The sequence below is a fragment of the Staurois parvus genome, unplaced genomic scaffold (genome assembly GCF_062004578.1).
Source record: "Staurois parvus isolate SC_StPar_1 unplaced genomic scaffold, SC_StPar_1.0 ptg000534l, whole genome shotgun sequence".
Taxonomy (NCBI): Eukaryota; Metazoa; Chordata; class Amphibia; order Anura; family Ranidae; genus Staurois; species Staurois parvus.
Genome location: NW_028318330.1, coordinates 1,088,693 through 1,225,763, shown reverse-complemented (window position 1 = coordinate 1,225,763; position 137,071 = coordinate 1,088,693). Strand labels below are relative to the sequence as shown.

The 137,071-nt window shown below is 46.4% G+C and overlaps 8 protein-coding genes and 1 long non-coding RNA gene across 9 annotated transcripts; 3 read left to right on the top strand and 6 right to left on the bottom strand.

The window, feature by feature from the left end:
* Window positions 1-23,185: 23,185 nt before the first annotated feature.
* On the bottom strand, window positions 23,186-27,311 carry LOC149451543 (uncharacterized). The gene is made up of 2 exons (XM_089690594.1): window positions 27,118-27,311; window positions 23,186-23,497 (listed from the first exon to the last, which is right to left on the bottom strand). Exons 1-2 carry the CDS (start codon window positions 27,274-27,276, stop codon window positions 23,210-23,212), a joined length of 447 nt encoding a protein of 148 aa, XP_089546720.1. The 5' UTR covers window positions 27,277-27,311; the 3' UTR covers window positions 23,186-23,209.
* A 1,350-nt stretch (window positions 27,312-28,661) lies between these two features.
* LOC149451542 (uncharacterized) lies at window positions 28,662-36,251 on the bottom strand. Its single transcript, XM_089690582.1, has 3 exons — window positions 36,000-36,251; window positions 30,658-30,795; window positions 28,662-28,853 (listed from the first exon to the last, which is right to left on the bottom strand). Exons 1-3 carry the CDS (start codon window positions 36,144-36,146, stop codon window positions 28,662-28,664), a joined length of 477 nt encoding a protein of 158 aa, XP_089546708.1. The 5' UTR covers window positions 36,147-36,251.
* A 16,201-nt stretch (window positions 36,252-52,452) lies between these two features.
* On the bottom strand, window positions 52,453-57,103 carry LOC149451541 (uncharacterized). Its single transcript, XM_089690581.1, has 3 exons — window positions 57,059-57,103; window positions 52,722-52,928; window positions 52,453-52,605 (listed from the first exon to the last, which is right to left on the bottom strand). Exons 1-3 carry the CDS (start codon window positions 57,101-57,103, stop codon window positions 52,453-52,455), a joined length of 405 nt encoding a protein of 134 aa, XP_089546707.1.
* A 3,613-nt stretch (window positions 57,104-60,716) lies between these two features.
* LOC149451540 (uncharacterized) lies at window positions 60,717-61,815 on the top strand. Its single transcript, XM_089690592.1, has 2 exons — window positions 60,717-60,916; window positions 61,409-61,815. The coding sequence occupies exons 1-2, from the start codon at window positions 60,752-60,754 to the stop codon at window positions 61,694-61,696; spliced, it is 453 nt and encodes a 150-aa protein (XP_089546718.1). The 5' UTR covers window positions 60,717-60,751; the 3' UTR covers window positions 61,697-61,815.
* Window positions 61,816-62,134: 319 nt separating this feature from the next.
* On the top strand, window positions 62,135-65,608 carry LOC149451539 (uncharacterized). The gene is made up of 2 exons (XR_016315024.1): window positions 62,135-62,310; window positions 65,456-65,608. It is a non-coding gene; the product is annotated as an uncharacterized LOC149451539 (long non-coding RNA).
* A 6,422-nt stretch (window positions 65,609-72,030) lies between these two features.
* LOC149451535 (uncharacterized) lies at window positions 72,031-133,623 on the top strand. The gene is made up of 4 exons (XM_089690595.1): window positions 72,031-73,545; window positions 79,000-79,006; window positions 101,989-102,614; window positions 132,790-133,623. Exons 1-4 carry the CDS (start codon window positions 72,041-72,043, stop codon window positions 133,559-133,561), a joined length of 2,910 nt encoding a protein of 969 aa, XP_089546721.1. The 5' UTR covers window positions 72,031-72,040; the 3' UTR covers window positions 133,562-133,623.
* Window positions 87,385-93,538, bottom strand: LOC149451538 (uncharacterized). Its single transcript, XM_089690570.1, has 4 exons — window positions 93,515-93,538; window positions 87,948-88,071; window positions 87,734-87,831; window positions 87,385-87,654 (listed from the first exon to the last, which is right to left on the bottom strand). The coding sequence occupies exons 1-4, from the start codon at window positions 93,536-93,538 to the stop codon at window positions 87,385-87,387; spliced, it is 516 nt and encodes a 171-aa protein (XP_089546696.1).
* LOC149451537 (uncharacterized) lies at window positions 112,536-116,172 on the bottom strand (the record flags this gene model as incomplete). The annotated part of the gene is made up of 1 exon (XM_089690569.1): window positions 112,536-116,172. A coding segment is annotated over one exon (810 nt), but the record flags the coding sequence as incomplete, so codon positions are not given.
* LOC149451536 (uncharacterized) lies at window positions 116,139-117,127 on the bottom strand. The gene is made up of 3 exons (XM_089690568.1): window positions 116,900-117,127; window positions 116,668-116,809; window positions 116,139-116,273 (listed from the first exon to the last, which is right to left on the bottom strand). The coding sequence occupies exons 1-3, from the start codon at window positions 117,125-117,127 to the stop codon at window positions 116,176-116,178; spliced, it is 468 nt and encodes a 155-aa protein (XP_089546694.1). The 3' UTR covers window positions 116,139-116,175.
* Window positions 133,624-137,071: the final 3,448 nt, after the last annotated feature.

Sequence of the window (137,071 nt, the reverse complement as noted above, 5' to 3'; positions counted from 1 at the left end):
GTATCATAGAAATTAGAACCATCTTATTGCCAAATGTGGTATTCTCCATTTTATATCCATGGAAACCATTCACCCCACCCAGCACAGAGCCTACTCCCTCTACTCCCCCCATCCCATTCACACAGAGGGAATGACAGGCACATTCACCGGGTGTATTGCTGTGCAATTGTTTTATGAACAGACTCCTAGATGATTACAGCTACTTATATAGGGCCATCAATTTACATATTTATTACCCATCAGTCCCCGCCCCCGAGGAGCCTATAGTCTAAGGTCCCTAACATTCATACATACACATACTAGGGGCCAATATGGACAGGAGCCAATTACCTTCCAGCATGTCTTTACCCACGCAGGTACAGTACCTGGAGGAAACCCATGCAGGCACAGGGAGAACATGCAAACTCCAGGCAGGTATGGCAGTGGTTGGGATTCAAACCAACAACCCCAGTTCTTCTAGGAGGAAGTGCTAACCATTTATATGTTTCTATAAAGGTGGGAAGTATGTAGCAGTGAATAGACCTCCCAGCAATGTTATTACCAGGCTGCAGCTAGGGGGCGCTCTAATGTGTACAGTGTGACCCCAGCAGAGGGATCCCATCTAGCCCACATTAACCCTCTCACTGCCAGAGCTGTTTCTGCATGATTTTGCACACATGGGAAAATGCAGATTTTGGGCCTGAAGATGAGATAAACCCCCAAACATCTATTATTAGAGGCCCTGGAGAATAAAGTTTTGGTAATTTTCGGGGAATTCCGGATCATCATATACTAAGCAGAATTTGGATCACGGTGGAGAACTTTCACCTCAAGAAATAATGAGGGTGAGGTCAGCAGAGGAGCCCATAGTAAAGGAGGAAACTCTGAAATGTTTTCTTCAGAAGGTCGGAGTTTACTGGACAAGTGAATGTAAAATACACCATCAACGCGTTTCATGGCTTCAAAGTGTCACTTCATCAGGACAGGTGTAAGAAGATGATATAAAAATAGGGAATGAAGTAACAGTCCAGTATATGGTATTATAAAGACCCGAGTCACATACAATTCATGGACAGGACTGAGATTTATAGCATTCAGGATTTGTATGATGTTAGACAAGGTGAAGAGATATATGGAGAGGATGACCAATACATGGAGAAATCAATCTATTCTATCATAGAAGGGAATCAATAGATCAATCAATGACATCAACCAATCAATAAGATCCATTTCATGGGATAGATTTATCATTCTGTGCACTGGTTATGTTGGAGGATCAAACCGTGATCACTGGATATTGGAAACATTCCTATTGATCTGATGATTGCCGGCATGGATTCCTGATTGATTATTGCTGGGAATAAAGTCCAATAAACACGCAGATTTGATGGGATTATTGATAGAAAAATCTCTTCATATTCCATGGAATAAATATGTGTAGAATAGTTTGGATTTGATGGAATAAATCTCTATAAAAAGACTTTGTGGGGTTTGTTGGTTCTTTTCTATTCCTCTCTAGGTCTGGATTTCAGGAAGAAGAAACAATTCCTCCAATTTCTAGTGGATGGTGAGGAGGGGAGAGATTTGGGGGAGTTTTGTGCATACAGGAGGTAATAGAGAGAATCCGACTAGTAATTGATGAGAGGAGATTTCACTGGAGAGTTCCATTGGAGAGAATTCAGGGCTGGGGGCACTGCTGGGGCCTGGAGGGTTCTGATTGGACCACCAGTACATGTGTCATATTAATCGGGGGTGTGCACTGCTGGGGCCGGGAGGGTTCTGATTGGACCACCAGTATACGTATCATATAAATCTGGGGGTGTGCACTGCTGGGGCCTGGAGGGTTCTGATTGGACCACCAGTATACGTATCATATAAATCTGGGGGTGTGCACTGCTGGGGTCTGGAGGGTTCTGATTGGACCACCAGTACACGTGTTGTATTAATCTGGGGGTGTGCACTGCTGGGGCCTGGAGGGTTCTGATTGGACCACCATTACACGTGTCATATTAATCTGGGGGTGTGCACTGCTGGGGCTTGGAGGGTTCTGATTGGACCACCAGTACACGTGTTGTATTAATCTGGGGGTGTGCACTGTTGAGGCCTGGAGGGTTCTGATTGGACCACCAGTACACGTGTCATATTAATCTGGGGGTGTGCACTGCTGGGGCCCGGAGGGTTCTGATTGGACCACCAGTACATGTGTCATATTAATCTGGGGGTGTGCACTGCTGGGGTCTGGAGGGTTCTGATTGGACCACCAGTACATGTGTTGTATTAATCTGGGGGTGTGTGTTTCATCATTGGAATGATTCTGGAAAGATGACCTCCAGATGTACACATGGGGGGTGTCCCGGGGGGGTTACAATGTAGAGGGCGGAGAGAGAATACTGTACAGTGTGTAATAATATATTTGGAAAGCTGCCCCTATATACGATGGTGTAAAATCTAGTTGCAGAGCGCCCCCTACATACAATGGTGTCATAGGGAGTCCTCTTTTCCTGATCCTGTTCTGGTGACACCCCAAATCTCAGGATTTTATATCACTTTCGGTAATAATTGTAAACAGGACAAATAGAGAGGCTGAATCTCCCTAAAGAAGGCCGAGGCAGCAATAGAAACCAACAGGAGGTCTAACCCCTCTCCACTCTCCAGAAAATCAATGCCTTTAGTTCTTCTGTAAAACAACCCAGTGAAGGGATGGGGGGGGAGGAAATATGTTTGTCTTTTCCAGAAGGTTGGATGCAGAATACTTTCATGTCCAGCATACTAAATGGGTCCAATACTGGGATCATCTGAGAAAATGTGTTCTGTATTCCTGGGAGGGAGGCACCTATGGGTTGGTGTTTGTAGAAAATGAACACAGTGAGGACAATGGCAAGTGCTGAATGGCAGAGGTGACTGCATGGAGTCTGTAGTGCCAGAAACTTACTCAAATGTATTCCCCTCCCATCCTCTCCATGGTCCTTCCCCACCGCATCCTTTCTAGGCTGCTTACCACCCCCCACCCCCCCAAACTCTCTAAGCTCAATTGCCTACAATTTCTCTAAGTTCCCTTCACTCCCCATCCTCTCTAGGCTCCTTCCCTTCCCATCCTCTCTAGGCTCCTTCCCTTCCCATCCTCTCTAGGCTCCTTCCCTTCCCATCCTCTCTAGGCTCCTTCCCTTCCCATCCTCTCTAGGCTCCTTCCCTTCTCATCCTCTCTAGGCTCCTTCCCTTCTCATCCTCTCTAGGCTCCTTCCACTCCCTGTCCTCTCTAGGCTTCTTCCACTCCTCATCCTCTCTAGGCTCCTTCCACTCATTGTCCTCTCTAGGCTCCTTCCCTTCCACATCCTTTCTATGTTCCTTTCCCATTCTCTATACTGTTTTTCCCTTCCCTATCCACCCTAGTCTCCTTCTCTCCCATTCTCCTTAGGTTTCTGCCCCCCACCCATCCTCTCTAGGCTCCATCCCCTCCCCCTCCTCTCTAGGCTCTGTTCCCTCTCTAGGCTCCTTCTCCTCCTCGTCATCTCTAGGCTCCTTCTCATCCTTTCTAGGCTTCTTCACCTCCCCATCCTCTCCAGGTTCCTCCTGCTCTCCATCTTCTCTTGGCTCCTTCTCCTTCCCATCCAAGTGCTGTTTACTAATACATTGTCTTCCGGCTGCATAGTGGAAGTGTAGAGGTATGCCGTGTAGTCATCCGTGGATAATTAGGTCTGCAAAGAGGTCTAGTGTGTCCGGTGTGCTGTGGGCTGAAGAAGCTCACGTGACTCAGTGGAGGAAACACGTTGACGTCACAGCATCATGACACCCGTGTCCCCGGCATCCAGGCCTCTCCACACAGCCTCACCACCTGGCCGCACCACTCTGGACACACTAGACCTCTTTGCAGACCTCCTCATCCACAGATGATTACACGTTGTGCCTCTACACTTCCACTATGCAGCGGGAGGACAATGCATTAGCAAACAGCACTTGGATGGGTGAGCGGACTCTGTTTTTTGGACTAAGGCAGTAATACACTGCGGGAGTCCCCATTCATGGAAATTGCTTGGCTGAGCTCCACCTGTCTGATGTCCTTGTTCCTATCGCTGGCACACAGGGCTCTATCAGTCTCATATTTCTGCTCACCCACTGCCTACTGCACTATCTATCCTGTCATTATAACCCGCCATCCATATACTGACAACACTGCTATTACCACAATTATCCGTGGATGACTACGTGGATTACCCCCTATGGGATCTATATGGGTCTGCCATGTATGTATATGACCTCACTGAGGATTGAGGGACTCTCCTGTGCTGAAAGTGAATGGTGACCGCTGCCTCCTTTGACTCTACAAGTGCCCCGTTCTGTCATCTCTTTACATCCATCTACTGGCTGTCTTTGTGCCAAGTGTGAGATAGCAGCGTGTGGCTTTATCTGATATCTCAGTGACTATCATCTACATATGAGGATACCTGAGGATTGTCCTCCATGACACCACCAGGGTCTATTATACATGTATGTGACCCCCATGAGGACTGATCAGGTCTGCCTCTACTATCAAGGAGCTTGATTCTGCCTGTCCCTTCATCACCTTCCATTGACTACAATGTCCACATTATCTATCCATTCTATTCTATTTCATGTTGTGTCAGTAATAAAAGTCACGGAGGGTTGGGAACCCTGCAAGGGCGGCAGAGATATGTGACTGCCTAGTCCAGCCTTTCTCAGCCAGGGTTCCTCCAAAGGGTTCTAGGGCTTCCTTGTCACTTCATTGGGCTGTATATGGAAGTGTCAGCGACCAGCCGTTTCTGGATACACAACGTAGTCATCATTGCACACAAACGCAGGATTTTTTTTTGTTCAATACATTTTTTATTACGATTTCACTTTCAAGAAGATTACAAAAATAATCAGGAAATAGTAAAGGAAGAAATCCGATTGGTCAGGAAGATCCCTTGTCTGGAATGTGGGGGCGGAGTCATTATTATTGGTGTACAATACAATACACAACGTGTTCCATTATTATAACAAAGTATTGTAGAAAAGATCCCAACATAGAAAATGGGGGAAAGGAGGAAATAAAGGCGGATATGAAGGGGAATCTGTGTACGGGGAACACCTTAACAATCACCATGTTAGAAAATATATTTTTTGGGGAGGGGTTTAGCTAACCTTCAGGCCCCAGATCTGCATTTTCCCATTTGTGCAAAAATGGCCCTGGCAGTGAAAGGGTTAATGGGAGCTGGTATGAGTATCTGTGGACATGGAGTGAATTGTGGGGCCCCCTTTGTGAGAATAGCTATCACATGTGTGGGACTGTGTTTGTAGGAGCGTGGTGCAGGTTTCTGATGTGTGGGTTTTTGTGGTGTGGTGCAGGTCTCTGTGGTGTAGTGTAGGTCTCTGTGGTGTAGTGCGGGTTTCTGTGGTGTGGTGCTGGTCTCTGTGGTGTGGGTCTCTGTGGTGTGGGTCTCTGTGGTGTGGTGCTGGTCTCTGTGGTGTGGGTCTCTGTGGTGTGGTGCGGGTCTCTGTGGTGCGGGTTTCTGTGGTGCGGTGCGGGTCTCTGTGGTGCGGGTCTCTGTGGTGCGGTGCAGGTCTCTGTAGTGTAGTATGGGTTTTTGTGGTGTGGTGCGGATCTCTATTGTGTGGTGCAGGTCTCTGTGATGTAGTGTGGGTTTCTGTGGTGTAGTGCGGGTTCCTGTGGTGCGGTGCGGGTTTCTGTGGTGCGGGTCTCTGTGGTGCGGTGCGGTGCGGGTCTCTGTGGTGTAGTATGGGTTTTTGTGGTGTGGTGCGGGTCTCTATTGTGTGGTGCAGGTCTCTGTGATGTAGTGTGGGTTTCTGTGGTGTAGTGCGGGTTCCTGTGGTGCGGTGCGGGTCTCTGTGGTGCGGTGCGGGTCTCTGTGGTGCGGTGCGGATCCCTGTGGTGCGGTGCAGGTCTCTGTGGTGTGGTGCAGGTCTCTGTGGTGTAGTGTGGGTTTCTGTGGTGTAGTGCGGGTTCCTGTGGTGTAGTGCGGGTTCCTGTGGTGCGGGTCTCTGTGGTGTAGTGCGGGTTTCTATGGTGCGGTGCAGGTCTCTGTGGTGTGGTGTGGTGCAGTGGGTTCCAACCTTTCCAACTCTAGGCTTGCAGGCAGGCCCCATCCCACTAGGCCTCCTTCCTCCAGCCTCACATCTTCCACCTGACTGCTCACACTCCACTCCCCACTCCTACTACTCAGCAGGCTCTTACACTATTAAGGGAGTCCCAGCCGCTTGTCAAGCCTTCTGTTGGGGATTGGCTGAAATCCCTGAATAGTGCAGCCTGACTGGCTCCTCAGATCCACCCACTTCCTCCAAGGCCCTCTTCTAAAAGGTTCAAAACGGGGATATTCCAGAGGGGCTGCCTGCAGAGTCTCTCAGCCCTGACCACAATCTGACCCCTCTGGCTATCACACCATTAGGGTGTAGCTCCCCCTGGCTGCACTAGGAGGGCGCTACAACGTATAATGTTGTGTCTCAGAAGTCTCACTTCACTATAATTGTTGTATGTCTATATGAGCTAGAAGGAATCACTCTCCTGTGGTCGACTCTAAACATTAGAGCTCCCCCTAGCTGCAGCCTGGTAATGACATTGCTAGGAGGTCTGTTCAGTTATCTGCTCCATACTTCCCGTCTTTATAATATAATACAATACAATACAATATAATACAATATGATATAATAGAATACAATACAATATGATACAATAGAATACAATATAATAGAATACAATATGATACAATATAATACAATATATCTCCTGACATTTAGGGGTCTATTGATAAACCCTTTGTCTAGCAGAGCGCTCAGTGACAAAGCATGTACATTCCTTCTGTGTGAATGGGGAACAATTTAAAATGATATTTGACCTAAAATGGAAAATGTTGCCTTTTGTTAGAATTTCTATGAGGAAGATCATATTTTCATCGTTTCCCCAGGTTGAACCATGGGAGTTATTATACCAAATAATAGACGAGGGTCATTTTCAGGTCTCAAGTCCCGCAAGGGACACACTTTTTCCCCAACTGAAGTATTTTGCTCTGGGTATAGAGAAGGAATGGAAGCCGGGACCCCTCAGTGCAGGAACAAGGGGGGAGGGGATTACAAACACCAAATAATCCCGTGGTGGTCCCCACATCCTCTAGTCTAGCTGAGATGTCATTGTTCTGCCAACGAGAAGGATGAACAAGATGAAGAGACGCGGTATATGGAAGTATTCTCTACGTTTCTGCAGACACAGCGGCCATTATTCCAAGCTGAGGGAATCTGGGAGAGCTTGGGAATAAACGTCACAATGGAAGAGTTTCTGTACTCCAATGTAATGAGGACAAGAGAAGTCCCACATCATGGACTATAGTAGGAATGACAACTCTACAAAGCCGCACACCCTCCTCCATGTCTATGGATCCATCTAGGGATCTTCTCATGATTCTCATATCTATAGATGACTGGCTGACATGGCTGAATGAATGCTGGTCATATTAGTTCATCTATTCTCTAAGTGGGGTGGTATCTATTGGGCCAATCCCTTTTACAAACCACACATAATATCGCCCTTCAAAGTGAAAACAGAAACGATTTGCACAAAATCAAAGAGTAGAAATATTTTCTGGTGGATCCCCTCTACCCGGACCCCATATGTAGACATAGAACAACAAGCTGTGTTCCCTCTCGTGCCGCACTCCTCCAACCACCCAAACCCACACAGAAGCAAAGGGAAATAATGAGAGGAAAGTTCCCCCCTAGTTTGGGGCGGAGTTCTCCTTCCCTCCTGTTGGGGGATGGGAGAAGGATGGACTGAAAACAGAGAGACGCTTCGGGGTCCCCACTGTTCTGTAGAGCCTTGAAATGAAGGACATCAACTTCAGAAGTTCTTGTTGTCTGTGTAAAGTTCCCCGATAACGAGATCTGGGCTCTCCCGGCTTCTAGCTCTGTAACCCGCTATATCATTATCAGGAAACGCAACTCCGACACCCAAGAAGGGCTGAAGTTGTGTCCTTCATTTCCAGGATCTACTGACCACTCTGCACCCCGACATTTACTGCACTTCATCCATGTCTTTGGGGGCCTCTCATCTCCTTATCAACTGTTTCTTCCATGATGAAGATCAGCCATGGAGTATATCTGAGGTGTATATCAGGGTGTACTTCTTCCCCACATGAGAGCTGGGATGTCCAGCAACATTCATCTAGAAGACATTTCCCGCACCCAAGGCACTAATACACCTCCAGGGTTGTGTGGGACCCCTGATGTACAGGAAGACAGGACTTCAGTGAGGAACATTTCCCTCACTCAGGACAGGAAAGTGGCTGCTTCCCCGTGTGAGATCTCTGATGTTTGGAAAGATGCGACTTCCATGAAAAACATTTCCCGCACTTAGGACATGAATACAGCTTCTCCCCCGTGTGAGATCTCTAATGCCTATAAAGGTGGGAATTCTGTGAAAAACATTTCCTGCACTCCAGACATAAATATCGCTTTTCCCGTGTGAGATCTCTGATGTGTGTGAAGATGTGACTTCCATGAAAAACATTTTCCGCACTTAGGACAGGAATACAGCTTCTCCCCTGTGTGAGATCTCTGATGTGTGTGAAGGCTAGACTTCGCTGAAAAACATTTTCCGCACTCAGAACAGGAATTTCTGTGTGAGATCTCTGATGTGTGTAAAGATTGAACTTCCATGAAAAACATTTCCCAAACTCAGGACAAGAATACATCATCTACCCTGTGTGAGACTTCTTCCCCGTGTGAGATCTCTGATGGTTGGAAAGACTGGACTTCAGTGAAAAACATTTCCCACAGTCAGGACAGGAAAGTGGCTTCTCCTCCGTGTGAGATCTCTGATGAATGGAAAGACTGGTCTTAGCTAAAAAACATTTCCCACACTCAGGGCAGGAATATGGCTTCTCCCCTGTGTGAGATCTCTGATGTTTGGAAAAATTGGATTTTGTTAAAAAAACATTTCCCGCACTCAGGACAGGAATATGGCTTCTCCCCTGTGTGAGATCTCTGATGTGTGTGAAGACTGACCTTGTCTGAAAAACATTTCCCACAATCTAGACAGGAATAAGGCTTCTCCCCTGTGTGAGATCTCTGATGTATGTGAAGACTGGACTTCACTGAAAAACATTTCCCTCACTCAGGACAGGAATACGGCTTCTCCCCCGTGTGAGATCTGTGATGTATGTGAAGACTGGACTTGACTGAAAAACATTTCCCACACTCTTAGCAGGAATAAGGCTTCTCCCCTGTGTGAGATCTCTGATGTGTGTGAAGATGGGACTTGACTGAAAAACATTTCCCACACTCTAGACAGGAATAAGGCTTCTCCCCTGTGTGAGATCTCTGATGTGTGTGAAGATGGGACTTGTCTGAAAAACATTTCCCACACTCAGGACAGGAATATGGCTTTTTCCCTGTGTGAGATCTCTGATGTGTGTGAAGATGGGACTTGCCTGAAAAACATTTCCCACACTCTAGACAGGAATATGGCTTCTCCCCTGTGTGAGATCTCTGATGTGTGTGAAGATGGGACTTGCCTGAAAAACATTTCCCACAGTCTAGACAGGAATACGGCTTCTCCCCTGTGTGAGATCTCTGATGTGTGTGAAGACTGGACTTGACTGAAAAACATTTCCCACACTCTAGACAGGAATACGGCTTCTCCCCTGTGTGAGATCTCTGATGTGTGTGAAGATGGGACTTGTCTGAAAAACATTTCCCACACTCAGGACAGGAATATGGCTTTTTCCCTGTGTGAGATCTCTGATGTGTGTGAAGATGGGACTTGCCTGAAAAACATTTCCCACACTCTAGACAGGAATATGGCTTCTCCCCTGTGTGAGATCTCTGATGTGTGTGAAGATGGGACTTGCCTGAAAAACATTTCCCACAGTCTAGACAGGAATACGGCTTCTCCCCTGTGTGAGATCTCTGATGTGTGTGAAGACTGGACTTGACTGAAAAACATTTCCCACACTCTAGACAGGAATACGGCTTCTCCCCTGTGTGAGATCTCTGATGTATGTAAAGATGTGACTTCTGTGTAAAACATTTCCCGCACTCAGGACAGGAATACGGCTTCTCCCCTGTGTGAGATCTCTGATGTATGTAAAGATGTGACTTCTGTGTAAAACATTTCCCGCACACAGGACAGGGATATGGAATCTCCCCTGTGTGAGATCTCTGATGTCTGGAAAGATGATACTTATCTGAAAAACATTTCCTGCACTCAGGACAGGAATACAACTTCTCCCCCGTGTGAGATCTCTGATGTCTAGAAAGATAATACTTATCTGAAAAACATTTCCCACACTCAAAACAGGAAAACGGCTTCTCCCCTGTGTGAGATCTTTGATGTTTGAGAAGACTGGACTTCACTGAAAAACATTTCCCACACTTAGTACAGGAATACGGCTTCTCCCCCGTGTGAGATGTCTGATGTGTGTGAAGACAATACTTGTCTGAAAAACATTTCCCACACTCAGGACAGGAATACAGCTTCTCCCCTGTGTGAGATCTCTGATGTGTGTAAAGATGGGACGTCTGGGAAAAACATTTCCCGCACTCAGGACAGGAATACGGCTTCTCCCCCGTGTGAGATCTCTGATGTGTGGAAAGATTGGACTTCTGTGAAAAACATTTCCCGCACTCAGGACAGGAATACGGCTTCTCCCGTGTGATATCTTTTATGCACATTAAGATGGTATGTAGAACTTAACCTCTTCCCGCACTCAGTACAGGAATATGGCTTCTCCCCCATGTGAGATCTTTTATGCCTATCAAGATTGGATTTATAACGAAAACCCTTCCCACACTCAGTACAGGAATATGACTTCTCCCCAGTGTGAAAGCTCTGATGTGTGTGAAGATAGGACAGTCGTGAAAAACATTTCCCGCACTCAGGACAGGAATACGGCTTCTCCCCTGTGTGAGATCTTTTATGCACATTAAGTCTGGATTGATAACAAAAACATTTCCCGCACTCAGTACAGGAGAACTTCTTCGCTGTTGGAAGGCCGGCCCGGTCCCGCACAGTCTGAGGTTCCTCAGGATACGAGGAATCCGATGGTCCATCTACACTGGGTGGTGCCGGATGGACATTGGAGGGAGCCGGGTTTTTTCCTGGACTATACTGTGTGATGTCCTCATCTTCTACTTTCCAGTCTGGAGACAAAGTGAGACAATCCTCGGAGGTTTTCCTCATCTCCCGGCCATGGACTAAAATACAAAGACAAAGAGGATTACTAGACAGGAGCTGATTGGTTCCCCCAAACCAGGACTCCACCCACATCAGGCAGCTTGGTCTCTGAGGAGCTTTACAATTCCACCCTCAAGGGAACTAGGAAATGGCTCCTCTGATCTCCTACCAGGTCATTTCTTTATTCATGGACCTTAGTCAGAGAGTGAGGAAACAACCAGAACTGTCTTTTATAGGAGGGACAGTGATGAGGGGATTATAGGACGAGGGTCCACACCCCCTCTATCACTCATCGCCATCTTCCCAACACAAGAAGTACTGCACTTCCTTATTTAGTCCATGATTTAGTCATGAAGGACAGCGGGGCTGAGCCCCACCAGAGGTCAGAGAGTGAGGATGGGGGGAGAACAATCAAGATGAAGACTGGACTGATCCTGAAGACCACCATCATTGGGGTATTGACTCCTCCCTCATTATCACTTTCTGTTTAAGGGTCCAAAGTTGGAGGATGTTATCACATTATTATCACCATGTAAAAGTCTGTGCTCCAATCACAGCATCCGATATAAAATGTCCAGCTGGGAGGAAATGGGTGTAACAAAAGAGAATCCATATTATGTGTATATATAGCAGTGGGGGGAGGGGGGGAGAGCAGAAGTCAGGAATATGTAATGTACAACATAGAGTATATAGTGCAGGGGTCAGGAGTATGTAATGTACAACATAGAGTATATAGTGCAGGGGTCAGGAGTATGTAATGTACAACATAGAGTATATAGTGCAGGGGTCAGGAGTATGTAATGTACAACATAGAGTATATAGTGCAGGGGTCAGGAGTATGTAATGTACAACATAGAGTATATAGCACAGGGGTTAGGAGTATATAATGTACAACATAGAGTATATAGCGAAGGGCCCAGGAGTATGTAATGTACAACAGAGTATATAGTGCAGGGGTCAGGAGAATGTAATATACAACAAAGTATATAGTGAAGGGGTCAGGAGATTGTAATGTACAACAGAGTATAAAGTGCAGGAGTCAGGAGTATGTAATGTACAACATAAAGTATATAGTGCAGGGGTCAGGAGGATGTAATGCACAATATAGAGTATATAGTGCAGGGGTCAGGAGTATGTAATGTACAATATAGAGTATATAGTGCAGGGGTCAGGAGGATGTAATGTACAATATAGAGTATATAGTGCAGGGGTGAGGAGTATGTAATGTACAATATAGAGTATATAGTGCAGGGGTGAGGAGTATGTAATGTACAATATAGAGTATATAGTGCAGGGGTCAGGAGAATGTAATGTACAATATAGAGTATATAGTGCAGGGGTGAGGAGTATGTAATGTACAACATATAGTATATAGTGCAGGGGTCAGGAGTATGTAATGTACAACATAGAGTATATAGTGCAGGGGTCAGGACTATGTAATGTACAACATGGAGTATATAGTGCAGGGTCAGGAGTATGTAATGTACAACATAGAGTATATAGTGCAGGGGTCAGGAGTATGTAATGTACAACATAGAGTATATAGTGCACGGGTCAGGAGTATGTAATGTACAACATGGAGTATATAGTGCAGGGGTCAGGAGTATGTAATGTACAACATAGAGTATATAGTGCAGGGGTCAGGAGTATGTAATGTACAACATAGAGTATATAGTGCAGGGTCAGGAGTATGTAATGTACAACATAGAGTATATAGTGCAGGGGTCAGGAGTATGTAATGTACAACATAGAGTATATAGTGCAGGGGTCAGGAGTATGTAATGTACAACATAGAGTATATAGTGCAGGGTCAGGAGTATGTAATGTACAACATAGAGTATATAGTGCAGGGGTCAGGAGTATGTAATGTACAACATAGAGTATATAGTGCAGGGGTCAGGAGTATGTAATGTACAACATGGAGTATATAGTGCAGGGGTCAGGAGTATGTAATGTACAACATAGAGTATATAGTGCAGGGGTCAGGAGTATGTAATGTACAACATAGAGTATATAGTGCAGGGGTCAGGAGTATGTAATGTACAACAGAGTATACAGTGCAGGGGTCAGGAGGATGTAATGTACAACATAGAGTATATAGTGCAGGGGTCAGGAGTATGTAATGTACAACATAGAGTATATAGTGCAGGGGTCAGGACTATGTAATGTACAACATAGAGTATATAGTGCAGGGGTCAGGAGTATGTAATGTACAACATAGAGTATATAGTGCAGGGGTCAGGAGTATGGAATGTACAACATAGAGTATATAGTGCAGGGGTCAGGAGTATGTAATGTACAACAGAGTATACAGTGCAGGGGTCAGGAGGATGTAATGTACAACATAGAGTATATAGTGCAGGGGTCAGGAGCATGTAATGTACAACATAGAGTATATAGTGCAAGGTTCAGGAGTATGTAATATACAACAGAGTATATAGTGCAGGGGTCAGGAGTATGTAATGTACAACATGGAGTATATAGTGCAGGGGTCAGGAGTATGTAATGTACAACATAGAGTATATAGTGCAGGGGTCAGGAGTATGTAATGTACAACATAGAGTATATAGTGCAGGGGTCAGGAGTATGTAATGTACAACATAGAGTATATAGTGCAGGGGTCAGGAGTATGTAATGTACAAGTTATATAGTATAAGGGTCAGGACTCACAGTATTAGTATTCTGTAATCAGTGGAAGCTTAAATGTTTACTGTAGACAACATGTAGAGGTGAGTTGGGATTAAACCATCATGAAACAGGTTAGATTGGAGGTGAGCAAATCCTTGGACAGAGGGGTGGCTGTGAACGTGGTATACTTGGACAGGGGGGTGGTGGTGCACATGATATACTTGGACAGAGGGGTGGCCGTGGCATACTTGGACAGAAGGGTGATTGTGGACATGGTATCTTGGACAGAGGGGTGGTGGTGGACATGGCATACTTGGACAGAGGAGTGGCGGGGGGGACATGGTATACTTGGACAAAGGAGTGGCGGGGGGACGTGGTATACTTGGACAGAGGGGTGGCGGTGGATGTGATATACTTGGACAGAGGAGTGGCGGGAGGATGTGGTATACTTGGACAGAGGGGTGGCGGGAGGATGTGGTATACTTGGACAGAGGGGTGGCGGTGGACATGGCATACTTGGACAGAGGAGTGGCGGGAGGATGTGGTATACTTGGACAGAGGAGTGGCGGGGGGATGTGGTATACTTGGACAGAGGAGTGGCGGGGGGACGTGGTATACTTGGACAGAGGAGTGGCGGGGGGATGTGGTATACTTGGACAGAGGAGTGGCGGGGGACGTGGTATACTTGGACAGAGGGGTGGCGGTGGACATGGCATACTTGGACAGAGGAGTGGCGGGAGGATGTGGTATACTTGGACAGAGGAGTGCCGGGAGGATGTGGTATACTTGGACAGAGGAGTGGCGGGGGGATGTGGTATACTTGGACAGAGGAGTGGCGGGGGGACGTGGTATACTTGGACAGAGGGGTGGCGGTGGACATGGCATACTTGGAAAGAGGAGTGGCGGGGGGACGTGGTATACTTGGACAGAGGGGTGGCGGTGGACATGGCATACTTAAAAAGAGGAGTGGCGGGAGGATGTGGTATACTTGGACAGAGGAGTGGCGGGGGGACGTGGTATACTTGGACAGAGGGGTGGCGGTGGACATGGCATACTTGGAAAGAGGAGTGGCGGGGGGACGTGGTATACTTGGACAGAGGGGTGGCGGTGGACATGGCATACTTAAAAAGAGGAGTGGCGGGAGGATGTGGTATACTTGGACAGAGGAGTGGCGGGGGGACGTGGTATACCTGGACAGAGAAATCTGAATGTAAATGGATAGAAAACTGGCTAAAAGATCGTATTCAGAGAGTAGTGGTTAATTATTCATACTCTGAATGGTCTGGGGGTGTCAGTGGAGCACCCCAAGGTTCAGTGTTATTAGTGGGGTACCCCAAGGTTCAGTGTGATTAATGGGGTACCCCAAGGTTCAGTGTTATTAGTGGGGTACCCCAAGGTTCAGTGTGATTAATGGGGTACCCCAAGGTTCAGTGTTATTAGTGGGGTACACCAAGGTTCAGTATTATTAGTGGGGTACCCCAGGGATCAGTGTTAGTGGGGTACCCCAAGGTTCAGTGTGATTAGTGGGGTACCCCAAGGTTCAGTGTTATTAGTGGGGTACCCCAAGGTTCAGTGTTATTAGTGGGGTACCCCAAGGTTCAGTGTTATTAGTGGTGTACCCCAAGGGTCAGTGTTATTAGTGGGGTACCCCAGGGTTCAGTGTTATTAGTGGGGTACCCCAGGGATCAGTGTTATTAGTGGGGTACCCCAAGGTTCAGTGTTAGTGGGGTACCCCAAGGTTCAGTGTTGGGCCCCTTACTTATTAATATATATATAAACAATATGGGGTGTGAGATTATAAATCCCATTCCAGTCTTTGCAGATGACACCAAGCTGTGCCGGGGAATAACGTCCTTACAGGATGTCTCCAACTTACAAGCCGACCTCAATGCTCTGTGTAATTGGGGGGCTATGGGGCCAATGAGGGCTAATGGTGATAAATGTAAGGTTCTGCACTTGGGGGCTAAGAATATGCATCATACATACTAGGGGGGTACAATGGTGGAGAAGGATTTGGGGGGGTCAAAGAACATTGGGGAACTGGAGAAAGTACAAAGAAAGGCAACCAAACTGATACGAGGCATGGAGGAGATCATCTATGAGGAGAGATTAGAGGAACTGAATGTATTCTCTACTGAGAAGAGGAGATTAAGGGGGGATATGATCTCCATGTATAATACATAAGGGGGGATATGATCTCCATGTATAATACATAAGGGGGGATATGATCTCCATGTATAATACATAAGGGGGATATGATCTCCATGTATAATACATAAGGGGGATATGATCTCCATGTATAATACATAAGGGGGGGATATGATCTCCATGTATATTACATAAGGGGGGATTAGATCTCCATGTATATTACATTAGGGGGGATATGATCACCATGTATAATACATAAGGGGGGATATGATCTCCATGTATAATACATAAGGGGGGATATGATCTCCATGTATAATACATAAGGGGGATATGATCTCCATGTATAATACATAAGGGGGGATATGATCTCCATGTAGAATACATAAGGGGGATATGATCTCCATGTAGAATACATAAGGGGGGATATGATCTCCATGTATAATACATAAGGGGGGATATGATCTAGATGTATAATACATAAGGGGGGATATGATCTCCATGTATAATACATAAGGGGGATATGATCTCCATGTATAATACATAAGGGGGGAAATGATCTCCATGTATAATACATAAGGGGGGGTATGATCTCCATGTATAATACATAAGGGGGGGATATGATCACCATGTATAATACATAAGGGGGGATATGATCTCCATGTATAATATATAAGGGGGATATGATCTCCATGTATAATACATAAGGGGGGATATGATCTCCATGTATAATACATAAGGGGGATATGATCTCCATGTATAATACATAAGGGGGGATATGATCTCCATGTATAATACATAAGGGGGATATGATCTCCATGTATAATACATAAGGGGGATATGATCTCCATGTATAATGCATAAGGGGGGTATGATCTCCATGTATAATACATAAGGGGGATATGATCTCCATGTATAATACATAAGGGGGGGGATATGATCTCCATGTATATTACATAAGGGGGGATATGATCTCCATGTAGAATACATAAGGGGGATATGATCTCCATGTATAATACATAAGGGGGGATATGATCTCCATGTATAATACATAAGGGGGGATATGATCTAGATGTATAATACATAAGGGGGGATATGATCTCCATGTATAATACGTAAGGGGGATATGATCTCCATGTATAATACATAAGGGGGGATATGATCTCCATGTATAATACGTAAGGGGGATATGATCTCCATGTATAATACGTAAGGGGGATATGATCTCCATGTTTAATACATAAGGGGGGATATGATCTCCATGTATAATACATAAGGGGGGATATGATCACCATGTATAATACATAAGGGGGGATATGATCTCCATGTATAATACATAAGGGGGGATATGATCGCCATGTATAATACATAAGGGGCATATGATCTCCATGTATAATACATAAGGGGGGATATGATCTCCATGTATAATACATAAGGGGGGATATGATCTCCATGTATAATACATAAGGGGGGATATGTTCTCCATGTATAATACATAAGGGGGGATATGATCACCATGTATAATACATAAGGGGGGATATGATCACCATGTATAATACATAAGGGGGGATATGATCTCCATGTATTATACATAAGGGGGATATGATCTCCATGTATAATACATAAGGGGGATATGATCTCCATGTATAATACATAAGGGGGGGATATGATCTCCATGTATAATACATAAGGGGGGATATGTTCTCCATGTATAATACATAAGGGGGGATATGATCACCATGTATAATACATAAGGGGGGGATATGATCTCCATGTATTATACATAAGGGGGATATGATCTCCATGTATAATACATAAGGGGGGGATATGATCTCCATGTATAATACATAAGGGGGGATATGTTCTCCATGTATAATACATAAGGGGGGATATGATCACCATGTATAATACATAAGGGGGGGATATGATCTCCATGTATTATACATAAGGGGGATATGATCTCCATGTATAATACATAAGGGGGATATGATCTCCATGTATAATACATAAGGGGGGATATGATCTCCATGTATAATACATAAGGGGGATATGATCACCATGTATAATACATAAGGGGGGGATATGATCTCCATGTATAATACATAAGGGGGGATATGATCTCCATGTATAATACGTAAGGGGGGATATGATCTCCATGTATAATATGTAAGGGGGGATATGATCTCCATGTATAATACGTAAGGGGGATATGATCTCCATGTTTAATACATAAGGGGGATATGATCTCCATGTTTAATACATAAGGGGGGATATGATCTCCATGTATAATACATAAGGGGGGATATGATCTCCATGTATAATACATAAGGGGGGGATATGATCTCCATGTATAATACATAAGGGGGATATGATCTCCATGTATAATACATAAGGGGGGATATGATCTCCATGTATAATACATAAGGGGGATATGATCTCCATGTATAATACATAAGGGGGATATGATCTCCATGTATAATACATAAGGGGGGATATGATCGCCATGTATAATACATAATGGGGGATATGATCTCCTTGTATAATACTTAAGGGGGGGATATGATCTCCATGTATAATACATAAGGGGGGATATGATCTCCATGTATAATACATGAGGGGGGATATGATCTCCATGTATAATACATAAGGGGGATATGATCACCATGTATAATACATAAGGGGGGATATGATCTCCATGTATAATACATAAGGGGGGATATGATCTCCATGTATAATACATAAGGGGGGATATGATCTCCATGTATAATACATAAGGGGGGATATGATCTCCATGTATAATACATAAGGGGGGATATGATCTCCATGTATAATACATAAGGGGGATATGATCTCCATGTATAATACATAAGGGGGATATGATCGCCATGTATAATACATAAGGGGGGATATGATCTCCATGTATAATACATAAGGTGGGGATATGATCTCCCTGTATAATACATAAGGGGGGGATATGATCTCCATGTATAATACATAAGGTGGGGATATGAGCTCCCTGTATAATACATAAGGGGGATATTATCTCCATGTATAATACATAAGGTGGGGATATGATCTCCCTGTATAATACATAAGGGGGATATGATCTCCATGTATAATACATAAGGGGGATATGATCTCCATGTATAATACATAAGGGGGATATGATCTCCATGTATAATACATAAGGGGGATATGATCTCCATGTATAATACATAAGGGGGGATATGTTCTCCATGTATAATACATAAGGGGGGATATGATCACCATGTATAATACATAAGGGGGGATATGATCTCCATGTATAATACATAAGGGAGATATGATCTCCATGTATAATACATAAGGGGGGATATGATCTCCATGTATAATACATAAGGGGGGGATATGATCTCCATGTATAATACATAAGGGGGGATATGATCTCCATGTATAATACATAAGGGGGGATATGATCTCCATGTATAATACATAAGGGGGGATATGATCTCCATGTATAATACATAAGGGGGGATATGATCTCCATGTATTATACATAAGGGGGATATGATCTCCATGTATAATACATAAGGGGGATATGATCTCCATGTATAATACATAAGGGGGGATATGATCTCCATGTATAATACATAAGGGGGGGATATGATCTCCATGTATAATACATAAGGGGGGATATGTTCTCCATGTATAATACATAAGGGGGGATATGATCACCATGTATAATACATAAGGGGGATATGATCTCCATGTATAATACATAAGGGGGATATGATCACCATGTATAATACATAAGGGGGGGATATGATCTCCATGTATAATACGTAAGGGGGGATATGATCTCCATGTATAATACGTAAGGGGGGATATGATCTCCATGTATAATATGTAAGGGGGGATATGATCTCCATGTATAATACGTAAGGGGGATATGATCTCCATGTTTAATACATAAGGGGGATATGATCTCCATGTATAATATATAAGGGGGGGGATATGATCTCCATGTATAATATGTAAGGGGGGATATGATCACCATGTATAATACATAAGGGGGGATATGATCTCCATGTATAATACATAAGGGGGGATATGATCTCCGTGTATAATACATAAGGGGGGATATGATCTCCATGTATAATACATAAGGGGGATATGATCTCCATGTATAATACATAAGGGGGGGATATGATCTCCATGTATAATACATAAGGGGGGATATGATCTCCATGTATAATACATAAGGGGGATATGATCTCCATGTATAATACATAAGGGGGATATGATTTCCATGTATAATACATAAGGGGGGATATGATCGCCATGTATAATACATAAGGGGGGATATGATCTCCATGTATAATACATAAGGGGGATATGATCTCCATGTATAGTACATAAGGGGGGATATGATCTCCATGTATAATACATAAGGGGGGGATATGATCTCCATGTATAATACGTAAGGGGGGATATGATCTCCATGTATAATATGTAAGGGGGGATATGATCTCCATGTATAATACGTAAGGGGGATATGATCTCCATGTTTAATACATAAGGGGGATATGATCTCCATGTTTAATACATAAGGGGGATATGATCTCCATGTATAATACATAAGGGGGGATATAATCTCCATGTATAATACATAAGGGGGGATATGATCTCCATGTATAATACATAAGGGGGGATATGATCTCCATGTATAATACATAAGGGGGGATATAATCTCCATGTATAATACATAAGGGGGGATATGATCTCCATGTATAATACATAAGGGGGGATATGATCTCCATGTATAATACGTAAGGGGGGATATGATCTCCATGTATAATACGTAAGGGGGGATATGATCTCCATGTATAATACGTAAGGGGGATATGATCTCCATGTTTAATACATAATGGGGATATGATCTCCATGTTTAATACATAAGGGGGATATGATCTCCATGTATAATATGTAAGGGGGGATATGATCACCATGTATAATACATTAGGGGGGATATGATCTCCATGTTTAATACATAAGGGGGATATGATCTCCATGTATAATACATAAGGGGGGGATATGATCTCCATGTATAATACATAAGGGGGGATATGATCTCCATGTATAATACATAAGGGGGATATGATCTCCATGTATAATACATAAGGGGGATATGATTTCCATGTATAATACATAAGGGGGGATATGATCGCCATGTATAATACATAAGGGGGGATATGATCTCCATGTATAATACATGAGGGGGATATGATCTCCATGTATAGTACATAAGGGGGGATATGATCTCCATGTATAATACATAAGGGGGGGATATGATCTCCATGTATAATACGTAAGGGGGGATATGATCTCCATGTATAATATGTAAGGGGGGATATGATCTCCATGTATAATACGTAAGGGGGATATGATCTCCATGTTTAATACATAAGGGGGATATGATCTCCATGTTTAATACATAAGGGGGATATGATCTCCATGTATAATACATAAGGGGGGATATAATCTCCATGTATAATACATAAGGGGGGATATGATCTCCATGTATAATACATAAGGGGGGATATGATCTCCATGTATAATACATAAGGGGGGATATAATCTCCATGTATAATACATAAGGGGGGATATGATCTCCATGTATAATACATAAGGGGGGATATGATCTCCATGTATAATACATAAGGGGGGATATGATCTCCATGTATAATACATAAGGGGGGATATGATCTCCATGTATAATACATAAGGGGGGATATGATCTCCATGTATAATACATAAGGGGGATATGATCTCCATGTATAATACATAAGGGGGGATATGATCTCCATGTATAATACATAAGGGGGGATATGATCTCCATGTATAATACATAAGGGGGGATATAATCTCCATGTATAATACATAAGGGGGGATATGATCTCCATGTATAATACATAAGGGGGGGATACACTCTCCATGTATAATACATAAGGGGGGGATTGCTGTAGGAAAGTCCTGGATTCTTTCTTGGATACACAGAATATAACTGGATATAACATTTATAGGGAAAGTTGATCCAGGGAATATCTGATTGCCTCTCGGGGGGTCAGGAAGGATTTTTTTCCCCTGCAGGAGCAGATCGGATCGTGCTTTGCTGGGTTTTTGCCTTCTGGTGGATCAGCTGTGGGTGTCGGATTATAACTTTTATTTTTAATGGTACAACTAGATGGATGTCTTTTTTCAGCCAGACTAACTATGTAACTATGTAGGTCCCACACCGCTGCCCCCCATCTCCTGAGACTGCACTCAGTGACTTGGGTCTGAGACACTACAGACATATCCCTCCACCCGGCACAGCCAGCAGACAACAGAGAAGGTCCCCTGGAGGAGTCAGGCACAAGGCAGGAGACCCCAGTCACATGTCCTGGGTGCCTACATTATGCAATGCTTAGAGTAAAAATCAACATTTTGCTGCCAGCTGAACCCCAGAACCTCCATAAATCCAGTCTAGAGACATAAATTGTGTCTGCAGCACAGAGAAGGAAGATTATCCGAGAGAAATCCAGGAATACAGGACGGGGAACACAGCTCAGGAAAGTGACCAGGGGATTACAGGCTGATATCACCCAGTCCCCGCCCTACTCTGGACCAATCAGTGAGCAGTATGGGTGGAGGAATGGATTTAGTGTTCATGACCCACCTGTGCTGATCTCTGTAGGAGTGTCCTCCTCTATAAATGTCCCCGTTATTCCATCCTCCTCCATAGACTGCTGATCATCCCTCACATACGCCTCTTCTTCTTCTGCTTTCACCTCAAATTCTATATCGATTGGATCTCCACTCTAAATCAAGGAAATGAGAAAGAATATCATCTGTAAAATGTAAGGTCACATAAAAAATCCACAAATTGTCTCCACAAGTCCATGTTCTAGATGCTCCATCCCACCAACCTTGCAATAGTGAGGGATGGTGTGACCTTCCTGTGTGGAATCCCGGGAATACAGAGGACGGGGACATCTCTCTGGTGGGTTCCCATGACTGGATCCATCTGTAGGAAACACACACACTGACTGAATCCATTGTTTCTATGTGTTTATCAGATGATGGGGGATCTAGGTGGATCCTCCGTACTGCTCTCTCCTTTACAATAAAGTCTCCTCTTACCCGGTGATGTGAGGGGCGGCTGATTGTCCATCATGACGTCCTTGTAGAGATCCTTGTGTCCTTCTAAATACTCCCACTCCTCCATGGAGAAATAGACAGTGACACCCTGACACCTTATAGGAACCTGACACACACAATGATACAGTCACCATCCAGACACATCCCTTGTCTGTTACTGGAGAATGTCCCAGAATTCCCGGCACCGCTCACCTCTCCTGTCAGCAGCTCCATCATCTTCTCTGTGACTTCTAGAATCTTCTGTGTCTTCTGTCTTGTAGGGATCAGGGATGGAGGTGGGGGGATGGTGATGGGATTCTGGATTCTCGAGGATCTTGTGGTCATACGATAAGATCTCCTTCTGGTGTCATTGTTGGTAGATTTCTTCATGACTCCTGTACAGTTCTGTGTGATACAAAGAGGTCTTACCTGTCCATAATGGACAACAAGAGGAAGTACTTGGTATAGCAGAGTCCAATGTTTGGTGAAAGGATTGGTGCAAAGCTGAAGGTTTTGGTTCTGTTAGTCATGATGCCATCAGGTGGTCTGACATTGAGCTGTACAATAGAGATGGTCTGCATCCCTCACACAAGGGCGCTCAGCTCCTTACTATGGAATTTAGGAGGTTTTTGGACATGCATTTAAACTGAGAAATGGGGGCAGAGATGTCATTGTTGAGGATCATTTCTGTCCCCAGCAGGCTGAAACAAATGTGAGGTTGGTGTTGCTCAGGACGGGGCTGATGGGGTCACTTCAGTTACAGTTTCGGGTGGTAAACATAAAGCAGTAGATGGCAGTGCTTGTCATGTCATTGCACTAATGCTCCCAGTTTAGGCAACAAGCTTTGTGAGCTGACAGCTCTTATGTCTAGGGACCACTTGGACCTTGTTGTAATTACAGAGACGTGGTTCAAGGATTCAGATGACTGGGAACTATACCAGGGTATACACTATACAGGAAAGACAGAGTAGGGGGAGGGGAGGTGGAGTTGTCATATATGTCAGAAATAACAAAAGGAGAACATTAATTCAAACAACAAAAGAAATACTGTAAACCCTCTGGGTCTGCCTTCCAACCAGAGAGGGATCTTCCCTTAGAATTGGTGTCATATACAGACCCCCAGGACAGGCTGAAGATTAGGAGGACTTCTTGATTGATGAGATAACTCAAATGGCAATGAAGGGGGAGGTTTTCATTATGGGTGACGTCACCACGCCTGACATTAACTGGAATTCTCAAACTGTTATTACAAGCAGGAGCAAGGATGTAATGGAAGCACTGAATGGGGCTTCTCTAAAACAGTAAAGAATCCAACCCAAGGTGATCATATTCTAGACCTAGTACTGACAAATGGGGATCGACTGTCTAATGTTGAGGTGGGAGAAAATGTGGGTTCTAGTGATCACCAATGTCTTTGGTTTGATATTACAATAAGAACTGAAAAATCATATACAAAAACAAAAGATTTTGATTCCATATAGACAAATTTTGGTGAAATGGGCGAATTTCTAAAAAATGAGTTGAAAGGTTGGAGTAAAAGGACCGGAGTAAGTAATCAGTGGGCACTGTTAGAGTCTACCATCCTGGAGGCAACTAGATTATATGTCAGGCAAGTTAGTAAGAATAAACAGAAGAGACAGTCAATATGGTTCACTAAAGAGAGAAGTAGGATAGTAAAGGAAAAGAAATCATCATATAGGAGATTCAAGGAAACAGGAGGTGGAGCTGACAGAGAAGAGTATAAAAATATACAAAAGGAGGCCAAACACATTATCAGCGCTGCCAAAGCACAGAAAGAGGAGGAAATTGCTAAATCTATGAAGAAAGGAGATAAAACATTTTTTAGGTACATTAGTGATAGAAAAATACGATGGGATCACTAAAATGAAATCTGGGCACAACACCTATGTTGGGGGAGACCTGGATGTAGCAAACCACTTAAACAATGACTTTTGTCTTCTCAGAAGTCAATTATACTAACAATAATAAGTTGGGAAATCATATTGGTTCTAGTAACGATGGATTAGTTTTAGGATTTCCGGAGACAGAGGTAGCAGGGGAACTGGCTCAGTTAAAGATTAATAAATCAATGGACCCTGATGGATCATCCCAGAGGTCTCAGAGAACTTCGAGGTCTAGTTGTTGGACCAGTAACTGATCTTTTTAATCAATCTCTTCTAACAGGAGAAGTTCCCCATGACTGGCGGACAACTAATATTGTACCGATCCACAAGAAGGGCAGCAAGGTAGAAGCTGGCAATTACAGGCCAGTGAGTCTAACATCGGTGGTAGTCAAGTTACTGGAATCACTCCTGAAAGGAAGGATCATTGATCATCTAGAAACACACAACTTGCTGGATCCAAAGCAGCATGGCTTTACTGAGGGCAGACCATGGCAGACTCGACTGATTGGACTTTTTGACTATATTACCAATGTTTTGGACCAGGGTGGTGCTGTGGACATAGAATATCTTGATTCCAGCAAGGCATGTGATATAGTTCCACATAATGATCTAATACAGAAGTTGGACAAGCTAGGACTTAGCCCTTGGGGGGTTCAGTGGATGTGCAGTTGGCTAAAGGAGAGATACCAGAGTGTGGTTGTAAATGGGGTTCACTCGGAACAGAGAGCAGTCACTAGTGGTGTACCCCAAGGTTCTGTACTTGGTCCTGTTCTATATGTAAGTGATAGAACTAAAGGGTTGTTGGGTAAGGGGATGTCTCTTTGCTGATGACACAAAGGTGTGTAATAGGGAGGATATCCCTGGAGGTGTCTGTAACATGGAACAGGTTCTGGCATTGCTGGAAGATTGATCAGAGAAGTGGAAATTTCAGTTCAATGTGGGGGTACAGTGTTGGCTAGCACTAAAGAGAAAAAGGACTTAGGGGTACTTATTTCAGATGATTGCAAAATGAGCAAACAGTGTGGCCAAGCAGTGGGGAAAGCAAAAAGAAATCTAGGATGCATTACTAGAGGGGTCCACAGGAGGGAGGAGGTCCCGATTCCTCTATATAGATCTTTATATCACTAGAGGGGTCACCGGCAGGAGGAAGGAGGTCCTGATTCACCTATAGAGATCTTTATATCACTAGAGGGGTCACCGGCGGGAGGAAGGAGGTCCCGATTCCTCTATATAGATCTTTATATCACTAGAGGGGTCACCGGCAGGAGGAAGGAGGTCCTGATTCCTCTATATAGATCTTTATATCACTAGAGGGGTCACCGGCAGGAGGAAGGAGGTCCTGATTCATCTATATAGATCCTATCACTAGAGGGGTCACCGGCGGGAGGAAGGAGGCAGTGCTGGGAAATAATGGTGGCAACACAAAATATTGACATTTTGGGCCCAATTTGGACCTTGTCACTTAGGGGTGGACTCACTTTTGTTGCCAGCGGTTTAGACATTAATGTGTGTTAGTGTGTTGAGTTATTTTGAGGGGACAGCAAATTTCCATGTTATACAAGCTGTACACTGACTACGTCACATTGTAGCAAAGTGTCATTTCTTCAGTGTTGTCACATGAAAAGAGAGAATCAAATATTGACACAAATGTGAGGGGTGGAGTCACTTCTGGGAGATACTGTGTATATATATATATATATATATATATATATTATACTGTCCGGGGGAGGGGGGACTCACTTCTGGGAGATACTGTGTATTATTATTTATGCCTTGATATATATTACTCAGACTATCTATTTGCACATTTGTTGAAGTTGCACTCATTGGTTTGTTCACATTTGGTGTGGCCTAGCAGGACATCCATTCTCTCTGGATCTTTTCCTTCCCTTGTGTTTGGTGATTCTCTAGGTATGCACTTCTATCACCTTAGTTAGGGGCTCTGTCAGGTGTTTACTTTATGGTTAGCTTTAGTGAGTAGCGCAGCACTATTTATCTCTCCATTTATGTTGTAGTGTTGTGGGAACGCAGTTTGGTGTTTTCAGACACTCTTAGTTCATCATATTAGGTTTGGCAGCACAAGAGGATTTTTTCTTTATTTAACCCCTTCATTACACTCACCTCTCCAGTCAGCAGGCTGAGGATCTCCAGGGTGAGCTTCAATATCGTCTCATTCCAGGGAAATTCCTTCCTTACAATCTTCCTGAAAGTCTGCTGATGGTCCATCATGACGTCCTTGTAGAGATCCTTGTGTCCTTCTAAATACTCCCACTCCTCCATGGAGAAATAGACAGTGACACCCTGACACCTTATAGGAACCTGACACACACAATGATACAGTCACCATCCAGACACATCCCTTGTCTGTTACTGGAGAATGTCCCAGAATTCCCGGCACCGCTCACCTCTCCTGTCAGCAGCTCAGTGATCTCTCTGGTGACTTCTAGAATCTTCTGCATGTTGTGTCTCTCAGGGTTTAGGGAGTCACATGGAGGCACTGTGATGGTCATATGATCACCTGACTTCAGAAGAGGAAATCTCTGTATTGAGGAACCAAAAGGAATATCATGTTAGACTCCCAGAATCCTCCTCACCTCTCCGGTCAGGTCTGTGTTTTATTAATAGAGATGAGAGTGATGTCATGTGACCTCCCAGAATCCTCCTCACCTCTCCGGTCAGGTCTGTGTTTTATTAATAGAGATAAGAGTGATGTCATGTGACCTCCCAGAATCCTCCTCACCTCTCTGTTCAGGTCTGTTTTTTATTAACCTCCCTGGTGGTATTCCCGAGTGTAGCTCGGGGTAAAGTTTCAGTACCAAAAGCGGTAACCCCGAGCTACACTCGGGCTTACCATGAGATGCTGCATAGGGATCCCCTTCAGCGCTTACCTTGTTCTGCGCTCCCACAATGTGTCCCCTGCAGCGTCCCCGGCCATCTCCTCCGGCCAATGCCGGCATCCTGCTTCTGTGTTTCGGACCCTGTGACGTCGGGCGCCCCGGGAAATTTGAAAATTTTAAAAATGTAATTTTTTTCTAAAAAAATTTTACATAGTAAAACATTGCTGTTTCAAACCATTTCACATACATTTTGTCCCGAGTGCTTTGTCCGGCGCCCTGCCTGCATTTTAACTGTTCTTTCTGCCTGGAAACTTAGAAAAGTTCATGGCGTCCAAAAAGCGGCCCTTTACGTCAAAAGCGGTTTTAGACCGGCTAGAGAACAGCGATAATAAATCAGAACCACTTGCAGAATTGAGTGATAATGATTCGTGGGGGAAATTCCTCATCAGACACCGAAAATGATTTTGTGACTGAGCTCAGCGATGTGCGAACTTGGCGCTATATTTCACATTTCAGTGTTTTTGGTTTGATTATATTATTGAATTACATTTATTATTATTATTTTTTATGATTATTTATTAAATTATAATTTATGATTTCGGATTTCAAATTTTATCATATCCGGAATGTTTACTAGACTCTTGTTCGGACAGATTTCAGTGAGTTATTCCTAAAAATTACAGGCCTACCATAAAAAACTACATATTTCCATGCAAAAAAATGTACCGCTTTCAGCACCAAAAATCTGAAATAATCATACCGCTAGGGAGGTTAATAGAGATAAGAGTGATGTCATGTGACCTCCCAGAATCCTCCTCACCTCTCCGGTCAGGTCTGTGTTTTATTAATAGAGATAAGTGATGTCATGTGACCTCCCACAATCCTCCTCACCTCTCCGGTCAGCAGGTAGATGATCTCCAGGGTGAGGTTTAGTATCTTCTCAGTCATGTGACTCCGGTCCTCCTCCATCCTCATTGGTGCCATCATGTGATCTATACAGGTCTCCTTGTAGACGGATAACTTTGGGAAATGAAAGTAAGAATGATTTGGATGGTATTGGTCACACAATAATAGGATGTGGGTGTGAGGGGGGAATAGGAGGGTTGCTGGACATGTAAGGACTACTCTCCCCAAGGGAGGACATTTAATCTGAATTGTTTAGCATTTGCTACATCTTGGAGGTCCTGGGACAATCTTGTCCTGCCAGATCAAAAATCCCCTTTTCACTGTTAAGTTTTTTAGTCTCTGAACTGGTTTTATGAGTTTTAGATCTGCAGACAAGGAATGATAAATACGATCCTTCTTTTGACTTGTTTGCTCTGAGGCAGTGCTGTGAGGTCAATGTCGGCTCATCATGAGGTCCAGGAAGGGGAACTTGCTGACTTTTGGCCGAAGTTGCTGACTTTAATAGCCAGGACTCTGACTGTAAGGCTCCAATCTCTGGCAGCCTGCTGACTGACTGAAGTGATGTCACTGTCACTCTCTGCAATAAGAGAAGGGATTGGATTGGATAGCAGGAGGATGCTACTGGTGTAATAGAGAGCTCTGGGGGAGGAGTCTGTTCTCTTCCCTCCAATGACAACCCATCGTGGGTAGGAGGAGAACAACATAAGGGAGGGGTTAGTTCTCTTCATTACCAAGTATACTGTAATATCCAGGACATTGTACAGAGTGGTGGTGGGTTCCTGGGGCTCTGAATTCCAGCACCGGGCACTGCCAGAGCCTGTGTCATGGGAAGGTATTGGAGTGTCTCCTGAAGATGTTCAGCACTGACCCCTGACTACCTTTTAGTCAATAATGCACCAACAGACCTTATGTAGGAACAAGTGACCACCAAGGGGGGAAAGACTGCCCTCCTTCATTCCACTTGGTATACTGGAAAATAATGAGATGGTAAGAAGGTGAAGGTTGTCTTCCTTTCCTGATAGGAGTTCTGCAAGGAAATCTGGAAAGTAAATACAGGTGGGAGAGCAATCACCAAGAGCCCCCCTCCCTACCTCAGTGTCCCCCTGAGCCTGACAACCTTTTTTTTCCCTCAGAGCTCTGCTTCCCACCAACCCTATCCACCCAGATTCCTTCAGCTACTCTACCCCCTCAAAGCCCCTGAACTCCACTACCCCTTAAGGGACCTTAACCCCTGAGAGACCCCATCAGCTCCTCTACTTCCCTCAGACCTCTCAGTATTTCCCTCCCTCTGACACCAATGATGGAACATATTCTTCATGGCCGGCTGGGGAATGTTTCCTTCCTCCTGAGCAGCAATGTAAGGGGCTCTATGCTCCATACTCCTGACCCCGGCACTCCATCATTGTGTTGGCTGCATAGTGTAATGATTGCCCATTGGCTGCCTGTGTAGTGTCATCATTGCCCTTTGTAGGCCATGTATGGTCAGGATGGTCCTTGTCTTGTCTATTTATTGTCAGTGCTGTTTGTTTAGAGGACCATATTACTAGAATTTATCTCCACAATGAGGAGAATGTTCCGGCCCCGGAAGTGGGGGAATGTTCTGCCCCTGAAGGGGTTCATCTGGGTTCCCACACTATATATGTGTGTATCATCATCTGCTGGAGATAAAAGACGTCACAGTGACTATGGAGGAAGAGGACAGACATGACTATGGAGGAAGAGGACGGACGTGACTATGGAGGAAGAGGACGGACGTGACTATGGAGGAAGAGGACGGACGTGACTATGGAGGAAGAGGACGGACGTGACTATGGAGGAAGAGGACGGACGTGACTATGGAGGAAGAGGACGGACGTGACTATGGAGGAAGAGGACGGACATGATGGGGGGGTGTTAATAGGAAATAACATCTTATTACCTCCTCTGCTGCCACTTCCAGGAATGTCTCCTCTGCTTCCTCCCAACTCACCTCTCGGAATGTCTTCTCTGTCCCTGACATCACTTCCTGTCTGTACCTAACATCACTTCCTGTCTGTATTCCATAGAGATGTCCTGTCTGGGGAGTAGAAATGAGATCACCATCTTGTGGAGTTCAGAGGAACTGCAGCCCCAAGAAACGTCCCCTAATAACCATTCCTGCATTGTATCTACCGTACAGAAATACCAGGGAAGATCAAAAAGAACTAAAAAAAGTAAGAAAAATAAACCTAACTCTTATGCAACCAAATGTTTAAATAAGATATTTTACTACAGATAGAAAAGTCTTGAAGACACAGAATACAAGATAAAAACAAAATACCTAATAAAACAGAAACCTCTAAAACAGATCTTTTTGTGTAAAAAAATGCAAAAATACATCCTAAAGTATAAAAATATATATCAATCCACTGATAATGAGGATGTTAGACATAAATTACAAGGATGTAATGGTCACTTAGGAATGGTGGTGGAGATCTCTCAAAATAAGAATACATCCTTGAAAACTGTAAAGCAATAAATAATATATAAACTGGGCCATCCACTTCATCCATAAAGACATTGTGATTGAAGATCTTCTAGATCACATAGAAGGAGGACTCATCCATGATTTCATACATTTGTTTGGAAGGATAGAACAATCCTCAGAAGGGAACATGTAGGATGACAGGAAAGGCTCCTGACTGGTGAGATCCTCCAAACATAATGATGACATCCATGAACTGGAGCGAGCTCGTTGGGGTGATAAAGCCAATCTGGAAACACTGTGTAGACGTTCTCCAAGAACTCAGCACACTCCAGGAGTGGAGAAAGTCTCCAGGTGGGTTTAGCCTGTCATTTATCATAGGTAGAAATGTCCACACATGGACTTCCACAGGGACCCCCAGACTACATATAGAACCTGTACAGTGTCCCCTGTAATGAACTGCTTCCCCCAGGCCCATAGCAGAATGACAGCTGAGCGGGATTTTTCCCATCCTGGGTGGACATCATATGAAGTCCTCCAAGTCTAGTGGCTCTGCTGTATCTTGATATGTCACCTGCTGTGTCCACCAAATGACAGATCATTTTACCAGGCCAGCCCAGTACCATGTGATTGCTATGACCAATCACAGTGATCACATGACAGTTGTACACAATGAATGGCTTTCATTCATAGCCATTCATTGTGTATGTGACGGAGGAAAGGCAGGACAGAACACACAGAGAGGATGACAGACGCACAAAGCTTTATTGAGACAAACAGATGGCAGTCCTTCAATACGGGGGGTGGCAGACAGGGTGGATTTGCCACTAAATGGTAACAAGGGTCCCCACCCACTTATAGTCCACTAGGAGAGCCAAGGGGGTGTCCCTGTAACAGGGGTAGTCCGACACAGGAGAGGGGTGCCTGGGGTCACCACTGTAACAGTTCAGGTAACAGTGGGGAAGCAGGTACTCACGGAGAACAAGGGGTTCAGTCCAGGCTGGGGATAGATCCAGGCAGATTCACGGGGACAGCAGAAGATTCCTCCACAGTGCAGGGATTCCAGGCAGCACAGACAGTTCAGGAGATGAGGAGGAGGATGGGGGATGAGAGAAGCTGGCGCTCAGCACAGCCTTCCCTCACACACACAGCCACGAGAACACACAGGGGGGTTTCCTTGCTCTCTCTTAAGTATTGAGCTGGTAACCGGATACTTCCTGTCGGGTTACCATGGCAATGGGTCCTGTCCAGAGAGTTCAGGAATTTGTGCATGAGGGGGAAGGGAGGAGGGGTCCAGTGTAATTTAATTAGACCATTTGGCCTAGTGACACAGGGGACAATTGGAACAATACAGAGCAGGACTCTGAAGGCATGTGATACAAGGCATTAATAAGGGGATTAATAATTGGTAAGCTCCCATACCGCGACACTCCTCCCCCCTCCTTTTCACAAGTACTGATAAGGGGGACCCAATCGGGTTCCCTGGAAGGCACTTGTGGGGCCTAGCCTAGCTACTGTGGGTCTTGTTGGCGGGAAAGGCCATCAGCATTTTGGTGCTGGCTTCCCCGCCTGTATCGAATGGTAAAGTTGTAGGGCTGGAGGGCCAGGCTCCACCTAAGGAGGCCACAGTAAATCAAAAACGAATTCTCCTGCGCTCTGGGACTCAGACAGGTGGCGAACAGATGGAACCAGGCCTGGAGGGATCGTCCAACAATGCATAAAGGGCTGTGCGGCTCCAAAACAAGGCTGGGGAAGCCCAATCAACACTGCAGAATGAAATGAAAACGAGAAGCGCACCAACCTTGCGCATTACCTCAGTAACCAAAATTTATTAATTGTAAAAAATATACTCACAAACAGCGAATAAAATCAGGCATGTAAGTCCTCACAGGGACTTGAAGATAACATGAGTCCCATCAGGGGAGTGGGTGTTCAGTACACTGACGCGTTTCGAAGGGGGTCCCTTCTTCCTCAGAGCTCAGAAGAAGGGACCCCCTTCGAAACGCGTCAGCTGTTATTCGCTGTTTGTGAGTATATTTTTTACAATTAATAAATTTTGGTTACTGAGGTAATGCGCAAGGTTGGTGCGCTTCTCGTTTTCATTTCATTCCACCTAAGGAGGCGCCCATTGTCCCCGGACACCGGTTCAGCCATGTGAGGGGGTTGTGGTCGGTGACTATGGTGAACTCCCGGCCGTACAGGTAGGGCTGTAGTTTCTTTAGGGCCCAGACTATGGCTAGACACTCCTTCTCCACTGTAGCATAGGCAACTTCCCGGTCCAGTAGCTTGCGGCTGAGGAAGGCAACGGGATGTTCCTCCCCAGCCTCGTTGACTTGGCTGAGGACAGCCCCTAGGCCGTAGGTGGAGGCATCTGTCTGTACGAGGAAGCGTCTGTTGTGGTCAGGGGTGGCCAGGACGGGGTTTCTTGCCAGGGCGGATTTGAGGTCACAGAAGGCGGATTCACAGGCCGAGGTCCAGGTCACCATCCGGGGACTGTTCTTCCGGGTCAGGTTGGTCAGGGGCTGGGCCATGGAGCTAAAATTAGGTACAAATTTACGGTAATAGCCGGCAGTGCCGAGGAATGCCATCACTTGCTTCTTGGTCTGGGGAGTGGGCCAGTCATAAATGGCCTGAACCTTGGCTGGCTCAGGTTTCAGTGTCCCCCCCCCTACTCGGTGCCCGAGGTACTGTACCTCCGCCATTCCCAACTGGCACTTGTCTGGTCTCAGTGTCAGCCCGGCCCTGCAGATGCGGTCTAGGATGGCCCCCACGTGGGCCAGGTGCTCCTCCCACGTGTCGCTAAAGATCGCTATGTCATCTAGGTAAGCGCACGCAAACTCTTGGCATCCCTCCAGTAGCTGGTCCACGACCCGCTGAAAGGTGGCGGGGGCGTTTTTCATGCCGAAGGGCATGACGAGGAATTCATACAGGCCGAACGGGGTAATGAAGGTGGAGCGCTCAACGCCCTCTTTTGTGAGGGTGATTTGCCAGTAACCCTTGCTGAGGTCTAGGGTGCTCACGTAGCGGGCCCCGGCCAGACGGTCCAGCAGGTCGTCTATGCGGGGCATGGGGTAGGCGTCACTAACAGTGTAGTCATTCAACCTCCGGTAATCCACGCAAAAGTGGGTGGTCCCATCCTTCTTTGACACGAGCACCACCGGGGAGGCCCAAGGACTGCGGGAGGGTCGGATGATACCCAGCTGGAGCATCTCGGAGAGTTCTGCTCGGATGGCCGCCTTCACGGATTCGGGGACTCTGTATGGGGCCTGCTGGATGGGTTTCTGACTGTGGGTCTCCACGTGGTGGAGGGCTAACCCGGTGTGACCTGGGGTGGCCGAGAAGGCGATGGCCCGGTCCGCTATCACGGCCCACATCTGGGCCGTCTGGCGGGGGTTCAGCCGAGCCCCTGTTGGAATCTGATCTAGGGGAGTGGTGACTTTGGTGGCTTGCAGGAGATCGGGCAGGGCTCCCTCGTCTGCTACGCCCGTGGAGGCGGGGCAGACAGCGAGCACGGGCAGAGCTCGGTCATGGTACTCCTTCAACATGTTGATGTGGACCGTGCGCTGTTGACGGTTGCGGGCGTCGAGACCAATGACGTAACTAGTCTCGTCTATCTTGCGGAGGACCTTGTAGGGTCCTTCCCAGATGTGCTGGAGCTTATTCTGGGGGTTGGGGATGATCTTGAGCACCTGCTGCCCTTCAGTGAACTCGCGGCCGCGTGCCTTGCATTCGTACCAGACCTTCTGACGTGTCTGGGCTGAAGGGAGGTGGCCGTGGGCCATGGTGGCCAGGCGGGTCAGCCTTTCCCGTAGCTCGAGAATGTAGGGAACGACGGGGGTACCCGTGTCCTCTATCTGCCCTTCCCAATGTTCCCGGAGCAGGGATAGGGGACCGCGGACCTTCCGCCCGTACAGGAGTTCGAAGGGGGAGAACCCCGTTGACTCTTGCGGTACCTCCCGATATGCAAACAGCAGGTGTGGAAGGAGCTTCTCCCAGTCCGCCTCCCCATCAACGAAGGACCTCAGCATGCTCTTCAGTGTGCCATTGAAGCGCTCGCAGAGGCCATTGGTTTGGGGGTGATAGGGAGTGGTCCGGATCGCCCCTACCCCGCACGTGCGCCAGAGGGATTGGACCACCTTGGACATGAACTGGGTACCCTGGTCCATCAGGATCTCGCTGGGGAAACCCACCCGGGAGAAAACGGTGACTAGGGCCTCGGCTACTTTGGGGGCGGAGATGCTGGACAGGGGAACAGCCTCGGGGTAGTGGGTAGCGTAATCCACTACCGTGAGGATGTACCGCTTGCCGGCCTTATTGGGCCGGGCCAGGGGCCCCAGGATGTCTACAGCTACCCGCTGAAAGGGCTCATCAATGATGGGTAAGGGGCGGAGCAGCGCCTTGGGGTGGTCCCCTGGGCGTCCCCTCCTCTGACAGATGTCACAGGTCTGACAGAAGTGGGCTACGTCCTGGGTGATACCTGGCCAGTAGAAGGCTTGGGTCAGCCGCAGCCCCGTTTTCCTCTTACCCAGGTGGCCAGCTACTGGAATGTCGTGGGCTATCTGGAGTAGCGGGAACCGGAACCGTCTGGGCACTATCAGTTGTGTGGGGCTAGCAGAGGGTTGACCCGGGTGGCTTGGGCCTGCTGTGTGGTACAACAACCCCTGCTCCCACCAAAGCTGGCCCCCATCCCCCTCCTGCCGCCCTGCGGCGGCCTGGGTCCTAAACTTAGCCAAGGTGAGGTCTGTGGCTACCTCCCGCTTAAAGGTCTCCCGATCCCAGGTCAGGGGAAGGTCTGAGTCAGGTAGGGGTTCACTCACCATGTCCATGCTGGGGAAAGGTCCTGTGGTGGCTTCATCTGTAGGAGGACCTCGACCTGCTTGGCGCCGGGTCACCGCCCCGACGTACTGGCATCGTAGCTCCTCCAAGTCATTGCCGAGTAGGACATCCGCCGAGAGGCCGCCCATGATGCCGATCTGGCACTGTTGCTCCCCGAACCCATAGTCGAGGTGCACGGATGCCCTGGGGATGTGATGTCTGGCTCCTCCCGCCAGCTCGATGGCGAATCCAGGGCCGGGTTAGATGGCTTCCGGCCGGATCACTTGGGGATGAGTGATGGTCAGGAAGGCCCCCGTATCCCGAAAACCGGTGGCGGGTTGCCTGTCTACCCGCACAGCCTGCAGGTGGCGTTGTTTCTGGGTGGAGTATGTAGCCCCGGGGGGTGGACACTGTAAACCCCCCAGGGTTGGTTGGCGTCTGGGGGGCTCATCCATTTGCTGGGAGGCGGGGGCAGTGGTTCTTCTGCGGGATAAAGTTCCAGGTAGTGAACCGGACGGGTAAAACGCTGGCTTCGAGAGGTGGGACAGTTAGCTTGGAGGTGCCCTGGCTGGTTGCATCCGTAGCAGCGGCGCTCCATGGGGGGCCCTGTGAACCGGGCTCTGGGGGGTGGCCCTGCAGGATTGGCAGTGGTAGGTGGGGGGCCCGTTTTGGCAGAGGTGGCGGGGGGCAGGGCCCTTGACGGCTCAGGGGCCCGCCGTTTCCAGTGTGGCTTGATGGCCAGGATCTCATCAGCCAAGGCAGCGGCCTTTGCAAGGGTGGTAGGGGCTTTCTCTCTTACCCATCCGCGCACCTCCGCCGGGCATTGGTTGTAGAATTGCTCCTTTAAAAATGCTTGAATGATTTCTTCTGCGGTGCGGGCCTGTTCCCCCTCTAGCCACCTTCGACAGGACTGCGACATCTTGTGCGCATACATCCTATAGGACGGTTCCGCATGGCAGGGAAGGTCACGGAAGCGCGCCCGGTGCACTTCTGGGGTCACCGCATAATATTCCAACACAGTCTGTTTGACCCGGGCATAATCCCGGCCATTCACATAGTCCAGAGTGCGGTAGGCCGCAGCTGCACCCCCTTCTAACAGACCCACGAGGTGCCGTATCCAATCCATGCTTGGCACCTCCATGAGCTGGCACTGCTGCTCAAAGTCCTGAAAGAACCCCTCCACATCCCCGGTGGCTTCGTTGAAGGGTTTAAAGTCCTTGCGGCTGACCCGGGGAGGGGGGTATCCCGCGGCCCTGGGGCTGGACGGGCAGCTTAGGTCACGGTGGCTCCCTTGGCTCTCTCTTTCATGCGCCCTCCGGATAGCCTCTCGCTTGTCCTCTGCTGTGGCGTCTGACCCCAGGAGGGCCATCTCTTCCTCCACCCGAGTAAGCCAGGGGCTCTTGGGCCCTGGATCCTTGCGTGCTGGGGAGGCTGGGGTTGATCTGCTTTTTCTCGGAGCGTCCTGGGGGTCCGCCTCCTCAATGGCGGTGATCAGATCCTCTTTGGCTAGGCCCCTCCAGGAAACGGCCAGCTCCTCAGCCCTCTCCTGCAGACATGCCACAGTCCACTTCCTGTATTCGCTGGGCCGGGCCTGTTCCTGCATCCGCTGGCTTTCGCTGTCTGTCATCTCCTCAGTGTCCTGATCCCACCGCTGCCAACCAGTATGTGACGGAGGAAAGGCAGGACAGAACACACAGAGAGGATGGCAGATGCACAAAGCTTTATTGAGACAAACAGACGGCAGTCATTCAATACGGGGGGTGGCAGACAGGGTGGATTTGCCACTAGAGGGTAACGAGGGTCCCCACCCACTTATAGTCCACTAGGAGAGCCAAGGGGGTGTCCCTGTAACAGGGGTAGTCCAACACAGGAGAGAGGTGCCTGGAGTCACCACCGTAACAGTTCAGGTAACAGTGAGGAAGCAGGTACTCACGGAGAACAAGGGGTTCAGTCCAGGCAGGGGATAGATCCAGGCAGATTCACGGGGACAGCAGAAGATTCCTCCACAGTGCAGGGATTACAGGCAGCACAGACAGTCCAGGAGATGAGGAGGAGGACGGGGGATGAGAGGAGCTGGCGCTCAGCACAGCCTTCCCTCACACACACAGCCAGGAGAACACACACGGGGGTTTCCTTGCTCTCTCTTAAGTATTGAGCTGGTAACTGGATACTTCCTGTCGGGTTACCATGGCAATGGGTCCTGTCCAGAGAGTTCAGGAATTTGTGCACAAAGGGGGAAGGGAGGAGGGGTCCAGAGTAATTTAATTAGACCATTTGGCCAGTGACACAGGGGACAATTGGAACAATACAGAGCAGGACTCTGAGGGCATGTGATACAAGGCATTAATAAGGGGATTAATAATTGGCAGGCTCCCATACCGCGACAGGGATTATCACTGATCACTCCACTAGGGGACGGCCCACAGTACATATACTGCCACAAAGCGGCCCCTGTGTGCAGGATCATGTTTATAACCGGCATCCTGTTTACTTGCTAGGGGGCCGTGTGCGGCATTCTACCGTCCTACCCGCGGCACGATCGTGGCCACGGGTGTCAATCAGTGGGTCCTGGACGGTGATTACTCGCAGGAGCCTGGTGATTGCCAGCAAACACTGACAGGCAGGAAGGCTGCATTGTTTTCAATGCAGCTCTCCTCCATGTCAGTTTTCAGCACACTGTTCCGGAGAGCAGCTTTCAGCTTTCCGGATCAGTGTGTTCCTGTGAAGCACACCTCCCCCCGCCCACTAGTAAAACTCTCCCCTCACAAAGGTAACCCTTTGATTGCCTAAAAATGTTAATCCCGTCCTCCCCAGTGCCATTAGTACAGTGTCAGTGTTTTTTTTTTTTGCACTGATCACTGTATTGGTGTCACTGGGGATGTCAGTGATCCCAAGTCAGTTCCCCCCAGTGTCAGAATGTCCGCCGCAGTCCCGCCATAAGTCGCTGATCGCAGCTATTGTTAGTATAAAAGTTAAAAAAAATCCATTATCTATACCGCCATTTAGCAAAGACACAGAGCAGAATACATTTTGGATGAAATTTATGACAAAATTTGATTTTTAAATTTTTTTACTGGACATGTTTTATAGCAAAAAGTCCAAAATATTGTTTTTTTTCTCAAAATTGTCAGACCTTTTTTTCATAGTGCAAAAAATAATAACAGCACAGGCAATAAAATACCACCAAAATAAAGCTCAATTTGTTGGGAAAAAAATGACGTAAATTTCACTTTGGTGCAGTGTTGCATGACTGCGCAATTGTCAGTTAAAGTAATGCAGCGCCGTAACAAACGGCTTCCTGACCGCCCTATAGCAGAAATACTGCTACAGGCAGCACAGGTGTGCAAAAAGTCACATATATATACGTAATTCGCGCTTCCGTGGTTTTCACGCCCCTCCCAGGTGGCATCAGATTGCCCGTCAGTACACCAGTCATCACATTTAACCCCTTGATTGCCAGGAAGACGCTCATACACAATAAACCTCCATTGCTAGTATGGTGTCTGAACGGATCTATATCGTTGATCAGGTCAGCACTATACCAGCGTTCACATTAGTATAGTGTCCCCAAAAACGCAGCGTTAGCAGGATCAGCCTCGGCACCTGCCAACACCTGCGTTTAGCCCCTACGCTTACCCCTCCTTCTCCTCCAGCAAGTGCAGTGTCAGTAGGTCACCGTCACTGATACATTGCACACAAAACCGCAGTGTTGGCAGAATCAGGCCTGATCTCTGTTTTCACTTGCCAGAAAATTTGATGACTCTGATATGCAGCAGAGTGCCAGTACTAGTGCCGCGCTACCTTTTGGTTAACTGGCGAGCACCAACGGTCTAGTACATCCTGGTCTTTCACATATCAGCACTTCAGTATCACTTGGTGACGTGGTGAGTCCCATAAGTGCAGTACAAGCTGGTGCAGTGGTGAGCACAAGTATTGTCCCGCAGCCACCAAGAATTCACACACAGACCTATAGAGTCCCAAGTATCCTTCCAGATGTGCTTGCAAATCCCGATTGACAGCCTACAAATTCTGCAGCACCGTACTTCCCCCTTTTACTGCCCAACCCAGAATTCAGGTGGAAACAGCAAATTTAACTCCTCCGCTTGATTTTTGGAGCTGTTTTTCACAGAATATCTGTATGCGTTGATTGTGGATCAAAGCAATTTTAATGCACAACAATTTATCACCGCCAACCCAAATTCAAACCTTGCCAGACCATTCGCATGGAAACCCATTACGGTTTCCGAATTAAAAATTTTTTGGGGTCTAACCCTCAACATGGGCATTACTAAAAGAAATGAATTGTGGTTGTATTGGTCTACAGACCCGATTCATCATATGCCGTGTTCTCTGCTGCCATGGCCAGGCATAGATATGAGAGTATAATGTGTTTTATACATTTCAGCGACAATACACTCTGTCATCCTCGGGGTGACTCTGAATTTGACCGGCTCCACAAAATTCGTCCCCTTGTAAATCACCTCAACCAAAAATTTGCAGATGTCTATAATCCCCAGCAAAACATCTGCGTTGATGAATCACTCATTAATTTTTCTGGCCGCCTTGCATTCAAACAATTTCTCCCTGCAAGCGTGCCAGATATGGGGTCAAGATGTAGAAGACCTGTGAGAGGACAACAGGCTATACTTATAAGTTTTGGATTTATGAGGGAAAAGATAGTCACGTGGAGCCCCCTGGATGCCCAGACTACATGGGGAGCAGTGACAAGATAGTTTGGGACTCGGTGTCATCATTTTTCCATATGGGGTACCACTTACACGTGGACAATTTTTATTCAAGCGTGCCACTATTTAGACATTTGTACAATCTTGGAACTGGTGTATGTGGCAAAGTGTGACCTAATGTGTACCCACCATTAGAAGTGGGTGGATGCAGGGCGGTATATTCTAATGGTGGGCATACCACACACTTTTACTGGCAGAGATTTCTTCTCTTTTTTTATTCAGCCCACACTCTACATACAAAAAAAAAAAAAGAACATAGCATATATACCCAACAAGGACCAGCGACGTACTTGTACATCACTGTGCTTTGAATGGTTATACCAGAATGATGCCTACAGCTGCAGGCCTCATCCAGGTATCAATTTTTCAGCCAGCGATTGGTTTTCATGTAAAAGCAATCCTAGTGGCTAAGTAGCTGCAGCATTTCTTTAACAAACAGCAGGATATGATGCCCCCCTCCCCCGCTGCCTTCCACGGCCTTCTCGGGCAGTCCCGTGCCATCGTGGGAACCTGAGAATGCAGCCGGTGTTTCTGCCAGCTGACCATAGAGCTGATTGGAGACCAGAATGGTGCCAATCATCTCTATAGTCTAAGAAATCAGAAGCTACGAGCATTTCATCACTTCAGTTTTGCAGGATATAAACAGCGCCATTTGTAAATTGGGAAAGCATCTGATCACCGATCTTGGCTTGATTAGATAATGTAAGGGCAGAGGAGATATCCAGAGTCTGATAGATCCCAGATTTCTCAAAAAAGAATATATGACAATGCCCATTGAAGTTATTGGGGATATTTGCATTCCCTGTGATAGCATTAAAAGTGATTAAAAAAAAATGAAAGGGACAGTGTAAAAATAATTTAAAAAATCAAAATAACTTACAAAAAAAAAGTACCCTCTTCCCCTCCCCCCCACACACATGTGCATCTGCGTTCACGAGCATTGACCCTGTGCCAGTATGTAAACAGCGGTTGCACCATGCATGTGAGGTATCACCACGAACGTCAGATCAAGGGCAGTAATTCTAACACTAGACCTCCTCTGTAAATCTAAAATGGTAGCTTGTAAAAGTTTTTAAAGCGTTGCCTATGGATATTAAAAATGTATGCAGTTTGTCGCCATTGCACGGGGCATGTGCAGTTTTAAAACATGTCATGTTTGGTATCTATTTACTCAGCATATCATCATATTTTATATTTTACCAAATAATTGTACAAAATATTGTGTTTTTATGCATTAAAAGTAAAAAAACTGTATTTAAAAAAAAAAATTGTGTTTGAAAATTGCTGCACGAGTACAATGTGACATAAAGAAATTCAGTACTATGTGACATAAAAAATTGCAGCACCTACCATTTTATTCACTAGGGTGATTGACAAACAAACTTTTTTTTACACAAAATTGCACTTAAATGATTTATTGCTCACACATGCCATGGGTATATGTGGAATTACTCCCCAAAATACATTCTGCTACTTCTCCCGAGTATGGGGGTACCACATGAGAGACATTTTGTCAGTCTAGCCAAGTACAGGACCCCAAAATCCAATAACCACCTTCAGGCTTTTAAAGGGCTTTATTTCCTCATTACACTTCCTGACTATCTATCACAGTTTCGGAGGCCCTGAAATGTCAGGATAACACCAAACCCCCCAAATGACCCCTTTTTGGAAAGTAGACACCCCAAGGAATTTGATAAGAAGCATGGTGAGTATTTTGCAGATCTCGTTTGTTGCCACAAGTTTTTGAAAATTGAAGAAAAACAACAAAAACATGTTTTCTTTTCTTTTTTAATATTTCAAAACCTTGTGAGAAAAAATGAGATCTGCAAAATACTCACCATGCCTCTTTTTTAAATTCCTTGGGGTGTCTACTTTCCAAAAAGGGGTCATTTGGGGGGGTTGGTGCTATCCTGGCATTTCAGGGCCTACGAAACTGTGATAGGTAGTGAGGAAGTGAAATGAGGAAGTTACGCACCTTCAGGCTTTCAAAGTGGTCATTGGATTTCAGGATCCTGTATGTGGCTAGGCTCCCAAAAAGTCTCACACATGTGGTACCCCCATACTCAGTAGAAGTAGCGGAATGTATTTTGGGGTGTAATTCCTTATATACCCATGGCTTGTGCGAGAAATATATCATTTAACCTCCCTGGCGGTATGATTATTTCAGATTTTTGGTGCTGAAAGCGGTACCATTATTTTGCATGGAAATTTGGCGTTTTATATTGTAGGCCTGTAATTTTTAGGAATAACTCACTGAAATCTGTCCGAACAAGAGTCTAGTAAACATCCCGGGATGATAAAACTTGAAACACAAAATCATAAATTATAATTTAATAAATAATCATAAAATATAATAATAAATAAAATATAATAATAAAAATATAATAATAAATGTAATTCAATAATATAATCAAACCAAAAACACTGAAGTGTGAAATAGAGCGCCAAGTTCGCACATCACTGAGCTCAGTCGCAGAATCGTTTTCAGTGTCTGATGACGAATTTCCCCCACCAATCATTATCACTCAATTCTGCAAGTGGTTCTGATTTGCTATCGCTGTTCTCTAGCCGGTCTAAACCGCTCTTGACCTAAAGGGACGCTTTTTGGACGCCATGGACGTTTCTCAGTTTCCAGGCAGAAAGAACAGTAAAAATGCAGGCAGGGCGCCGGACAAAGCACTCGGGACAAAATGTATGTGAAATGGTTTGATACAGGAATGTTATACTATGTGATTTTAGTGATTTTTGTGAATGTCACTTTTTGTCATTTTCAAATTTCCCGCCGTTCCGTCCCCCGTACGTCCCGACGCTCGCAGGGGACGGAACCCAGATGACAGATGCCAGCATCCGCCGGATTACATTGCCGGAGACACTGCAGGGGGGACATCGCGGGAGCGCAGGACAAGGTAAGTGATCGAGGGATTGTGGAGCAGCACCGCATAGTATTCCCGAGTGTAGCTCGGGGTTACCGCTTGTGGTGCTGAAACTTTACCCCGAGCTACACTCAGGAATACCGCCAGGGGGGTTAAATGACAACTTTGGGTTAAAAAAAAGTAATTTTCCAAAAGCTTGTGGAAAAAAAAAAATCTTCCATGGACTCAATATGCCTCTCAGCAGATAGCTTAGGGTGTCTACTTTCCAAAAGGGGTCATTTGGGTGTGTTTGTACTGTCCTGGTATTTTAGCACCTCAGGAAATGTAATGAGCAGTCAGAAAGTAAAAGCTGTAAATTCCATTATCTCTCCCATAGTTTGTAGACGCTATAACTTTCACACAAAGCTATCAATATACAATTATTGGGATTATTTTTAACCAAAAACATGGAGCAGAATATTTTAGTATTTTTTTATATTTTTATGACAGAAATGAGAAAATGTCATTTTTTTAAAAACGTTTTTTTTGCAAAACTTTTTTCGTTTATAGCACCAAAAATAAAAATTGCACAGGTGATCAAATACCACTTAATTTCTATTTGTGTGAAAAAAAGGATGTAAATTTCATTTATTTACTGTATTGCATGACCGCGCAATTGTCAGTTAAACTAGCACAGTGCTGTATAGCAAAGAAATGGTGTAAATTCCATTATCTCTCCCATAGTTTGTAGACGCTATAACTATCACACAAAGCAATCAATATACACTTATTGGGATTTTTTTCACTAAAAACATGGAGCAGAATACATTTTGGCCTAAATGTATGACTAACTTTGAGTTTACTATATATTTTCTATAGACGAAAGTAAACAATTTTGTTTTTCTACAAAATTTTCGGTCTTTTTTTATTGTAGTGCAAAAAATAAAAAGCGCACAGGTGATCAAATACCACCAAAAGAAAGCTCTATTTGTGTGAAAAAAAGGATGTAAATTTTGTTTGGGTGCAGCATTGCATGACCGCGCAATTATCAGTTGAATTAGTGCAGCACTAAGTAGCAAAAAGAGGCGTGGTCATTAAGGGGGCAAATCCTCTGGAGGGGGAGGGGTTAAACATGTCCAGCAAAAAGATAATAAAAATCAAATTTTGTCATAAATTTCGTCCAGAATGTATTCTGCTCCGTGTCTTTGCTAAAATAAAATCCCAATCCGTGTGAATGAATCGGTTTATGTGAAAGTTATAACATCTACAAATGACGGGATAGATACTGGAGTTGTATTTTTGTTACTAGTGTGATAGATATTTTGGGCCTACAATAATTTTTACCATCATTGTGAACTTTTGATAGAAGTCTCAGTCTCAGTTCCTGCAACTTCCCAGAACTGCACTTTCTAAGTGGACATTGACTGTGTATAAGATTTCCCATGTGTTTTATCACCCCAACACCCCCCATGAAGATTTCCTGTAGAGGTTTATGGCAGTATGGTCACCTAGCTGATGTAAGGAATAAGCCCCGGACCCGTCATTCCTAACACCTCCTAGAGAGTGTTGTCATCCATCTTCCTGCGGGAACTGAATTCAGAGGAGGTACGATCAGCGATTGTCATCCATCTTCCTGCAGGAACTGAATTCAGAGGAGGTATGATCAGCGACAGTCATCCATCTTCCTGTGGGAACTGAATTCAGAGGAGGTACGATCAGCGACAGTCATCCATCTTCCTGCAGGAACTGAATTCAGAGGAGGTACGATCAGCGACAGTCATCCATCTTCCTGCAGGAACTGAATTCAGAGGAGGTACGATCAGCGACTGTCATCCATCTTCCTGCAGGAACTGAATTCAGAGGAGGTACGCTCAGCGACTGTCATCCATCTTCCTGCAGGAACTGAATTCAGAAGAGTAATGATCAGCGATTGTCATCCATCTTCCTGCGGGAACTGAATTCAGAGGAGTAATGATCAGCGATTGTCATCCATCTTCCTGCGGGAACTGAATTCAGAGGAGGTATGATCAGCGATTGTCATCCATCTTCCTGCGGGAACTGAATTCAGAGGAGGTATGATCGGCGATTGTCATCCATCTTCCTGCGGGAACTGAATTCAGAGGAGGTATGATCGGCGATTGTCATCCATCTTCCTGCGGGAACTGAATTCAGAGGAGGTATGATCGGCGATTGTCATCCATCTTCCTGCGGGAACTGAATTCAGAGGAGGTATGATCGGCGATTGTCATCCATCTTCCTGCGGGAACTGAATTCAGAGGAGGTATGATCGGCGATTGTCATCCATCTTCCTGCGGGAACTGAATTCAGAGGAGGTACGATCGGTGATTGTCATCCATCTTCCTGCGGGAACTGAATTCAGAGGAGGTATGATCAGCGATTGTCATCCATCTTCCTGCGGGAACTGAATTCAGAGGAGGTACGATCAGCGATTGTCATCCAACTTCCTGCGGGAACTGAATTCAGAGGAGGTATGATCAGCGAATGTCGTAGAAAGGATGGCGCTCTACTTCCTGCACTCTGTGCTTTCCATCCCCCATCAACCAATCATAATGTGTCCACAATCACCATGGAAATGATCAGATCAATGAAACGTTTGTCATAGACAGACCATCATGTGCCGATCATATACACAGACATTTGTATCACGGGAAACATACAAGAAGAAACATGTATGGAGAAAGACATGGGAAAGTCCCAATATGTGCATTCACCAATCACTCCTTCATTCCCGGTATACACACAATTCCATTGCTTCCATGTGTACACCATCAGTCACTCTTCTAGAATTGGGACATTTTATTACCACCCACTTCTTCGGTGATCCCCACCATGCAAGTATTGTCCTCACCTACAACTGTGGGCCTAATGAGTGCTTGGAACATTTGTCCACAAAGTATTAATAATAGACCTCCAAGTGTTTGTGAAATCTCCCACCACAAATGTACTCAGCCAATCACAGGGCAGGACTCCATTTTTATTCTTCTCCTGCCATCAATGACCAACCTGGTCCCACACTTCATCCATGTCTTTGGGGACCTCTGATCTCTTTATGAACTGTTTCTTCCATGATGAAGATCAGCCATGGAGTATATCTGAGGTGTATATCAGGGTGTGCTTCTTCCCCACATGAGATCTGGGATGTCCAGCAACATTAATCTAGGAACTCAAGGCCCTAATACACCTCCAGGGTTGTGTGGGACCCCTGATGTACAGGAGGACAGGACTTCAGTGCGGAACATTTCCCTCACTCAGGAGTGGAAAGTAGCTTCTCCCTCATGTGCAAACTGTGATGTTTGTAAAGATGGGACTTCTGTGAAAAACATTTCCCACACTCAGGACAGGAATACGGCTTCTCCCCTGTATGAGATCGCTGATGTGTATAAAGACTGTACTTCACTGAAAAAAATTTCCCGCACTCAGAACAGGAATACGGCTTCTCCCCTGTGTGAGATCTCTGATGTCTGTAAAGATGAAACTTTTGTGAAAAACATTTCCCGCACTCAGAACAGGAATACGGTTTCTCCCCTGTGTGAGATCTCTGATGTTTGTCAAGATCAGACTTCTCTGAAAAACATTTCCCACACTCAGGACAGGAGTACGGCTTCTCCCCTGTGTGCAATCTCTGATGAGTGTAAAGACTGGATCTATCCGAAAAACATTTCCCGCACTCAACGCAGGAATATGGTTTCTCCCCCGTGTGAGATCTCTGATGTGTGTAAAGACTAGACATGTCTGCAAAACATTTCCTGCACTCAAGACAGGAATATGGCTTTTCCCCCGTGTGAGACCTTTGATGTCTGTAAAAATGTGACTTTTCTGAAAAACATTTCCCACACTCAGGACAGAAATATGGCTTCTCTCCCGTGTGAGATCTCTGATGTCTGTAAAGACTGGACTTCACAGAAAAACATTTCCTGCACTCAGTACAGGAATATGGTTTCTCCCCCGTGTGAGATCTTTTATGCACATTAAGACCAGATTTACAATGGAAACCCTTCCCGCACTCAGGACAGGAGAACCTCTTCCCTATTGGAAGGCCGGCCCGGTCCCGCACAGTCTGAGGTTCCTCAGGATACGAGGAATCCGATGGTCCATCTACACTGGGTGGTGCCGGATGGACATTGGAGGGAGCCGGGTTTTCTCCTGGACTATACTGTGTGATGTCCTCATCTTCTACTTTCCAGTCTGGAGACAAAGTGAGACAATCCTCGGAGGTTTTCCTCATCTCCCAGCCATGGACTAAAATACAAAGACAAAGAGGATTACTAGACAGGAGCTGATTGGTTCCCCCAAACCAGGACTCCGCCCACATCAGGCAGCTTGGTCTCTGAGGAGTTTACAATTCCACCCTCAAGGTGTCACGGTCGCCCCCTCGCCTGCTGTCCCTTCCTCCCCCTCCCCTCAGTTCAGGTGGCCTGCAGCAGCTCTCCCCTCACTCTCCTTTGATCCTCCTCCCTCCCTTCCCCTTGCAGATTCCTCACATCCTGCACAAGGAAAAAACGCCCCCTGTGGTGCGGGTAGCACCTCTCCTCAGTGAAGCTCCCGAGGAGTCAGGCACCCCACTGGACCCGCATAGCACGGGCCTCCAGGGTGTCTCTGAACCCCCCCCGGTGGGCGCAACATGGGAACGAGGCTTCCCATGCTCTGCGCCTGCCAGAGACAAAGGGCGCGCTCCCTGAGCACGGCCAGAGTGAGGGGGGCGTGCCTCATTGCCCCGACAACCCGACACTGGACCGGCCATTGCCAGGGCAACCAGGAAGCATCCTGCTCCGGCATAAGAGGACCAGAGCGGGACCCGGGAGGTTGTTGGTCCCCTGCACATCACTGTGAGTAGCTGTTGGAAGGTCTGAGCTGAGGCCAGACCCCCACAGCCAGACCCAGCTGAGTACTTTGCTGATCCCTGGGGGCTAGAGGTGCCTGCTGTCTGCTGTGTACCAAAGAGTACTCCTGCCTGCTATCCATTGTGTGCCAACGAGTACTCCTGCCTGCTATCCGCTGTGTGCCAAAGAGTACTCCTGCCTGCTATCCATTGTGTGCCAAAGAGTACTCCTGCCTGCTATCCATTGTGTGCCAATGAATACTCCTGCCTGCTATCCGCTGTGTACCAAAGAGTACTCCTGCCTGCTATCTGCTGTGTGCCAAAGAGTACTCCTGCCTGCTATCCATTGTGTGCCAATGAATACTCCTGCCTGCTATCCGCTGTGTACCAAAGAGTACTCCTGCCTGCTATCCATTGTGTGCCAACGAGTACTCCTGCCTGCTATCCATTGTGTGCCAACGAGTACTCCTACCTGCTATCCATTGTGTGCTAACGAGTACTCCTACCTGCTATCCATTGTGTGCCAACGAGTACTCCTACATGCTTTCCGCTGTGTGCCAATGAGTACTCCTGCCTTCTATCCGCTCTGTGCCAATGAGTACTCCTGCCTGCTATCCGCTGTGTGCCAACGAGTACTCCTGCCTTCTATCCGCTCTGTGCCAATGAGTACTCCCGCCTGCTATCTGCTGTGTGCCAACGAGTACTCCCGCCTGCTATCCGCTGTGTGCCAACGAGTACTCCCGCCTGCTATCCGCTGTGTGCCAAGGAGTACTCCTGCCTGCTATCCGCTGTGTGCCAACGAGTACTCCTGCCTACTATCCATTGTGTGCCAACGAGTACTCCTGCCTACTATCCATTGTGTGCCAACGAGTACTCCTGCCTGCTATCCGCTCTGTGCCAATGAGTACTCCTGCCTGCTATCCGCTGTGTGCCAACGAGTACTCCTGCTTACTATCCATTGTGTGCTAACGAGTACTCCTGCCTGCTATCCATTGTGTGCCAACGAGTACTCCTGCCTGCTATCCGCTCTGTGCCAATGAGTACTCCTGCCTGCTATCCGCTGTGTGCCAACGAGTACTGCTACCTGCTATCCGCTGTGTGCCAACGAGTACTCCTGCCTGCTATCCGCTGTGTGCCAACGAGTACTGCTACCTGCTATCCGCTGTGTGCCAACGAGTACTCCTGCCTGCTATCCGCTGTGTGCCAACGAGTACTCCTGCCTGCTATCCGCTGTGTGCCAACGAGTACTCCTGCCTGCTATCCGCTGTGTGCCAGCGAGTACTCCTGCCTGCTATCCGCTGTGTGCCAACGAGTACTCCTGCCTGCTATCCGCTCTGTGCCAATGAATACTCCTGCCTGCTATCCGCTGTGTGCCAACGAGTACTCCCGCCTGCTATCCGCTGTGTGCCAACGAGTACTCCCGCCTGCTATCCGCTGTGTGCCAACGAGTACTCCTGCCTGCTATCCGCTGTGTGCCAACGAGTACTCCTGCCTGCTATCCGCTGTGTGCCAACGAGTACTCCTGCCTGCTATCCGCTGTGTGCCAACGAGTACTCCTGCCTGCTATCCGCTGTGTGCCAACGAGTACTCCTGCCTGCTATCCGCTCTGTGCCAATGAATACTCCTGCCTGCTATCCGCTGTGTGCCAACGAGTACTCCTGCCTGCTATCCGCTCTGTGCCAATGAATACTCCTGCCTGCTATCCGCTGTGTGCCAACGAGTACTCCCGCCTGCTATCCGCTGTGTGCCAACGAGTACTCCCGCCTGCTATCCGCTGTGTGCCAACGAGTACTCCCGCCTGCTATCCGCTGTGTGCCAACGAGTACTCCCGCCTGCTATCCGCTGTGTGCCAATGAATACTCCTGCCTGCTATCCACTGTGTGCTCATGAGTACTCCTGCCTGCTGTTCGCTGTGTGCCCGAGGTTACTCCTGCCTAAACCGTGAGTGTTCAGACCCGCCTGTCTGAACTACCCCCCATGGGTCTCCCTATTTTCCCTGCCTGGACTGTCCATGAATCCCCCTATTACCTTGCCTGGACTGGCCCCATTGAATGCCCCTATTTTCCCTGCTTGGACTGCCGTTGAATTTCCCTCTTGTCCTGTCTGGTCTGCCCCATTGAACACTCAGACCTTTCCTACCTGGACTGCCCCATTGAACACTCAGACCTTTCCTACCTGGACTGCCCCATTGAACACTCATACCTTTCCTACCTGGACTGCCCCATTGAACACTCATACCTTTCCTACCTGGATTGCCCCATTGAACACTCAGACCTTTCCTACCTGGACTGCCCCATTGAACACTCATACCTTTCCTACCTGGACTGCCCCATTGAACACTCATACCTTTCCTACCTGGACTGCCCCATTGAACACTCATACCTTTCCTACCTGGATTGCCCCATTGAACACTCAGACCTTTCCTACCTGGACTGCCCCATTGAACACTCATACCTTTCCTACCTGGACTGCCCCATTGAACCTCCCTATTACCTTTGCCGGAACTGCCTGCTTGGATTAATACTTGCTCAGGCCATTGATACCCAAATTGCCCTATCGTGGGACGGATTACAATTGTTTTGGGCTCCTCCCCTCTCTTCCCCTTTTGGGTACCCAGACGCTACCTTCCTACCCTGATTGAGTGCCTCCCATAGTTCAATACAGCTTTGTGTGTTTATCATCCTCCGTGTGTGTTGTGTCCTGCCTACACTTCCGTCACACAAGGGAACTAGGAAATGGCTCCTCTGATCTCCTACCAGGTCATTTCTTTATTCATGGACCTTAGTCAGAGAGTGAGGAAACAACCTGAACTGTCTTTTATAGGAGGGACAGTGATGGGGGGATTATAGGACGAGGGTCCCCACCCCCTCTATCACTCATCACCATCTTCCCAACACAAGAAGTACTGCACTTCCTTATTTAGTCCATGATTTAGTCATGAAGAACAGCGGGGCTGAGCCCCACCAGAGGTCAGAGAGTGAGGATGGGGGGAGAACAACCAAGATGAAGACTGGACTGATCCTGAAGACCACCATCATTGGGGTATTGACTCCTCCCTCATTATCACTTTCTGTTTAAGGGTCCAAAGTTGGAGGATGTTATCACATTATTATCACCATGTAAAAGTCTGTGCTCCAATCACATCATCCGATATAAAATGTCCAGCTGGGAGGAAATGGGGGGAACAAAAGAGAATCCATATTATGTGTATATATAGCAGTGGGGGGAGGGGGGAGAGCAGAAGTCAGGACTATGTAATGTACAACATAGAGTATATAGTGCAGGAGTCAGGAGTATGTAATGTACAACATAGAGTATATAGTGCAGGGGTCAGGAGTATGTAATGTACAACATAGAGTATATAGTGCAGGAGTCAGGAGTATGTAATGTACAACATAGAGTATATAGTGCAGGGGTCAGGAGTATGTAATGTACAACATAGAGTATATAGTGCAGGGGTCAGGAGTATGTAATGTACAATATATATTATACAGTGTAAGGGTCAGGACTCATAATATTGTATTCAGTAATCAGTGGAAGATTAAATGTTTACTGTAGACAAGTTGCAGAGATCCCACACCGCTGCCTCCCATCTCCTGAGACTGCACTCAGTGACTTGGGTCTGAGACACTACAGACATATCCCTCCACCCGGCACAGCCAGCAGACCACAGAGCAAGGAACCCTGGGAGAATTGTTCTGTCAGAGATCTTACTAGATCCGGCCATGGGGAAGAATATCCAAATCACACACCCCAGGTGTCTAGGTCTAGTAACACTTATATTGAAAATCAACATTTTGCTGCCAGCTGAGCCCCAGAACCTCCATAAATCCAGTCTAGATACATAAATTGTGTCTGCAGCACAGAGAAGGAAGATTATCCGAGAGAAATCCAGAAATACAGGACGGGGAACACAGCTCAGGAAAGTGACCAGGGGATTACAGGCTGATATCACCCAGTCCCCGCCCTACTCTGGACCAATCAGTGAGCAGTATGGGTGGAGGAATGGATTTAGTGTTCATGACCCACCTGTGCTGATCTCTGTAGGAGTGTCCTCCTCTATAAATGTCCCCGTTATTCCATCCTCCTCCATAGACTGCTGATCATCCCTCACATACGCCTCTTCTTCTTCTGATTGCACCTCAACTTTTATATCTATCAGATCTTCAACCTAAAACAAAATAATAATAGAAGAGCTCATCTGTAAAACATAAACACCAATATTGTGGCATCACATTAAAAAATCACTTCTATGAGTCCATTTTCTGAATGCTCCATCCCACCAACCTTGTAATGGTGAGGGATGGTGTGATCTTCCTGTGTGGAATCCCGGGAATACAGAGGACGGGGACATCTCTCTGGGGGGTTCCTGGTATTAGGTGGCTCCATCATATCCTTGTGTCCTTCTGAAAACTCCTCCATCACTCCATACTCCTCATCCTCCTCTTTATACTCTTCTTTAACATCAATATTATCATCCCCGAGGATTCCACTCTGAAAGATATAATAAAACATTCATTGTAACAAACATGCTGTGTATAAATCACAACTACCAATAATTGTCATCATCTACCTGATGATGGTGAGGGATGGTGTGACCTTCCTGTGTGGAATCCCGGGAATACAGAGGACGGGGACATCTCTCTGGTGGGTTCCCATGACTGGATCCATCTGTAGGAAACACACACACTGACTGAATCCATTGTTTCTATGTGTTTATCAGATGATGGGGGATCTAGGTGGATCCTCCGTACTGCTCTCTCCTTTACAATAAAGTCTCCTCTTACCCGGTGATGTGAGGGGCGGCTGATTGTCCATCATGACGTCCTTGTAGAGATCCTTGTGTCCTTCTAAATACTCCCACTCCTCCATGGAGAAATAGACAGTGACACCCTGACACCTTATAGGAACCTGACACACACAATGATACAGTCACCATCCAGACACATCCCTTGTCTGTTACTGGAGAATGTCCCAGAATTCCCGGCACCGCTCACCTCTCCTGTCAGCAGCTCAGTGATCTCTCTGGTGACTTCTAGAATCTTCTTCTTCTTTCTCTCTTCTATCAGGGAGGGAGGTGGAGGCAATGTGATGTCATATGATCTCCAGACTTCACAGGAGGAAAACTCTACATCTGAACACAAATAGTCACATCAAATGATATTCCCAGAATCCTCCTCACCTCTCCATTCAGGTCTCCATTTTATTAAAGACCCACTTCAGGCTGAGGTATAATTCCCCCCCACAGGACCCCCACACTACGCAGGGTATAAAGAATTCTGATGTCATTATACACAATGCAGGACCAACAGTTCTGTTTTGCTTATGAGGATGCCAAGGGACCCCACATCCTAATACCATAGAATAAAAAAAGGAGCCAAATGGAGGGACATTGGGGGGAAGAGCTGTGAAGTCAGTGTGATGTCATAGGATTCTCCATTCCTCGCCACTTATAAAAGTGGTATAATCCACTGGTATAGACTGATGAGGTGAGAAGGTGACACAGCTCCACAATGAGGAGAATGTTCCGGCCCCGGAAGTGGGGGATGTTCTGCCCCTGAAGGGGTTCATCTGGGTTCCCACACTATATATGTGTGTATCATCATCTGCTGGAGATAAAAGACGTCACAGTGACTATGGAGGAAGAGGATGGACATGACTATGGAGGAAGAGGACGGACATGACGGGGGGTTAATGGGTGTAAATAGGAAATAACATCTTATTACCTCCTCTGCTGCCACTTCCAGCAACGTCTCCTCTCTACTTCCCCCCAACTCAGCTTTCACCCAGAACTTCCTGTCTGTACCTGACATCACTTCCTGCCTGTAACTGACATCACTTCCTGTCTTCCATAGAGACTTCCTGTGTGGGCAGAAGTGAGATCCCCACCTTGTGGAGCTCAGAGGAACTGCAGCCCCGAGAAGCGTCTGGTAGTGTGACCCCGGCCTTGTGCTGGGTGTGTATGGACTGTAGATCCTTGTGTAGGGAGGAAATGACTCCTATCTGTGACTGCTGTAACCTGCTGACTGGCATCTCCTGTGAAATCTGACACTGGCACTGGATACACACAAGGCAGTCAGGGATTTCAGCCCCTCCCTTCTCCTCTCAGACTGTAATACAGAGAGAGCCAATCAGAAGAAGTATTAAAGGAGTCAATGACAGGGACTTTCTCAAGCAGGAGGTGCAGCTGCAAAGCATTGTGGGATATGCAGTCTTGAACAGAAATGGCCTGATAGGTTGATATGAGGGATGGAACTACAGAGACCAGCATGCTTAGTGAGCAGAGTGAAGGACTCCATCTTGTTTTTCCTGAGGGGAGGCAGTCTGCATGTGGCAGGAGACAGTCTGGACCTGGCAGAGAAGTGCTCAGGGTCAGTTCACTCCATGTTTAGGTATCTGCATCAGTCAGGGAACATCCAACCTGAGAGATGTGGCCTACAGTACAGTGCCTACACCGACAGTGTGAAGGGCTCATCGTGAGGTGACCACAGGAGCCGGTCATTTCCAGGACCATGGTTTGGGCCTTAATCCCAGGATCTGGTGAGAGGGATTTTGCCCCCTGGCAGATGACAGGAACACGGCACACAGAGACATGACACTTCTCCCATACTCACCAGGCACTGGGTTGTGTAGATGGTCCTGCTATACAGACACAGTGTTTGCTTTGCTATACAAATCCTGCCACGGGATTACAATGATACTTTACCATAGGAGTGTAAGTGCACCAATGAAAGTGTCTCGCTGAAGACCCCAACATTCATCCTGTTACCAAGAGACTTAACCCCTTCCCACCGACGCCTCCCGGCACTTTAAGAGATTCAGATGCCGGGAGGCGGGGCGGTTGGGGCGTGGTTTAGGAATCATGTGACTGCCGTGATGACACGTCACGGCGGTCACATGATCGGGAAAGGTCCCGATCGAAAGAGCGGACCGGGATCTTTCCGTGAGTACCACACATGTGTGCTGGGAGAGCGCAGGGCGCGCGCTCTCAGCGCATATGTATTTAGTTACATGGACGCAAATGTGCGGCTGCTCGGCGTCTAGGCCCAGATGCCGGGCAGCCACACATTTGTGTGCGGCCGGCGCAAAGGGGTTAGGTTACTGGTGCCATATGGGCACGCGCATGCGTATTCAGGCCTCTATATTGCATGGTGTGGGAGGGAATAGCTCTACCTTGGAAAGTAGCTATGAAGCATCAGTTGGGCGCAGTGTTTGCCTATTGGGCTTGTGGTGTCGGGGGTTAGAAGGGAGAAGTCTGACTCAACAGAATCATCCTTCTGCTCTCCAGGCACACCTAGGATTGACACAGGGGGTGATGCCAGTTAAAGGGGTGGGAGATTAGTGAACATTCTCTCCTGGATCTCCCCTTCCTTCATTGAACATTTACTTCTGGATTTCCACTTCCCATGGTGAACATTCACTCCTGGATTTCTCCCTCCTGGAGTGAGCATTCGCTCACGGATCTCCCCTTCCTTTAGTGAATGTTCGCTCCTGGATCCCCCTTCCTTCAGTGAACATTGACTGGTGGATATCAGAGGATGGGGAGACATCAGAGGTCTATCAGCTTCATCTGAGAATGGGGGAGACATCAAAATGTCCATCAGCTTCATTGTAGAACAAGGGAGACATCAGAGGTTCATCAGCTTCATCAGAGGATAGGCAGACATCAGAGGTCCATCAGCCTCATTGGAGACAGGGGAGACATCAGAGGTCCATCAGCTTCATCGTAGGACAAGGAAGACATCAGAGGTCCATCAGCTTTATTGGAGGACAGGGGAGTCATCAGAGGCTGTCACAGATCCCACCCACATGCACACGCCCACAGCGACTAGCTAACCGAGGCGTGCACGTCTGGCCATGACTTGGTGTAAAGAGGGAATGAGGGGGACTTATTTTGTCACAGCCCGCACTACCTCTCCTCTCATATTAGGACCCATGCAGTTTACGTTGTCTATATGGAGGAGATGTAGGGTTAGATTCATCCTAGGCTCTAAGTGTTCCCCCTTGACCAACATCATTTTTAATCCAAGTCTCCCAGATGGTCTGGCCATTGGTCGAGTCCGTCCTCCTTGGGCTGAGGCTAATCTATTCCAATTGCAACATTTGGTCAATCCCGTAATTCACAACCTTAAAGCCTTCCCTGACATTCAAAAAGCTGCTCGCATTCCACCCCATCAGTATTTTATCTACAGATACAACACATTTTTGCCTCCAAAGCCTCTTCTCTGACTCTTGAACAACCTACCCCTTTAGAGCATATCTGCATCCAAGGCCCACACCACCGGGACATCATTTCCGCTACGTATACATTGCTGGTAGATGTCGCCCTTTTTCTATTGGTTCTCCCCTTTATATGTGTAAATGGTCCCGTTTCCTTCAATGTGATATTGGGTTGGATCAATGGAGTAGGATTTGGGAGGCCTCTTCTAAATCTTCTGTGTGTGTAATGTGTACAGAAAATCCTTCTAAGACCCCGATGTTTTGGTATCGGACCCCTGAGGTTCTCCATGATAGTAACCTGAATGTTTCTTCTGTTTGCTGGTGTTGTGGGACGGAAACTGACACTCTTTTCCACATTTTTTGGGATTGCCGGTCCATTGCGCCCTTTTGGGGGAGGTGCTTACCCCATTGTGGTGACTTCTGCGGGCTCCTGTCCCTTTTGAGCCCATTTACTTTCTGTTGGGTCTACCTTTTCGGGTCTCTCTAAATGTGCGAGGAAACTTTCCACCTACATGAGGGCAGCCAGGAGAACCATTCCCATGCATTGGCTGTCTTCTATGTCCCCCATGTTACCGGCACTGATGAAGGTCAGAGCAGAAATGAGAAAGTTGGAGTACCTACCTGCTTTACACCCTGCTACTGTCCCTGCGCTGGAGGCAGTTCAGGACCCACGGGACACCTATGACACCGATCTGTCTGCTCCGATCGTTTGTGATTGATGGCCATGTCACTGTTTTGTATTGACATTGTATGTTCTTATGTACCTCTCATCGATGAGCTGCTTTATCAGCCTTCTCTCCCTCTCTGCTTTTATTTTACATTTACCTTTGTGACTGCTTGTTGTAATATGTGACATAGAGATGTAAATGGGTGCTAATAGGCTGCAGGAGATCCTCTGAGACATAGAAAGGGAAATGGGAGCTAATAGGCTGCAGGAGATCCGCTAAGACATAGAAAGGGAAATGGGTGCTAATAGGCTGCAGTAGATCCGCTGAGACATAGAGAGGGAAATGGGTGCTAATAGGCTGCAGGAGATCTGCTGAGACATAGAGAGGGAAATGGGTGCTAATAGGCTGCAGGAGATCTGCTGAGACAATGAAATGTGTATGAAATGGATGGATGTGCAGACACTCCCAGAAGATGATGTCATTATGAGTGGATTGATATATATTTTTGCATTGTCCCCCCCAGAAGGATCAGGTTTGGCGGGATCGCTCTCATTAGCTATACATTTGTATTTTGTGTTCTGTGTTTGTAAGACTTTTCTATATGTAATAAGAGATGTTTGTTGAACAGTTGGTTACATAAGAGTTACATTTATTTCTTCTTCCTTTATTCAGTAATGTTTCATCTCCCGTAGTATCCCTGTAAGGTACATATTATACAGGAAGGGGGATTATGGGATGGATCTCGGGGCTGCAGTTCCTCTGATCTCCACAAGGTGGGGATCTCACCTATACTCACACAGGAAGTCTTTATGGAATGCAGACAGGAAGTGATGTCAAGGATAGACAGGAAGTGATGTCAGGTATAGACAGGAAGTGATGTCAGGCACAGACAGGAAGTTCCAGATGAGAGGTGAGGCGGGAAAAAGTATATCAGAGACGTTGGTGGAAGTGGCAGCAGAGGAGGTAATAAGATGTAATTTCCTATTTACAACAAATGTATATAAATCTGAGGCTCTTTTAGGAATGTTTGTGGCTTTAAAAAAATGAAAGGGGCTTTATAGCAACTTAAATGTGTAATATGTGTAACATTGTTCTGTGTATCTCCTCCTCCCCTCCCCCGCCTGTCTCCAGCACTGCACCTGGGGACTAGCAGGGAGGGGAGAGACCTTGCAGTGTAATGAGAACCGATTGGCTGCTCCTCAGGAAAGGGGAGTGTCCGGCTTATCCTTCCTCCTTTCACTCCCAGAGCCTTTTTTGCACATTTAAAAAATCATTTTATCCTGAAGATGACACAAAACCCCCCAAATATCGATTTTCTGAAAGTAGAGACTTTAGAGAATAAAATAGCGGCAGTTCTAATTTTTATGTCACAAAATATTATCACAAAGTCTAGGAAATGCCAAATTTCAGTAAAAAATACACTTAAGCTGATTTCAGGGCACAAAAAGCAATAAATGACCCATTTATGTGTAAAAATATAAAAGCCGAGGTTGCAGCGAGTAAATAGATATCCAACATGTCAAACCTTAAGTTGTGTGTGCTGAAATGGTGACAACCTTTAGTCCCCGGTATTATCTATAGGTGACACATTTATAGCCCCTTCTAGGTCATCAGTATAGAGTACGGAGGAGGTCTGCTCCTAGAATTATCCTCTCATTCTGGTGTGACCGGCGATATGTAACGTGTATCACAATCAATGTTATCACGTGTAGGCGCTCCAGCGTGTGCTCTTACGTTTGGGTGTGCATATATGTGGGGGTGGGGGGTAGGAGTTATGTACTTGGGTGTAACTTTAATTCTTTACAATTAAAAAAAAGCATTTTTACTTAATGGGACAAAGTCCTCTATGTGATGACTTTTGATGACAGGTTCTCTTTATTGAGACATCCAGGGTCTAAAAGACCCCCAATGTTCCCCTGTACTCCATTGGATGTAATGTAGAGCACATCGCACCGCATTACATTCTTTGCTGGCCTCAATGGTCGGGAAATCTGTCATAACATCACTTCTGGGTCAGGACAAGAAGGGAGTGAATGTGTCCGCTCTCCTCCGTCCCCTCTACCCTCCGGCACCCGCTGACCCGGGCCCACAGATGGGCAAGCAGAGCCGGGGAAGCATAGTAAGTACAGGAGAGGTTCACACAGACGGGGTGGCAGAGGCTGGCACCTGAAAGGAGAGCCCTGTGGCTTGCCCTCAGCAGGGATAAAGATTAAACACAATACTTGCCCGGCCCCCAGAACTACATATCCCGGGCGTCGGGTGATGTAAAGTGACCATCCCTGCATGATGAGCCGACATTGACCTCACAGCACTGCCTCAGAGCAAACTAGTCATAGGAAGGATCAGATTTATCATTCCTTGTCTGCAGATCTAAAACTCATCAAAACCAGTTCAGAGACCAAACAAACCCAACAGAGAAAAGGGGCCCCGGACCCCAAAATTGTAGTAAACACTAAACAGTCCAAACAAAATGTGTTCCCATGGGGGAGTAGTTCTTCAATGTCCAGCAACCCTCCTATTCCCCCCTCACATCCACATCCTATTATTGTGTGACCAATACCATCCAAATCATTCTTACTTTCATTTCCCAAAGTTATCCGTCTACAAGGAGACCTGTATAGATCACATGATGGCACCAATGAGGATGGAGGAGGACCGGAGTCACATGACTGAGAAGATACTAAACCTCACCCTGGAGATCATCTACCTGCTGACCGGAGAGGTGAGGAGGATTCTGGGAGGTCACATGACATCACTCTGATCTGTATTAAAAAAACACTGACCGGAGAGGTGAGGAGGATTCTGGGAGGTCACATGACATCACTCTTATCTCTATTAATAAAACACAGACCTGACCGGAGAGGTGAGGAGGATTCTGGGAGGTCACATGACATCACTTATCTCTATTAATAAAACACAGACCTGACCGGAGAGGTGAGGAGGATTCTGGGAGGTCACATGTCATCACTCTGATCTCTATTAATAAAACACAGACCTGACCGGAGAGGTGAGGAGGATTCTGGGAGGTCACATGACATCACTCTTGTCTATTCTGGTCAATAGACCATTTTATTTTTGCACACATTTAGATGATGTCAGGTGGTTGATATTGTTTTATTTGTCTCCTGATCTGTAGGATTATGTTGTAAAGAAGAAGTCTAGTGGGGAGCCAATCTCAGGAGGATGGAGCAGAACCCGGAGCCTCACCATGGTGCCTCCATCTCATTCTCTGATACCTGAGAGGGAGAAAGAGCAGAAGATTCTGGAACTGACCACCATGATGGTCCATCAGCTGACAGGAGAGGTGAGCGGTGCCGGGAATTCTGGGACATTCTCCAGTAACAGACAAGGGATGTGTCTGGATGGTGACTGTATCATTGTGTGTGTCAGGTTCCTATAAGGTGTCAGGGTGTCACTGTCTATTTCTCCATGGAGGAGTGGGAGTATTTAGAAGGACACAAGGACCTCTACAAGGACGTCATGATGGACCATCAGCAGACTTTGGGTTTTGTGAAGATTGTAAGGAAGGAATTTCCCCGGAATGAGACGATATTGAAGCTCACCCTGGAGATCCTCAGCCTGCTGACTGGAGAGGTGAGTGTAATGAAGGGGTTAAATCTGACTCGGCTGTACACTGGGAGGGATTCAGAGTCACTTGAAGTCTTCTGATGTTCTGTAATCAATAACGACATCCACACAAGTACTATGAATACATAAAGTGTCCGGACTCTATGAGATTTGGTTATAGCACAAGATGGCGGCATTGGTTATAGAAGAGAACAATCTCAGCTTTAGTCCAATCAGAGAGACCCATGATTACCAGCATGCCACGCCCACTGACCACTAAATCCATGGGTGACATTTCCTGGTGGGTCAGTGAGCCTTACTAGTAAACCATTAGTGACTCTATTATATGACTTCTAGAAGGAGCTATAAATCTGACCCCATTGTCATCATATCATTGGATGGAGATGTCTGTCCTTTGCTGAGTCGGCACATTGTGGCCAATCCCTGGAGAATAAATCTAGAGCTGACCATAGAAGTGAGGGATTATGGGAGAGTGAGATTTATATTTGTATCACACAGAACTGTACAGCAGTCATGAAGAAATCTACCGACAATGACACCAGAAGGAGATCTCATCGTATGACCACAAGATCCTCGAGAATCCAGAATCCCATCACCATCCCCCCACCTCCATCCCTGATCCCTACAAGACAGAAGACACAGAAGATTCTAGAAGTCACTAAGAAGATGATGGAGCTGCTGACAGGAGAGGTGAGCGGTGCCGGGAATTCTGGGACATTCTCCAGTAACAGACAAGGGATGTGTCTGGATGGTGACTGTATCATTGTGTGTGTCAGGTTCCTATAAGGTGTCAGGGTGTCACTGTCTATTTCTCCATGGAGGAGTGGGAGTATTTAGAAGGACACAAGGATCTCTACAAGGACGTCATGATGGACAATCAGCCGCCCCTCACATCACCGGGTAAGAGGAGACTTTATTGTAAAGGAGAGAGCAGTACGGAGGATCCACCTAGATCCCCCATCATCTGATAAACACATAGAAACAATGGATTCAGTCAGTGTGTGTGTTTCCTACAGATGGATCCAGTCATGGGAACCCACCAGAGAGATGTCCCCGTCCTCTGTATTCCCGGGATTCCACACAGGAAGGTCACACCATCCCTCACCATCATCAGGTAGATGATGACAATTATTGGTAGTTGTGATTTATACACAGCATGTTTGTTACAATGAATGTTTTATTATATCTTTCAGAGTGGAATCCTCGGGGATGATAATATTGATGTTAAAGAAGAGTATAAAGAGGAGGATGAGGAGTATGGAGTGATGGAGGAGTTTTCAGAAGGACACAAGGAGATGATGGAGCCACCTAATACCAGGAACCCACCAGAGAGATGTCCCCGTCCTCTGTATTCCCGGGATTCCACACAGGAAGCTCACACCATCCCTCACTATTACAAGGTTGGTGGGATGGAGAATCTAGAACATGGACTTGTAGAGACTATGGGCTCCAATCACAAAGCGGTATCTTCCCGTATCCCAGTATGTAGTAAGATGCTGCATTCTGTTTTTTAGTAGTGAATCCTGCGGGTAATTTACCACTGGTGTCCTTAGCAACACTTGTAAATAGCTTGTTGTTTAGGAGAGGGCAGCCGCCAGTGTCCCCAACAACCAGTAAACAAGGAGTGGACGGCCGCCAAGTTCCCTGCTGACAGCTGTGACAGGTCTGGTATGGATTTTGAGGGGAACCCCGATGCCAAAAAAATAAAATTAAAGGAGTGAGTTCCCCTCCAAAATCAATACCAGACCCTTAGTGAGTGCCCACCTTCCTCCTGAACCATACCAGGCCACATATTCTCAACATGGGGTGGGTGCTTCAGGGCAGGGGCACTCTGCGCCCCCAAAAGCACCTTGTCCCCATGGCGATGGGGACAAGGGTCCCTTCTTCACAACCCTGGGCAGTGGTTGTGGGGGGGCTTTGGGTGGGGGACTTATTGGAATCTGGAAGCCACCTTTAACATGGAGGCCCCCAGATCCCGCCCCCCCACAATGTGAATGAGTTTAGAGTACATAGTACCCCTATTCATTCACCAAACAGTGTAGTGTAAAAAAAAACACTGGAGTAAATTTTTGACAAAACAAAAATAAAGAGCAATATCCCCCTGATGTAGATCCATCGATGATCCAATCACGATACTCGCTGTCATCGCTGAAAAAACAAAGCTCCCCTCCTGACATCTGACAGCTTTGTCGCCTCCCACTTCTAAATAAACTAAGGAGTTCTACCACCCTGTGACGTCACTGGGTGGCCTTGCCCTCTTGTTACGTCACCAATACAACATGCCCCGGTCAGTGACGTCACGAATACAACATGCCCCGGTCAGTGACGTCACGAATACAACATGCCCCGGTCAGTGACGTTACCAATACAACATGCCCCGGTCAGTGACATCACCAATACAACATGCCTCAGTCAGTGACGTCACCGAGTGACACCGTCTCTTAGTATATTTAGTGGCAGGAGGCAGCAGAGCTGTCAGACAGAGGGGAGTCTTCATTGGGAGCGGAGCTTTTCTTTCCGTGACAGCGAGCATCGTGATTGATGATGGATCTACACCGGGGGGGACATTTTGCTTTATTTTTCTTTTTTAACTAGTAGCCGACCGCAGATAGCCGAATGACGGCTTCACTGCGGCTGGCCAGTTCTGGGTGGACGTCATATGACGTCCCCCCAGAACGCGCTCGGGCGCGCACCCGGCGATCTCCGTGATCGCTGTGTCCTACGGACACAGCTGATCACGTGATGTGGTAAAAGGCCGATCCCAGCGGCCTTTTACCACGTGATCAGCGGTGTCCAATGACACGCTGATCAGAGGGAAATGCAAGTGCCGGTTCTCGGCTGCACTTTCCTCACGCTGTCAGATCGTGAGGAAAGTACTGCCGAGAACCGGCAGTTGTCAGAGCGGGGATCGGCACCGATCATCAGGACACTGATGATCAGTGCCCTGATGATCGGTGCCCAGCAGTGCCACCCGTAAGTTCCGCCCACCTGTGCCCAGCAGTGTGCCCACTAGCTCCGCCCACCTGTGCCCAGCAGATCACCCACCTGTGCCCAGCAGTGCACCCACCTGTGCCCAGCAGTGCACCCACCTGTGCCCCTCTGCAGTGTCACACACCTGTGCCCAGAAGTGCCACCTACCTGTGCCCAGAAGTGCCACCCACCTGTGCCCACCCACCAGTGCCACCCACCTGTGCCCACCCACCAGTGCTGCCCACCAGTGCCACCCACCAGTGCCGCCCAGCAGTGCCACCAGTCAGTGCCCAGGGGTTGTGCCAGTCAGTGCCACCAGTCAGTGCCCAGCAGTGATGCCAGTCAGTGCCGTCTATCAGTACCCATCATCAGTGTCACCTATCAGTGCCGCCTCATCAACGCACATCAGTGAAGGAGAAAAAATACCTGTTTGAAAAATTTTATAATAAAAATTTTTTGCATTTTTTTTATTTATAGCGCAAAAAGTAAAGCGCCCAGTGGCAATTAAATACCACCAAAAGAAAGCTCTATTTGTGAGAAAAAAATGATCAAAATTTCATATGGGTACAATGTTGCATGACCGCGCAATTGTCAATCAAAGTGCGGCAGCGCTGAAAGCTGAAAATTGGCCTGGTAAATAAGGGGGTATAAGTGCCTGGTAGGCAAGTGGTTAATAAAGGACTTGTCATAAACTGCCTGCTGTCTATATAACAGAATACTTTTTTGGGGTGAATAATTAGGGGTACCATGTACCCCATACTCATTCACATGGGGTGAGGGATCTGAGGGCCCCCTTGTTACTTTTTGTAAGTCTCCTGCCTGCAAACCCCCACAGCCACTAGGCTGGGTTGTAGGGAACAGTCCCTTGTCTCCATCAACATGGACAAGGTGCTCTGGGGGAGCAAAGCTCCCCCCCCCCGCCCCAGAGCATCCACTCCATGTTATGGGCACGTGGCCTGGTATGTTTCTGGAGGGGGGGGTCACTTGCTTGTCCCCCCTTTTCTGATTTGCTGTGCTGCATGCTCAGATAGGGGTATGATATGTATTTCTTTCATTTTGGCAAGGGGTCCCCCTCAAAATCCATACTAGACCCCGCCAAAGGGGGAATCCTATGCTATTTTCTTCATATTTCATTGCCGGTAATTCTTTTTTTTATATTTATTGGTTTGTTAGGACGTGGCGGCCGCTCGCTCCCTAACAACCATGTTGTTTACTGGTTGTCAAGGATGCCAGCGGCCGCCCACTCTTTACCAAGCAGTACACATTTCCTGAATGCCGCATGTCTCCACCACTAATTAATGACCGCATGCATTTCATTCTTTATTTCCTTCTGTGAATGTAACGCCTGTTCATGCGGTATTTACTGAGCGTGTTCAGTGTTTGTGGTCAATACCGCAACACGGGATAGGAAATGGACAGTTCCAGGATGGCATGCGGTATTTAGGGGAAATGTACCCACATATCACATGTGATCTGCTTCTGTGAAGGGAGACAATGTGTGGATTTTGTGTGTGATGTCACAATCATAAATCTTACATTTTACAGATGATATTTTCTCTCATTTCCTTGATTTAGAGTGGAGATCCAATCGATATAGAATTTGAGGTGAAAGCAGAAGAAGAAGAGGCGTATGTGAGGGATGATCAGCAGTCTATGGAGGAGGATGGAATAACGGGGACATTTATAGAGGAGGACACTCCTACAGAGATCAGCACAGGTGGGTCATGAACACTAAATCCATTCCTCCACCCATACTGCTCACTGATTGGTCCAGAGTAGGGCGGGGACTGGGTGATATCAGCCTGTAATCCCCTGGTCACTTTCCTGAGCTGTGTTCCCCGTCCTGTATTCCTGGATTTCTCTCGCATAATCTTCCTTCTCTGTGCTGCAGACACAATTTATGTCTCTAGACTGGATTTATGGAGGTTCTGGGGTTCAGCTGGCAGCAAAATGTTGATTTTTACTCTAAGCATTGCATAATGTAGGCACCCAGGACATGTGACTGGGGTCTCCTGCCTTGTGCCTGACTCCTCCAGGGGACCTTCTCTGTTATCTGCTGGCTGTGCCGGGTGGAGGGATATGTCTGTAGTGTCTCAGCCCCAAGTCACTGAGTGCAGTCTCAGGAGATGGGAGGCAAGCAACCCTTTAAGGACCTTAAATTACTGAATACCAATATTATGAGTCCTGACCATTACATTATATAATTTATATTGTACATTACATACTCCTGACCCCTGCACTATATAATCTATGTTGTACATTACATACTCCTGACCCCTGCACTATATTCTCTATGTTGTACATTCCATACTCCTGACCTCTGCACTATATACTCTGTGTTGTACATTACATACTCCTGACCCCTGCACTATATACTCTATGTTGTACATTACATACTCCTGACCCCTGCACTATATACTCTATGTTGTACATTACATACTCCTGACCACTGCACTATATACTCTATGTTGAACATTCCATAGTCCTGACCCCTGCACTATATACTCTATGTTGTACATTACATACTCCTGACCCCTGCACTATATACTCTGTTGTACATTACATACTCCTGACCCGTGCACTATATACTCTATATAATCTATGTTGTACATTACATACTCCTGACCCCTGCACTATATTCTCTATGTTGTACATTACATACTCCTGACCCCTGCACTATATACTCTATGTTGTACATTACATACTCCTGACCCCTGCACTATATACTCCTATGTTGTACATTACATACTCCTGACCCCTGCACTATATACTCTGTGTTGTACATTACATACTCCTGACCCCTGCACTATATACTCTATGTTGTACATTACATAGTCCTGACCCCTGCACTATATACTCCATGTTGTACATTACATACTCCTGACCCCTGCACTATATACTCTATGTTGTACATTATATACTCCTGACCCCTGCACTATATACTCTATGTTGTACATTACATACTCCTGACCCCTGCACTATATACTGTATGTTGTACATTACATACTCCTGACCCCTGCACTATATACTTTATGTTGTACATTACATACTCCTGACCCCTGCACTATATACTCCTATGTTGTACATTACATACTCCTGACCCCTGCACTATATACTCTGTGTTGTACATTACATACTCCTGACCCCTGCACTATATACTCTATGTTGTACATTACATACTCCTGTCCCCTGCAGTATATATTTTATGTTGTACATTACATACTCCTGACCCCTGCACTATATACTCTATGTTGTACATTACATCCTCCTGACCCCTGCACTATATACTCTATGTTGTACATTACATACTCCTGACCCCTGCACTATATACTTTATGTTGTACATTACATACTCCTGACCCCTGCACTATATACTCTATGTTGTACATTACATACTCCTGACCCCTGCACTATATACTTTATGTTGTACATTACATACTCCTGACCCCTGCACTATATACTCTATGTTGTACATTACATACTCCTGACCCCTGCACTATATACTCTATGTTGTACATTACATACTCCTGACCCCTGCACTATATACTCTATGTTGTACATTACATTCTCCTGACCCCTGCACTATATACTCTGTTGTACATTACATACTCCTGACCCCTGCACTATATACTCTATGTTGTACATTACATACTCCTGACCCCTGCACTATATACTCTGTGTTGTACATTACATGTTCCTGACCCCTGCATTATATACTCTATGTTGTACATTCCATAGTCCTGACCCCAGCACTATATACTCTATGTTGTACATTCCATAGTCCTGACCCCTGCACTATATACTCTGTTGTACATTACATACTCCTGACCCCTGAACTATATACTATATGTTGTACATTCCATACTCCTGACCTCTGCACTATATACTCTGTGTTGTACATTACATACTCCTGACCCCTGCACTATATACTCTATGTTGTACATTACATACTCCTGACCCCTGCACTATATACTCTGTGTTGTACATTACATACTCCTGACCCCTGCACTATATACTCTATGTTGTACATTACATACTCCTGACCCCTGCACTATATATTCTGTGTTGTACATTACATACTCCTGACCCCTGCACTATATACTCTATGTTGTACATTACATACTCCTGACCACTGCACTATATACTCTATGTTGAACATTCCATAGTCCTGACCCCTGCACTATATACTCTTTGTTGAACATTCCATAGTCCTGACCCCTGCACTATATACTCTATGTTGTACATTACATACTCCTGACCCCTGCACTATATACTCTGTTGTACATTACATACTCCTGACCCGTGCACTATATACTCTATGTTGTACATTACATACTCCTGACCCCTGCACTATACTCCATGTTGTACATTACATCCTCCTGACCTCTGCACTATATACTCTACAGTGGATATACACCCCTGTTAAAATGTCAGGTTTCTGTGATGTAAAAAATTAGACAAGGATAAATAATTTCAGAACTTTTCCACCTTTTAATGCATGCTATAAACAACTGAATTGAAAAACAAACTGATATCTTTTAGGGGGGAAGAAAACAAAAAATACTAAAATAATGTGGTTGCATAAGTGTGCACACCCTCTTATTACTGGGGATGTAGCTGTGTTCAGAATGAAGCAATCACACTCACAATCATGTTAAATAGGAGTCAGTACACACCCGCCATCATTTAAAGTGCCTCTGATGAAACACAAATAAAGTTCAGCTGTTCTAGTCGGTCTTTCCTGACATTTTCTTAGTCGCATCCTTCAGCAAAAGCCACGGTATGCAGGGAGCTTCCAAAGCATCACAGGGATCTCATTGTTAAAAGGTATCAGTCAGGAGAAGGGAACAAAAGAATTCCCAAGACATTAGATGTACCATTATTATTATTATACAGTATTTATATAGCGGCAGAAGGTTTGCCTCGCACTGTACATTATAGTGGGGGATGGTACATGAGACAGGACAGTAACAAAACAGAACACGAGGAGTTCAAGGGCCCTGCTCTTTGGAGCTTACAATCTAGGAGACCATGGAACACAGTGAAGACAGTCATCATCAAGTGGAGAGAATATGGTGCAACAGTGACCTCGCCAACAGTGACCTCGCCAACAGTGACCTCGCCAACAGTGACCTCGCCAACAGTGACATCGCCAAGAACTGGATGTCCCTCCAAAATGGATGAAAAGATGAGAAGAACACAGGTCTGGGAGGCGGCCAAGAGGCCTACAGCAACATGAAAGGAGCTGCAGGAATATGTGGCAAGTCCTGGCTGTGTGGTCCATGTGACAACAATCTCCGTGTTCTTCATATGTCTGGTCTATGGGGTAGAGTGGAAGACGGAAGACTTTTCTTAGGAAGAAAACCATCCAAGCCCGGCTACATTCTAGAAAAACACATCTGAAGTCTCCCAGAAGCATGTGGAGAGATGTGTTCTGGTCTGATGACACCAAGGTTGATCTTTTTGGCCATAATTCCAAAAGATATGTTTGGCACAAAAACAACACTGCACACCACCAGAAGAACAGAATACCCACTGTGAAGCATGGTGGTGGCAGCATCATGCTTTGGGGCTGTTTTTCTTCAGCTGGAAATGGGGCCTTAGTCAAGGTAGAGGGAATTATGAACAGGTCCAAATACCAGTCAATATCGGCACAAAACCTTCCGGCTTCTGCTAGAAAGCTGAACAAAGAGGAGCTTCACCTTTCAGCATGACAACCACCCAAAGCATCCATCCAAATCCACAAAGGAACGGCTTCACCAGAAGAAGATGGAAGATTTGGAATGTCTCAGCCAGAGCCCAGACCTGAATCCGATGGACAATCTGTGGGGTGATCTGAAGAGGGCTGTGCGCAGGAGATGACACACAATCTGACAGATTTGGAGTGTTTCTGCAAGGAAGAGCGGGCAAATATTACCAAGTCAGGATGTGCCGTGCTGATAGACTCCTCCCCAAATAGACTGAGTGCTGGAATCACATCAAAAGGGGCTTCAACAAAGGATTAGTGTAAGGGTGTGCTCACTTATGCAACCAGATTAATTTCATTTTTTATTCTTAATTCCCCCTAAACGATTTCAGTTTGTTCAACTGAGTTGTACAGTTTATAGGTCACATTAAAGGTGGAAAAAGTTCTGAAATTATTTATCTTTATCTAATTTTTTTTACATCACAGAAACCCGACATTTTCACAGGAGTGTGCAGATGTTTTATATCCACTGTATGTTGTACATTACATACTCCTGACCCCTGCACTATATACTCCATGTTGTACATTACATACTCCTGACCCCTGCCTTATATACTATATGTTGTACATTCCATGTTCCTGACCCCTGCATTATATACTCTATGTTGTACATTCCATAGTCCTGACCCCAGCACTATATACTCTATGTTGTACATTACATCCTCCTGACCCCTGCACTATATACTCTGTTGTACATTACATACTCCTGACCCCTGCACTATATACTCTGTTGTACATTACATACTCCTGACCCCTGCACTATATACTATATGTTGTACATTCCATACTCCTGACCTCTGCACTATATACTCTGTGTTGTACATTACATACTCCTGACCCCTGCACTATATACTCTATGTTGTACATTACATACTCCTGACCCCTGCACTATATACTCTATGTTGTACATTACATACTCCTGACCACTGCACTATATACTCTATGTTGAACATTCCATAGTCCTGACCCCTGCACTATATACTCTTTGTTGAACATTCCATAGTCCTGACCCCTGCACTATATACTCTATGTTGTACATTACATACTCCTGACCCCTGCACTATATACTCTGTTGTACATTACATACTCCTGACCCGTGCACTATATACTCTGTTGTACATTACATACTCCTGACCTCTGTACTATATACTCTATGTTGTACATTACATACTCCTGACCCCTGCACTATATACTCTATGTTGTACCTTACATACTCCTGACCCCTGCACTATATACTCTGTTGTACATTACATACTCCTGACCCCTGCACTATATACTCCATGTTGTACATTACATACTCCTGACCCCTGCACTATATACTCTATGTTGTACATTACATACTCCTGACCCCTGCACTATATACTCTATGTTGTACATTACATACTCCTGACCCCTGCACTATATACTCCATGTTGTACATTACATACTCCTGACCCCTGCACTATATACTCCATGTTGTACATTACATACTCCTGACCCCTGCACTATATACTCTATATTGTACATTACATACTCCTGACCCCTGCACTATATACTCTATGTTGTACATTACATACTCCTGACCCCTGCACTATATACTCTATGTTGTACATTACGTACTCCTGACCCCTGCACTATATACTCCATGTTGTACATTACATACTCCTGACCCCTGCACTATATACTCTATATTGTACATTACATACTCCTGACCCCTGCACTATATACTCTATGTTGTACATTACATACTCCTGACCCCTGCACTATATACTCTATATTGTACATTCCATACTCCTGACTTCTGCTCTCCCCCCTCCCCCCACTGCTATATATACACATAATATGGATTCTCTTGTTCCCCCCATTTCCTCCCAGCTGCACATTTTATATCGGATGATGTGATTGGAGCACAGACTTTTACATGGTGATAATAATGTGATAACATCCTCCAACTTTGGACCCTTAAACAGAAAGTGATAATGAGGGAGGAGTCAATACCCCAATGATGGTGGTCTTCAGGATCAGTCCAGTCTTCATCTTGGTTGTTCTCCCCCCATCCTCACTCTCTGACCTCTGGTGGGGCTGTTCTTCATGACTAAATCATGGAGTAAATAGGGAAGTGCAGTACTTCTTGTGTTGGGAAGATGGCGATGAGTGATAGAGGGGGTGGGGACCCTCGTCCTATAATCCCCTCATCACTGTCCCTCCTATAAAAGACAGTTCTGGTTGTTTCCTCACTCTCTGACTAAGGTCCATGAATAAAGAAATGACCTGGTAGGAGATCAGAGGAGCCATTTCCTAGTTCCCTTGAGGGTGGAATTGTAAGCTCCTTAGAGACCAAGCTGCCTGATGTGGGCGGAGTCCTGGTTTGGGGGAACCAATCAGCTCCTGTCTAGTAATCCTCTTTGTCTTTGTATTTTAGTCCATGGCCGGGAGATGAGGAAAACCTCCGAGGATTGTCTCACTTTGTCTCCAGACTGGAAAGTAGAAGATGAGGACATCACACAGTATAGTCCAGGAGAAAACCCCGCTCCCTCCAATGTCCATCCGGCACCACCCAGTGTAGATGGACCATCGGATTCCTCGTATCCTGAGGAACCTCAGACTGTGCGGGACCGGGCCGGCCTTCCAACAGGGAAGAGGTTCTCCTGTACTGAGTGCGGGAAAGGTTTCCATTATAAATCACATCTTAATGTGCATGAAAGATCTCACACGGGAGAGAAGCCATATTTCTGTTCTGAGTGCGGGAAATGTTTTTTAGATAAGTCCAGTCTGTCCAAACATCAAACATCTCACACGGGGGAGAAGCCGTATTCCTGTCCTGAGTGTGGGAAATGTTTTTCAAGGAAGTTCAGTCTTCACATACATCAGAGATCTCACACTGGGGAGAAGCCGTATTCCTGTACTGAGTGTGGGAAATGTTATTCAAGTAAGCCCAGTCTTAACACACATCAGAGATCTCACACAGGTGAGAAGCCATATTCCTGTCCTGAGTGTGGGAAATGTTTTTCAGACAAGTCCAGTCTTCATAAACATCGGAGATCTCACACGGGGGAGAAGCCACATTCCTGTCCTGAGTGTGGGAAATGTTTTTCAGACAAGTCCAGTCTTCATAAACATCGGAGATCTCACACGGGGGAGAAGCCGTATTCCTGTCCTGAGTGTGGGAAATGTTTTTCAGACAAGTCCAGTCTTCATAAACATCAGAGATCTCACACGGGGGAGAAGCCGTATTCCTGTCCTGAGTGTGGGAAATGTTTTACACAGAAGTCCTATCTTTACAATCATCAGAGATTTCACATGGGGGAGAAGCCGTATTCATGTTTTGAGTGTGGGAAATGTTTTTCAAGGAAGTGCAATCTTTACATGCATCAGAAATCTCACGCAGGGGAGAAGCCAAATTCCTGTCCTGAGTGCGGGAAATGTTTTTCAGATACAGCCAAACTTCATTTACATCAGCGATCACACACGGGGGAGAAGCCATTTTTCTGTCCTGAGTGCGGGAAATGTTTTTCAAAAAAGTACAATCTTCATATACATCAGAGAACTCACACGGGGGAGAAGCCGTATTCCTGTCCTGAGTGCCCGAAATGTTATTCAGATACGTCCAGTCTTCATAGACACAAGAGATCACACATGAGGGAGAAGCCGTATTCCTGTCCTGAGTGCGGGAAATGTTTTTCACAGAAGACTGATCTTCACAGACATCAAAGATTTCACACAGGGGAGAAGCTGTATTCCTGTCCAGAGTGCGAGAAATGTTTTTTATGCAAGGTCTTGCTTCACACACATCAGAGATCTCACACTGGGGAGAAGCCGTATTCCTGTTCTGAATGCGGGAAATGTTTTTCACAGACGTCCAATCTTTACAGACATCAGAGATCTCACACGGGAGAGAAGCCGTATTCCTGTCCTGAATGCGGGAAATGTTTTTCACAGAAGTCCAATCTTTACCAACATCAGAGATCTCACATGCGGGAGAAGCCACTTTCCTGTCCTGAGTGAGGGAAATGTTCCTCACTGAAGTCCTGTCTTCATGTACATCATGGATTCCACACAACCCTGGAGGTGTATTAGTGTAGGAAATGTCTTCTAGATGAATGTTGATGGACATCCCAGCTCTCATGTGGGGAAGAAGCACACCCTGATATACACCTCAGATATACTCCATGGCTGATCTTCATCATGGAAGAAACAGTTCATAAGGAGATGAGAGGCCCCCAAAGACATGGATGAAGTGTGGGACCGGGTTGGTCATTGATGGCAGGAGAAGAATAACAATGGAGTGCTGGCCTAGAGCACTGGGCTGACTTTTCATTGAGGTGCAGCCTACAGTGAAGGAAATGTGTATTTGCTCCCCTCTGATGTTGAATGTTCGCCCCTCACACAGAAATGATCGGTCTAACAATGGAATGTTCGGTGTAACACTGAGAGACAGAATACAACAACAAATTCAGCAGAAATGCGTCTAACAAATGATGACTGATTTGCATGTTCATGAGGGAAAGAAGGATTTGATCCCCTATCATTCAGCAGGATTTCTGGCTCCCAGGTGTCTTTCATACAGGTAACAAGCTGAGATTAGAAGCAGTCTCTTAAAGGGAGTGCTGCTAATCTCATTGTGTTACCTGTATAAAAGACACCTGTCCACAGGAGCAATCAGACCATCAGATTCCAAACTCTCCACCATGGCAAAGACCAAAGAGCTGTCCAGGGATGTCAGGGACAAGATGGTAGACCTACACAAGGCTGGACTGGGCTACCAAACTATGGCCAAGCAGCCTGGTGAGAAGGTGACAACAGTTGGTGCAATCATTCACAAATGGAAGAAACACAAAACAAGTGTCAGTCTCCCTAGGTCTGGTGCACCATGCAAGATCTCACCTCATGGAGTGTCAATGATCATGAGAACAGTGAGGAATCATCCCAGAACTACACGTGAGGATCTTGTCAATGATCTCCAGGCAGCTGGGACCACAGTCACCAAGAAAACAATTGGTAACACACTACGCCGACAAGGACTGAAATCCTGCAGTGCCCGCAAGGTCCCTCTGCTCAAGAAAGCACATGTCCAGGCCAGTCTGAAGTCTGCCACTGAACATCTGAATGATGCAGAGGAGGACTGGTGGGAAGTGTTGTGGTCAGAGGAGACCAAAATCCAGCTCTTTGGCATCAACTCAACTCGCCGTGTTTGGAGGAGGAGGAATGCTGCCTATGACCCCAAGAACACCATCCCAACTGTGAAACATGGTGGTGAAAACATTCTGCTTTGGGGGTGTTTTTCTGCTAAGGGGACAGAACAACTGCACCGCATCAAAGGGACGATGGATGGGGCAATGTACCATCAAATCTTGGGTGAGAACCTTCTTCCCTCAGCCAAGGCATTGAAAATGTGTCGTGGATGGGTGTTCCAGCATGACAATGACCCAAAACACACGGCCAAGGTAACAAAGGAGCGGCTCAAGAAGAAGCACATTAAGGTCCTGGAGTGGCCTAGCCAGTCTCCACACCTTCATCCGATTGAAAATCTGTGGAGGGAGCTGGAATTTTGAGTTGCCAAATGTCAGCCACCAAACCTTAATGACTTGGAGAGGATCTGCCAAGAGGAGTGGGCCAAAATCCCTCCTGAGATGTGTGCGAACCTGGGGGCCAACTCCCGGAAACATATGACCTGATTGCCAACAAGGGATTGGCCACCAAGTACTAAGTCATGTTTTGTGAAGGGGATCAAATCCTTCTTTCCCTCATGAACAGGCAGATCAGTCATCATTTGTTAGACGCATTTCTGCTGAATTTGTTGTTGTATTCTGTCTCTCAGTGTTACACCGAACATTCCATTGTTAGACCGATCATTTCTGTGTGAGGGGCGAACATTCCATTGTTAGACCGATCATTTCTGTGTGAGGGGCGAACATTCCATTGTTAGACCGATCATTTCTGTGTGAGGGGCGAACATTCAACATTAGCCTGGGAGCAAATACACATTTCCTTCACTGTATATGCTAGAGATGGTCTGCATATAAATGGAAGGGGGTCTGCTGTGCTGGGGGAGGGGTTTATGGGAAGGCTGGAGGAGTATATAAACTAGGATGGAGGGGGGAGGGAGAATTCAGTTTTAACGGGGTAGACAGATCAGACAGGTCAGTACTTGTTGGTGTTACAACCAGTGGAATTGGTACCATTTGTATGAAAATAAAAAATGCTCAAAATCCGTGTGAACAAGGTGTCAGTGAGTGAAGTGTCGGTGAATGTACAAAGGTGTAAGTGAATGGACAAGGTGTAAGTGAATGGACAAGGTGTCGGTGAATGAACAAGGCGTCGGTGAATGAAGGAGGTGTCAGTGACTGGACAAGGTGTCAGTGAATGAAGGAGGTGTCGGTGAATGTACAAGGTGTAAGTGAATGGACAAGGTGTCAGTGAATGAACAAGGTGTCGGTGAATGAACAAGGTGTCAGAGAATGAAAGTGTTTGTTCCCCAATGCCAGAAGTGTGCCCAGCACAATAGGTGAGTTGGAAGGTTTGGTGCATGAAGAGAACTAGGATTGAATTGGTATTGCTGAATCTTGGCTTCATTCCTCACATGACTGGGTCATTCATATTCCTGGCTAGGTTCTCTTTCGGAGAGACGGGGGAAATAGGAAAGGTGGTGGTGTCTGTCTCTATGTGAGAAGTGATCTCAGAGCGAGTGTGAAAGAGGACCTAGTTGATGGAGAGTGTGATGAGGCTGAAGGATTACGGGTGGAACTGCACATGGGGGGCGGTACTACAAAGGTCATCATTGGAGTTTGTTATAGGCCTCCCAGTGTTAATGAGGAGGTGGAGACTCAGCTCCTCCCACAGATGGAAAGGGCTGGGACAGTGATAATAATGGGGGGTGGTAACAACCCGGAAAGTGACTGGAGTAATGGTACTGCGGGTGTAAACACAAAACAACCCCTCCTGCCCTCTATGGCCCAGAACAAGGGTGGATAGATGGACCCGGAACTTGAAGAACTTCCCCACCAAGGCATCAAAGGTTGTGCGGCTCTAAACAAGGCTGGGGAAGCCCCACCAATACTGAAAAGCGAAACAAAAAGCACACCAACCTTGTGCATTACCTCAGTAAAATGTGATTTTATTGGATGTGAAAATATCCTCACAAACAGAGAAGTATAACAAGCGTGTAAAGTCCTTGATGAGACTTGACCAATCAGAGACCAGCGCGAGTCTAAACACGAGGGAAGTTTCTCAAAGTCAGGCTGACGCGTTTCGAGTCCCTTCTTCATCAGAGCTGACTTGGCAATGACAATCCTCTTCTATATATACCCTGGGACAGAGGTTGGACCCTCCCACTTGGGTTGGGCAGTCCCGGGAAAGGAGGCGGGACAAAGGTGACATCACAACATGCTCACACAAGTAACAATACATTACACATCAAGAGGTATAGTAAGAGACATTAGAAACATTCACCGGCATTAAAGCTGTAAGAAACGCAGGGCAGTGTAATCTATACATGAGGAGGTCATATAGTCTGTGTATATATATATATCCCCATATAATAAATAATGACATATTGGGAATGCTGCATTGGGGTTCATGGGGATAATATTGTTGGATCAGCACAATGTATAAAAAGTAAAAATGAATGAACTGAATACATAATTCCTTTGGATAAAGCCTGCTGGTTCCTCAATTGTTGGCTTCTTTCCATGGAGATAGATGTGAACACAAAGTAGGTATACACATACATTTCAATGGCAGCCAGAATGTCCTTGCTTTGTGTGGGCTGTCAGTGGGGTCATTGGGCAGATCTTTGTCTTTAGATGTATGGAGTATTCATGAGTAATGTTACTATACTGGCAGCAGAGGGAGATCAAGTGCTGCCATTGCCAAATATAGCTTCTGGAGGTGAATTGGAATGCACGCCAAAAGGTGCGTGGCTGTGGGGGCGCATGTGCAATGAGGCGATGGCACGCTGGAGTAGTCATGGAGATGGGCCTCCGACGGGCTATCGCACATGCGCAGTGAGGCGGCGGCAGGCTGGAGTAGTCATGGAGATGGGCCTCCGACGGGCTATCGCACATGCGCAGTGAGCCGATGGCAGGCTGGAGTAGTCATGGCGATGGGCCTCCGACGGGCTATCGCACATGCGCAGTGAGGCGACGGCATGCTGGAGTAGTCATGGAGATGGGCCTCCGACGGGCTATCGCACATCCGCAGTGAGGCGACAGCATGCTGGAGTAGTCATGGAGATGGGCCTCCGACGGGCTATCGCACATGCGCAGTGAGCCGATGGCAGGCTGGAGTAGTCATGGCGATGGGCCTCCGACGGGCTATCGCACATGCGCAGTGAGGCGACGGCATGCTGGAGTAGTCATGGAGATGGGCCTCCGACGGGCTATCGCACATGCGCAGTGAGCCGATGGCAGGCTGGAGTAGTCATGGCGATGGGCCTCCGACGGGCTATCGCACATGCGCAGTGAGGCGACGGCATGCTGGAGTAGTCATGGAGATGGGCCTCCGACGGGCTATCGCACATCCACAGTGAGGCGACAGCATGCTGGAGTAGTCATGGAGATGGGCCTCCGATGGGCTATCGCACATGCACGCCAAAGTCAGCTTATCATTTACCTAGTGGAGTGCACTCCGGACATCCCGGAAGGACGGCTGTGAGATGTTTTCCAGCCGTGACTGTAAAGTTGGACCTCTACCTACAACTCTTGGGACAATTAGCCTGCATGTGACCTCGCTGTCTCCATCTACAGCATCAAGTCTGGGGTGCTCTTCCTTTATGTCTCCACCTGTTTTCCAAACCAAGAGGTCCTCCCCTAAATCTTGGGGTGTTGGTGGGATTGACCTGAGCCTTTACATAGTTAATAGGGTAGATCCGTGATGAATTTGCATCTTGCATCACGCCTGTCCCAGACTTGTGTTCTACTCCTAGAGCTCTGGGTCACACTCCTTAGAAACAGACTATTAAATTCTCACAGGTCATTCCCTTGGAGAATGTCAACAGAAAGTCCTGCCATTACCCCAACAGAAGTAATTCCCTGTAGAATTCACCTCACAGGGATCAATGATGGTCAGGAAAGCACCTGTATCACAGAAACCAACGACTTTTTGTACATCTATGCAGAGCTCCTGTAACTGCTTCTGCCTTATCTTGGGGTAAGTGGCTGGACTCCATAAACTAGAAGGGCACCAGTTGTTGTTGGAAGCATCAATTCACTTTAAGATGGTGAAAGGCTCTTTCCTTCTGGCACCAGAAATACACTGGGATCAGGGCAGGTGTTTTGATTCTGGGGAGGGTGAAGTTCCTTGGGCATCTAGCCTGGAGATGCCTGGGTTATCCACATCTGTAGCATGGGTGGTCCAAGGGTGACCAGAGGGCTGGGGTTGGAGTGGAATTTCTTCAGAAGCTTGGTACATATCCACATAGTGCACCAGCTTGGGAGAGGTGGACCTGAGAGTCTTTTTCTAACAGGGCAGCTGGCCTGGCAGTGACCGGTTTGTCCGCAGCCAGAGTCTCTCTGTAGAGATAATGTTAGTGGATCAAATTATCCTCCCAGCACTTCAAGTGTGTCCCTAAGCCAACCGCTTCCATACCCCAAAGTGATGTCCTGCTGGAAAGAGCATTAATAACCATGTGGCCCTCAGATGAAAAGCCATCCCATGGATACTTTTGTAGTTTTGCTGCTGAACTGGGACATGTACCTTGCAGAGGCATGTTGAGGCCTCTTGCTGGTACATGTTTGGAAGGGGCAGGGGTTGTAGCGGAGGGAAGAAATATATATTTTTTTGTGTGTTGTTTGTTGAAGCACAGACAGCATTGTGTCCTGTAGCTGGATAAAGCCAGATGGGCCAGCAGCAGGTTTGGATGCTTAAGGTTTGGCTGAACTCAAAGGACAATATAATAACCCTATGCTGGCAGAAAGGGTCAGACGTTTCTGAGTTTACTTCTGTGATGGATACACCGGACTGAGGGCTGCATGTCTTCCTAGAAAGAGGTTACCTGGTGCACAGAATTGCTGAGACAGATAGCTTCCTGGACACAGGGACTCTGCTCTACTCTCTCATCTTCTGGCAACTTCTGTCTGTGTGGTCTGAATGCTATGGTCAGGACACGCAGCCTTCTGAGGACCCGTGATGTGCATATGAAGAACCTCTGCCCACCAGACCTCCTGTTCTCTGCCATGCTGCCTGGACTTCTGTTGACTGGTGAGTTCCTGAACCTATGTTGTGTCTATTGCTGCTCATCCCTCATAGTGCCTGGACTCTGGACTAAGTGGCTGCTGGATCCAATTGCTGCAGTTTGCCAATCTGTACCCTTGATGTGCCATACCATGCTGCCCTGGTCTCTGCCCTGTGCTTGAATCACCCCACTTGTCTGTCCAGTTCCCTATACTGTGCTGACTTAGCCCCTTGTCTGTCCAGATCGCTGCCCTGTGCTGGACTCAACCACTTGTCTGCCCGGATCCCTGCCCTGTGCTGGACTCAACCACTTGTCTGTCCACATCGCTGCCCTGTGCTGGACTCAACCACCTGTCTGCCCAGATCCCTGCCCTGTGCTGGACTCAACCACTTGTCTGCCCAGATCCCTGCCCTGTGCTGGACTCCACCACTTGTCTGCCCAGATGCCTGCCCTGTGCTGGACTCAACCACTTGTCTGCCCAGATCCCTGCCCTGTGCTGGACTCAACCACTTGTCTGTCCAGATCCCTGCCCTGTGCTGGACTCAACCACTTGTCTGCCCAGATCCCTGCCACTTGTCTGCCCAGATCCCTGCCCTGTGCTGGACTCAACCACTTGTCTGCCCAGATCCCTGCCCTGTGCTGGACTCAACCACTTGTCTGCCCAGATCCCTGCCCTGTGCTGGACTCAACCACTTGTCTGCCCGGATCCCTGCTGTATCAGCTGGATTTGACCCTTGCTATATCCTACCCTGGTCCGCCTAGATCCCTGCCTAGTGTGCTGGACTTAACCACTGCTATGCTGTATTCACCCTGTGGGCTGGGTACATTCCCCTTGCCATACCGTCTGGTGGCCTGGTGTACCGGTTCTCCATTTTGCTTGGCCATCCTACATGGACTATCTATGTGGTATTACATTGCTACCTGGTGGACTATTTTGTTGTGCTGTGTCTTGTTATCTGTACTGTGCCCTCACATTCCCCAATATACCCCGTATGTCGGGTTTTGTGTGATCTGCTCTGTGTGCTCTCTCTGCACTTCTAGTTTATCACTAGTGATGGGCTGAACACCCTCCGGTTCAGTTCATGGTAGAACATTCGAACAGACTAAAGGTTCGCCGACAACATCGAACCTATGGGACTCGAACTTGAAAATTCAAAAATGCCCATTTTGAAGGATTATATGCTAGGTGTTAGCAATAAAAGTGGTATGGGGACTCGGGTGCTGCCCTGATGGACATGAATCAGTGGGAAAAAAATTCTAATAGTACAGTTTTTAAAGGGGCAGTCATTTCTCATTGCTTAAAGTAAAAAAAAAAAAATATTCATTTAAATATCATGCCTGGGGGCCCCTTAAACTACCTGCAAAGTTGCACATCTGTACAATGTATAGAACCTGCTGCAGCAGAACTGACACCGTAACCCTTCAGTTATTCTTGACAAGTGCAGGATTGGACCCGGCTCTAAAAATTCTAATTATATGTAATGCACCTCTCATACAGGTATAGAAAAATTTGGCCTTCAGTGTTGATGGTGCCTGAACACTGTGTCCCCTCAGTTACTATTGCTGGGTGCACTCATGGGCCCTGCAGTTAAAAACTTAAAAAGTATAGAAAAATGATCCAGGATTGATTCATGTTGATAAATGTCAGCTGGTCAGCGGAGTCTGTGGACAGACGCACTCTTATCCGTCACAAAACCTTCAGTAGCACTGAATATCTGTTCAGAAAGCACGCTGGATGCAGGACAGGCCAGTACCTTGATGGCATATTGAGCAAGTTCTGGCCAGTGATCCATCCTCAAGACCCAGTAACCCAGTGGATGCTCAGTTGGAAAGGTCCCCAAGTCTGTTCTTGCCCCTAGATAATCCTGCACCATATGATGCAGACCCTGCCGATGGGTGCTTAAACCTAACAGTCCTGGGCACCGAGGACTAAAGAACTGTTTAATCGGTCAGCTGGCCGCCTTCTCCACCACTTTTCCTTTGACAGAATGAAGCCTCAGAAACACGTTGTCCAGGAAATGGTGACCTCCCAGTGTCTGGAAAGGTGTTGCACAATTTCAAGGCATCCTCAGGATGTTTCCTCCTCTGCTCCCTCTGGGAAGACTGGATGAGCTCTGCACCTTGACCCTTGTAACGTGGATCAAGAAGGGTTGCCAACCAGTAAAGATCTCGCAGACACTTTGAGGAAATCTTGAAAATGAAAGATGTACACACAGTGCGCTGGTTATGCAGCAAAGTCGAGGCCTTGCGTGCTTTTCTGCAACACTGGAAGACAGTAGGGAGCCATTCTGAGCAGATATCATCTGAGGGATCATGTGAATCTGCTAAAGTTAAAGGCATCCTGAAAGACCTGAAACAGATGACGTTTGTGAAACTTTTCCATTTCCTATTCGATTTTTCTAGCAAGCTGAAACCTTTGTCAGAGGGGCTTCAGAACAAGGAACTTATGATCTGTCAGGTAAAAAACAAACTAGAACAAGCAGTTAAAACTCTTCAGGATCTTTCTGATGGGAAAGGAAAAAATGAACTTGAATTTCTTAGTAAGTTTACAGAAGATGGAAAACGACATGGGCTGCAGCTGACCAACCTTCAAGCTGGTGACAGAATTTCAGTCTATACGCCAATCTGTATTGGCCAAAGCAGAAAGAGATTTCATTTTGAGGCTTTCCTCGTTCTCCTCAGATATTGTACAATCTGTCCATATATTGAACAGCGTGTCTTGGCCAGACAAAGCTCACATCCCCAACTTTGGATGGACTGAGTTGCACAGAATTGCAAAACATGTTTTTGATAATCAGTTTGAAGAGAAAATTGAGCTGTTAGAAGCAGAGTGGGCTGACCTCAAACTCTCCATTCAAAATGGACTCTTTTAATGAGACTCTGAAAAGACTGAATCAGCAGAAAGATTCAGCAACATACTCCCTCTGTTCAATTTCTGTGCCGTACTTCCCCAACAACCGCCTCATGTGAACGTGGCTATAGCTACCAAATCAGAATAAAGACGGTCTATCGTTCATCACTGACACGGGAGACTTTGGATGATCTTCTGATGATTGCTGTTAATGGACCACCACTAAAAGATTACATCCACACACAGCCATTGAAGTGGTATTTTGTATCAGAAAGGGGACGTTACACAAGTCTTGGTCCTGCTGTACAATGAAAACCATAGCAAATCTTGATGTGAAACTGGCTTCCTACTGCTTTTTGGCATCCAAATAATTATTTTTTGGTGTTTTTTTTTCTTAATTGAATAGAATTCAATCCACACACAGCCATTGAAGTGGTATTTTGCATCAGAAAAAGGGTATTACACAAGTCTTGGTCCTGCTGTACAACACAAACCATGGCTGCTCTATGTTACAATGGTTACTATTGTTATGCCATGTTTTTTGGCATCTAAATAAGCACTTCTTTGTTTATTCTTAATGCACTACTTCTCTAAGCTCTCTTTTAATAAGATGCTGGAGATAAAAAATGCAAAATGTTTACTATTGTTATTTATGTTTTTTGGCCATCAAAAGAGGCACTTTTTTCTTTTTTCTTAATGCCGCACTTCTCTAAGGTCTCTGCTGGAGATAAAAAATACAACATTTACAGTAATTATTATTCCATGTTTTTGGCATCAAAATAAGCACTTTTTCTTATGCTATACTTCTATAAACTAAACTTACATCCTTTAAAAGAGACTTTACTGCAGTTACTAAAGATGCAGGAGATAAACAAAACAAATACAAAATGTTCACTGCAGGTTTAAAGCTGTAAAACTTGATATTTTGATTGCACCCGATTGCTATTAAGCTATTGCTGTGATGTTTAAATTGACATAATAAAGTTATAATTGCAGTTTTTTTATATTTTGGACTCTTTATTCTAAAGAAAAATGTAATTTCATAAGCTTTAAGGGGGTGTGGTTGAGGGCAGGGCTAGGGACAGGGTTGGGGGATGGGCTGGGGTTGGAGGTGGACCTGGGCAAGGTTGGGTGGGGCAGCTGGTGGAGAGTAAGGATTGTGCCTGGCTAGTAGGTCTAGACTCAAAATGGTTTTTCCGGATGTATACAGTATATATATGACAAGGTAGACTACTTCATGTAACATTACATCTTCATCTCAGATTGTAAGCGGATTGGATTGGCCTGTGTATGGGATTCCAGATCAAGTCATGGCAAGGTACACGTTGAGGGTTGAATATCTGGGTGTAGAGAGATCACGGGGAGGATTTGTATATCTGTTGTCACATGTTGCTGAGTTACTGATTTCTTACACGACATTTCCAGACAGTTGGATGTAATTCATTAATATTTGGAAGTAATTGCTGGCTTGTATTTCTCCCCATTATTGTGGATTAGATCATTGTACTGTTATCTTGTATTGTTTATTATTTATCATCACCTATTAGATTTCATCCCCATTTTGTACTGATTTATATTATTAATAAATATATATTTTTGCACATTTTTGCGTTTTATTTTGTCTTCCAATTATCACAAATACAGAACTGGGATGTCGGTTACTTTGTGAGAATTAGTAGGGAATCTCCTTCATTCCAGATCCCGCCTGTTTCCATGAATTGTATACGGATTATTTCCTCACAGATAAAGTTCTGACAATTTGTACTGTTCTGGTGTTTTTGGTCCTCAGAAATGAGATCTGCCGTCATCAGACATGATGGATTTTCAGACATCTATCCCATAGTTTGTAGACTCTATAACTCTCCTACACACTGAATCATAGACACTGATTGGGGTTATTGTACCCAAGAAATGGCGCAGAATACACCTTTGTCTACATTTATAAGGAAAGACGATTTATTTGTAAAAACAAGAAACAAGCAGAAATGGTAAAAAGTGGTGTTTAAATATCACCAAAATAAATATCTATTTGTGTGAAAAAATTACAAAAATATAATTTGGGTACAATGTTGCATGACTGTGTAATTGTCATTCAAAGTGTGAGAGCGCTGATAGTTACCAGTCGGCCTGGGCAGGAAGGGGGGGGAAGTGTCCGGTATACAGGAGGTAGAACCATTTTTTTTTAAAAAGACCTGCAAGTGTTTGTGAAATCTCCCACCACAAAATGTACTCAGCCAATCACAGGGCAGGACTCCATTTTTATTCTTCTCCTGCTATCAATGGCCAACCCGGTCCCACACTTCATCCATGTCTTTGGGGGCCTCTGATCTCCTTATGAACTGTTTCTTCCATGATGAAGATCAGACATGGAGTATATCTGAGGTGTATATCAGGGTGTGCTTCTTCCCCACATGAGAGCTGGGATGTCCAGCAACATTCATCTAGAAGACATTTCCCGCACTCAAGGCACTAATACACCTCCAGGGTTGTGTGGGATCCCTGATGTACAGGAAGACAGGACTTCAGTGAGGAACATTTCCCTCACTCAGGACAGGAAAGTGGCTTCTCTCCCGTGTGAGATCTTTGATGTTTATGAAGACTGGACGTCTGTGAAAAACATTTCCCACACTCAGGACAGCAGTACGGCTTCTCCCCTGTGTGAGATCGCTGATGTGTGTAAAGATTGGAAGACTTTGTAAAACATTTCCCGCACTCAGGACAGAAATAAGGCTTCTCCCCTGTGTGAGATCTCTGATGTGTGTAAAGATTGGACTTATCTGAAAAACACTTTCCACACTCAGGACAGGAATATGGCTTCTCCCCAGTGTGAGATCTCTGATGTGTGCAAAGACTGGACTTCTGTGAAAAACTTTTCCCACACTCAGGACAGGAATACGGTTTATCTCCCGTGTGAGATTTCTGATGTGTGTAAAGACTGGACTTCTGTGAAAAACTTTTCCCACACTCAGGACAGGAATGCAGCTTCTCTCCCGTGTGAGATCGCTGATGTGTGTAAAGACGGGTCTTCCTTGAAAAACATTTCCCGCACTCAGGACAGGAATACGGCTTCTCCCCCGTGTGAGATCTTTTATGCACATTAAGTTTGTATTTAGAACAGAAACCCTTCCCGCACTCAGTACAGGAGAAGCTCTTCCCTGTTGGAAGGCCGGCCCGGTCCCGCACAGTCTGAGGTTCCTCAGGATACAAGGAATCCGATGGTCCATCTACACTGGGTGGTGCCGGATGGACATTGGAGGGAGCCGGGTTTTCTCCTGGACTATACTGTGTGATGTCCTCATCTTCTACTTTCCAGTCTGGAGACAAAGTGAGACAATCCTCGGAGGTTTTCCTCATCTCCCGGCCATGGACTAAAATACAAAGACAAAGAGGATTACTAGACAGGAGCTGATTGGTTCCCCCAAACCAGGACTCCGCCCACATCAGGCAGCTTGGTCTCTGAGGAGCTTACAATTCCACCCTCAAGGGAACTAGGAAATGGCTCCTCTGATCTCCTACCAGGTCATTTCTTTATTCATGGACCTTAGTCAGAGAGTGAGGAAACAACCAGAACTGTCTTTTATAGGAGGGACAGTGATGAGGGGATTATAGGACGAGGATCCCCACCCCCTCTATCACTCATCATGACAGAGGCATGCCTGTGTTAGCAACATCATGGGAACATATGCCCAGCAATCATCTTTGCAGTCATGGATTTTCTCCTGTTGCCCCTTTACTACACTTTCCAGTTCGCAACATTTTTCTTGGTAGGCTATAGCGGCCTCCATGTTTGGGTCAGATTTTCCTGTGCAGGTCAGAGGTCAGGCTCAGAGACCAGTATTTATAGAAGAAGACCAACCAACAGGATAGGTATACAGGCAGGTCACCATGACAGATGACGTGGACTCACCTGAGGTGCGGGGTCTAAGCACTAACCAGTATCACCAGAGCTCCAGATGGTGGGTATGGGTTTTGCTGCGTGTTAGTACCAGGTCACAGTAGTAGTAGTCAATAAACAAGCCAAGGGTCAGTAACAAGTGGTTCCAGGTCAGTAGTGACGGTACAGAAGGTAGCAGGAGAGACAAAGGCAAGATATTGGATGGAGAAGGAACAAATATCTGCCAACCAGGAAGTGCAGAGACATGGCTTAAATCAGGAAGTTCATGGGAGGAGCAAGGGGTTCAAGGCTCAGCAGAAAACACAGCAATGGATTGAGCAAAGTGCCGTCCATTATATCAGGTAACTCAGTGAGAAGAGTTACTACCAGACACAGTAGAGGTCCTGGGTTCAAGTCCAGGCCCTGACAGGTGTCTACGTTGAGCAGAGGCAATGAATTAAGATTTAGCTTCCAGCTGAACCCCAGAATCTCCATAAATCCAGTCTAGATACATAAATTGTGTCTGCAGCACAGAGAAGGAAGATTATCCGAGAGAAATCCAGGAATACAGGACGGGGAACACAGCTCAGGAAAGTGACCAGGGGATTACAGGCTGATATCACCCAGTCCCCGCCCTACTCTGGACCAATCAGTGAGCAGTATGGGTGGAGGAATGGATTTAGTGTTCATGACCCACCTGTGCTGATCTCTGTAGGAGTGTCCTCCTCTATAAATGTCCCCGTTATTCCATCCTCCTCCATAGACTGCTGATCATCCCTCACATACGCCTCTTCTTCTTCTGCTTTCACCTCAAATTCTATATCGATTGGATCTCCACTCTAAATCAAGAAAATGAGAGAAAATATCATCTGTAAAATATAAGGTCACATAAAAAATCCACACATTGTCTCTACAAGTCCATGTTCTAGATTCTCCATCCCACCAACCTTGCAATGGTGAGGGATGGTGTGATCTTCCTGTGTGGAATCCCGGGAATACAGAGGACGGGGACATCTCTCTGGTGGGTTCCTGGTATTAGGTGGCTCCATCATATCCTTGTGTCCTTCTGAAAACTCCTCCATCACTCCATACTCCTCATCCTCCTCTTTATACTCTTCTTTAACATCAATATTATCATCCCCGAGGATTCCACTCTGAAAGATATAATAAAACATTCATTGTAACAAACATGCTGTGTATAAATCACAACTACCAATAATTGTCATCATCTACCTGATGATGGTGAGGGTTGGTGTGACCTTCCTGTGTGGAATCCCGGGAATACAGAGGACGGGGACATCTCTCTGGTGGGTTCCCATGACTGGATCCATCTGTAGGAAACACACACACTGACTGAATCCATTGTTTCTATGTGTTTATCAGATGATGGGGGATCTAGGTGGATCCTCCGTACTGCTCTCTCCTTTACAATAAAGTCTCCTCTTACCCGGTGATGTGAGGGGCGGCTGATTGTCCATCATGACGTCCTTGTAGAGATCCTTGTGTCCTTCTAAATACTCCCACTCCTCCATGGAGAAATAGACAGTGACACCCTGACACCTTATAGGAACCTGACACACACAATGATACAGTCACCATCCAGACACATCCCTTGTCTGTTACTGGAGAATGTCCCAGAATTCCCGGCACCGCTCACCTCTCCTGTCAGCAGCTCCATCATCTTCTTGGTGACTTCTAGAATCTTCTGCATGTTGTGTCTCTCAGGGTTTAAGGAGTCACATGGAGGCACTGTGATGGTCATATGATCACCTGACTTCAGAAGAGGAAATCTCTGTATTGAGGAACCAATAGGAATATCATGTTAGATTCCCAGAATCCTCCTCACCTCTCCGGTCAGGTCTGTGTTTTATTAATAGAGATAAGAGTGACGTCATGTGACCTCCCAGAATCCTCCTCACCTCTCCGGTCAGCAGGTAGATGATCTCCAGGGTGAAGTTTAGTATCTTCTCAGTCATGTGACTCCGGTCCTCCTCCATCCTCATTGGTGCCATCATGTGATCTATACAGGTCTCCTTGTAGACGGATAACTTTGGGAAATGAAAGTAAGAATTACACTCACCGGCCACTTTATTAGGTCCACCTTGCTAGTGCCAAGAAAATCTCCTCCCCACCATGACACCACCAGCCTGAACCGTTGATACAAGGCAGGATGGATCGATGCTTTCATGTTGTTTATGCCAAATTCTGACCTTACCATCTGAATGTCGCAGCAAACTGTCTGCCCATTCTCCTCTGACATCAACAAGGCATTTTCCTCCACACAACTGCCGCTCACTGGGATATTATCCCTTTTTCGGACCAATCACTAGAAACCCTAGAGATAGTTGTGCGGGAAAATCCCAGTAGATCAGCAGTTTTTGAAATACTTAGACCAGCCTGCCTGGCAGTAACAACCACACCACATTCAAAGTCACTTAAATCCCCTTTCTTCTCCATTCTGATGCTCAGTTTGAACTTCAGCAAGTTGTCTTTGCCATATCTAGATGCCTAAATGCATTGAGTTGCTGCCATGTGATTGGCTGATTAGCAGTTTGTGTTACCCAGCAATTGAACAGGTGGACCTGATAGGGTGGCCAGTGAGTGTATTTGGATGGTATTGGTCACACAATAATAGGATGTGGATGTGAGGGGGGAATAGGAGGGTTGCTGGACATCTAACCAACTCAATACCGGACACTTCCACCCCCTTCCTGACCAGAACACTTTTCAGATGTCAGTGCTGTCGCAGTTTGGATGACAATTATGCGGTCATATACAGTACTATTCTAGGTGCTGCCTAGTCTGTGCAAAAATTGTGTCCCATTCCCAACGTGTCCAACTGCATGAAAATCCATCCAAATTCAATATAAATCCCTCATAAATACTGAATAGAAAAATAAAATCATCAATATTAATAGTTCTTTATATCAGTTGATGTGCTTGTGCCTCTCCAATCACACTGCGCCAACCGACCGTGCGGAATAATGTGCCTTGTGCCTCTCCAATCACACTGCACCAACCGACCGTGCGGAATAATGTGCCTTGTGCCTCTCCAATCACACTGCGCCAACCGACCGTGCGGAATAAAATGCCTTGTGCTCCTCCAATCACACTGCGCCAACCAACCGTGCGGAATAAAGTGCCTTGTGCCTCTCCAATCACACTGCGCCAACCAACCGTGCGGAATAAAGTGCCTTGTGCCTCTCCAATCACACTGCGCCAACCAACCGTGCGGAATAATGTGCCTTGTGCTCCTCCAATCACACTGCGCCAACCAACCGTGCGGAATAATGTGCCTTGTGCTCCTCCAATCACACTGCGCCAACCGACCGTGCGGAATAAAGTGCCTTGTGCCTCTCCAATCACACTGCGCCAACCAACCGTGCGGAATAAAGTGCCTTGTGCTCCTCCAATCACACTGCGCCAACCGACCGTGCGGAATAAAGTGCCTTGTGCTCCTCCAATCACACTGCACCAACCGACCGTGCGGAATAAAGTGCCTTGTGCCTCTCCAATCACACTGCGCCAACCAACCGTGTGGAATAATGTGCCTTGTGCTCCTCCAATCACACTGCGCCAACCGACCGTGCGGAATAAAGTGCCTTGTGCCTCTCCAATCACACTGCGCCAACCGACCGTGCGGAATAATGTGCCTTGTGCTCCTCCAATCACACTGCGCCAACCGACCGTGCGGAATAATGTGCCTTGTGCTCCTCCAATCACACTGCGCCAACCGACCGTGCGGAATAAAGTGCCTTGTGCTTCTCCTTTCATCAAAGTGCAGATCTCGTGCTGCCCTCCAGTGCTCCCCCTCCAGTGCTCCCCTCCTCCACCACAGGATGTGGACTCTTACACTGGAATAAGAGTCCTATGTGCTGTGTCATGGTCCTGGTTAGTCTGGAGCTTGTAGTCCTCCTGGATGATTGTGTACAATTCCCCCCCCAATATATCATACAACTGATGGTTCATCTCATGATGTATGCAGGGAGGAGATAACAACAATCACCCACAGGGTGTCATTCCATTTATTACAAACTTCCTTTACAGCAAACCATATACACTCACATTTGTATATAATATACAAGCAAAATGTCCGACCGAAAGTGTCCCATCCACATGAGTCTCACCATTCGGGAATTACATCACCGCAGCCGTCACTGACGCATTTCCCCTCCTCTAGGGGGCTGTGAGAGGATTGGCTGCTGGTGGTAGATGGTCTTATTTATACTGTGTGTCTCCATATCTCCGAGCCCACTTCCCCTTCCTGTCCTAACCCGGTGTCACCTCCGTGTCCTCCCGTGGCCTTGCGTGGTCATGCAACACTGAACCCAAATGACATTTGTAACATTTTTTTAGACAGAGCTTTCTTTTGGTGGTGCGGTATTTATTCACCACTGGGGGGAGGGAAGGGGAGATTTAATTTATTGATAAACAAACAAAAAAAAGAACAATAATTTTGAAGTAAAAAACTTTTTTCTTCATTTGTTATAACATTTTGCAAAAAAAATATTTTTCTCTTTCACTGATGGGCATTGATGAAGCTGCATTGATGAACAGGCACTGATAGGTGGCACTGATTTGCAGCACTAACGTGCACTGATATGCTGCACTGATGGGGCTGCAATGATGGGCACTGATATGCTGCACTGATGGGGCTGCACTGATGGGGCTGCAATGATGGGCACTGATATGCTGCACTGATGGGGCTGCACTGGTGGGCACTAATAATCACAGTAAATGTCCCCTGTCACAGGAAAGCCGGTTATCGGTTTCCTTTCCTTTCCTCAGACAGTGACAGCGCTGAGGATAGGAAACCCCAATAACCGGCTTTTGTTAACATGTGATCAGCTGTGATTGGATACAGCTGATCACATGGTAAAGAGACAACATCATTGGATCTTTTCCCTGATCAGGGATGTGTTGAGCTCCCTACCAATCACCATGCTGCGTCCCCCTCCACCTGCACAGCAAGAGTGGGAGGACATCATACAACGTCCTTCCAGAAGGAGAGAGGTCCTGTCCGCCGTCATTGTACAATAGGCCGGGTGGGAACCAGTTCAGGACTTCTGTCCTCCTGGAAACACATTTAGTTTGGACTGTTTAGTGTTTGATGCATATTTGAGGTCCCGGGACCCTCTTGTCCATCCAGATCAGAAATCCCCTTTTCTCTGTTGGGTTTGTTTGGTCTCTGAACTGGTTTTGATGAGTTTTAGATCTGCAGAAAAGGAATGATAAATATGATCCTTCCTATGACTTGTTTGCTCTGAGGCCGTGCTGTGAGGTCAATGTTGGCTCATCATGAGGTCCAGGAAGGGGAACTTGATCACTTTTGGACGGAGTTGCTGGATAATCAGGATAATTGGAAGAACTCCGGCTGCAAGGCTCCAATCTCTGTCAGCCTACTGACTGACAGGAGTGATGTCACTGTCACTCTCTGCAGTAAGATAAGAGATTGGATGGGATAGCAGGAGGATGCTACTGGTGGCATAGAGAGCTGTGGGGGAGGAGTCTGTTCTCTTCCCTCCAATGGCAGCCCAGTGTGGGTAGGAGGACAATGGGGGGTTCTCTTGGTTGCCAAGAATTCTCTGGAATCCAGGACATTGTACAGAGTGGTGGGGGGTTCCTGGGGCTCTGAATTCCAGCACCGGGCACTGCCAGAGCCTGTGTCATGGGAAGGTATTGGAGTGTCTCCTGAAGATGTTCAGCACTGACCCCTGACTACCTTTTAGGCAATGCTGCAGAAACAGACATCCTCTAAGAAGAGTGCCCACCAAGGGCCCAGAGTCCTTCAACTACTCTACCTCCTTAAGGCCCCGAGCTCCACTACCCTTCAGGGGCCCCAAAGTTCCTTATCTGTAGTACCCCCTGAGAGACCCCTCAGCTCCTCTACTTCCCTCAGACCCCTCAGTATTTCCCTCCCTCTGACACCAATGATGGAACATATTCTTCATGGCCGGCTGGGGAATGTTTTCTTCCTCCTGAGCAGCAATGTAAGGGGCTCTATGCTCCATACTCCTGACCCCGGCACTCCATCATTGTGTTGCTTGCATAGTGTAATGATTGCCCATTGGCTGCCTGTGTAGTGTCATCATTGCCCTTTGTAGGCCATGTATGGTCAGGATGGTCCTTGTCTTGTCTATTTATTGTCAGTGCTGTTTGTTTAGAGGACCATATTACTAGAATTTATCTCCACAATGAGGAGAATGTTCCGGCCCCGGAAGTGGGGGAATGTTCTGCCCCTGAAGGGGTTCATCTGGGTTCCCACACTATATATGTGTGTATCATCATCTGCTGGAGATAAAAGACGTCACAGTGACTATGGAGGAAGAGGACGGACATGACTATGGAGGAAGAGGACAGACATTACTATGGAGGCAAAGGACGGACATGACTATGGAGGAAGAGGACGGGCATGACTATGGAGGAAGAGGACTGACGTGACTATGGAGGAAGAGGACGGACGTGACTATGGAGGAAGAGGACGGACGTGACTATGGAGGAAGAGGATGGACGTGACTATGGAGGAAGAGGACGGACATGACTACGGAGGAAGAGGACGGACATGACTACGGAGGAAGAGGATGGACATGACTATGGAGGAAGAGGAGGGACGTGACTATGGAGGGAGAGGAGGGACGTGACTATGGAGGGAGAGGACGGACATGACTATGGAGGAAGAGGACGGACATGACTATGGAGGAAGAGGAGGGACGTGACTATGGAGGAAGAGGACAAATGTGACGATGGAGGAAGAGGACGGACATGACTATGGAGGTAGAAAACAGACGTGACTATGGAGGAAGAGGACAGATGTGACTATGGAGGAAGAGGATGGACATAATGATGGAGGAAGAGGACACACATGAGAGGGGGTTACTGGGTGTAAATAGAAAAAAAAACCTTATTCCCTCCTAGATTGTAAGCTGAACTGTATTGTTGCTGTATTGTCTTCCATTATATTGTAAAGTGCTGAGCAAACTCTTGGCGCCATAAATCCTGTATAATGATAATTACCTCCTCTGCTACCACTTCCACCATTGTCTCCTCTCTACTTCCGGTCTGTACCTGACATCACTTCCTGTCTGTATCTGACATCACTTCCTGTCTATTCCTGCCATGACTTCCTGTCTGGGTAGAAGTGAGCAGTCATATATTTCTGTCCCCCTTGGTGGGGGGAGGGGTTTTGGCCCCTTTGATTTTGCAGTAACATTGATTGTAGATTTAGTCCTGTAGAACATCTGGTATATGGATACAAAGCCCCCCAGCTGGGAGTAAAGGGTGGAAATGGCTGGTGACCCCCAGATTTGGGCAATGATGTCATCACTATAAATGGATAAAACCCGCGCTATGTGTAACAACTCCAAACCTACAAAAACCTTCTAGCGGACTGCTGCTGTAACAAAGGGAAGGATTCCCTGTCATCTAGAAGAGCATTATGTGTCACAGCGCTGTCCTATTGTGTGTGCACAGAAATCATCACAAATACACTACAAATATGTGGAGACATTCAGAGATAAAGAGCTCGGGGCTCCAAATCCTATTCTCTGCACATCCACTGCTTCCACTTTACACCCACTTCATTGGTCTTATGGGGTTTATCAATAAATGAAGGAAACTGAACCGTGTGCAAATCCATCCACAACATAAAGTGCTTTGTGCTCAAGATGCTGCTCCCTGCAGATCCACTGCTTCCACTTTACACCCACTTCATTCATCTCATCAGATTTGCTGCTATAGGAAATCATCTCAAATCCTGTGCAAATCCATGGAGACGGACAATACTGTGTGCTCAGTATAGTGTTCTCTGCAAGTCCACCGCTTCCACTTTGCATCTACTTCAATCCACTTATTTTACTCCAAAAATCCACCAATCAGTGAAAAGTTGATAAGGTGTGAAAGTGCTCCGCCCTCCAAACTGTGCCAGCTGTAGTGTAGCCACGCCTTCTTCCACCTCTTGTACACGGGATGGTGAGGGCGCCCCCTAGTAGTGCTTCCCCCTCACCACACCAATAGGACTCCCAGCTTTTCAGCTCCCAGAGTCAGAAACATCCTTCACACTCTCCTCATCTCCGATGGTAAAGGAACCGGATCCTCCTCGCTCACTCCTGCAAGTCTGCTGCGGGTTCCCTCCTAGACTCCGCCTCCGACCGCCATTCCAGCAGGAGCTCCGCCTCTAAATACACACTCAGGGAGGAGAGAAAGGGGAACCAGACATCATGTGACACCTTTTATTACATGGAAATATGAAAATCAACGGGACTAATGCAATCACATTTACTGCAAAATCAGAGGAGCCAAAACCCCTCCCCCGAGCAGTCATATATTTCTGTCCCCCTTGGTGGGAGTGGAGGTGACCCCTCTATAAGGATCTACAGTCCATACACACCCAGCACAAGGCCGGGGTCACACTACCAGACGCTTCTCGGGGCTGCAGTTCCTCTGAGCTCCACAAGGTGGGGATCTCACTTCTACCCAGAGAGGAAGTCTCTATGGAAGACAGGAAGTGATGTCAGGTACAGACAGGAAGTGATGTCAGGCACAGACAGGAAGTATAGAAGTGACATTGGTGGAAGTGGCAGCAGAGGAGGTAATAAGATGTTATTTTCTATTCACACCCAGTGGGACTTTAATAAAATGGAGACCTGAATGAAGAGGTGAGGAGGATTCTGGGAATATCATTTGATGTGACTCTTTGTGTTCAGATGTAGAGTTTTCCTCCTGTGAAGTCTGGAGATCATATGACATCACATTGCCTCCACCTCCCTCCCTGATAGAAGAGAGAAAGAAGAAGAAGATTCTAGAAGTCACCAGAGAGATCACTGAGCTGCTGACAGGAGAGGTGAGCGGTGCCGGGAATTCTGGGACATTCTCCAGTAACAGACAAGGGATGTGTCTGGATGGTGACTGTATCATTGTGTGTGTCAGGTTCCTATAAGGTGTCAGGGTGTCACTGTCTATTTCTCCATGGAGGAGTGGGAGTATTTAGAAGGACACAAGGATCTCTACAAGGACGTCATGATGGACAATCAGCCGCCCCTCACATCACCGGGTAAGAGGAGACTTTATTGTAAAGGAGAGAGCAGTACGGAGGATCCACCTAGATCCCCCATCATCTGATAAACACATAGAAACAATGGATTCAGTCAGTGTGTGTGTTTCCTACAGATGGATCCAGTCATGGGAACCCACCAGAGAGATGTCCCCGTCCTCTGTATTCCCAGGATTCCACACAGGAAGGTCACACCATCCCTCACCATCATCAGGTAGATGAGGAACAATCACTGATAGTATCATTAGGATCTGTACATTATCTGCATTGTTACCATTGATGTCATTTTTATTATATATTCAGAGTGGAAACCTGAGAGATCCTAAAGTTGAGGTTAAAGAAGAGATAAAAGAGGAGGAGGATGAGGATGGGGGGATGGAGGAGTCAGAGCTTCTAAAAGAACACAAAGATCTGTACCAGGACACCATGGTGGAGTCATCCAGCTACAGGAACCCACCAGAGAGATGTCCCCGTCCTCTGTATTCCCGGGATTCCACACAGGAAGGTCACACCATCCCTCACCATCATCAGGTAGATGATGACAATTATTGGTAGTTGTGATTTATACACAGCATGTTTGTTACAATGAATGTTTTATTATATCTTTCAGAGTGGAATCCTCGGGGATGATAATATTGATGTTAAAGAAGAGTATAAAGAGGAGGATGAGGAGTATGGAGTGATGGAGGAGTTTTCAGAAGGACACAAGGATATGATGGAGCCACCTAATACCAGGAACCCACCAGAGAGATGTCCCCGTCCTCTGTATTCCCGGGATTCCACACAGGAAGGTCACACCATCCCTCACCATCATCAGGTAGATGGATCCAGTCATGGGAACCCACCAGAGAGATGTCCCCATCCTCTGTATTCCCGGGATTCCACACAGGAAGGTCACACCATCCCTCACCATCATCAGGTAGATGGATCCAGTCATGGGAACCCACCAGAGAGATGTCCCCGTCCTCTGTATTCCCAGGATTCCACACAGGAAGGTCACACCATCCCTCACTATTACAAGGTTGGTGGGATGGAGAATCTAGAACATGGACTTGTAGAGACTATGGGCTCCAATCACAAAGCGGTATCTTCCCGTATCCCAGTATGTAGTAAGATGCTGCATTCTGTTTTTTGGTAGTGAATCCTGCGGGTAATTTACCACTGGTGTCCATAGCAACACTTGTAAATAGCTTGTTGTTAAGGAGAGGGCAGCCGCCAGTGTCCCCAACAACCAGTAAACAAGGAGCGGATGGCCGCCAAGTTCCCCGCTGACAGCTGTGACAGGTCTGGTATGGGTTTTAAAGAGGAACCCTGATGCCAAAATATAAAAATAAAGGCGTGGTTTCCCCTCCAAAATCAATACCAGACCCTTAGTGAGTGCCCACCTTCCTCCTGAACCATACCAGGCCACATACCCTCAACATGGGGTGGTTGCTTCAGGGCAGGGGCACTCTGCCCTCCCAAAAGCACCTTGTCCCCATGTCAATGGGGACAAGGGTCCTTCCCCACAACCCTGGGCAGTGGGTGGGGGGCTTATTGGAATCTAGAAGCCACCTTTAACAAGGAGGCCCCCAGATCCCGGCCCCCCACAATGTGAATGAGTATAGAGTACATAGTACCCCTATTCATTCACCAAAAAAAGTAGTTTAAAAAAACACTGGAAGTAATTTTTGACAAAACAAAAATAAAGAACAATATCCCCTGATGTAGATCCATCGATGATCCAATCACGATACTCACTGTCATCACTGACTCAAAGAAAAAATAATGCTTCTCTCTTTCCATCTGACAACTCTGCCGCCTCCCACTTCTGAATAAATTAAGGAGCGCTACCACCCTGTGACATCACTGGTTGGCCTTGCCCTCTTGTGACATCACCAATACAACATGCCCCGGTCAGTGACATCACCAATACAACATGCCCCAGTCAGTGATGTCACCAATACAACATGCCCCGGTCAGTGACATCACCGAGTGGCACCGTCCCTTAGTATATTTAGTGGCAGGAGGCAGCAGAGCTGTCAGACAGAGGGGAGTCTTCATTGGGAGCGGAGCTTTTCTTTCCGAGTCAGCGGTGACAACGATCATCGTGATTGATGATGGATCTACACCGGGGGGACATTTTGCTTTAGTTTTCCTTTTTTAATAAAGGACTTGTCAAATACTGCCTGCTGTCTTTTTAACAGAATACTTTGTTGGGGTGAATAATTAGGGGTACCATGTACCCCATACTCATTCACATGGGGTGAGGGATCTGAGGGCCCCCTTGTTACATTTTGTAAGTCCTCTGCCTGCAAACCCCCACAGCCACTAGCCTGGGTTGTAGGGAAGAGTCCCTTGTCCCCATCAACATGGACAAGGTGCTCTGGGGGAGCAAAGCCCCCCCCTTCCCCAGAGCATCCACTCCATGTTAAGGGCATGTGGCCTGGTATGTTTCAGGAGGGGGGGTGCTTGCTTGGCCCCCCTTTCCTGACCTGCTGAGCAGCATCCTCATATAGGTTTCTGGTCTGTATTTCCTTCATTTTGGCAAGGAGCACCCCTCAAAATCCATACCAGACCCGGGAGGGGGACCCCACGCCATTTTCTTAATATTTTGTTGCTGGTAATTCTTTTTTTTTTAGATTTATCGGTTGGTTTGGATGCGGCAGCCGCTCGCTCCCTAACAACCATGTTGTTTACTGGTTGTTAAGGATGCCAGCGGCCGCCCACTCTTTACCAAGCAGTACACATTTCCTGAATGCCGCATGTCTCCACCACTAATTAATGACCGCATGCATTTCATTCTTTATTTCCTTCTGTGAATGTAACGCCTGTTCATGCGGTATTTACTGAGCGTGTTCAGTGTTTGTGGTCAATACCGCAACACGGGATAGGAAATGGACAGTTTCAGGATGGCATGCGGTATTTAGGGGAAATGTACCCACATATCACATGTGATCTGCTTCTGTGAAGGGAGACAATGTGTGGATTTTGTGTGTGATGTCACAATCATAAATCTTACATTTTACAGATGATATTCTCTCTCATTTCCTTGATTTAGAGTGGAGATCCAATCGATATAGAATTTGAGGTGAAAGCAGAAGAAGAAGAGGCGTATGTGAGGGATGATCAGCAGTCTATGGAGGAGGATGGAATAACGGGGACATTTATAGAGGAGGACACTCCTACAGAGATCAGCACAGGTGGGTCATGAACACTAAATCCATTCCTCCACCCATACTGCTCACTGATTGGTCCAGAGTAGGGCGGGGACTGGGTGATATCAGCCTGTAATCCCCTGGTCACTTTCCTGAGCTGTGTTCCCCGTCCTGTATTCCTGGATTTCTCTCGGATAATCTTCCTTCTCTGTGCTGCAGACACAATTTATGTCTCTAGACTGGATTTATGGAGGTTCTGGGGTTCAGCTGGCAGAAAAATGTTCATTTCACCAAACGTGTTACTAGACCTAGGCACCTGGGGTGTGTGCTTTTGATCTCATTCCTCATGGTGGTGACATAGCAATTCTCCCAGTATTTGTCACCTGTGCCGGGTGGAGGGATATGTCTGTATAGTTTCACTGAGTGCAGTCTCAGGAGATGGGAGACAGCGGTGTGGGACCTCTGCAACTTGTCATTAGAAGGCAGGGGAAGCAGTTGAACCTGAAGCCAGTGAAGCCTAGAACAGTCCAAAACATTCAATCACTGATTACAGGGGAGCCAAAAAGGACTAAAGGTGCCTAGGCTATCTGGAAACCTGTCTAGGAGGGTGCTATGCACTATATCATTTATATTACAACTTAACCCATGCACTATATACTCTATGTTGTACATTACATACTCCTGACCCCTGCACTATATACTCTATTGTACATTACATACTCCTGACCCCTGCACTATATACTCTATGTTGTACATTACATACTCCTGACTCCTGCACTATATACTCTATGTTGTACATTACATACTCCTGACCCCTGCACTATATACTCTGTTGTACATTACATACTCCTGACCCCTGCACTATATACTCTGTATTGTACATTACATACTCCTGACCCCTGCACTATATACTCTATGTTGTACATTACATACTCCTGACCCCTGCACTATATACTCTATGTTGTACATTACATACTCCTGACCCCTGCACTATATACTCTATGTTGTACATTACATACTCCTGACCCCTGCACTATATACTCTATGTTGTACATTACATACTCCTGACCCCTGCACTATATACTCTATGTTGTACATTACATACTGCTGACCCCTGCACTATATACTCTATGTTGTACATTACATACTCCTGACCCCTGCACTATATACTCTATGTTGTACATTACATACTCCTGACCCCTGCACTATATACTCTATGTTGTACATTACATACTCCTGACCCCTGCACTATATACTCTATGTTGTACATTACATACTCCTGACCCCTGCACTATATACTCTATGTTGTACATTACATACTCCTGACCCCTGCACTATATACTCTATATTGTACATTACATACTCCTGACCCCTGCACTATATACTCTATGTTGTACATTACATACTCCTGACCCCTGCATTACATACTCCTGACCCCTGCACTATATACTCTATGTTGTACATTACATACTACTGACCCCTGCACTATATGCTCTATGTTGTACATTACATACTCCTGACCCCTGCACTATATGCTCTATGTTGTACATTACATACTCCTGACCCCTGCACTATATGCTCTATGTTGTACATTACATACTCCTGACCCATGCACTATATACTCTATGTTGTACATTACATACTACTGACCCCTGCACTATATACTCTATGTTGTACATTACATACTCCTGACCCCTGCACTATATACTCTATGTTGTACATTACATACTCCTGACCCCTGCACTATATACTCTATGTTGTACATTACATACTCCTGACCCCTGCACTATATACTCTATGTTGTACATTACATACTCCTGACCCCTGCACTATATACTCTATGTTGTACATTACATACTCCTGACCCCTGCACTATATACTCTATATTGTACATTACATACTCCTGACCCCTGCACTATATACTCTTTGTTGTACATTACATACTCCTGACCCCTGCATTACATACTCCTGACCCCTGCACTATATACTCTATGTTGTACATTACATACTACTGACCCCTGCACTATATACTCTATGTTGTACATTACATACTCCTGACCCCTGCACTATATGCTCTATGTTGTACATTACATACTCCTGACCCCTGCACTATATGCTCTATGTTGTACATTACATACTCCTGACCCCTGCACTATATGCTCTATGTTGTACATTACATACTCCTGACCCATGCACTATATACTCTATGTTGTACATTACATACTACTGACCCCTGCACTATATACTCTGTTGTACATTACATACTCCTGACCCCTGCACTATATACTCTATGTTGTACATTACATACTCCTGACCCCTGCACTATATACTCCATGTTGTACATTACATACTCCTGACCCCTGCACTATATGCTCTATGTTGTACATTACATACTCCTGACTTCTGCTCTCCACCCTCCCCCCACTGCTATATATACACATAATATGGATTATCTTTTGTTACACCCATTTCCTCCCAGCTGGACATTTTATATCGAATGATGTGATTGGAGCACAGACTTTTACATGGTGATAATAATGTGATAACATCCTCCAACTTTGGACCCTTAAACAGAAAGTGATAATGAGGGAGGAGTCAGTACCCCAATGATAGTGGTCTTCAGGATCAGTCCAGTCTTCATCTTGGTTGTTCTCCCCCCATCCTCACTCTCTGACCTCTGGTGGGGCTCAGCCCCGCTGTTCTTCATGACTAAATCATGGAGTAAATAAGGAAGTGCAGTACTTCTTGTGTTGGGAAGATGGCGATGAGTGATAGAGGGGGTGGGGACCCTCGTCCTATAATCCCCTCATCACTGTCCCTCCTATAAAAGACAGTTCTGGTGGTTTCCTCACTCTCTGACTAAGGTCCATGAATAAAGAAATGACCTGGTAGGAGATCAGAGGAGCCATTTCCTAGTTCCCTTGAGGGTGGAATTGTAAGCTCCTCAGAGACCAAGCTGCTTGATGTGGGTGGAGTCCTGATTTGGGGGAACCAATCAGCTCCTGTCTAGTAATCCTCTTTGTCTTTGTATTTTAGTCCATGGCCGGGAGATGAGGAAAACATCTGAGGATTGTCTCACTCTGTCTCCAGACTGGAAAGTAGAAGATGAGGATATCACACAGTATAGTCCAGGAGAAAACCCGGTTCCCTCCAATGTCCATCCGGCACCACTCAGTGTAGATGGACCATCGGATTCCTCGTATCCTGAGGAACCTCAGACTGTGCGGGACCGGGCCGGCCTTCCAACAGGGAAGAGGCTCTCCTGTACTGAGTGCGGGAAGGGTTTACGGTGTAAATCAGAGCTTACTGTGCATAACAGATCTCACACGGGGGAGAAGCCGTATTCCTGTCTTGAGTGCGGGAAATGTTTTTCACAAAAGTCCAATCTTTACAAACATCAGAGATCCCACATGGGTGAGAAGCCATATTCTTGTCCTGAGTGCGGGAAATGTTTTTCAGTGAAGTCCCATCTTCACACACATCAGAGATCTCATACGGGGGAGAAGCCATATGCCTGTCCTGAGTGTGGGAAATGTTTTTCACAGAAGTCCAGTCTTTATAAACATCAGAAATCTTACACGGGGGAGAAGCCGTATTCCTGTCCTGAGTGTGGGAAATGTTTTTCAGCGAAGTCCGATCTTTACACACATCAGAGATCTCATACGGGAGAGAAGCCGTATCCCTGTACTGAGTGTGGGAAATGTTTTTCAGTGAAGTCCCATCTGCACACACATCAGAGATCTCATACAGGGGAAAAGCCATATTCCTGTCCTGAGTGTGGGAAATGTTTTTCAGTGAAGTCCCATCTTCACACACATCAGAGATCTCATACGGGGGAAAAGCCATATTCCTGTCCTGTGTGTGGGAAATGTTTTTCACAGATGTCCAGTCTTTATAAACATCAGAGATCTCACACGGGAGAGAAGCCGTATTCCTGTCCTGAGTGCGGGAAATGGTTTTCAGTGAAGTCCAATCTTTACAAACATCAGAGATCTCACACGGGGGAGAAGCCATATTCCTGTCCTGAGTGTGGGAAATGTTTTTCACACAAGTCCAATCTTTCCAGACATCAGAGATCTCACATGGGAGAGAAGCCACTTTCCTGTCCTGAGTGAGGAAAATGTTCCTCTCTGAAGTCCTTTCTTCCTGTACATCAGGGGTCCCACACAACCCTGGAGGTGTATTAGTGCCTTGAGTGCGGGAAATGTCTTCTAGATGAATATAGCTGGACATCCCAGCTCTCATTTGGGGAAGAAGCACACCCTGATATACACCTCAGATATACTCCATGGCTGATCTTCCTCATGGAAGAAACAGTCCATAAGGAGATCAGAGGTCCCCAAAGACATGGATGAAGTGTGGGACTGGGTTGGCCATTGATGGCAGGAGAAGAAGTTTTCAATGTATTTTCCATGAATGGAAGACATTCCAGCAGCTCAGATGTGACCCTAATAACATTGGTTCCCCCATTCACACAGGAGGAATGGACATGAACTCTCACTGAGGGAATTGCTATACAAACATTCTATGAATAGACCCCCAAATGTCAGGAGACGTTTCTATAAAGACGGGAAGTATGGAGCAGAGAAATGAATAGACCTCCCAGCAATGTTATTACCAGGCTGCAGCTAGGGGGAGCTCTAATGTCACCCCAGCAGAGGGATCCCATCTAGCCCACATTAACCCTCTCACTGCCAGAGCTGTTTCTGCATGATTTTGCACACACGGGAAAATGCAGATTTTGGTCCTGAAGATGAGATAAACCCCCAAACATCTATTCTGTGACATCAGAGGCCCTGGAGAATAAAATGGTGGTGATTGTTAAGGTGTTCCCCGTACACAGATTCCCCTTCATATCCGCCTTTATTTCCTCCTTTCCCCCATTTTCTATGTTGGGATCTTTTCTACAATACTTTGTTATAATAATGGAACACGTTGTGTATTGTATTGTACACCAATAATAATGACTCCGCCCCCACATTCCAGACAAGGGATCTTCCTGACCAATCGGATTCCTTCCTTTACTGTTTCCTGATTTTTATGCTTCAATCTTGTTAAATGTAAAATTATAATAAAACATTTATTGAACAAAAACTATTGTGTGTGTCGGTGCAATGACGGCAAACTTCAATATAGAACATTGCTCCTCGGTGACACCTCACACCCTTCAATAACGGCGCAGAGTGCGGGGGTCAGCAGTATATCATATACAGCCCACCATACAGAGTGCAGAGGGGGGCTGTAGTGTGCCCCCCCTCCTGATCCATACCAGGCCACATGCCCACAACATGGGGGGCACCTTACCAGGGGGGATTCCCCCAGGCATAGCACCTTGGCTGGTGGCTGTGGGGATCTGTGGGTGGGGGTCATATTGGATTCTGGAACCCCCTTTAATAACAAGGGACCCCCATATACCGTCCCCCATGTGAATGAGTATGGGGTATATAGTACCCGACAATAGCACCAGCCCAATGATAGCTCCCTAAACTGTCATCATCTACATAAGTGAAGGGACAGGGATGGTGGGACCTTATTACCCAAATGTGACCAGTGACCATATTTGGTCAGTGATGTCACTGCTATCCCCGCCCCCTTCCTTACATGGCAGGGATTCCCAATGACATCACTGATTCCTGGGGGTGTGGCCGCTGTACCCATCCATGTCTTCCTCAGGCACCAGTGACAGCGGGAAGCTGTTATACAATGAGGAACAGAAGTATTTGAACCCCCTGCGATTTTGCAAGTTCTCCCACTTCTCCATCATGGAGGGTCTGACATTCACATTGTAGGTGCATTCCCACTCTGAGGACAGAATTCAGGAGATCACATTGCAGGGGATTCCCACTCTGAGGACAGAATTCAGGAAATCCCATTGTATGATTTGTAAAGAATGTATTTGTCTCGCACTGCTGAACAGAAGTATTTGAACCCCTGAGAAGATCCGTGTTAATATTTGGTACAGAAGCCTTTGTTTGCAATTCCAGAGGTCAGACGTTTCCTGTAGTTCCTGACCAGGTTTGCACTGCAACAGGGATTTTGGCCGACTCCTCCACACCGATCTCCTCTAGATCTGTCAGGTTTCGGGGCTGTCGCTGAGCAACATGGAGTTTCAGCTCCCTCCAAAGATGTTCTATTGGATTTAGGTGTGGAGACTGGCTAGGCCACTCCAGAACCTTGATATGCTTCTTACGGAGCCACTCCTTGGTTCTCCTGGCTGTGCTTCGGGTCGTTGTCATGTTGGAAGACCCAGCCACGACCCATCTTCAATGCTCTGACTGAGGGAAGGAGGTTGTTGCTCAAAATCTCACAATAAATGGCCCCATTTATCCTTTCCTTAATACAGTGCAGTCGTCCTGTCCCCTTCACAGAAAAGCACCCCCAAAGCATGATGTTACCACCCCCATGCTTCACAGTAGGGATGGTGTTCTTGGGATGCAACTCATCCTTCTTTTTCCTCCAAACACAACAAGTGAAGTTTAGACCAAAAAGTTCTCCTTTGGTCTCATCTGACCACATGACTTTCTCCCATGCCTCCTCTGGATCATCCAGATGGTCATTGGCAAACTTCAGACGGGCCTGGACATGTGATGACTTGAGCAGGGGAGCCTTCAGACGGGCCTGGACATGTGATGACTGGAGCAGGGGAACCTTCAGACGGGCCTGGACATGTGATGACTTGAGCAGGGGAACCTTCCGTGCAATGCATGATTTGAAACCATGACGGCGTAGTGACCTGTGAAACTGTGGTCCCAGCTCTCTTCATGTCATTGACCAGCTCCTCCCTTGTAGTTCTGGGCTGATTCCTCACCTTTCTTCTCATCAGTGATACCCCACGAGGTGACATCTTGCATGGAGCCCCAGTCCGAGGGAGACTGACAGTCGTCTTTAGCCTCTTCCATTTTCTAACAATTGCTCCAACAGTTGATCTATTTTCACCAAGCTGCTTGGCAATTGCCCCGTAGCCCTTTCCAGCCTTGTGGAGGTCCACAATTTTGTCTCTGGTGTCTTTTGACAGCTCTTTGGTCTTGCCCATGGTGGTAGTTGGCGTCTGACTGACTGTGGGGTGGACAGGTGTCTATAAAGAGCTCAGACAGGTGCTACTAAGTGAGATCAATGAGTGGAGTAGAGGTGGACTTTTTAAAGGCACAGGAACCGGTCTTTTAGAGCCAGAATTCATGCTGTTTCTCAGGTGTTCAAATACTTCTGTTCAGCAGTGCGAGACAAATACATTCTTTACAAATCATACAATGTGATCTCCTGATATTTGTTTTAAATTCTGTCTCTCAGAGTGGGAATGCACCTACAATGTGAATGTCAGACCCTCCATGATTTCTAAGTGGGAGAACTTGCAATATTGCAGGGGGTTCAAATACTTCTGTTCCTCACTGTATATAGAAGTGGTAGAAATGTCTCTTCTATATTATGTGATGATCGACTCCTGCAAAACACGGGACCGGAACAGGCAAAGTTTGGTTTGTACTGTCGTCTCATCCCTAATCTCCGACAGCTAAACCCAGAGATCATCCCAAGTGGTCATTGTATTTGTCCCTTACATTGGTGACCAATGGGAGAAGGACCCCTATATCAGTGGTCAGTGTAGTGGTCCCTTACATTGGTGACCAATGGGAGAAGGACCCCTTATATCAGTGGTCAGTGTAGTGGTCCCTTACATTGGTGACCAATAGGAGAAGGACCCCTTTATATCAGTGGTCAGTGTAGTGGTCCCTTAAATTGGTGACCAATGGGAGAAGGACCCCCTTATATTAGTGGTCAGTGTAGTGGCCCCTTACATTGGTGACCAATGGGAGAAGGACCCTCTTATATCAGTGGTCAGTGTAGTGGTCCCTTACATTGGTGACCAATGGGAGAAGGACCCTCTTATATCAGTGGTCAGTGTAGTGGCCCCTTACATTGGTGACCAATGGGAGAAGGACTCCTTATATCAGTAGTCAGTGTAGTGGCCCCTTACAATGGTGACCAATGGGAGAAGGGCCCCCTTATATCAGTGGCCAATGTAGTGGTCCCTTACATTGGTGACCAATGGGAGAAGGACCCCTTTATATCAGTAGTCAGTGTAGTGGTCCCTTACATTGATAAGACCAACGTATTAACAATCTATGAGGAGGTGAGCTGTAATCTGGATAAAGGAACCCCCGTGGATGTAGAAGCAACGAGGATTGTGTCACTTCCAGAGTCACTCAGATGTAAACAAGCCATTTCCAGCTTGTGAAAGCATCAGAATGAACTGATCTTGGTTTGATCGGATGTTTTTATGGTCAGATTGGGATCTGGGGTCCACTAGACCCCAGATGTCTCAGTAAAGAGAACCTGTCTGATAGCAATAAATGTAATGCAAAGAATTGGGACAGTGCAAAAATAGAAAACAAATTAAGGAAATAATTAAAAAAATGAAAGCACCCCCCCCCCTGTGTTTGCACACAAAGGCTAACACATACGGAAGTCCACCACACATTGTAAACGGTGTTCTCACCCCACGTGTCTCCACACAGGTATGGCTGGAAATGTCAGAGTGAGAGCGATAATTCCGGCATCAGACCTCCTGTGTAACTCTACACTGGTAACCTGAGTGACACCTATGGGGGGTATTTAGGCCCCGTAGTTTGGCGCCGTTCCACTGTGTGATGACTTTTGGACTGTTTATTAAGAAAAATTATATTATCTCAAATTGGGAATCCTAGCTGACTGCCATGGGTTAACATCCTGGGTTGATTTCCAGTGACCTTCTAGGAAGTTACAAAAAACAATGAGTGGAAGAAATTTGTCTAAGATACAATGAGGCTAAACCACCAGTATTTGAATTTCTTCAGGTGACCAAACACCGGACCATAATTGACAATCGTGGGATTAAGCTCTCCCAAAACCTTGGAAGGTGTGTGATCACCAAACAAAACCTCTGAACTGTCACAATCGGCTATTGAATCCTGAGGTTAAAATCCAGTCCAATCTGTTTACCCCAATTACCCAACAATGGATGGGGGTCTTCTGAAATGAATGTAAAAAAAACCAGCATAAGAAAAGTGTGGCTTATATCAACGGAAATATTATCAAGGGGATACTTCCACACACCAAAATCTGTTCAATAAAGTTGGCTACTGCAAACCACTCAACTGAAGTTTGAAGTTATAAAATATAAGATGGTTTGTGAGTTGGGTAATTTCTATATTTCCAAAGGAAATCAGCCATTCCAATACAGTTCATATATCAGAAAAATGAGAAACCGAATATATTCATATATTTCTATGGTCCTTATCCAAGAGTTAGAAGGGAAATCATCTATATTTGAATAGGACATATATTTGATCCATAAAGACATACTGTTTATATCAGAGGGGGAGTCATCATTAAGACCACCAGTTCATTTGTAATACCTGACTGTCCCCAGTGGACAGGTCAGGAACCTCTATAGGTACGCAAACCTCTCAACCGTCCAATCAACAAGCCTGTTGGGAGGTCCCTCAGAACAAAGGACTTGTATGGTATAAAAGAGCATACACCTCAAATTGAAAAAAAAACTTAAAAACGTCTTCTAAAAAACTTCTTCTAAAGACTTCTGATCTGCTAAAGACTTCTAAGACTGTTACTACTTCTGAAACTACTTATCTACCCTGTTGCTACTATATACTGCACTATACTCACTTGCTACCTGCGGCCATTTTGCTGAGAACTTCCAGCTGCCATTTTATTTTTGAAGGCCATTTTGAAAGAAAAGATTTCCACCAGAGATGCTGATGCTCATTTAAATTCTGGTGCCTGACTGCCCAGAAACATTTCTTTTCCCTACTGCATCGCACTGGGAGGCCTCAAAATCAAGATTTTTGGGAGTGGTGAGACTGTGCCAAAATATTGTAATGTTCTTTGATATTTAAAACTTATTAAGATTTACACCATTTTATTGTGTGGTTAGGAATGTATTTAGGCTCTCTGAATAATTATTAATGTAACTTTTTGAGTATTGGTATTGAGGTTATATACTGCATACTAACTGATTTGTACTGTTGTTGTGGTGCTAATTATCAGAGACACTTTCTTATTTCCCTACGGCCGCGGGAAAATGGAAATAATATCTGAAGCACTATAGGCTGCAACTAATCCCTCATAAATTTGTTTTAAGTTCCTTGATAACCATATCCTGTATGATACCGTAGATATTAGCATATTACATCTTTGATTGTGTGTACGAATATAGTCATCACCAGTATTTTGCGTTTGTATTAATATATATATAAATTTTGTACATAAATAAATGTATTTATCAAAAAGGCAAATTTTGTGTATATGGTAACAAAATCATATTGGTAAAAAAGAACTCAAGGTATATTATTAAGTGGTGATCAAATTATTATGGTGTCCAAATTATTGGTTTCTTAAATATTTGCCGTATTCTAACGGCTGGAGGCACTGCGATATTTTGTTTAAGGGAGAGGACTCCGCCCTACGTATTTAGAACAAATTATTACATAAACCACCACAACTGGCGTTTGCAATTTTAAAGCGTGACATGTTAGGTATCTATTTACTCGGCATAACATCATCTTTTACCCTAAAAATGGTATTATATTGTGTTTGCTGCACTAACATTAGGTAAAGTTTCTTTTCTAAAAAATGTACATAAAAAAAGCTGCAGAAATACGGAGCAACAAATATTGTACCAGCAACCATGTTACTCTCCAGGGTCTCTGCTTATATATAATATTTGGGGGCTCTCAGTCATTTCCCCGCAAATAATGACTTTTACATGTCGGAATGTCAGAATTGGCCGGGTAGGGAAGTATTAATAATAAATACAATAAATAATCGTCTCCTGACATTTAGGAGTCTATTAATAAATGGAACAACAACTCCCCCAGGTAGAAGTGCCGGTACAGTCCATTCCTTCTGTGTGAATGGGATGGGGGGACCAATGGTAGGAGGCTCTTTGCTGAGCTGCTTGAAGGGTTTCCATCCATTTCACATGGAAAATACCACATTTGTCTATTGGATGGTGAGAATTCCTAGGATACTTAGCGCCATCTAAAGGCCAAATGAAGAATTTCCCATTTTAAATCAATGGCTGGTTTCATAGTGTTGGTTTAACCCCCTGACGCTGAGTGCATGCAAATTAGCGGCCTCTCAGACCTGGGATTTGTTCCGTGGGGCCGCTAATTTGTGTACCTGTCTTTGTTGGGAGCACACCGCACGGCGCACTCCCAGCACAAAGACTGGGGTGTCACTGAGAGCCCCGGGTTCTGGAACTCTCAATTCCGGGTCACATAATCGCTGTGATAGCATCAGTCACTATGAAGCCCACCCTCTGTTTTCTCTCTTTGAATGGAAGAGAGATACATTGTATCATTATATACATCCTATTATACATTGTATCATTATATACATTATATTACACATTGTATCATTATATACATCCTATTATACATTGTATCATTATATACATTCTATTACACATTGTATCATTATATACATCCCAGTATACATTGTATCATTGTATACATCCCATTATACACTGTATCATTATATACATTTTATTTCACATTGTATCATTATATACATCCTATTATACATTGTATCATTATATACATTATATTACACATTGTATCATTATATATATTCTATTACACATTGTATCATTATATACACTCTATTATACATTGTCTCATTGTATACATCCTATTATACATTGTATCATTATATACATCATATTATACATTGTATTATTATATATCCCATTATACATTGTATCATTATATACATTATATTACACATTGTATCATTATATACATCCTATTATACATTGTATCATTATATACATTATATTACACATTGTATCATTATATACATCCTATTATACATTGTATCATTATATACATCATATTACACATTGTATCATTATATACATTATATTACACATTGTATCATTATATACATTCCATTATACATTGTATCATTATATACATTATATTACACATTGTATCATTATATACAGTCAGGTCCATAAATATTGGGACATCGACACAATTCTAACATTTTTGGCTCTATACACCACCACAATGGATTTGAAATGAAACAAACAAGATGTGCTTTAACTGCAGACTGTCAGCTTTAATTTGAGGGTATTTACATCCAAATCAGGTGAACGGTGTAGGAATTACAACAGTTTGCATATGTGCCTCCCACTTGTTAAGGGACCAAAAGTAATGGGACAATTGGCTTCTCAGCTGTTCCATGGCCAGGTGTGTGTTATTCCCTCATTATCCCAATTACAATGAGCAGATAAAAGGTCCAGAGTTCATTTCAAGTGTGCTATTTGCATTTGGAATCTGTTGCTGTCAACTCTCAAGATGAGATCCAAAGAGCTGTCACTATCAGTGAAGCCATCATTAGGCTGAAAAAACAAAACAAACCCATTAGAGAGATAGCAAAAACATTAGGCGTGGCCAAAACAACTGTTTGGAACATTCTTAAATAGAAGGAACGCACCGGTGAGCTCAGCAACACCAAAAGACCCGGAAGACCACGGAAAACAACTGTGGTGGATGAGCGAAGAATTCTTTCCCTGGTGAAGAAAACACCCTTCACAACAGTTGGCCAGATCAAGAACACTCTCCAGGAGGTAGGTGTATGTGTGTCAAAGTCACCAATCAAGAGAAGACTTCACCAGAGTGAATACAGAGGGTTCACCACAAGATGGAAACCATTGGTGAGCCTCAAAAACAGGAAGGCCAGATTAGAGTTTGCCAAACGACATGTAAAAAAGCCTTCACAGTTCTGGAACAACATCCTATGGACAGATGAGACCGACATCAACTTGTACCAGAGTGATGGGAAGAGAAGAGTATGGAGAAGGAACTGCTCATGATCCTCAGCATACCACCTCATCAGTGAAGCATGGTGGTGGTAGTGTCATGGCGTGGGCATGTATGGCTGCCAATGGAACTGCTTCTCTTGTATGTATTGATGATGTGACTGCTGACAGAAGCAGCCGGATGAATTGTGAAGTGTTTCGGGAATATTATCGGCTCATATTCAGCCAAATGCTTCACAACTCATTGGACGCTTCACAGTGCAGATGGACAATGACCCAAAGCAGACTGCAAAAGACACCAAAGAAGTGGAATGTTCTGCAATGGCCAATCACCTGACCTGAATCCGATTGAGCATTTCACTTGCTGAAGACAAAACTGAAGGGAAAATGCCCCAAGAACAAGCAGGAACTGAAGACAGTTGCAGTAGAGGCCTGGCAGAGCATCACCAGGGATGAAACCCAGCGTCTGGTGATGTCTATGCGTTCCAGACTTCAGGCTGTCATTGACTGCAAAGGATTTGCAACCAAGTATTAAAAAGTGAAAGTTTGATTTATGATTATTATTCTGTCCCATTACTTTTGGTCCCTTAACAAGTGGGAGGCATATATGCAAACTGTTGTAATTCCTACACCGTTCACCTGATTTGGATGTAAATACCCTCAAATTAAAGCTGACAGTCTGCAGTTAAAGCACATCTTGTTTGTTTCATTTCAAATCCATTGTGGTGGTGTATAGAGCCAAAAATGTTAGAAGTGTGTCCATGTCCCAATATTTATGGACCTGACTGTACATCCTATTATACATTGTATAATTATATACATTATATTACACATTGTCTCATTATATACATTCTATTATACATCGTATCATTATATACATTCTATTATACATTGTATCATTATATACATTCTATTACACATTGTATCATTATATACATTATATTACACATTGTCTCATTATATACATTCTATTATACATCGTATCATTATATACATTCTATTACACATTGTATCATTATATACATTCTATTACACATTGTATCATTATATACATTATATTACACATTGTCTCATTATATACATTCTATTATACATTGTATCATTATATACATTCTATTATACATCGTATCATTATATACATTCTATTATACATTGTATCTCTCTCTGTCATTTCTGAAAGAAAAAAAAGTGTGTGTTAAAAGTGTATATAAATAAATATATTAACCGCTTTCCCACCACCATATAGCAGAAATACTACTACAGGGCAGAGGGGTGTGTAAATTCATGTACATATACATGATTTTGCACTTCTGGGTAGGGGGCACGTGTGAGCCACATGTGCATGCCCTACCTGCGCCACCGTTGGTGGCCTCAGCTGTCAATCACTGGATCCCAGACAGTGATTCCCTGCCGGCACCCGGCAATTGCTGTGTATCACCGATGGGTGAGAGACCTGTGTATAAACAATACAGATCTCTCCCCTGTCAGCTCCTGCGCACTGCTTTGTATGGTTCTGCATAGCAGTGTGCACACAGTGAAGCACACACACAGCCCCCATAGTGAAAAAGCACACAGTTATCCCTTTGATCATCCCAAATGTTAACCCCTTCCTGCCCAGTGCCATTAGTACAGTGTCAGTGCTTTTTATTAGCACTGATCACTGTATTGGTGTCACTGGAGATGTCAGTGACACCAAGTCAGTTTCCTCCAGTACCAGAATACCCGTTGCAGTCCCGCTATAAGTCACTGACCATTACTAGTATTAGAAAAAAAAATCCCAGTATCTACACCGCTATTTGTAGACGCTATAACTTTCATGTAAACCAATTAATTTACATGTATTGGGATTTGTTTTAGCAAAGACACGGAGCAGAATACATTTTGCCCTAAATTTATCATGACATTTTTTTTACAGAGGCAAATTCATTAGGGTGCAGCGTTGCATGACCGCGCAATTGTCCATTAAAGTAACGCAGCACCATAACGCAAAAAATGGCCCGGTCAGGAGGGAGGGATAAATAAATAAAAATACCTAGATGAAGGCTTGATGTAGGTCAGTGTCAGGGGTAGTGTTTGGGTCAAGGTCAGGGTCAAAGGTCAAGTTCAAGAGTCAGGGTCAGTATTATTTTGTGAGGATTTTTATTTTGATGTTGAAATTAGTGTCAGTGTCAGGATAATAGTCGCAGCAAAATGCTCCGTATGGTGTGTGGGCTGTACTGCGGGTACAAACAACAACTATCATACATGTGTGGGATCCCTGCCATCGGCAGGACCTGGAGGAATGATTTTGGGTTGTTCTTTGGTAGTTGGTTATGGCAGCAGCAAGAAACACACAGCTACATTAAATAAAAAATGTTTTGTTTACAATTTTAGGTCAGTTTTCCTTTGTTAATAGAAAACAGCGCGGTATAATCCACCCCGATGTACAAAGTAGGTGTGATGATACGGACGGGTTTACTAACAGGTCAAAGTTGTAAAATTGTGCTTAGGCATTAACATGTGTTTTCCCCTGAGGTGTGACGGGGTTAATAACTGACATCCCTCAGTGTGTGCTGGACTAAGAAGTGCGGGAGAATGATCTCAGGGATTTGGATGGAACCCGGCCTGGCCCAGGAGACCAAGGGAGGGGTCTAAGTACCAAGAATTCACTGAGCCCGTGTGACCAGATCCCGGCCTGGCCCAGGAGACCAAGGGAGGGGTCTATGTACCAAGAATTCACTGAGCGTATGTGACCAGAGCCCTGCCTGGCCCAGGAGACCAAGGGAGGGGTCTATGTGCCAAGAATTCACTGAGCGCGTATGACCAGATCCCGGCCTGGCCCAGGAGACCAAGGGAGGGGTCTATGTACCAAGAATTCACTGAGCGTATGTGACCAGAGCCCTGCCTGGCCCAGGAGACCAAGGGAGGGGTCTATGTGCCAAGAATTCACTGAGCGCGTATGACCAGATCCCGGCCTGGCACAGGAGACCAAGGGAGGGGTCTATGTACCAAGAATTCACTGAGCGTGTGTGACCAGAGCCCTGCCTGGCCCAGGAGACCAAGGGAGGGGTCTATGTACCAAGAATTCACTGAGCGCGTGTGACCAGATCCCGGCCTGGCCAGGAGACCAAGGGAGGGGTCTATGTACCAAGAATTCACTGAGCGCGTGTGACCAGAGCCCTGCCTGGCCCAGGAGACCAAGGGAGGGGTCTATGTACCAAGAATTCACTGAGCGCGTGTGACCAGGTCCCGACCTGGCCCAGGAGACCAAGGGAGGGGTCTATGTACCAAGAATTCACTGAGCGCATGTGACCAAAATTCATCCAGATCCTGGAGGGAATGTAACTCCGGGATTTCCTATGATGGTCGCCTCCATCTACCCCATAATGGGAAACGTTTCCCACAATTCAGTTCAATGCACAAATATGGCCACTAGATGGAACCCAGGAAATCCGAATATAAAATAAAATCCAGCCAACATTCATCTTGGAGAATGTGGATCACATCTGTTCAGTTATTTGTTTATAAATCACACCTCCAAGTGTGAAATCTCCCACCACAAAATGTACTCAGCCAATCACAGGGCAGGACTCCGTTTTTATTCTTCTCCTGCCATCACTGGCCAACCCGGTCCCACACTTCATCCATGTCTTTGGGGACCTCTGATCTCCTTATGAACTGTTTCTTCCATGATGAAGATCAGCCATGGAGTATATCTGAGGTGTATATCAGGGTGTGCTTCTTCCCCACATGAGAGCTGGGATGTCCAGCAACATTCATCTAGAAGACATTTCCCGCACTCAAGGCACTAATACACCTCCAGGGTTGTTTGGGACCCCTGATGTACAGGAAGACAGGACTTCAGTGAGGAACATTTCCCTCACTCAGGACAGGAAATTTGCGTCTCCTCTGTGTGAGATTTCTGATGTCTGGAAAGACTAGTCTTCTGTGAAAAACATTTCCCGCACTCAGGACAGAAATACGGCTTCTCTCCTGTGTGAGATCTCTGATGTGTGGAAAGATTTGACTTCATTGAAAAACATTTCCCACAACATGGACAGGAATACGGCTTCTCCCCCGTGTGAGTTCTCTGATGTCTGGCAAGTTCTGATTTTTGTACAAAACATTTTGCACACTCATAACAAGAATATGGTTTCTCCCCCGTGTGAGATCTCTGATGTATATGAAGATTGGACTTCTGCGCAAAACATTTACCGCACTCAAGACAGGAATATGGCTTCTCCCCCATGTGAGATCTCTGATGTCTGTAAAGAGTGGACATCTGGGAAAAACATTTCATGCACTCAGAACAGGAATATGGCTTCTCACCTGTATGCAGAAACCGATGTATTTCAAAATTGGACTTTTGTGAAAAACATTTCCCGCACTCAGGACACGAAAATGGCTTCTCACCTATGTGAGTCCTTTTATGCACATAAAGACCCGATTTAAAATGGAAACATTTCCCACACTCTGGACAGGAATGTGGTTTTTCCCCCGTGTGAGATCTTATATGTACGTTAAGATGGGATTTAAAATGGAAACCCTTCCCGCACTCAGTACAGGGAAACCTCTTCCCTGTTGGAAGGCCGGCCTGGTCCCACACAGTCTGTGGTTCCTCAGGATACGAGGAATCCGATGATCCATCTACACTGGGTGATGCCGGATGAACATTGGAGGGAGCCGGGTTTTCTCATGGACTATACTGTGTGATGTCCTCATCTTCTACTTTCCAGTCTGGAGACAAAGTGAGACAATCCTCGGAGGTTTTCCTCATCTCCCGGCCATGGACTAAAATACAAAGACAAAGAGGATTACTAGACAGGAGCTGATTGGTTCCCCCAAACCAGGACTCCGCCCACATCAGGCAGCTTGGTCTCTGAGGAGCTTACAATTCCACCCTCAAGGGAACTAGGAAATGGCTCCTCTGATCTCCTACCAGGTCATTTCTTTATTCATGGACCTTAGTCAGAGAGTGAGGAAACAACCAGAACTGATACATAAATTGTGTCTGCAGCACAGAGAAGGAAGATTATCCGAGAGAAATCCAGGAATACAGGACGGGGAACACAGCTCAGGAAAGTGACCAGGGGATTACAGGCTGATATCACCCAGTCCCCGCCCTACTCTGGACCAATCAGTGAGCAGTATGGGTGGAGGAATGGATTTAGTGTTCATGACCCACCTGTGCTGATCTCTGTAGGAGTGTCCTCCTCTATAAATGTCCCCGTTATTCCATCCTCCTCCATAGACTGCTGATCATCCCTCACATACGCCTCTTCTTCTTCTGCTTTCACCTCAAATTCTATATCGATTGGATCTCCACTCTAAATCAAGGAAATGAGAGAAAATATCACATTAAAAAATTCACACATCACCCCTACAAGTCCATGTTCTAGATACTCCATCCCACCAACCTTGTAATAGTGAGGGATGGTGTGACCTTCCTGTGTGGAATCCCGGGAATACAGAGGACGGGGACATCTCTCTGGTGGGTTCCTGGTATTAGGTGGCTCCATCATATCCTTGTGTCCTTCTGAAAACTCCTCCATCACTCCATACTCCTCATCCTCCTCTTTATACTCTTCTTTAACATCAATATTATCATCCCCGAGGATTCCACTCTGAAAGATATAATAAAACATTCATTGTAACAAACATGCTGTGTATAAATCACAACTACCAATAATTGTCATCATCTACCTGATGATGGTGAGGGATGGTGTGACCTTCCTGTGTGGAATCCCGGGAATACAGAGGACGGGGACATCTCTCTGGTGGGTTCCCATGACTGGATCCATCTGTAGGAAACACACACACTGACTGAATCCATTGTTTCTATGTGTTTATCAGATGATGGGGGATCTAGGTGGATCCTCCGTACTGCTCTCTCCTTTACAATAAAGTCTCCTCTTACCCGGTGATGTGAGGGGCGGCTGATTGTCCATCATGACGTCCTTGTAGAGATCCTTGTGTCCTTCTAAATACTCCCACTCCTCCATGGAGAAATAGACAGTGACACCCTGACACCTTATAGGAACCTGACACACACAATGATACAGTCACCATCCAGACACATCCCTTGTCTGTTACTGGAGAATGTCCCAGAATTCCCGGCACCGCTCACCTCTCCTGTCAGCAGCTCAGTGATCTCTCTGGTGACTTCTAGAATCTTCTTCTTCTTTCTCTCTTCTATCAGGGAGGGAGGTGGAGGCAATGTGATGTCATATGATCTCCAGACTTCTCAGGAGGAAAACTCTACATCTGAACACAAATAGTCACATCAAATGATATTCCCAGAATCCTCCTCACCTCTCCATTCAGGTCTCCATTTTATTAAAGCCCCACTTCAGGCTGAGCTATAAGGAATTCTGACATCATTACATGAAATGAAGGATCAACAGTTCTGCTTTAGTTGTGAGGATGTAAAGGGTCCACCCACAGCCTAAGAGTACTGGATAAAAGAAAAAAAAGCTGGATGGAGGGACATTGGGGGGAGGAGCTGTGAGGTCAGTGTGATGTCATAGGATTCTCTGACTCTGGATGGAGGGACATTGGGAGGAGCTGTGAGGTCAGTGTGATATCATAGGATTCTCTGACTCTGGATGGAGGGACATTGGGAGGAGGAGCTGTGAGGTCAGTGTGATGTCTTAGGACATATAGACTCTGGATGGAGGGATACTTGGATGGGGAGATTTGAGGGGTCCTCTATATGAGGCTCCTATGCAAACCAATACCTTGTTCCTGGGTGCGTCCTACCTCTCCTAAACTGAAGAGTGAACTTTGACCTTTTCCATCCAGAAATCTGTGCGGAATCTGTGGAAGTAAGCTGTCATGTGATCAGGTGACGTGCGGAGGAACGGAGTGTAAATAGCAGACAATTGTCTCCAGAGCCCCTAATGGTGGGGATGGATTTGGCGGCGTGCTGGTGCCAAGTTTCCTCCCCCCAGGGTCACTGCAGGTGTGGAGAAAAGCTGTGTAAGAGGATATGGAGGAGAGATGAGGAGGAGATCCAGGAATCAGGAGAAAGGTCAGGGCAAGCAACAGACGAGCGCATCCAAGAGACCAAGCCGGGGTCACTACACAGAAAATCAATCCAAGGAAACAACAGGCAGGACGAGGAATAGCAAGAAGGAGCTGAGAGACAAATGAGAATATTGCTCAGCCAATGGGAGATGATCTCAGCATGACTTCCATCATGAAGGAGATGAGGGGGAGGGGAGGAAGTCACTGAAGGTGACCATAGATCCATGGAAATTCAGCTGGTTCAGCAGGGATCGCTCACATTTCCATCCATGTGTGGCCACTGCCGGATAAAAGCCACTCCCCCAGTGGCTGCAGCCAATAGCTTCAATGCTGATCTGTGTATTCTGAGAGCGGAGGAGTCCCCCCATTGTCAGAATACAAGAGTGCAGCGGGGAGGATTCCCCCATCCACCTCCAATGTGTGGATGGGGGAATCGCTTCAGTTTTTATGCTCATCCCGCTGGCTGAACGATAAAACTGAACCATGTAGGCCAGCTTTGGGGGCAAATATATTATCATCAACTCCTCCCCCTGAAGGGGATCATCTACGTATTACCTCCTCTGCTGCCAGATCCAGGAATGTCTCCTCTCTACTTCCTGCTTACTCACATATCCCCTGGAACTTCCTGTATTTACCTGACATCACTTCCTGTCTGTACCTGATATCACTTCCTGTCTGTACCTGGCATCACTTCCTGTCTTTACCTGACATCAGTTCCTGTCTGTCTTCCATAGAGAATTCCTGTCTGGGTAGAAGTGAGATCCCCACCTTGTGGGCCAAAATCCCTCCCCCGAGCAGTCATATATTTCTGTCCCCCTTGGTGGGAGTGGAGGTGACCCCTCTATTAGGATCTACAGTCCATACACACCCAGCACAAGGCCGGGGTCACACTACCAGACGCTTCTTGGGGCTGCAGTTCCTCTGAGCTCCACAAGGTGGGGATCTCACTTCTACCCAGACAAGAAGTCTCTATGGAAGACAGGAAATGATGTCAGGTAAAGGCAGGAAGTGATATCAGGTACAGACAGGAAGTGATGTCAGGTATAGACAGGAAGTTCCATGAATGAGGAAGTAGAGAGGAGACGTTCCTGGATCTGGCAGCAGAGGAGGTAATACGTAGATGAACCCCTTCAGGGGGAGGAGTTGATGATAATATATCTTGCTCCCAAAGCTGGCCTACATGGTTCATGTGATGGAAGCGTAGGCAGGACAGAACACACACGGAGCATGATAAACACAGAGTTTTATTGAAATCTGGGAGACAATCAGGGTAGGAAGGTAGCGTCCGGGTACCCAAAAAAGGGGAAGAGGATAGTCCAGGCAAGGAAGATAGGGAGATTCATGGACAGTCCAGGCAGGGAAAGGAGGGAGATTCACGGATAGTCCAGGCAGGGAAAGGAGGGAGATTCACGGATAGTCCAGGCAGGGAAAGGAGGGAGATTCACGGATAGTCCAGGCAGAGAAAGGAGGGAGATTCATGGACAGTCCAGGCAGGGAAAATAGGGAGATTCACGGATAGTCCAGGCAGGGAAAGGAGGGAGATTCATGGACAGTCCAGGCAGGGAAAATAGGGAGATTCACGGATAGTCCAGGCAGGGAAAATAGGGAGATTCACGGATAGTCCAGGCAGGGAAAGGAGGGAGATTCACGGATAGTCCAGGCAGAGAAAGGAGGGAGATTCATGGACAGTCCAGGCAGGGAAAATAGGGAGATTCACGGATAGTCCAGGCAGGGAAAATAGGGAGATTCACGGATAGTCCAGGCAGGGAAAATAGGGAGATTCACGGATAGTCCAGGCAGGGAAAATAGGGAGATTCACGGATAGTCCAGGCAGGGAAAATAGGGAGATTCACGGATAGTCCAGGCAGGGAAAATAGGGAGATTCACGGATAGTCCAGGCAGAGAAAGGAGGGAGATTCATGGACAGTCCAGGCAGGGAAAATAGGGAGATTCACGGATAGTCCAGGCAGGGAAAATAGGGAGATTCACGGATAGTCCAGGCAGGGAAAGGAGGGAGATTCATGGACAGTCCAGGCAGGGAAAATAGGGAGATTCACGGATAGTCCAGGCAGGGAAAATAGGGAGATTCACGGATAGTCCAGGCAGGGAAAGGAGGGAGATTCACGGATAGTCCAGGCAGAGAAAGGAGGGAGATTCATGGACAGTCCAGGCAGGGAAAATAGGGAGATTCACGGATAGTCCAGGCAGGGAAAATAGGGAGATTCACGGATAGTCCAGGCAGGGAAAATAGGGAGATTCACGGATAGTCCAGGCAGGGAAAATAGGGAGATTCACGGATAGTCCAGGCAGGGAAAATAGGGAGATTCACGGATAGTCCAGGCAGGGAAAATAGGGAGATTCACGGATAGTCCAGGCAGGGAAAATAGGGAGATTCACGGATAGTCCAGGCAGGGAAAATAGGGAGATTCACGGATAGTCCAGGCAGAGAAAGGAGGGAGATTCATGGACAGTCCAGGCAGGGAAAATAGGGAGATTCACGGATAGTCCAGGCAGGGAAAATAGGGAGATTCACGGATAGTCCAGGCAGGGAAAATAGGGAGATTCACGGATAGTCCAGGCAGGGAAAATAGGGAGATTCACGGATAGTCCAGGCAGGGAAAATAGGGAGATTCACGGATAGTCCAGGCAGGGAAAATAGGGAGATTCACGGATAGTCCAGGCAGGGAAAATAGGGAGATTCACGGATAGTCCAGGCAGAGAAAGGAGGGAGATTCATGGACAGTCCAGGCAGGGAAAATAGGGAGATTCACGGATAGTCCAGGCAGGGAAAATAGGGAGATTCACGGATAGTCCAGGCAGGGAAAGGAGGGAGATTCATGGACAGTCCAGGCAGGGAAAATAGGGAGATTCACGGATAGTCCAGGCAGGGAAAATAGGGAGATTCACGGATAGTCCAGGCAGGGAAAGGAGGGAGATTCACGGATAGTCCAGGCAGAGAAAGGAGGGAGATTCATGGACAGTCCAGGCAGGGAAAATAGGGAGATTCACGGATAGTCCAGGCAGGGAAAATAGGGAGATTCACGGATAGTCCAGGCAGGGAAAATAGGGAGATTCACGGATAGTCCAGGCAGGGAAAATAGGGAGATTCACGGATAGTCCAGGCAGGGAAAATAGGGAGATTCACGGATAGTCCAGGCAGGGAAAATAGGGAGATTCACGGATAGTCCAGGCAGGGAAAATAGGGAGATTCACGGATAGTCCAGGCAGAGAAAGGAGGGAGATTCATGGACAGTCCAGGCAGGGAAAATAGGGAGATTCACGGATAGTCCAGGCAGGGAAAATAGGGAGATTCACGGATAGTCCAGGCAGGGAAAGGAGGGAGATTCATGGACAGTCCAGGCAGGGAAAATAGGGAGATTCACGGATAGTCCAGGCAGGGAAAATAGGGAGATTCACGGATAGTCCAGGCAGGGAAAGGAGGGAGATTCACGGATAGTCCAGGCAGAGAAAGGAGGGAGATTCACGGATAGTCCAGGCAGGGAAAGGAGGGAGATTCACGGATAGTCCAGGCAGAGAAAGGAGGGAGATTCACGGATAGTCCAGGCAGGGAAAATAGGGAGATTCACGGATAGTCCAGGCAGGGAAAATAGGGAGATTCACGGATAGTCCAGGCAGGGAAAGGAGGGAGATTCACGGATAGTCCAGGCAGAGAAAGGAGGGAGATTCATGGACAGTCCAGGCAGGGAAAATAGGGAGATTCACGGATAGTCCAGGCAGGGAAAATAGGGAGATTCACGGATAGTCCAGGCAGGGAAAATAGGGAGATTCACGGATAGTCCAGGCAGGGAAAATAGGGAGATTCACGGATAGTCCAGGCAGGGAAAATAGGGAGATTCACGGATAGTCCAGGCAGGGAAAATAGGGAGATTCACGGATAGTCCAGGCAGAGAAAGGAGGGAGATTCATGTACAGTCCAGGCAGGGAAAATAGGGAGATTCACGGATAGTCCAGGCAGGGAAAATAGGGAGATTCACGGATAGTCCAGGCAGGGAAAGGAGGGAGATTCATGGACAGTCCAGGCAGGGAAAATAGGGAGATTCACGGATAGTCCAGGCAGGGAAAATAGGGAGATTCACGGATAGTCCAGGCAGGGAAAGGAGGGAGATTCACGGATAGTCCAGGCAGAGAAAGGAGGGAGATTCATGGACAGTCCAGGCAGGGAAAATAGGGAGATTCACGGATAGTCCAGGCAGGGAAAATAGGGAGATTCACGGATAGTCCAGGCAGGGAAAATAGGGAGATTCACGGATAGTCCAGGCAGGGAAAATAGGGAGATTCACGGATAGTCCAGGCAGGGAAAATAGGGAGATTCACGGATAGTCCAGGCAGGGAAAATAGGGAGATTCACGGATAGTCCAGGCAGGGAAAATAGGGAGATTCACGGATAGTCCAGGCAGGGAAAATAGGGAGATTCACGGATAGTCCAGGCAGAGAAAGGAGGGAGATTCATGGACAGTCCAGGCAGGGAAAATAGGGAGATTCACGGATAGTCCAGGCAGGGAAAATAGGGAGATTCACGGATAGTCCAGGCAGGGAAAATAGGGAGATTCACGGATAGTCCAGGCAGGGAAAATAGGGAGATTCACGGATAGTCCAGGCAGGGAAAATAGGGAGATTCACGGATAGTCCAGGCAGGGAAAATAGGGAGATTCACGGATAGTCCAGGCAGGGAAAATAGGGAGATTCACGGATAGTCCAGGCAGAGAAAGGAGGGAGATTCATGGACAGTCCAGGCAGGGAAAATAGGGAGATTCACGGATAGTCCAGGCAGGGAAAATAGGGAGATTCACGGATAGTCCAGGCAGGGAAAGGAGGGAGATTCATGGACAGTCCAGGCAGGGAAAATAGGGAGATTCACGGATAGTCCAGGCAGGGAAAATAGGGAGATTCACGGATAGTCCAGGCAGGGAAAGGAGGGAGATTCACGGATAGTCCAGGCAGAGAAAGGAGGGAGATTCATGGACAGTCCAGGCAGGGAAAATAGGGAGATTCACGGATAGTCCAGGCAGGGAAAATAGGGAGATTCACGGATAGTCCAGGCAGGGAAAATAGGGAGATTCACGGATAGTCCAGGCAGGGAAAATAGGGAGATTCACGGATAGTCCAGGCAGGGAAAATAGGGAGATTCACGGATAGTCCAGGCAGGGAAAATAGGGAGATTCACGGATAGTCCAGGCAGGGAAAATAGGGAGATTCACGGATAGTCCAGGCAGAGAAAGGAGGGAGATTCATGGACAGTCCAGGCAGGGAAAATAGGGAGATTCACGGATAGTCCAGGCAGGGAAAATAGGGAGATTCACGGATAGTCCAGGCAGGGAAAGGAGGGAGATTCATGGACAGTCCAGGCAGGGAAAATAGGGAGATTCACGGATAGTCCAGGCAGGGAAAATAGGGAGATTCACGGATAGTCCAGGCAGGGAAAGGAGGGAGATTCACGGATAGTCCAGGCAGAGAAAGGAGGGAGATTCACGGATAGTCCAGGCAGGGAAAGGAGGGAGATTCACGGATAGTCCAGGCAGAGAAAGGAGGGAGATTCACGGATAGTCCAGGCAGGGAAAATAGGGAGATTCACGGATAGTCCAGGCAGGGAAAATAGGGAGATTCACGGATAGTCCAGGCAGGGAAAATAGGGAGATTCACGGATAGTCCAGGCAGGGAAAATAGGGAGATTCACGGATAGTCCAGGCAGGGAAAATAGGGAGATTCACGGATAGTCCAGGCAGGGAAAATAGGGAGATTCACGGATAGTCCAGGCAGAGAAAGGAGGGAGATTCATGGACAGTCCAGGCAGGGAAAATAGGGAGATTCACGGATAGTCCAGGCAGGGAAAATAGGGAGATTCACGGATAGTCCAGGCAGGGAAAGGAGGGAGATTCATGGACAGTCCAGGCAGGGAAAATAGGGAGATTCACGGATAGTCCAGGCAGGGAAAATAGGGAGATTCACGGATAGTCCAGGCAGGGAAAATAGGGAGATTCACGGATAGTCCAGGCAGGGAAAATAGGGAGATTCACGGATAGTCCAGGCAGGGAAAATAGGGAGATTCACGGATAGTCCAGGCAGGGAAAATAGGGAGATTCACGGATAGTCCAGGCAGGGAAAATAGGGAGATTCACGGATAGTCCAGGCAGAGAAAGGAGGGAGATTCATGGACAGTCCAGGCAGGGAAAATAGGGAGATTCACGGATAGTCCAGGCAGGGAAAATAGGGAGATTCACGGATAGTCCAGGCAGGGAAAATAGGGAGATTCACGGATAGTCCAGGCAGGGAAAATAGGGAGATTCACGGATAGTCCAGGCAGGGAAAATAGGGAGATTCACGGATAGTCCAGGCAGGGAAAATAGGGAGATTCACGGATAGTCCAGGCAGGGAAAGGAGGGAGATTCACGGATAGTCCAGGCAGAGAAAGGAGGGAGATTCATGGACAGTCCAGGCAGGGAAAATAGGGAGATTCACGGATAGTCCAGGCAGGGAAAATAGGGAGATTCACGGATAGTCCAGGCAGGGAAAATAGGGAGATTCACGGATAGTCCAGGCAGGGAAAATAGGGAGATTCACGGATAGTCCAGGCAGGGAAAATAGGGAGATTCACGGATAGTCCAGGCAGGGAAAATAGGGAGATTCACGGATAGTCCAGGCAGGGAAAATAGGGAGATTCACGGATAGTCCAGGCAGAGAAAGGAGGGAGATTCATGGACAGTCCAGGCAGGGAAAATAGGGAGATTCACGGATAGTCCAGGCAGGGAAAATAGGGAGATTCACGGATAGTCCAGGCAGGGAAAGGAGGGAGATTCATGGACAGTCCAGGCAGGGAAAATAGGGAGATTCACGGATAGTCCAGGCAGGGAAAATAGGGAGATTCACGGATAGTCCAGGCAGGGAAAGGAGGGAGATTCACGGATAGTCCAGGCAGAGAAAGGAGGGAGATTCACGGATAGTCCAGGCAGGGAAAGGAGGGAGATTCACGGATAGTCCAGGCAGAGAAAGGAGGGAGATTCACGGATAGTCCAGGCAGGGAAAATAGGGAGATTCACGGATAGTCCAGGCAGGGAAAATAGGGAGATTCACGGATAGTCCAGGCAGGGAAAGGAGGGAGATTCACGGATAGTCCAGGCAGAGAAAGGAGGGAGATTCATGGACAGTCCAGGCAGGGAAAATAGGGAGATTCACGGATAGTCCAGGCAGGGAAAATAGGGAGATTCACGGATAGTCCTGGCAGGGAAAATAGGGAGATTCACGGATAGTCCAGGCAGGGAAAATAGGGAGATTCACGGATAGTCCAGGCAGGGAAAATAGGGAGATTCACGGATAGTCCAGGCAGGGAAAATAGGGAGATTCACGGATAGTCCAGGCAGAGAAAGGAGGGAGATTCATGGACAGTCCAGGCAGGGAAAATAGGGAGATTCACGGATAGTCCAGGCAGGGAAAATAGGGAGATTCACGGATAGTCCAGGCAGGGAAAGGAGGGAGATTCATGGACAGTCCAGGCAGGGAAAATAGGGAGATTCACGGATAGTCCAGGCAGGGAAAATAGGGAGATTCACGGATAGTCCAGGCAGGGAAAGGAGGGAGATTCACGGATAGTCCAGGCAGAGAAAGGAGGGAGATTCATGGACAGTCCAGGCAGGGAAAATAGGGAGATTCACGGATAGTCCAGGCAGGGAAAATAGGGAGATTCACGGATAGTCCAGGCAGGGAAAATAGGGAGATTCACGGATAGTCCAGGCAGGGAAAATAGGGAGATTCACGGATAGTCCAGGCAGGGAAAATAGGGAGATTCACGGATAGTCCAGGCAGGGAAAATAGGGAGATTCACGGATAGTCCAGGCAGGGAAAATAGGGAGATTCACGGATAGTCCAGGCAGGGAAAATAGGGAGATTCACGGATAGTCCAGGCAGAGAAAGGAGGGAGATTCATGGACAGTCCAGGCAGGGAAAATAGGGAGATTCACGGATAGTCCAGGCAGGGAAAATAGGGAGATTCACGGATAGTCCAGGCAGGGAAAATAGGGAGATTCACGGATAGTCCAGGCAGAGAAAGGAGGGAGATTCACGGATAGTCCAGGCAGGGAAAATAGGGAGATTCACGGATAGTCCAGGCAGGGAAAATAGGGAGATTCACGGATAGTCCAGGCAGGGAAAATAGGGAGATTCACGGATAGTCCAGGCAGGGAAAATAGGGAGATTCACGGATAGTCCAGGCAGAGAAAGGAGGGAGATTCATGGACAGTCCAGGCAGGGAAAATAGGGAGATTCACGGATAGTCCAGGCAGGGAAAATAGGGAGATTCACGGATAGTCCAGGCAGGGAAAGGAGGGAGATTCATGGACAGTCCAGGCAGGGAAAATAGGGAGATTCACGGATAGTCCAGGCAGGGAAAATAGGGAGATTCACGGATAGTCCAGGCAGGGAAAGGAGGGAGATTCACGGATAGTCCAGGCAGAGAAAGGAGGGAGATTCATGGACAGTCCAGGCAGGGAAAATAGGGAGATTCACGGATAGTCCAGGCAGGGAAAATAGGGAGATTCACGGATAGTCCAGGCAGGGAAAATAGGGAGATTCACGGATAGTCCAGGCAGGGAAAATAGGGAGATTCACGGATAGTCCAGGCAGGGAAAATAGGGAGATTCACGGATAGTCCAGGCAGGGAAAATAGGGAGATTCACGGATAGTCCAGGCAGGGAAAATAGGGAGATTCACGGATAGTCCAGGCAGGGAAAATAGGGAGATTCACGGATAGTCCAGGCAGAGAAAGGAGGGAGATTCATGGACAGTCCAGGCAGGGAAAATAGGGAGATTCACGGATAGTCCAGGCAGGGAAAATAGGGAGATTCACGGATAGTCCAGGCAGGGAAAGGAGGGAGATTCAAGGACAGTCCAGGCAGGGAAAATAGGGAGATTCACGGATAGTCCAGGCAGGGAAAATAGGGAGATTCACGGATAGTCCAGGCAGGGAAAGGAGGGAGATTCACGGATAGTCCAGGCAGAGAAAGGAGGGAGATTCACGGATAGTCCAGGCAGGGAAAGGAGGGAGATTCACGGATAGTCCAGGCAGAGAAAGGAGGGAGATTCACGGATAGTCCAGGCAGGGAAAATAGGGAGATTCACGAATAGTCCAGGCAGGGAAAATAGGGAGATTCACGGATAGTCCAGGCAGGGAAAATAGGGAGATTCACGGATAGTCCAGGCAGGGAAAATAGGGAGATTCACGGATAGTCCAGGCAGGGAAAATAGGGAGATTCACGGATAGTCCAGGCAGGGAAAATAGGGAGATTCACGGATAGTCCAGGCAGAGAAAGGAGGGAGATTCATGGACAGTCCAGGCAGGGAAAATAGGGAGATTCACGGATAGTCCAGGCAGGGAAAATAGGGAGATTCACGGATAGTCCAGGCAGGGAAAGGAGGGAGATTCATGGACAGTCCAGGCAGGGAAAATAGGGAGATTCACGGATAGTCCAGGCAGGGAAAATAGGGAGATTCACGGATAGTCCAGGCAGGGAAAGGAGGGAGATTCACGGATAGTCCAGGCAGAGAAAGGAGGGAGATTCACGGATAGTCCAGGCAGGGAAAGGAGGGAGATTCACGGATAGTCCAGGCAGAGAAAGGAGGGAGATTCACGGATAGTCCAGGCAGGGAAAGGAGGGAGATTCACGGATAGTCCAGGCAGGGAAAGGAGGGAGATTCACGGATAGTCCAGGCAGGGAAAGGAGGGAGATTCACGGATAGTCCAGGCAGAGAAAGGAGGGAGATTCATGGATAGTCCAGGCAGGGAAAGGAGGGAGATTCACGGATAGTCCAGGCAGGGAAAGGAGGGAGATTCACGGATAGTCCAGGCAGGGAAAATAGTGGGATTCACAGATAGTCCAGGCAGAGAGAATAGGGGGATTCATGGACAGTCCAGGCAGAGAGAATAGGGGGATTCATGGACAGTCCAGGCAGGGAAAATAGGGGGATTCACAGATAGTCCAGGCAGGGAAAGGAGGGATATTCACGGACAGTCCAGGCAGGGAAAGTAGGGAGATTCACGGATAGTCCAGGCAGGGAAAATAGGGAGATTCATGGATAGTCCAGGCAGGGAAAGGAGGGAGATTCACGGACAGTCCAGTCAGGGAAAGGAGGGAGATTCACGGACAGTCCAGGCAGGGAAAGGAGGGAGATTCACGGACAGTCCAGGCAGGGAAAGTAGGGAGATTCATGGATAGTCCAGGCAGGGAAAATAGGGAGATTCTTGGATAGTCCAGGCAGGGAAAGGAGGGAGATTCACGGATAGTCCAGGCAGGGAAAGGAGGGAGATTCACGGATAGTCCAGGCAGGGAAAATAGTGGGATTCACAGATAGTCCAGGCAGAGAGAATAGGGGGATTCATGGACAGTCCAGGCAGAGAGAATAGGGGGATTCATGGACAGTCCAGGCAGGGAAAATAGGGGGATTCACAGATAGTCCAGGCAGGGAAAGGAGGGAGATTCACGGACAGTCCAGGCAGGGAAAGGAGGGAGATTCACGGACAGTCCAGGCAAGGAAAATAGGGAGATTCATGGATAGTCCAGGCAGGGAAAGGAGGGAGATTCACGGACAGTCCAGGCAGGGAAAATAGTGGGATTCACAGATAGTCCAGGCAGAGAGAATAGGGGGATTCATGGACAGTCCAGGCAGAGAGAATAGGGGGATTCATGGACAGTCCAGGCAGGGAAAATAGGGGGATTCACAGATAGTCCAGGCAGGGAAAGGGGGGAGATTCACGGACAGTCCAGGCAGGGAAAGTAGGGAGATTCATGGATAGTCCAGGCAGGGAAAGGAGGGATATTTACGGATAGTCCAGGCAGGGAAAATAGGGAGATTCATGGATAGTCCAGGCAAGGAAAATAGGGAGATTTATGGATAGTCCAGGCAGGGAGAATAAACCCCTTAAGATGAACCCCTTCAGGGGGAGGAGTTGATGATAATATATTTGCTCCCAAAGCTGGCCTACATGGTTCAGTTTTATCGTTCAGCCAGCGGGATGACCATAAAAACTGAAGTGATTCCCCCATCCACACATTGGAGGTGGATGGGGGAATCCTCCCCGCTGCACTCTTGTATCCTGACAATGGGGGGACTCCTCCGCTCTCAGAATACACAGATCAGCACTGAAGCTATTGGCTGCAGCCGCTGGGGGAGTGGCTTTTATCTGGCAGTGGCCACACATGGATGGAAATGTGAGTGATCCCTGCTGAACCAGCTGAATTTCCATGGATCTATGGTCACCTTCAGTGATTTCCTCCCCTCCCCCTCATCTCCTTCATGATGGAAGTCATGCTGAGATCATCTCCCATTGGCTGAGCAATATTCTCATTTGTCTCTCAGCTCCTTCTTGCTATTCCTCGTCCTGCCTGTTGTTTCCTTGGATTGATTTTCTGTGTAGTGACCCCGGCTTGGTCTCTTGGATGCGCTCGTCTGTTGCTTGCCCTGACCTTTCTCCTGATTCCTGGATCTCCTCCTCATCTCTCCTCCATATCCTCTTACACAGCTTTTCTCCACACCTGCAGTGACCCTGGGGGGAGGAAACTTGGCACCAGCACGCCGCCAAATCCATCCCCACCATTAGGGGCTCTGGAGACAATTGTCTGCTATTTACACTCCGTTCCTCCGCACGTCACCTGATCACATGACAGCTTACTTCCACAGATTCCGCACAGATTTCTGGATGGTAAAGGTCAAAGGTCACTCTTCAGTTTAGGAGAGGTAGGACGCACCCAGGAACAAGGATTTAGTTTGCATGGGAGCCTCATATAGAGGACCCCTCAAATCTCCCCATCCAAATGTCCCTCCATCCAGAGTCTATATGTCCTAAGACATCACACTGACCTCACAGCTCCTCCTCCCAATGTCCCTCCATCCGGAGTCAGAGAATCCTATGACATCACACTGACCTCACAGCTCCTCCTCCCAATGTCCCTCTATCCGGAGTCAGAGATTCCTATGACATCACACTGACCTCACAGCTCCCCCTCCCAATGTCCCTCCATCCGGAGTCAGAGATTCCTATGACATCACACTGACCTCACAGCTCCCCCTCCCAATGTCCCTCCATCCGGAGTCAGAGAATCCTGTGACATCACACTGACCTCACAGCTCCTCCTCCCAATGTCCCTCCATGCGGAGTCAGAGAATCCTGTGACATCACACTGACCTCACAGCTCCTCCTCCCAATGTCCCTCCATCCGGAGTCAGAGAATCCTATGACATCACACTGACCTCACAGCTCCCCTTCCCAATGTCCCTCCATCCGGAGTCAGAGAATCCTATGACATCACACTGACCTCACAGCTCCTCCTCCCAATGTCCATCCAGAGTCAGAGAATCCTATGACATCACACCGACCTCACAGCTCCTCCTCCCAATGTCCCTCCATCCAGAGTCAGAGAATCCTACGACATCACACTGACCTCACAGCTCCTCCTCCCAATGTCCCTCCATCTGACTTTTTTCTGATGCTCTTAGGATGTGGGGCCCCTTGGTATCCTCACATGTAAAGTGGGACTGTTGGTCCTGCGTTGTATGTAATGACATCAGAATGCTGCAACAAGCCTATACCCTGCGTAGTGTGGGGGTCCTGTGGGGGGGAATTATACCTCAGCCTGAAGTGGGGCTTTAATAAAATGGAGACCTGAATGGAGAGGTGAGGAGGATTCTGGGAATATCATTTGATGTGACTATTTGTGTTCAGATGTAGAGTTTTCCTCCTGTGAAGTCTGGAGATCATATGACATCACATTGCCTCCACCTCCCTCCCTGATAGAAGAGAGAAAGAAGAAGAAGATTCTAGAAGTCACCAGAGAGATCACTGAGCTGCTGACAGGAGAGGTGAGCGGTGCCGGGAATTCTGGGACATTCTCCAGTAACAGACAAGGGATGTGTCTGGATGGTGACTGTATCATTGTGTGTGTCAGGTTCCTATAAGGTGTCAGGGTGTCACTGTCTATTTCTCCATGGAGGAGTGGGAGTATTTAGAAGGACACAAGGATCTCTACAAGGACGTCATGATGGACAATCAGCCGCCCCTCACATCACCGGGTAAGAGGAGACTTTATTGTAAAGGAGAGAGCAGTACGGAGGATCCACCTAGATCCCCCATCATCTGATAAACACATAGAAACAATGGATTCAGTCAGTGTGTGTGTTTCCTACAGATGGATCCAGTCATGGGAACCCACCAGAGAGATGTCCCCGTCCTCTGTATTCCCGGGATTCCACACAGGAAGGTCACACCATCCCTCACCATCATCAGGTAGATGAGGAACAATCACTGATAGTATCATTAGGATCTGTACATTATCTGCATTGTTACCATTGATGGCATTTTTATTATATATTCAGAGTGGAAACCTGAGAGATCCTAAAGTTGAGGTTAAAGAAGAGATAAAAGAGGAGGAGGATGAGGATGGGGCGATGGAGGAGTCAGAGCTTCTACAAGAACACAAAGATCTGTACCAGGACACCATGGTGGAGTCATCCAGCTACAGGAACCCACCAGAGAGATGTCCCCGTCCTCTGTATTCCCGGGATTCCACACAGGGAGGTCACACCATCCCTCACTATTACAAGGTTGGTGGGATGGAGAATCTAGAACATGGACTTGTAAAGATAATGTGTGGATTGTTTATGTGAGTTTATATTTTACAGATGATATTTTCTGTCATTTCCTTGATTTAGAGTGGAGATCCAATCGATATAGAATTTGAGGTGAAAGCAGAAGAAGAAGAGGCGTATGTGAGGGATGATCAGCAGTCTATGGAGGAGGATGGAATAACGGGGACATTTATAGAGGAGGACACTCCTACAGAGATCAGCACAGGTGGGTCATGAACACTAAATCCATTCCTCCACCCATACTGCTCACTGATTGGTCCAGAGTAGGGCGGGGACTGGGTGATAGCAGCCTGTAATCCCCTGGTCACTTTCCTGAGCTGTGCTCTCCATTTTGCCTGATGTGGGCAGAGTCCTGGTTTGGGGGAACCAATCAGCTCCTGTCTAGTAATCCTCTTTGTCTTTGTATTTTAGTCCATGGCCGGGAGATGAGGAAAACCTCCGAGGATTGTCTCACTTTGTCTCCAGACTGGAAAGTAGAAGATGAGGACATCACACAGTATAGTCCAGGAGAAAACCCGGCTCCCTCCAATGTCCATCCGGCACCACCCAGTGTAGATGGACCATCGGATTCCTCGTATCCTGAGGAGCCTCAGACTGTGCGGGACCGGGCCGGCCTTCCAACAGAGAAGAGGTTCTCCTGTACTGAGTGCGGGAAGGGTTTCTGTTTTAAATCCCATCTTAATGTGCACAAAAGATCTCACACAGGGGAAAAGCCGTATTCCTGTCCTGAGTGCGGGAAATGTTTTTCAGACAAGTCACATCTTTCCAGACATCAGAGATTGCATGTGGGTGAGAAGCCATATTCATGTCCTGAGTGCGGGAAATGTTTTGCACAAAAATCAGATCTTGTCAAACATGAAAGGTCTCACACAGGTGAGAAGCCATATTCCTGTTCTGAGTGTGGGAAATGTTTTGCACAAAAGTTCATTCTTTACAGTCATCAGAGATCTCACACGGGGGAGAAGCCGTATTCCTGTCCTGAGTGCGGGAAGTGTTTTTCATACAAGTCACATCTTTCCAGACATCTGAGATTGCATGTAGGCGAGAAGCCGTATTCATGTACTGAGTGTGGGAAATGTTTTGTACAAAAATCAGAACTTGCCGTACATCAGAGGTCTCACACTGGGGAGAAGCTATATTCCTGTCCACAGTGTGGGAAATGTTTTACAACGCATTCCAGTCTTTACAAACATAAGAGATCTCACACAGGGGAGAAGCCGTATTCCTGTTCTGAGTGCAGCAAATGTTTTATACGAAAATCAGAACTTGTCATACATTTGAGGTCTCACACGGGTGAAAAGCCATACTCCTGTTCTGAGTGCGGGAAATGTTTTTCACAGAAGTTCACTCTTTACAAACATCATCAGAGGTCTCACACAGGGGAGGAGGCTACTTACAAGTGAGTGTGGGAAATTGTAAAGAAATCAGAACTTGTCATACAATAAAGATCTCACAAGGTGGAGAAGCCGTATTCCTGTCCTGAGTGTGGGAAATGTTTTTCAGTGAAGTCCAGTCTTTACAAACATCAGAGATCTCACACAGAGGAGAAGCCACTTTCCTGTCCTGAGTGCAGAAAATGTTATTCACAGAAGTCCCATCTTTCCAGACATCAGAGATCTCACACAGAGGAGAAGCCACTTTCCTGTGCTGAGTGAGGGAAATGTTCCTCACTGAAGTCCTGTCTTCCTGTACATCAGGGGTCCCACACAACCCTGGAGGTGTATTAGTGCCTTGAGTGCGGGAAATGTCTTCTAGATGAATGTTGCTGGACATCCCAGCTCTCATGTGGGGAAGAAGCACACCCTGATATACACCTCAGATATACTCCATGGCTGATCTTCATCATGGAAGAAACAGTTCATAAGGAGATCAGAGGCCCCCAAAGACATGGATGACGTGTGGGACCGGGTTGGCCATTGATGGCAGGAGAAGAATAAAAATGGAGTCCTGCCCTTGATTGGCTGAGTACATTTTGTGGTGGGAGATTTTGTAGTCTATTTTTTAAAAATCATTAATGGAACGAATGTGATCGGCATTCACCCAGCTGTGATGAATATTGGGTGTATTTTATCTCACACTGATTTCCTTGGCTCCATCTAGTGGCCATAATACAGTATTGTAATATTTGTTGTTAAATCTAAATTATGATTCGGCACTTATATTGATGGCAAGCTTGCAAAATATTTGGTTTTTATGATTAGTCATAATTAATATTAATATATGTAAGTGGTCTTTTGACAAATGGTAGTATTTACTATTCTTCAATTATAGCTGAGACCAAAAGATATACCAGTTGAAGGTTGAGTATGCTATATTTAGGCATAGAAGTATTTGGTAGTTATGTCAAGGTTATTAGAAGTGACTTACTATTACATTACGTATTTTCTGTGTATATTTAGTATACGTTTCTAACATTGATACATTTACGTCATTAGCTTATAATATTGGTACATCAGCATACATATGTTCCTGTCCATCAAGCATCATATGTTTAGCATCTTTACCTTATATGAAATGGCTTTGCTAAGCAGTAATACTTTCCATAGAAGGTATTCAGATCACTAACTATGACGTACATTTGCCTCTTAAAAGTGCATGAGACACAGACACAGGGACACATACACACTCTCTCTCATACACACAAGCAACATGACTCTTGCATACACACGTCTGAGAAGCTGCAACAGGTGCATACTGAGATCACTTCCAGCTACAATTTAGTCACATCCGGCTTCTCCTTCTTTACAAAGTCATTGAGAAGGACAGCATGGAAGGACAGGACAGCCATGACAGATAATGGTGACTTTTTCTTTGAACCTTCGCTTGTCAGTTTTACAGTAGTTGTATCTACATGGAACTGTTCATAATACGCTTTACATTGTTTATTTGACACCATTGTGTGATAGAATAAAATCACACTTCATTTTTTTATTTCAATGGCTCTTTCATTCATAATCGCCTCAAGACACTAGAAGAAGTATTATATGTGTCTTAAAAATCCAACATTTGTATTCAGTGAGGTATTTTCATGACTCATACCCCATTGTGGTCTCTAGATGGAGCTGATGATCAAAGGAAATTATTGTTTTACAGTAACCTGGAATTATTGCTCTCACTCTGACGTTTGCTGCGATACCTCACATCTTTCATGCAATTGCTGTTTACATACGTGTGCTGAACTTACATGTAGAATTGCATGGTGTTTACCAACATCCCATCTGTTAGCTTCGATAGTGACAGGTCCTCTTTATTATGAGATGGAGGTCTTAAACACCCCTGATCCCTCCAAGCAGCCGATCAATGAGAAATGTGTTAGATGAGCTGCATCCCGGGTGTATGGGCCGGGTAAACACCGAACCAACACAGGAAGAGATGAAATCCTTGTCATTTCTGGCTTCATTCAGCACAGAGGAGCCGAAGGAATGGATGTTCCTCCTTCTCCACTGTGTGCAGCTGACCGCTTACAGTGGTCCCAGGGTCCCCGGTGGAACTGAAGAGCCCGGGACTGGTGGTGGGAGGGGACCCTTCATTGTGCTGTAAAAGTGATCTGCAGCTGTATAGAACCTCCAATCACTTCTATGTGATATTTTATTGCCATTGTAAATCAATGAAGAACATTCGATCAGCTAAGCAAAGTATTTATGATTGGCCCCTAAATGTCAGGAGTCGTTCATTTAACTAGTTGGTGACCTCCCATCCACAATGTATTGCGGACGAGCAGCGACTCCTGTAAGGTGCTCAATACTTGCGGGTTCAAAGCGCACATGTGCGTACCTCCTTGCTGACCCCGCTGCCATTCCATGCAGGAACAGTTCTTTAGCGGGTCCCAGCCAATGACTTTACCCGGCACCCTGCTGGTCTCCTGCAATGATTGGAGAAGCAGTCATGAGCCTATGTTAGTAAACACGGGATCTAGCTGATTCTCCTCTTCATGGACCCTTTTTGGTCCCAGAAGAGATAAGAGAGACACTGTGACACACTATAGATAAAACCACATATTACACACACATTAGATTAGCACATTTAACCCTTTGATTGCCCCCTGACACCCAGACAATGACATTAGTACAGTGTCAGTGTACAGTATTGTTCACTGATCACCGTATTACTGCCACTGCGGATAGCATCAGGATCAACTATCGCACCCACGTTATAGGTCGCTGATCACCGTATTACTGCCACTGCGGATAGCATCAGGGTCAACTATCGCACCCACATTATAGGTCGCCGATCACCGTATTACTGCCACTGCGGATAGCATCAGGGTCAACTATCGCACCCACGTTATAGGTCGCCGATCAACGTGTTACTGCCACTGCGGATAGCATCAGGATCAACTATCGCACCCACGTTATAGGTCGCTGATCACCGCCATTGCTAGGAGAGTGTTTGTACAGATCAATCTATTGATCACCAACAGAACTATACTAGTCCCCCTTAGTATAGTGTCCCCAAAAACAAAGTGTTATCAGGATCAGCCCGTTCACTCCCAGCACCAGAATTTAGCCCTTCTGCCCCCCACAACAAGTGCAGTGTCAGTACATCATTGTTATCTGTGATACATTGTACACAAAACAGCAGTGTTAGAAAGATCAGGCTTGATCTCTGCTAGCACTAGCAGGTGATTTTTTTTTTAGTGGCGGTTAAAGCAGTCCCTGTCAACCAGGAGCTCTTTTTTGGAGTTCTTCTTCCCATGGATCGCACTAGGTACTTCTAAATTTAGTGCCTAAAATGTTCCAACAAAAGTACTCTAGTGAAGAGGTCTACAGGACTGAGCTTGTCAGATGAGAGAGAATGGGAAGCCTCTCTGACAGATTCTGCCTCCTAATATGAACCTGTAGAGAGTTGTGTCGCTCCCACAAAGCTCTGACAATGGAGAAGAGGCCCCTGTTAAGATCAGACCCCAGGTAGCT

Excerpts from the sequence above, each read along its gene's own strand:
- LOC149451541 (XM_089690581.1), bottom strand. The coding sequence starts at position 57,103 with ATGGGCTCAAAAGGGACAGGAGCCCGCAGAAGTCACCACAATGGG. Across the intron at positions 52,929-57,058 it reads GCAGAAGTCACCACAATGGG|AGTGGAATCCTCGGGGATGA; the intron begins GTAAGCACCTCC and ends TATATCTTTCAG. Across the intron at positions 52,606-52,721 it reads CCATCCCTCACCATTACAAG|GTTGAAGATCTGATAGATAT; the intron begins GTTGGTGGGATG and ends ATTTTGTTTTAG.
- LOC149451540 (XM_089690592.1), top strand. The coding sequence starts at position 60,752 with ATGGAGGAGTGGGAGTATTTAGAAGGACACAAGGACCTCTACAAGGAC. Across the intron at positions 60,917-61,408 it reads TCAGCCTGCTGACTGGAGAG|AACTGTACAGCAGTCATGAA; the intron begins GTGAGTGTAATG and ends TGTATCACACAG.
- LOC149451543 (XM_089690594.1), bottom strand. The coding sequence starts at position 27,276 with ATGGAGGAGTGGGAGTATTTAGAAGGACACAAGGATCTCTACAAGGAC. Across the intron at positions 23,498-27,117 it reads TCAGCCTGCTGACTGGAGAG|AACTGTACAGGAGTCATGAA; the intron begins GTGAGTGTAATG and ends TGTATCACACAG.
- LOC149451536 (XM_089690568.1), bottom strand. The coding sequence starts at position 117,127 with ATGTTTTATTATATCTTTCAGAGTGGAATCCTCGGGGATGATAATATT. Across the intron at positions 116,810-116,899 it reads CCATCCCTCACTATTACAAG|AGTGGAGATCCAATCGATAT; the intron begins GTTGGTGGGATG and ends TCCTTGATTTAG. Across the intron at positions 116,274-116,667 it reads TCCTACAGAGATCAGCACAG|TCCATGGCCGGGAGATGAGG; the intron begins GTGGGTCATGAA and ends TTTGTATTTTAG.
- LOC149451542 (XM_089690582.1), bottom strand. The coding sequence starts at position 36,146 with ATGGGCGGCCTCTCGGCGGATGTCCTACTCGGCAATGACTTGGAGGAG. Across the intron at positions 30,796-35,999 it reads CTTTCCCCAGCATGGACATG|ACAGGACATCTCTATGGAAT; the intron begins GTGAGTGAACCC and ends TCTACTCCCCAG. Across the intron at positions 28,854-30,657 it reads TGGAAGTGGCAGCAGAGGAG|TTATCCGTCTACAAGGAGAC; the intron begins GTAATAAGATGT and ends CATTTCCCAAAG.
- LOC149451538 (XM_089690570.1), bottom strand. The coding sequence starts at position 93,538 with ATGGTGGAAGTGGTAGCAGAGGAG. Across the intron at positions 87,832-87,947 it reads GCCGCCCCTCACATCACCGG|ATGGATCCAGTCATGGGAAC; the intron begins GTAAGAGGAGAC and ends TGTTTCCTACAG. Across the intron at positions 87,655-87,733 it reads CCAACCCTCACCATCATCAG|AGTGGAATCCTCGGGGATGA; the intron begins GTAGATGATGAC and ends TATATCTTTCAG.
- LOC149451535 (XM_089690595.1), top strand. The coding sequence starts at position 72,041 with ATGAGGAAAACCTCCGAGGATTGTCTCACTTTGTCTCCAGACTGGAAA. Across the intron at positions 102,615-132,789 it reads TCTCACACGGGAGAGAAGCC|GTTCTCCTGTACTGAGTGCG; the intron begins GTATTCCTGTCC and ends AACAGAGAAGAG.